The sequence below is a fragment of the Mobula birostris genome, chromosome 10 (genome assembly GCF_030028105.1).
Source record: "Mobula birostris isolate sMobBir1 chromosome 10, sMobBir1.hap1, whole genome shotgun sequence".
In the NCBI taxonomy this organism is placed as follows: domain Eukaryota; kingdom Metazoa; phylum Chordata; class Chondrichthyes; order Myliobatiformes; family Myliobatidae; genus Mobula; species Mobula birostris.
The window spans coordinates 12,396,170-12,540,348 of NC_092379.1; the positions used below are offsets into that span (position 1 = coordinate 12,396,170).

General features: G+C 45.9%; 1 protein-coding gene across 1 annotated transcript; it reads right to left on the reverse strand.

Moving 5' to 3' along the window:
- Positions 1-21,061: 21,061 nt before the first annotated feature.
- On the reverse strand, positions 21,062-88,065 carry LOC140203832 (cytochrome P450 2B4-like). Its single transcript, XM_072269935.1, has 9 exons — positions 87,733-88,065; positions 74,631-74,793; positions 62,325-62,474; positions 52,882-53,042; positions 50,633-50,809; positions 45,886-46,027; positions 41,347-41,534; positions 37,095-37,236; positions 21,062-22,159 (listed from the first exon to the last, which is right to left on the reverse strand). The coding sequence occupies exons 1-9, from the start codon at positions 87,901-87,903 to the stop codon at positions 21,951-21,953; spliced, it is 1,503 nt and encodes a 500-aa protein (XP_072126036.1). The 5' UTR covers positions 87,904-88,065; the 3' UTR covers positions 21,062-21,950.
- Between the last annotated feature and the right edge of the window lie 56,114 nt (positions 88,066-144,179).

The window sequence follows — 144,179 nt, forward strand, 5'->3', positions numbered from 1 at the left end:
TGGCTTGAGGCCTAGTCCTTGTTACAACTGTGGCTACGCTGCTGCCTCGCCACCTGTCTCACTACCAAACAAGGGAAACAGGCCTGCGGCAGTCGATGTCCAACTGGGTCTTGCAATCACAAGAGAAATGTCCAAGATTACTTTGCACTCGAAACCTTTTTTGCTGTAAAGGGCAACTTGCATTCCTAATTCCTTGCCGAATCTGCACATCTTTCTTCCAGCAATCTGTGAAGAAAGGTTACTCAGACCCCTCTGAACATCAGTACGAAAATCTCAGAGCAAAGGCTGATACTAGATGCTGAGATGCATCTTATGATGTGCTGGGAGACATCATCAGTAATGCAACCTGGAGTCATTGGGTGAAATTCACAATAAAAACCACAAAAATAATGGAAACAACAGGTGTGGCAGTGTCTAAGGATAGCAAAACAAAGTTAACCTTTTGGCTCCAATACCTTGTTCTTAACCTTGGAAAGCCAATCTCTTGCTATTAAAAAATACTGCCTATTTTATCTGCCAGTGGATTACTTCAAATATTTCCACACAATCCATCTTGTCATTCAGTGCACTATTTTTTGAAGAGTACATCTATCATGTATAAAGAAAATGTTGAGAGCAGAGGTTTGGTGGGTGATGTTTTGGCTACTATGTTTGAGGAGCTGCCAAACTGCTGCAAATGTGCAAACAAATGCTGTCTTGGTTTAGCTAATCCGAAAGGTGGCACTTCTGCCAATGCTGTTCTGCTTCATCTGCACTGGGCTCTTCTATAAGCATCATATCCGAGACGGGAGCACAAGAAACTGCAGATGTTGGAATCTGGAGCACTCTAGTGTTGTAGCGCAAGGTTAAAGTAAAAAGCTTGGGTACATTTGGACTTTTCTGCAGGCTGCAAACATTATGATCTATCAGGATCTCAGCAGGGGCCAATAAAAAAAATTGAGCGGCTATTGTGGGAGTGGGCAGTGTCAGAGTGGCCAGTCTTTGGCACAACAAGCTTAGGTGAGAACAGGCTTGGACATGCACAGGCGGAGGTTCTAACTACGCTCTTAGTAAGTTATTTTTTGTTACTACGTAGATAGTGGACCGAGAATAGGTCCAGAATCAGTGGGAACTTTGGAAGACCATCAGTCTCCCTGGTACCTACATTTGGGGTGTATGGGGTGTCAGGGAGGGGTAGCACCTCTGGTGGGGGAACATGTCGTGTCCTTTTCAGGGCGGTTAGTCCACCTTTGGTCCCCACCTGGCACTCAGCTCTCACCTGTGGCTCCCCGTAGCTGTTTGCATGCGACAGCGGCCACACCCTGGGCAACGGCTTCGACAAGCCGGCTAAACCAGGTGAGGGTAGCCGACGGGTTTCAAACCCTCGGTGAGATAGGGAGTTGTCTATCCCAGCATGTGAAGACAGACTCCAGCGGATTGAGCGGACGAGATCAACGGAAGGTCCAACGGTCAAGAAGGCAGTCTCTGCAAGCGTCGTGGAACGTGTAGAGCAGGACAAGACACAGAAGACGTCCTGGTCATCCACTGCGCCTCGTCCCATCTCTAGCCGTCTAGACTCTGTCTTACCACTGGATCCAGATGGGAATTGGGAAGAGATGGGAGCTACAGGGAGGTAGTCACTTCTAAGTTGCAAGAGGCAGGTACGTGTCAGAGAGGAAAAGGGAATGGGTAGCCAGTGCAGAGTACTCCTGTGGCCATTCCCCTCAGTAATAAGTATAGCAGGTTGGACACTGTTGTGGGGGACAACCTACTAGGCTGAAACTACAGCAACCTGATCTCTCGCACCGAGTCTGTCTCTGTGGCTCAGGAGGGAAGCGAGGAGCAGTGAAGAGGAGTGCATTAGTCGTAGGGGATTCCTTAGAGGAGCAGAAAACAGATTCTGTGGACGTGGAAGAGACACCCAGATGGTAAGGTTGCTTTCCAGGTACCAGGGTCAGGGGTGTCTTGGATCAGGTCTAAAGGGAGAGGGAGAACAGTCAGAAGTCGTGGTACATATTGGTACCAATGATATAGGTGGGAAGAGGGAGGAGGTCCTGAAGAGGGAGATAGGGGGAAACCTGACAAGGAGGACCTCCAGGGTAGAAATCTCTGGATTGCTGCCTGTGCCAAGCACCACTGAGGGCATGAGTAGGATGGTTTGGCAGATGAATGTGTGGTTGAAGAACTGGTGCAGAGGGCAGGGCTTCAGATTTCTGGCTGATTGGGCCCTTTTCTGGGGAAGGTATGACCTGTACGAAAAGGGCAGGTTGCACCTGAATCGGAGGGGGACTGGCATCATAACAGGTAGGTTTGCTAGAACTGTTGAGGTGGGTTTAAACTAATTTGTCGGGGGGAGATGTGAACCAGAGTGGTAGGGCTGAGGATGGGACAGTCGGTATACAACTACATAAGGTGCGCAGTGAGACTGTGAGGAAGGACTGGCAGATGATAAGGCAAAATTGCAGTCAGTGGGATGAGTTTAAGTGTAACGAGGGACCAAAATCGAAGAGGGCAATGAATAGAGGACTGGAGGTGTTATATTTGAACGTGTACAGGAGAATAGGGCTGGGAGGGAAATGGATCAGCCATGATCAAATGACAGAGTAGACCCGATGGGCCGAATGGCCTAATTCTCCTCCTAATGGTCTTATGGTCTAAGAGGGACAGGAGGATGGAGGCCTGATGTCTCTAAGTCCAGGGCCAAGGACTAGAGGCCCAGAGGTGGGCTGGATGTCTATTTGTGTGTTTGAGGGGTGAGTGGGAAAAGAGCTTGTTTTGCATCCATTGTTGCTGCTTGTGTTACTCCACTGAACATTTCTGGCATTCCACGTTGCCACTGGAATGTGTAGCCACACTTGTGGGCTGCCCCCACCACATCCATCCTTGGGCGCGTTGGTTGTCGACGCAAAATTATGCGTTTCACGGTGCGTTTCAATGCAGGTGCGATAAATAAATCTGACTCTGAATCGTAATGGAGGGTCTGAGGTCCAAGAGATGGTAAGATTGGTCTTGCTTTCAGAAGAAGCACACAGGCTGACAGCAAGTCCAGATGAAAGGCCATGATCTGAAATGTCAACTGTCCATTTCCTTCCACCGATGCTGCCTGACCTGCTGAGTTCCTCTATCAGGTTGATTTTTTTTTAGACATAAGACCATAAGACATAGGATCAGAATTAGGCCATTCGGCCCGTCAGGTCTGCTCCGCCATTCCATCATGGCTGACTTATTATCCGTCTTAACCCCATTTTCCTGCCTTCTCCTCCATAATCTTTGACACCCTGACTAATCAAGAATCCAGCAGCCTCCGCCTTATATATATATCCAGTGACTTGGCCTCCACAGCTGCCTGTGGTGATGAATTCCACAGATTCACCACCCTTTGGCTAAAGAAATCCCTCCTCATCTCTAAGTGGATGTCCCTCTATTCTGAGGCCACATCCACTCTATTTAGTCCTTTCAACATTCGATAGGATTCAATGAGATCCCGCCTCATTCTTCTAAATTCCAGCGAGTACTGCCCCAGAGCCATCAAACGTTTCTCCTATGATATGTCTTTCAATCCTGGAATTGTTTTTGTGAACCTCCTCTGAACCATCTCCAATATTCGCACATCCCTTCTTAGATAAAGGGCTCTGTTTCCACACATAAAATCTGGATGGAACGGCAAGAAGTCCATTAGTCTATAAACAAGAGAAGATCTGCAGATGCTGGAAATCCAAGCAACACACACAAAATGCTGGAGGAACTCAGAAGGCCAGACAGCACCTATGGAAAAAAGTACAGTCGGCGTTTTGGGCTGAGACCCTCCGTCAGGACGGGAAAGAAAGAGAGGCCAGAGTAGGAAGGTGGGGGGAGGGGAGGAAGAAGTACAAGGTGGCAGGTGATGGGTGAAACTGGGAGAGGAGGAAGGGGTGGAGTAAAGAGCTGGGAACAGTCTCAAAATACTGGAGGAACCCAACAGGCCAGGCAGCATCTATGGAAAAGAGTAAACTGTTGATGCTTTGGGCCGAGACCCTTCATCAGGTGACTTCATCAGGCATTTTGTGTGTGATGCTTGGACTCCCAGCATCTGCAGATTCTCTTGTGTCGGTAAGGAGCTTCGAAGTTGATCGGTGAAAGAGATAAAGGGGAATCTGATATGAGAGGACAGACGACCAGGGAAGAAAGGGAAGGGGGAGGAGCACCAGAGGGAGATGATGGGCGGGTAAGAAGAGAAGGTGTGGGAGGGAGACAAGATCGAGGAATGGTGAAGTAGAGAGGTGGGGGGAAGGGGTGCCCATCGCCAGAAGTTTAATAAATCAATGTTCATGCTATCAGGTTGGAGGCTACCAAAAAGATACCTAACTTCCTACCTATCTATCTAATCTATCTATCTGTCTATTTATCTATCTGTCTATCTTTCTAGCTATCTATCTATCTAATCTAGTGGGCACATGGCCAAGTGGTTAAAGCATTGGACTAGCTAGGTCGTGGGTTCGAGCCCCAGCCGAGGGAACGTGTTGTCTCCTTGAACAAGGCACTTAATCACACATTGCTCCGCGACGACGCCGGTGCCAAGCTGTATGGGTCCTAATGCCCTTCCCTTGGACAACTTCAGTGGCATGGAGAGGGGAGACTTGCAGCATGGGCAACTGCCGGTCTTCCATACAACCTTGCCCAGGCCTGCGCCCTGGAGAGTGAAGACTTTCCAGGCGCAGATTCATGGTCTCGCAAAACTAACGGATGCCTTATCTAATCTATCTATCTGTCTACCTTATTGAATCTATCAATCAAATCTATCTATCTATCTATTGAATCTATTTATCTATCTAATCCTAGCCTAATCATGGGACAACTTACAATGGCCAATTAACCAACCAACTGTTACATCTTTGGACTGTGGGAGGAAACCGGAACACCCAGAGGAAACTCAGGGGGAGAACGTACAGATACCTTACAGACAGCGACGGGAATTGAACGATGCTTGCCAGCACTGTAAAGCGTTGTGCTAGCCGCTACACTACCATGCTAAAGTTGAGATTTAGTAATAATGTGCTTCTTTATTAATGCATTAAATAGCAAGAATCAGAATCAGAATCAGGTTTATTATCACTGGTATGTGATGTGAAATTTGTTAACTTAGCAGCAGCAGTCTGATGCAATAGGTAATATAGAATAAACAAAAATAATGAATCAATTACAGTGTGTGTATATTGAATAAATTAAAATCGTGCAAAACAAACAATATATATTTAAAAAGTGAGGTAGTGTTCATGGGTTCAATGTCCATTTAGGAATCGGATGGCGGAGGGGAAGAAGCTGTTTCTGAATCGCTGAGTGTGTGACTTCAGGCTTCTGTATCTCCTACCTGATGGTAACAATGAGAAAAGGGCATGTCCTGGGTGCTGGAGGTCCTTAATAATGGACGCTGCCTTTCTGAGATACCATTCCCTATAGATGTCCTGGATACTTTGTAGACTAGTACCCAAGATGGAGCGGACTAAATTTATGACTCTCTGCAGCTTCTTTTGGTCCTGTGTGGTAGCTACCCCCCATCCCAGACAGTGATGCAGCCTGTCAGAATGCTCTCCACAGTACATCTATAGTCAAGTCAAGTTGCTTTTATTGTCATTTCAACACAACTGCTGGTACAGCACACAGTAAAAACGAAACAAGGTTCCTCCAGGACCATGCTACTACATGAAACAACACCAAACTACACTAGACTGCGTAAAACAACGCAAAACTACATTAGACTTCAGACCTACACGGGACTACATAATGTGCACAAAACAGTGCAGGGCAGTACAATAATTAATAAACAAGACAATAGGCACAGTAAAGGACAAATTACAATATAATAATAAATGATGTAAATGTAAACAATGTAAACAATGTTTTAGCAGGAATTGAGAAAGAAATGAGCAAAAATTGCAAAGGGAGTGGAGTGTTCAGTTGAGTGTATGCGTGTGTGTGTGTGTGTGTAGGTTGGTGTCAGACTAGTCTCTGGGAATTGAGGAGTCTAATGGCTATATAAGTTTTTGAGTGTTTTTGTTGACATACTAAATCTCTTTAAACTCCTACTGAAGTATAGTTGCTGTCTCACGTTTAAAATATAAAGTTAACATTAAATTTTATTTTTTAAAGTCATATAGTGTTGTTGCTTAGCTTGAATAAGAACATCAAACTGCTAATTCTACTCTGGTTTGTTGCCTACATTCATCATTGAAGGAAACACTCAGTTCAAGGTTAGTGAAAATGAAGATGTGATTTTTTTTCCCCATTCAAGTTCATGGGCTCCCTGGGATCTATTCACTGACCCTCGAGGGGGTCTGTGGATCCCAGGTTAAGATCCCCTGGTCTATTGCAAATGGGCTCTAAGTCTATTTACAGAAGGGTAACCACGTGGCCAAGTGGTTAAGGCATTGGACTAGCGACCTGAAGGTCATGAGTTCGAGCCCCAGTCGAGGCAGCGTGTTGTGTCCTTTGGACAACATCAGTGTCGTGGAGAGGGGAGACTTGCAGCGCGGGCAACTGCTGGTCTTCCATACAACCTTGCCCAGGCCTGTGCCCTGGAGAGTGAAGACTTTCAGATCCATGGTCTTGCAAGACTAACGGATGCTTTTACTTTAGCACACACAGACAGTAAGGCCTAATCCTGCACCAATCTGCTCCACTATGCGCCCAATATAGAACATAGAAGTCTACAGCATATTACAGGCCCTTCGGCCCACAATGTTGTGCCGACCATGTAACCTACTCTAGCAACTGCCTAGATTTACCCTCTGTTTTTCTAAGCTCCATGTACCATATGTACCATGAAGTGCAACATGTCACTAAAGATTCATTTTCTTGCATTCCCATTTAGACTTCTTCCTTGCAAATCTTGGCACTGTCAGTGACGAGCACGGTGAAAGGTTTCACCAGGACATTGAGGTCATGGAGAAACGGTATCAGGGCAACTGGAATCCATTAGCACCGGCTGACTGTTGCTGGACACTTAAACAAGAAGCCTCAGACACAGAGTACAAATGAAAATAATCAATAAAACATTTTTAGCTTAGTTGAATGATTGCAAAGCGTTAGCACCATTATGCAATTAACACTTATATTCAATAAAAGTTAATTTTCTGTTTTTCCAAATTCCTACATAATACAAGTAGTCTGAAATTATATTTGTGTTCAGCTTCAAGTAGTCTATCATAAACAAGAACAATTCTGAGGAAGCAACACTTCCGATAAAGCAGACAACAGGAATTCTGCAGATGCTGGAAATTCAAGCAACACACATAAAAGTTGCTGGTGAACGCAGCAGGCCAGGCAGCATCTCTAGGAAGAGATAAAGTGTTGTTGTCCAGATCCTGCAGTACTCACCTTTGAACACTAGGGGGCACGCTCAGGCTTTAAATTAACACATTCAGTGTAGACTCATTGGAACGTTAAAAGGAACTTTTGCTTGTAAATTTATACAAGGTGTTAGATGCCGAACTCTAACCCGAAGCCTTTTGCAATTAACTCTATTCATAATTAAGAGGCAAATGCACATCCTTTTGGAAGAGAAGCCAAAGTCAGATGCTAGTGAGTGGTAAATCAGTGTGGGGAGGTGGATTCATAGAACTGGGGAATGCCCTTGAAAGTCAGATAGTGGACACCATTTCTGGGAGATGCAAGTTGCAGGTTGCAGTCAGTAATAGGAAAGGGGATTGACTGGTGAGTGGGGTCTTACTGCTTTCATTAGTCGAAGCATTAAGTCAAAAGTCAAGAGATTATGTTGCAAGATTATGCTGCCTAGCCTGCTGAGTGCCTCCAGCATTTCATGTGTGTTGCTTGGATTTCCAGCATCTGCAGATTTTTTCTTGTTTGAAATTATGATGCAATTTTATAAACCTCTGTTTAAGCCACATTGGAGTATTGCACACAGTTCTGATTGCCCCACTACAGGAAGGATGTTGAGGCTTTGGAATTGACTTGCATTAAATTGAATTGACTTTATTTCTTACATCCTTCATATACATGAGGAGTAAAAATCTTCACGTTACATCTCTGTCTAAATGTACAATGTGCAATTTATAGTAGTTTATAATAAATAGTATGTACAACAGGACAGTCAATATAACATAGAAATACAGTTGTATCAGCCTGAATTAATCAGTCTGATGGCCTGGTGGAAGAAGCTGTCCCGGAGCCTGTTGGTCCTGGCTTTTATGCTGTGGTACCGTTTCCCGGATGGTAGCAGCTGGAGCAGTTTGTGGTTGGGGTGACTCGGGTCCCCAGTGATCCTTCGGGCCCTTTTTACACACCTGTCTTTGTAAATGTCCTGAATCATGGGAAGTTCACATCTTCAGATGCGCTGGGCTGTCCGCACCACTCTCTGCAGAGTCCTGCGATTGAGGGAAGTACAGTTACTTTATACTTTATTGTCGCCAAACAATTGGTACTAGAACGTACGATCATCACAGTGATATTTGATTCTGCACCTCACACTCCCTGGATTACAAATATTAAATATTAAAGATATTAAAAATAGTTAAAATTAGTAAATATTAAAAATTTAAATTATAAATCATCAATAGAAAATAGAAAATTGGGAAGTAAGGTAGTGCAAAAAAACCGAGAGGCAGGTCCGGATATTTGAAAGGTACGGCCCAGATCCGGGTCAGGACCCGTTCAGCAGTCTTATCACAATTGGAAAGAAGCTGTTCTCAAATCTGGCCGTACGAGTCTTCAAGCTCCTGAACCTTCTCCCGGAGGGAAGAGGGACGAAAAGTGTGTTGGCTGGGTGGGTCTTGTCCTTGATTGTCCTGGCAGCACTGCTCCGACAGCATGCAGTGTAAAGTGAGTCCAAGGACGGAAGATTGGTTTGTGTGATGTGCTGCGCCGTGTTCACGATCTTCTGCAGCTTCTTCCGGTCTTGGACAGGACGACTTCCATACCAGGTTGTGATGCACCCTAGAAGAATGCTTTCTACAGTGCATCTATAAAAATTAGTGAGGGTTTTAGGGGATAGGCCAAATTGTTTTAGCTTTCTCAGGAAGTAAAGGCGCTGGTGGGCCTTCTTGGCAGTGAACTCTGCTTGGTTGGACCAAGTCAGGTCATTTGTGATATTGACCCTGAGGAACTTAAAGCTTTTGACCTGTTCCACTTGCGCACCACTGATGTAAATTGGGTTGTGCGATCCGCTATTCCTTCTGAAGTCAACAACCAATTCCTTCGTCTTGCTGATGTTGAGGGATAGGTTATTGTCTTCGCATCATGCCACCAGGTTCTTAATTTCCTCTCTGTACTCAAACTCATCATTACCCGAGATACGGCCTACAATTGTTGTGTCATCAGCAAACTTATATATTGAGTTTGATGGAAACTTGGCTACACAATCATGGGTGTACAGTGAGTACAGCAGGGGGCTGAGTACACAGCCTTGTTGTAAAGGAGAGCTTGTCCCCTATTTTTACAGCCTGGGTCCTGTCTGTGAGGAAGTTGAAGATCCAGCTGAAGATCTGAGTGCTAAGGTCCAGGTTCCAGAGCTTAGGAATCAGTTTATTTGGAAGGATGGTATTAAAGGCAGAGCTGTAGTCAATGAAAAGGAGACTTACGTATGCGTCTTTATTCTCCAGGTGTTCTAAGGAGGAACGTAGGGCCAGAGAAATGGCATCTGCCGTTGACCTGTTGCTCCGGTAGGTGAATTGCAAAGCGTCGAGGTTGACCAGTAGGCTGTGGTTGATGTATGCCATAACCAATCGCTCGAAACACTTCATAGCAATTGATGTCAGAGCCACAGGTCGATAGTCATTCAGGCATGCCGCCTTGCTCTTCTTCGGCACTGGGATTATCGTTGCCACCTTAAAACACGAGGGGATCTTAGACTGAAGCAAGGAGCAGTTGAAGATGTCAGCAAACAATCCAGCTAGCTCACTTGCACAGGCCCGGCGAACCCGTCCTGGGACGCCATCTGGGCCCGTCGCCTTCCTTGGATTTATCTTCAGGAAGGCCCTTCTAACGTCCTCCTCAGTGACGATGAATCTCGATGCCACCAGGTCCGGTTCATCCGGAGGGAGCAGGACGCTCCTCTTCTGTTCGAATCTTGCGTAGAACACGTTAAGTTCGTCAGGAAGTGAAGCGCCACAGTTATTGATATTCCCAGCCTTTTCTTTGCGCCCAGTGATCTCATTTAGACCCTGCCATAGTCTACTGGCATCCCTCTGGTTAGCCTGGGCTTCCAACTTGGCTCAATATTGTCTCTTGGCGCCCTTAATGGCTTTCCGGAGTTCCCAGACCAGGCAGTGATGCAGCCAGTCAGGATGCTCTCAGTTGTACCCCTGTAGAAAGTTCTTAGGATTTGGGGGGCCCATACCAAACTTCCTCAACCGTCTGAGGTGAAAGAGGTGTCGTTGTGCCTTTTTCACCACACAGCTGGTATGTACAGACCACGTGAGATCCTCAGTGATGTTTATGCAGAGGGACTTAAAGCTGTTCACCCTCTGAACCCCAGATCCATTGATGTCAATAGGGTTAGCCTGTCTCCATTCCTCCTGTAGTCTAGAACCAGCTCCCCTGTTTTTGTGAGATTGAGGGAGGGGTTGTTTTCTTGACACCACTGTGTCAGGGTGATGAATTCTTCTCTGTAGGCTGCCTCATTATTATTTGAGATTAGGCCAATCAGTGTAGTATTGTCAGCAAATTTAATTAGCACATTGGAGCTGTGGGTGGTGACACAGTCATGGGTATACAGAGAGTAAAGGAGGGGCCTTGGGACACAGCCCTGAGGGGCACCTGTGTTGAGGGTGCAGAAGAGGTTTACCAGGATGCTGCCTGTTTGAGTGGGCATGGTGCTATCATGAGAGGCTGGAAAGACTGGGGCGGGAGGAGAAGATGGCGGCGCGCCACGCGTGCGCAGCCCTCTGGTGAAAAATGATATCGCATCTGTTAAATAGAGGCCGTGGACAATTCTGATTTGATGGAGAATGGACGTGAAAGCACAGAGGAACATCTGGAGAAATTTCTGAAATGCCCGTTCGCTGCTGTCGTTACTGTGTGGTCGTGAATCTTTCGGAGGGTAGGCCTCAAAATCCCTGGCTTTGCCTGCTGTTGGCGACTGAGGTTGAGGTCGAATCGTTCGGACAGCGATGGCGCTCAGTACTCGGTGTCGGAGAGCTGATCAGAGCTTGAAGTTTTCGGATGACTCAGAGTCGGACTGTGGTCGGCATGGCAGGGAGAGTTCTTCCTTCTCCCGTCTGCGTGAGATGTGGGACATTTGAGAGACTTTGAACTTTACTGTGCTCATGGACTTCTTCATCAAGTTATGGTACTGTTGCACTGTTTGTAACTATATGTTATAATTATGTGGTTTTGTCAGTTTTTTCAGTCTTGGTTTGTCCTGTGTTTTGTGATATCACACCGGAGGAAATATTGTATAATTTCTTAATGCATGCATTACTAAATGACAATAAAAGAGGACTGCGTGTCCTCATAATCATATATGCTTTCTCTGAAGTGCTGGAGGCTGAAGGGAGATCCAATAGAGGTTTATAAGGTTATGGGAGGCACAGACAGAGTAGACAGGGAGCATCTGTTTCAAAGGGTTGAAATGTCTAACACCAGAGGGCACGTATTAAAGGTGAGAGGGGGTAGGTAGAAAGAGGATGTGAGGGGTAAGTTTTTTACTCAGAGAGCTGGTAGAAGCCAGGGATGTGCTGCCTGGTATGGTGGTAAATGCAAATACATCAGAGGCTTTTAAGAGACATTTAGATAGGCACATAGATGTAAGGAAGATGGAGGATGTGGAGGATGTGGAGGTTGTGTAGGTAGGAAGGATTAGTTTTTTGAAGGAGTTTTTGATGTATTGTTTAGCTGGTTCAGCACAACATTGAGGGACGAAGGGCCTACACCTGTGCTGTACTGTTGAATGTTGGTTGAAGTGGGCTTAGGGGCTGGGGTTCATATGGTGGGTAGGTTTGCCCAAGTGTAGGGAATGGTGAGGGGCCATTATAGGATCAACAATTTAAAAAATGTAGAGGAAAAAAGTTTCAAACACAGTGCTGGGAAAAACCCATGTAGGTGGGAGCCTTTTAAACCTGAGCAGTCAAATAAGATTGTCAAATGACATGCCACAAGTTCCTTGGGCCTGAGCGTATGAACTTTTGCATGTGGTTTCACTCAAATTACTAGCAGGAAACTGGATGTGCATCTCCCGGGAGCGGGAGGAGGAGATGGCGGTGCGATGCAGCGCGCGCAGCTCTCCGGTGAAATGATATCGTATTTGTAAGTAGGATGCCGTGGAAAATTCTGATTTGATGGAGACAGACGTGAGAAGCACAGAGGAACAGCTGGAGAAATTTCTGAAATGCCCGGTTCGCTGCCGCTGCTACTGTGCGATCGAGAATATCCGGAGGGAAGGCCTCAAAATCCCCGGCTTTGCCTGCTGCTGGCGACCGAGGATGAGGTCGAATCATTCGGATAGCGATGGTGCTCGGTACTCGGTGTCGGAAAGCTGATCGGAGCTTGAAGTTTTTGGACGACTCAGAGTCGGACTGTGGTCGGGCATGGCAGGGAGAGTTTTCTTCCTTCTCCCGTCTGCCTGAGATGTGGGACATTCGAGAGAGACTTTGAACTTTTTTATTGTGCAATGGACTGTTCTTCATCAAGTTATGGTATTGTTGCACTGTTGTAACTATATGTTATAATTATGTGGTTTTTGTTAGTTTTTCAGTCTTGGTCTGTCCTGTGTTTCTGTGATATCACACCGGAGGAACATTGTTTCATTTCTTAATACATGCATTACTAAATGACAATAAAAGAGGACTGCGTGTCCTCATAATCTAATCTAATAATATTAAGAATCATCATAATCATCATCATCATCATCATCATCCTCATAATCATCATCATCATCCTCATAATCATAATCGTCATCATCATCATTATTATCATTGTCATCATCATCATCCTCATCATCATAATCATAGATTACACTACAGCACAGAAAACAGGCTATTCGGCCCTTCTAGTCTGTGCCAAAACTTTATTCTGCTAGTCCCATTGACCTGCACCCAGTCCATAACCCTCCAGACCTCTCCCATGCATGTATCTATCCAATTTATTCTTAAAACTTAAGAGTGTCTGCATTTACCACGTCAGATGGCAGCTCGTTCTATACTCCCACCACTCTCTGAGTGAAGAAGCTCCCCCTAATGTTCCCCATAAACCTTTCCCCTTTCACCCTAAAGCCACGTCCTCTCGTATTTATCTCTCCTAATCTAAGTGGAAAGAGCCAACTCGCACTTAATCTTTCTATACTCCTCAGAATTTTGTAAACCTCTATCAAATCAAATCTCCTCTATCAAAATTTGTGTAAGAATCTTTCAAAATATCAAACAGTAATTCTATCACAAAATATTTAAAAATTAGGTACAGTTTTTTTAAAATTAAACCTCACTGGTAACAGCAATCATTAACTACAGGACACTGACAGCACAGATTTCACCTATATGTGGCCTGCTGACCACATATTGCTTAGATACCCAATTATCCTATGGTCACTGTAGATATATCTAGAAACAATATATTGCTGGACATAAGCTTCTTAAGCCTGCTCAGTGAGGCCTTGAGTGGCACAATAGACGAGGAACAAAAGCAGGACACATCAGCAGGCAATAACACCCCCCCCCAACCCACACCACCCCATCAAATTGCTTATGAAATAAAATTAAAGAGCAGCACAGCCTTGCTCCTTGCTCTGCACTTATCAAAGCTGTGATTTTTTTCAATGCTTCTATCAGAGCCATTAACAATACAAATAAAAATATAATTTTACAAATTATAAATTGTAAATAAAATCAAAAACATGTGATTTATATAACCTGAAGTTATACTTAACATATGATTTGCCTACATTTTTAACCCTTCTGTCTCCTTTGAAATTAATGGGCCACAGTCTAATTTGACAAAGGATCTGCCAGTGTATTCGCCAGTCTTTTTTTTGATGGGGAATTCCAGAAACTTCATACATTGCTACTGGATTCTATGCATTGTTCAGCAGCAAAACTTAGTGACAGATTTCCTGGTAGGAATATATCACCAAGTTTGTGACGTCTGTACTTGAATATGCAAAACATAGATAAAGACCAAAATAAATACTTTATTGATCCCAAGTGGGAAGTTATTTCGTAATAGCAGAAACATTTAAAAACACACTTAGCAGTGTGCACTTAACTAATGTAGCCCCCCCTCCGGCCCCCCCGCCACCCTCAGGGTGGCTCGGCTCGCTGTCGTCTAGGGAAACAGCCTCGGCCCCGCCAAACTGGGTAATTGGTTTGTGTGGATGCTGTGTGAGGTACCCCACCCCACCCAAATAACAGACAATACACCAGATGCAATTAAATGATTTACAGTTTATAGATATTACTGGAACTATATAATTAAGAGAGAATAAAATATAAAAGGAAAATAAAAGGCGCCACACTTATCAAAGTTCAATCTCTTCGTGCACAAAACCGTTGGAGCTCAAGGACCTTCTTCTTCACCCTGCGACCCCCTCGGACCACCTCAACCGGCCGCCTGGGACCAACAACGGTGGTCGACCAGACGCTCCACACGAGTCTGTCTCCGTCTCCTCGCCGAACGTCCCGCTCATGATCCGACCCCGTTTGCGGACTCAGCACCTCTGTCTCGCTCTCCCGCCTTCTGCCCCAAAACCCCGCGCATACAGTATCTTCAAATACACCAAAACCATAACAACTATCCCAATTGGTTAATAACATATTTCTTATCACACTCTAAACCAAAACAAGCTGCTAGCGCAAACTTTCTCAGCGCTTAACACAACAAAGCCACATTCCCCAGATTAACATAACAAAGACGCCATTTTAATTAGCCTCCGCAGGAACATAGAAGTCGAAACCCCCTTGCACTAATAATAAGGTACACAGTAATAATTTACCAATGTGCAATAATTTGCAATAATATACAATAATAATGTATGAAATAATAAAGCAGAGACTGTTGCACTATGATGTGTGCTCTCCTGTCTCTCCGTTGTATATTATGCTTCTTGCATTTGGTAGGGAAGAAACAATCTTTGTGACAGCAGAGCTGAAAGAGTCCGTTCGAAAGGGTGCTCCACTGCTTATTCAGTAGGTCATGGAGAGGATAGGCAAATTGTTCCAGACTGCCTAGAATTTCCCTAGCGCATAGCTCTCTATTTTCCTAAGCTCCGTGTACCCAAGGTAACAGTTTGTTTACCGACCTCCTCTCCCTCAACCTCGTCCTTGGGTTGTAGCCAACGATGGATCCAGCCTCTTTGATGAGTTTATTTAGAATTTAGCTGAGACAGTTAGTGGGGACAGTCCACAATGACTGGGAAGAACTTGTGGAATATCTGTGGAATTTGTTGCCACGAGCGGCTGTGGAGGCCAAGTCATTGGGTGCGTTTAGATTATGAAGACACGTAGTCCTCTTTTATTGTCATTTAGTAATGCATGCATTAAGAAATGATACATTATTTCCTCCGGTGTGATATCACAAAACACAGGACAGACCAAGACCGAAAAAACTGACAAAACCACATAACTATAACGTATAGTTACAACAGTGCAACAATACCATAACTTGATGAAGAAGTCCATGAGCACAGTAAAAGTTCAAAATCTCTCAAATGTCCCACATCTCACGCAGACGGGAGAAGGAAGAAAAACTCTCCCTGCCATGCTGACCACAGTCTGACTCTGAGTCATCCGAAAACTTCGAGCTCTGATCAGCTGTCCAACACTGAGTACTGAGCGCCATCTCTATCCGAATGATTCGACCTCAACCTCCGTCGCCAACAGCAGGCAAAGCTGGGGATTTTGAGGCCTACTCTCTGAAAGATTCCCGACCACAAAGTAACGACAGCAGCGAACGAGCGTTTCAGAAATTTCTCTAGATGTTCCTTTGTGCTTTCACGTCCATTCTCCATCAAATCAGAATTGTCCACAGCCCGTATTTAACAGATACGATATCATTTTTCACCGGAGGGCTGCGCACGCAGGTGTGCTGCTCTCTCTCCTCCCGCCTTTATTTAAGTGGAGATAGTTAGGTTCTTGATTAGCCAGGGCATCAAAGGGTACGGGGAGAAGGCAGAGGAGTGGGGATGACTGGAAGTATTGGATCAGCCCATGACTGAATGGCAGAGCAGACCCGATAGGCCGAGTGGCCTACTTCTGCTCCTGTATCTTATGGTCTTAAGAAAGCCCCTATATCCTGTTAAGGGGCATAGTTAAGAGGAAAAGAGAAAGATTTCAGCCTCTAATTTCCCTACTGTTTCCTGTACTCATGTTGGGGAGTGGAATCATTGTCTCACTGTCCAGGTGCCAAAGCCAACAGATTTCTTTCCTGTTGTCTCGGTACGGAACTGAACAATCGAATCAGTCATCAACAGGTGATTCACGTTATCATTAAGTTTACTCAGAGTAATTACAAAGAAGGCACGGCAGTGGCTGTATTTCATTAGGGGACTGAGGAGAATTGGTATGACACTAAAAACTCACACAAGTTTCTTCAGATGTACCATGGAGAGCATTCTAACTACTTGCATCACCCCCCTGCACCCCCCCCCCCCATGGAGGGGCCACCGCACAGGGTCGGAAAAAGCTCAATTTTATTTTGCTCTCTTTTTGCACGACTTACTTATTTCTTAAAATTTTTTAATTGTAATTTATGTTTTCTTTATGACTAGGTATTGCATTGTACTGCTGCCACAAACAACAAATGTCGTGACACATGTCAGTGCTTTTCACTGCTGTCTGTAAGGAGTTTGTACGTTCTCCCCGTGACCGCGTGGGTTTCCTCCGGGTGCTCCGGTTTCCTCCCACAGTCCGAAGGCGTATGGGTCAGTAGTTAATTGGTTGCTGGAAATTGTTCCGTGATTAGGCTAGGATTAAATCGAGTGGGGGGTGTTGGACAGTGTGGTTCAAAGGGTCAGAAATGCCCATTCCACACTAAATCTCAATAAGTAAAACTTAAAAATTCTGATATTGATTCAAACCTTTGAATGGTGGCACCCTCCCTCAATGATATCCACCAGTTCACTAACATCCCACAGAGCAAAATTCTAGTCCCACTAACATGATTCCAGTCCCAAGCAGCAAGACCCAGGGGGTGGGTTATGAAATACGCTGTCAGAATCTGGTTTAATATCACCGGCATATGTCGTGAAATTTGTTGTCACAAGATCACAAGACAAAGGAGCAGAAGTAGGCCATTCGGCCCATCGAGTCTGCTCTGCCACTCCACCATGAGCTAAACTATTCTCCCATCTAGTTCCAATTTCCGGCTTTTTCCCCATATCCCTTGATACCCTGACTAATTAGATACCTATCAATCTCCTCCTTAAACACCCTCAATGATCGGGCCTCCACAGCTGTTACATGGCAGTGAATTCCATAAACCCACAGCCCTCTGGCTAGAAAAATTTCTCCTCATCTCTGTTTTAAATGGGTACCCTCTAATTCTAAGTCTATGGCCTCTTGTCCTGGACTCACCCACCAAGGAAAACAGCCTTTCCACATCTACTCTGTCCAACCCTTTCAACATTTGAAACGTTTCTATGAGATCCCCTCTCATTCTTCTATCCTCTAATGAATACAATCCAAGAGCCGACAAACGCTCCTCATATGTTAGCCCCTGCATTCCAGGAATCATCCTCGTAAATCTTCCCTGAACTCTCTCCGACATCAGAACATCCCTTCTAAGATAGGGGGCCCAAAACTGCGCACAGTATTCCAAATTTGGGAACAGCTTCTTTCCAACTGTGATAAGACTGCTGAACGGATCCTGACCCGGATCTGGGCCGTACCCTCCAAATATCCGGACCTGCCTCTCGGTTTTTTTTGCACTACCTTACTTTCCCTTTTCTATTTTCTATTTATGATTTATAATTTAAATTTTTACTATATTTACTATCGATTTGTACTCCAGGAAGCGTGAAGCGCAGAATCAAATATCGCTGTGATGATTGTATGCTCTAGTATCAATTGTTTGGCGACAATAAAGTAAAGTAAGGTAAATTAAAGTAAATATGAGGTCTCACCAGTGCCCCATAGAGCCTCATCAACACCTCCTTACTCTTATACACTATTCCTCTTGAAATGAATGCCAACATAGCATTTGCTTTCCTTACTGCCGATCCAATTTGGTGGTTAACCTTTAGGATATCCTGCACAAGGACCCCCAAGTCCCTTTGCACTTCCGATTTTTGAATTTTCTCCCCATCTAAGTAATAAACTTCCCGATTATTTCTTCTTCCAAAATGTACAACCGTGTATTTCTCAACATTGTATCTCATCTGCCATTTCTTTGCCCACTCTCCTAAACTGACCAAGTCTCTCTGCAACCTTTCCTTTCCCTTGTCTTTATGGCAGCAGCACAAAGCAATACAAAAAAAATCATGAAGTACTCTAAATATAGATATGAAATAGTTAAGTAATGCAAAAATAGAAATAAAAAAGTAGTGATCATGGGTTCAATGCCCATTCAGAAATCAGATGGCAGAGGAGAAGAAGCTGTTCCTGAATCACTGAGTGTGTGCCTTCAGGCTTCTGTACCTCCTTCCTGATGGTAACAGTGAAAACAAGGCATGGCCTGGGAGATGGGGGTCTTTAACGATGGATGTCGCCTTTTTTGAGGAATTGCTCCTTAAATATGTCCTTTATCCTACGGAGGCTGGTGCCCGTGATGGGGCTAATTGAGTTTACGACTCCCTGCAGCTTGTTTCGATCCTGCGCAGTAGCTTCCCCCACCCCTCCCATACCAGATGGTGATACAGCCAGTCAGAATGTTCTCCACAATACTTACAGAAACTTGCGAATGTCTTTGGCGACATACCAAGTCTCCCCAAGTTCCTGATGAAATTTAGCCACAGTTGTATCTTCTTTGTAGCCGCATCGATATGTTGGGGCCCCAGGGTAGACCCCCAGAGGTATTGACACCCAGGAACTTGAAATTGCTCATAGTTTCCGCTTCTGATCTGTCGATGAACTGCCAACTCCTGTTGGTGTTGTTTTGAAAGTTTCGTTCCAATACTATCAATTGCTAATCAGATTGCTGGGCAGTGCAGCTCAAAAGGCTGGAAAGGCTGATTCCAAACTATATCTTAATCAATCAATAAGTAAATAAACCTTATTTCCATTCTTTATCTTACAATAATTTGTGGAGTAAGGAACGTTATGATAAAGTCATATAAGACTTTGGAGAGGCCTAATTTGAAGTAGTGTGTGTAGTTCTAGTCACCTACCTATGGGAGCAATGTCAATAAGATTGAAAGAGTGCAGAGGAAATTTACAAGGATGTTGCCAGGACTCGACAACCCGAGTTGTAGGGAAGTGTTGAATCGGTTAGGACTTTATGATCTGATGTTTGGGTGATCTAAATGCTGGGCAGGATGGATTGAAAAGGCAGGGTGTCGGGACTGGAGGTGAGGGTCAGGCCAGTTCTGCTCTCCACTCCGTGACGTTTGCTCAACTCTTCACTGCAGTATGGCTGAGGCCGTGGGCCTGTTCCGGGCCTCGTGTCTGAGGTTGCGGGCCTGCTCCGGGCCTCGTGTCTGAGGCCGTGGGCCTGCTCCAGGCCTCGTGTCTGAGGCCGTGGGCCTGCTCTGGGTCTCGTGTCTGAGGCCGTGGGCCTGCTCTGGGTCTCGTGTCTGAGGCCGTGGGCCTGCTCTGGGTCTCGTGTCTGATGTCGTGGGCCTGCTCCGGGCTTCGCGTCTGAGACCATAGGCCTGCTCTGGGCTTCGTGTCTGCGGACTCTGCGACGTTTTCCTCCACTGTGTGATGAACTGAAGCGAAGGCCGTGGGCCTGCTCTGGCTGCTCCAGGCTTCATGACACTTTGCTGTGCTGTGTGGTGAACGGAGGCTGAGGCTGCGGGCCTACTCTGGGCTTCGTGTCTACGGACTCACTTTCATTCTGAAGGCTGTTTGCTTATTTTTATTGTTTGCACGATTTGTTTTTTTTCTCTCTGCACATTGGGCGTTTGTTGGTCTTTTTTAATGGGTTCTTTTGGGTTTCCTTCTTTTGTGCCTGTCTGCAAGGAGATGAATTTCAAGGACGTATAATGTACACATACTTTGATAATAAATGTACTTTGAGCTTTATTTCCTTGACCATAGGAGAATGAGGGGAGATTTGCAGACAACCCACCCTGCAAAAACTGATTTCAGGGAGGTAGCACCATCAATTTGCGGGAGACTTCTGGGAGAGGTGGGATGTCTGCAATAGAGTAGCTCCTTAGCAGCCAGCCAGCTAGTTTAAATAACGTTAGCTATGCTAATGAACGAATGACACCTGTTAAACTCACCTCAACATGTCTTTTACAGTCTTAACCCACCATGGGCAATAGAAAAGTCACTGTTGCAAACAGTGCAGCGAGCAACACTGTCATTATTTTTGACCCCTATTAGGCAGGGGTACACTTTAGTGTAGTCTGGGGTGACGTAAGTTTCATATTTTGTATTTTTTTGGAAAACTCTGCCATGGCACGCTCTCACTCTCTCTCTCTCGTGGTCTCTCGCGCTGTCGTTTGCTTTCTCTCGTGCTCTCTCTCGCTCGTGCACTCTCTCGCTCCCTTGCTTGCTTGCTCTCGCGCTCTCAAAAAAATTGATTTCCGGGATATTGTATATAATTTGCGGGCATCAGGGAGCCACTATTCATATGCGGGAGGTTCCCGGAACCTCCGGGAGAGGTGGGATGTCTGGATTTGATAGAGTTAAGCAAAATTAGGTGGGGTACAGATTGGGGTAAATGCAAGCAGGCTTTTTCCACTGAGGTTGGGTGAGACTAGAGCTAGAGGTCATAGGTTAAGGGTGAAGGGTGAAATATTTAAGGGGAACGTGAGGGGGAACTGCTTCACTCTGAGGGTGGTGAGAGTGTGGAATGAGCTGCCAGCGGAAGTGGTGGATGCGGGTTTGTTTTCAACTTTTAAGAGAAGTTTGGTTGGGAGGGCTATGATCCGGTGGGGCAGGTCGATGGGACTAGGTTGAGACTAGATGGGCCGAAGGGCCTGTTTCTGTGCTGTGGTGTTCTATGACAGTAAACGAACATCTAAAAAGGAGTCTTAAAAAATTGGGTTTTGATTTAATGATTGTCCTCTTCAAATTTAATTCCAAAGGGTCTTACGTACATAACCAAAGACAGAGGTGTATTTTAATATTTACATCTCAAAAATAGCCACTAAAATACATATCTAGACAGATCAATATACAATAAACAAATAACAAAATAATGCAGCTGCTGAAAATATCAACTAAAAACAGAAAATGCTGGAAACTCTCAGCGGGTGGAGAAACATTTCTGACTGACGACCTTTCATCGGAACTGTTAAAGCGGGGAAAAATAAAATCTTGTTTAATGCTGCAGGAGAGGCGGGGATTAAGGAGAGGCAGGGTGTGTCCGTAGTAGGGTGGATGGAGGCCAGGATCTCTCCGAGGATCGTTGGAGAGCTACGTTGGCTGGGGCCAGGGCTTTTTTATGCTTTGGCTCTTGGTCGGGTCGCCCATGCCAAACAGGTCAAAGGGTAGAGGTCAGACCAAGCGTGGTCCACCCCCTCCTCTAGGCTTGGGGGGGTTTATCTCAGGGCTAACAACCCTGACTGGTGAAACAAAGTTGCTTAGGAAACAGCAGTGAAGAATCCTTCCACATCTGAGTGTGACGGTATTCCTGAGTCTCCACCTGGGACTTGCATGTCTGACAGTAGTGAAAACCGAGAGGATGCTGCTGACATGATGAAGGAAGCCCTGAACACCACCAGAGATGGAGGATCTTCATTGCTGCCCTAAACGTCCACCAGCGGTGGAATGGGCTGTGAGTAAGTGTGACATTTGCTATCTTCCAATTCCCTGTGACCTGCCCAGAGTCCAGAGATAGTCTCTGCCTGAGCCACTGAGTGTTCCCAGCATCTCCAGTGTTTTTTTTTTGCCGCACACTGAGATTTTACGGAAGGTTTCACCCGGTTGGAATGTCTCCGAGCGTCACTCCCTGCCTGGCCTTCTGACCGGCTTGCGAGGAACACAGTACAACTGGTAGGGGTGATGTAGCGTTGAAAAGCCGCTCGACAAGGGGTTGACGTTGATGGCAGATGGTTCCAGCGGGGAGCGGACGGTGAAGTTTTGCAGCAGGGTGGTTAGGAAGATGAAGAGCTGCGTCTGGGCCACCTCCTCACCGATACACATTCGGTTCCCTGCAAAACGCACACACAGATAACTCAGTGAGAAATCAGAACCCACCGGCAAATTTTATGTTACTTAAAGACTTTGGACTTTGGTAATGTTAAGCTCGTGCACAAAATCGTGGTGGTGAGGGAGTCTCAAGCTGTGATGCCCTCATCTTTCAGCCACCCCAAGGCTGCTTCCACTCCCATGACCACATCTGCCACACCCATGGAGTCTGAGGCCACTCCTTTGCCAAAACGCACCGCTGCCTGCAGTGCATAGTTTTACACTAACTGCAGGGCGCTGACAGATGTACTGGTTCATTATCGTCACGTGGACTGTGATAGGGTGGAAAAACATTCGTTCACATACCAGCCAGAGAGACATTCCATATACCAGTACAGCGCCGTAGGTGAGGCGTTATACCGTAGTGGTTAGCACTATTCCATTACAGCTCAGGACTATTTATTTATATTTGCATTTGCAAAGTTTGTTGGCTTCTGCACTCTGGTTGATCTTTCATTGATCCTGTTACAGTTACTATTCTATAGATTTGCTCAGTATGCCCACTGGGGAATGAATCTCAGGGTTGACATGTATGTACTCTGATAATAAATTTTACTTTTACTATACCCACTCCACCATCCACGTGAAAGCGTCTCCCCTCACATCCCTTCAAAAACTCCCCCTCTCGTAAGAATGCTTAAACACGATGAATTCTGCAGATGCTGGAAATTCAAACAACACACATCAAAGTTGCTGGTGAACGCAGCAGGCCAGGCAGCATCTCTAGGAAGAGGTACAGTCGACGTTTCGGGCCGAGACCCTTTGTCAGGACTAACTGAAGGTAGTAAGAGATTTGGAATTGGGAAGGGGAGGGGGAGATCCAAAATGATAGGAGAAGACAGGAGAGGGAGGGATGGAGCCAAGAGCTGGACAGTTGATTGGCAAAAGGGATATGAGAGGATCATGGGACAGGAGGCCCAGGGAGAAAGAAATGGGGGAGGGGGGAAAACCCAGAGGATGGGCAAGGGGTGTAGTGAGAGGGACAGAGGGAGAAAAAGGAGAGAGAGAGAAAGAATGCGTATGTGTGTGTGTATATTTGTTTACTTTAATCAGAGGGGTTGTTAATGGATTAATCAGAATTAGAATCCTTTATTATCGCCAAGTATGTGGGCACAGACGGGGAATTTGATGACGGTTTCCCTGAGCTCTCGCTGTACAGAATCAAAAAGCAAACAAAACCATAGTGCAAATAATTGTGAACTATATACAATGAGGTATACCTGTGTATGTACAGGTGGACTTGGTTTATAATAGACTTAAATTCAAGTGTTCATAAGACTGATGGCATACGGAAAGAAACTGTTCTTGTGCCTATTTGTCCTGGCATACAGTGATCTAAAGCACCTACCAGAAGGAAGGAGTTGGAACAGGTGATGTCCAGGGTGTGACTCTCCGGCACTGATTGATGACAGGATTCTGAACCGGAAATTATTCTGGGGTGGGGGGGTCATCAGTTGTGGTTAACTCCCTGAAAGAAACATAACACCAGTCTGGAACCAGACCAGCACGAGGAACAGAGCATCTCTCAGGCTCACGCGGTGACAGTAGTACATTGGGAAGTCAGCTTGGTTATCCAGGACCTATTAGTCTGAGGACTAATAGATCGGAAGAGGCTAACAGTAACGAGGTAAGAATTAATGGTCTACCTGAGGCATGGAGTGAGAGTCATATATCACGTTGATTGGCCCTTCAGACGAACTGGTCCGTGCTGAACAATATTCCCATATACCCTCGTGCCATGTGACCATGCTTGGCTCATATCCCCCTAAACCAGGGGTTCCCAAGCTTTTTTAGGCCATGGACCAATACCATTAAGCAAGGGGTCCATAAGACCATAAGACCATAAGACAAAGGAGCAGAAGTAGGCCATTTGGCCCATCGAGTCTGCTCCGCCATTTTATCATGAGCTGATCCATTTATCCTATTTAGTCCCACTGCCCCGCCTTCTCACCATAACCTTTGATGCCCTGGCTACTCAGATACCTATCAATCTCTGCCTTAAATACACCCAATGACTTGGCCTCCACTGCTGCCCGTGGCAACAAATTCCATAGATTCACCACCCTCTGACTAAAAAAAATTCTTCGCATTTCTGTTCTGAAAAGGCGCCCTTCAATCCTGAAGTCATGCCCTCTCGTACTAGACTCCCCCATCATGGGAAACAACTTTGCCACATCCACTCTGTCCATGCCTTTTAATATTCGAAATGTTTCTATGAGGTCTCCCCTCATTCTTCTAAACTCCAAGGAATACAGTCCAAGAGCGGACAAATGTTCCTCATATGTTAACCCTCTCATTCCCGGAATCATTCTAGTGAATCTTCTCTGTACCTTCTCCAACGTCAGCACATCCTTTCTTAAATAAGGAGACCAAAACTGCCCACAGTACTCCAAGTGAGGTCTCACCAGCGCTTTATAGAGCCTCAACATCACATCCCTGCTCCTATACTCTATTCCTCTAGAAATGAATGCCAACATTGCATTCGCCTTCTTCACTACTGACTCAACCTGGAGGTTAACTTTAAGGGAATCCTGTACGAGGACTCCCAAGTCCCGTTGCATCTCAGAACTTTGAATTCTTTCCCCATTTAAATAATAGTCTGCCCATTTATTTTTTCTGCCAAAGTGCATAACCATACACTTTCCAACATTGTACTTATTTGCCACTTCTCTGCCCATTCTTCCAATCTATCCAAGTCTCTCTGCAGACTCTCCGTTTCCTCAGCACTACCGGCCCCTCCACCTATCTTCGTGTCGTCAGCAAACTTAGCCACAAAGCCATCTATTCCATAATCCAAATCGTTGATGTACAATGTAAAAAGAAGCGGCCCCAACACTGATCCCTGTGGAACACCACTGGTAACCGGCAGCCAACCAGAATAGGATCCCTTTATTCCCATTCTCTGTTTCCTGCCAATCAGCCAACGCTCTATCCACGTATGTAACTTTCCTGTAATTCCATGGGCTCTTATCTTGTTAAGTAGCCTCATGTGTGGCACCTTGTCAAAGGCCTTCTGAAAATCCAAATATACAACATCCACCGCATCTCCCTTGTCTAGCCTACTGGTAATTTCCTCAAAAAATTATAATAGGTTTGTCAGGCAGGATTTTCCTTTAAGGAATCCATGCTGAGTTCTGCCTATCTTATCATATGCCTCCAGGTACTCTGTAACCTCATCCTTGACAATCGACTCCAACAACTTCCCAACCACCGACGTCAAGCTAACAGGTCTATAATTTCCTTTTTGCTTCCTTGCCCCCTTCTTAAATAGCGGAGTGACATTTGCAATCTTCCAGTCTTCCAGAACCATGCCAGGATCTATCGACTTTTGAAAGATCATCGCTAATGCCTCCGCAATCTCCACAGCTACTTCCTTCAGAACACGAGGGTGCATTCCATCTGGTCCAGGAGATTTATCGACCTTTAGCCTGAGTACTTTCTCTGTCGTAATTGTGACTGCGCACACTTCTCTTCCCTGCCACCCTTGAGTGTCCGGTATCCTGCTGTCTTCCTCAGTGAAGACTGATGCAAAAATCCATGGACCCCAGGTTGGAAAGCTGTCATGGTGTGGTAAACCATGTATATAGTTTGTAACTGCATTACCTGTCTGGATGCCTGGACTCACCCCTCTGCTGACTGCTCCTGTGGCTCCTCCCACAGTCCCCTGAATAAAGGCGATTGTGTCATTGCTCCTCCTCTCAGTCCAGGGCAGATACTCAGCATGGACGTTGGTCCATTTACTGTTTCAGTATTTACTCTACTTCCAGTCTTTTGGAGTAATTGATAGTGCATCACATGGTTAGCACAATGCTTTACAGTACTGTGTTTATGCATTGAGTAACTGCCACATGATTAGGTATGTTTGTTAACGAGCAGGTGTACAGGTGTACCTAACAGAGTAACCAGTGAGTGTAGGTTCAATGGGCCAAACGTTCTTTTTCTATGTCATAGGGAAATAAGGGATCAGGGATATATATACAAAGATCCAGAGTCCTGAGTATATAATTTCCTGGATGCTACTGCGGCAAGCGTTTCACAGTTATAAAGTAGCAGTTACGTTTCTGTACAGTGAAGTGCACAGTTGCATGAGATCCTGGTGAGGCCGCGCCCAGAGTATTATCTACAGTACTGGTTGTACTGTCATTAAGATGTCATTAAGCTGATAGAAGACAATTTACAACAAAGCCCTTCTGTTCCACCTGCCAGGTGCGCAGCTTCCCTGTGGCCAAACAAAATTCCTTTTTTTTTTAAATTTTATTTTTATTTGGATAAGGAATTCACAAATATCATGTACTTTTTTCACACATATAACCTTTTCTATTTTTTTATATGTATAAAACTACAATTATTTATACATTCTTAAGTACACATTGAGATGATATAAAAGGAAAATAAACATTTAAATAGATAATTATGTACTGTGGTAAATCTAACCTATTAGGCTAAGTAATGGAATTAGTTGTTAAGAAAAATGGTAATAATAGTTTCCATATAACCCTTCTGGACCATTTCCACTGGTCCAAAATGTTGTATATAAGCCTATGTATCAACCATTGTAGGTGTTTATATCCTAATTTGTTCATGCTTGCTCCTGCCCGCAGACATAATTATCCAATCCCTATGTACTTATTTACTTAATTTTTTCATTTTTTTTATCCCTTTCCCAAATCTTTCCCTTTACTTGTGCTAATTCTCTATTTCCCAAAAGAAAACAAAAAAAAAAACAAACATTTAGACTAGGGGTGCTTACGTTAGCAATATTACTGTGTTGGTGAGAAGAGCAGTATAAATCATTAGGAGAGTCATCTAAAGTCTGCTCGCATTGGGGTTATATATTCAATCCATTTATTCTAGATTTGATAAAATTTTTCTTTTTGAGTTGTCAGGGAGTAAGTCAACTTTTCCATTTTAAATATTTCCAAGATAATTTCGTACCAATCTTCTAACGTAGGTGGTATTGGATTTAGCCATTTTCTAGTGATGGATTTCTTACTTGCCGCTAAGAGGGCCTGCAGCAACTTTATATCTTCCTTCTGTTCAAGAAACAATACATGCCCCAAATAGAGCGTCTCAAAGTTCAGAGGTATCTGGGACCTAAGTACCTTAACTAATGTTCTATGAATACCTTCCCAAAATAGACTTAATTTAGGGCAATCCCAAAAAATATGAAAATGATTTGCCTCCTTGGAGCTGCACCTTCTCCAACACATCACATTTGTATCTTTATATTTTTCCTGATATGGGGTCTTGAAGTATCTTATGATGTTTTTCCAACAATGTTCTCTCCAAGTCAAAGAATTAGTCGAGGACCATTGAAAGCTGCAGATTTTCCCCCAAGCCTCCTCTGAAAGTACCAACCCCGCTTCTTTCTCCCAATTCTCTTTAACATACAATGTGTTTACATTTTTAGCATGGGAGAGTGCATTATATAATCGAGAAACTGATTTACTAGGTATTGAACTGCAAGCCGAATTCAGAATCTTGAAAAATTCTAATTCTACTGTTGATAGGTCTACAACTCTGGTTGACATAGTTTCGTACTTGAAGGTACCTAAAAAAGTCATTATGTTCTAGGCCATGTTTGTCCTGCAGGATTTGGAAACTTTGTAATACTCTTATCTATAAATGAGAGGTAGGTTGTAAGACCTTTCTTTATCCAAAGCTCAAATCTTTTATCTCCTCTATTGGGAAGGAATTCGGTATCATATGCACACCATCTGAAGAGTTTTAACATGTTATTAATTCCACATGAATTAACCACCTTCTGCCATACTTTTAATGTAAGATTTATCCAAGCGTTTTTAAATTTTTCCAACTGGGCCATCAATCCTTTGTCAGCTATTGAGGCCTGAAGAGGAAAACTGTCAACTAATCCAAATTCTATTTCCTTCCATCTAGCCTTATATTCCCTATTACACCAATATAACAGAGGGGTTATCTGTGAGGCATAAAAATAATTTCTCAGGCAAGGAAGAACCATACCTCCTCCTTCCTTCCCTAACTGTAAGGTGTTATATCGAATTCTAGGTTTCTTTCCTTGCCAAATGAAGCGGGAAATCCATTTGTCCCATTCCCTGAATTGATTATCATCCACCTCCACCGGTAAAGTACGGAAAAGATATAATAACCGAGGAAGAATATTCATTTTTATAGTATTTATCCTTGAATTTAAACTTAAAAAGGGGATAAGGTTCCATCTATGCATATCTGCTTTTATCTCTGAGATTAATGGCCCATAATTTACCTGTGACAGTGTTGAAAGATCCTTCAGCAGGCTTATTCCTAAATATTTTAATGATTTAGCTTCCCACTTAAGATCATATGTATCCTGCAATTTTTTGGATGGTGTATAATTTAGGGACATAACCTGCATTTTCTTTACATTTATTTTATAACCTGATATTTTCCCAAAGTCGTCCAACAGTGTAATCAATCCTATAAATGATTTTTCTGGTTCACTCAGATAGACCAAAACATCATCTGCGAATAACGCCACTTTCTGTTCAATCCCTGCCACCTTGATACCTTTTACGATTTCGCTCTGTCTTATTAGTTGGGCAAGCGGTTCAATATATAGCGCAAAAAGGAGAGGAGAAATTGGGCATCCCTGTCTAGTGCCTCTCTCTAAGATGAAGGAGTCAGAGAGGTCCCCATTTATCTTAATTCGGGCTGTAGGGCTGTCATATAGAGTCTGAATTACTTTAATAAACTTTTCTTGAAAGCCAAATCTTCCTAACACTCTGTATAGGAATGCCCAACTAACCGAATCAAAAGCTTTCTCAGCGTCCAATCCTACTACCATTGTCTCTGTCTCGTTCTTATTAACCTGTTCTAATATGTGCAGAGTTCTCCTTATGTTGTCCTGTGTTTGTCTTTGTTGAATAAATCCAGTCTGGTCTAAATGGATTAGGCCAGGTAAAAGCTTTTCCAATCTGCGCGCTAATATAGTTGTAAATAGTTTGTAATCTAAATTAAGAACGCTAATTGGCCGATAATTGCCACATTCTAGTTTATCTTTACCCTCTTTAGGAATAACTGAAATAATCGCTTCTCTCCAGGAAGGTGGAGTTTCTCCTCTCTGCAAGATCCAATTAAAGGTGTTAAGTAGTTATGGGGCTAACTGTGTCTTCAGGGACTTGTACCACTCTGAGGTAAACCCATCAGAACCCAGGAACTTTCCAGCCTTTAACCTAGAGATGGCCACGTTCAGTTCTTTGACAGTTACTGGTTCTAATAAACTTTCATTTTGTAAATCTGTAAGTTTAGGTAGATCTAAAAAATTCAATACACTGTCTATATAGGGCTCATTGGGGGCCCGGGGTTGGGAGTACAGCTCTCGATAATATGTTTCAAAACTCTCTTGAATTTCCCCGATTGTACTCTCCACAAGCTTTGTCTTTGGATTCTTTATTTTATGAATTGTATTGTCTGCTTGTTGTTTTCGTAATTTATATGCTAATAATCTAGTTGATTTACCTCCTACTTCATAATTCTTTTGTCTCAGGTAAAGAAAATTTCTTTGAGTTTCCAACGTATAAATATTGTCAATTTCACTTTGCAATTTCCTAATTTCCTGTTTTCGATTTGAATTACTTTTGTTGCTATCTACAACTTGAAGTTGTTTTAATTTTCCTTGAAGGTCTGCTAATTTTTGTGCATTGATTTTTTTCATGTGAGTGGTAATGGAAATAATTTTCCCTCTCAGTACAGCTTTCAATGTATCCCATAAGATCACTGGTGATGTTTCTCCCGTGTCATTAAGGTCTAGATATTCTTTGATTTCTCCCCTTAATCTCTCCATTACTTTCGGGTTATTGAGTATATGTGAGTTTAGCCTCCATAGTGTTTTCCCTCATTTTCCTTTCCAGGATTAGAGACATAGAGACTGGGCTATGATCCAACAGATCAATTGTTTCAATATTACAGTTTTTTATCCTGAATCTATCTGTATTAAAGATAAAGAAATAGTCTATCCTTGAATAGGCTGAATGAGGGAAAGAGTAATATGTATAATCTTTACTAGTAGGGTGTAATTCCCTCCAGACATCTATAATTCCCAACTCCTCCATAAATGAATTCACTTTCCGAGTCAGAGGTTTATTCTGAATAACTATTCTTGAAGAATCTAATACAGGATTTAATCTAATATTAAAATCCCCTCCACAAATTACTACCCCTCGATAACTGACCATTAGGTCAAAAATGTGTCTATAAAATGACCATTCACAACCTGGAGGAGCATAAACATTCAGCAATGTTATTTCTGTACCTTCTATTCTTCCTGTGATTTTTACGAACCGTCCTTCTTTGTCTCTAGTCTCTGAAATATGTTCATAATTAAGAGTACTTGATATTAAAGTAGCTACCCCTCTTTTGCGACTCAATTTATATGATGAATAAAATACATGCTTAAAGCCCATTCTTTTTAATTTTCCATGTTCAGATTGGCTCATATGTGTTTCCTGGAGGAAAGCTACTTGTGCCCTCTCTTTTTTCAATTTAGACATAATCTTATTTCTTTTAATTGGATTCAAAACCCTATTAACATTATAGGAAATTATTTTTACCAATTCAGTTTGCATTTTTCTCTAGTAGAAAAAAAAACACTCTCCTTTTCTAACCAAACAGTAAGCAATCCCTTCTCAACAGTAAACCAAGACATATAACCACACCCTAGGCATTTTTGAACGTGCAACATTTGAAAATTTTTCCCGACTTCCCACAGTGAGACCTGAGCACCAACCCGCCTCAGTTCAGAGGGATAACCTCTATCTTCACCATGTTAGAGGGCCCTCAGCAGTTTGAATAATCATAGAGAATTTTCTCCTATTTATGCTTCGACCATATTGCTATCATTCAAGTTATTCCGTCTAGTTTATTTTCAGTTACCAGTTTTCATTTTACCTTTAAGTCTGATTTACTCTTTTCAGTCATTTCTCTTAATTAATCTGTGTTCTCTGTACATTCGCGTCTGAATATTTGCAGCTTTTCCTTGTAGTTTGACACTCTGGTTCGTGTGGAGCGTCCTCACCCCACTAACTGCCACGACTTCTGCCGAATCCTCTCCAGTAGCGACTCCGGTTGGGTGATAACTTTAATAGGTAGTCCCCGGTCCGCCAGGTCCAACGTTGCTTCCTCCACCGTAGCGTAAGTTTTTGTCCCTTCGTCATAAAAGACTCTCAGCCAAGCTGGATACAGGGTCTGGAATCTGATGTTGTTTTCCTTCAGGACTCTCCGTGTTTCCGTATATTCCTTCCGTCTGGCAAGAATCCCCGGTGCGTAATCGTGGTCTAAACTGATTTTACAGTTGTTCCACATGAAACCTTTCTTTTGCCATGCCCTTTTAAGCACCTCTTCCTTCGTTCTGTAACTGAGAAATCTGACCAGAATCGATCTGGGCTGGGCGCCTGCTGGAGGCTGTGGTGCCAACGCGCGGTGAGCTCTTTCTATCTGTAGGTCTTTTGCGGCCGGTATATCAAGGTTCTCTCTAAGTAGCTTCTCCACGAAGGGAATCATCAATCCAGGTTTACCTTCAGTTCCTTCGGGAACTCCGTAAGTCCTCACATTTTCCCTTCTCGAGCGGCCTTCTTGATCTATTAGTTTCCACTGGAGCTGGTCTTGCAGCTTCAGCATTTCTGCTATCACCTTCTCTGTGTTTTGTAGCTTCTCTTCAATTCCAACAATCCTCGCTTCAGCTTCATCTATCCGCGAGTTAGTTTTTACTATTTCTCCTTTAATATCTTCCAGCTGTTTGCTGTTATTTTGTCGGAACTCGCGAATCTCTCCGAGAATCAAGGACAGAGTCACCGATTCCCCCTCATTATCTCCGTCCTGGCTTGCCATGGGGGAGCTAGGCCCGTCGCCTTGCTGCGTCTCTTTATGTTTATCAGCCTTCAGAGCGGACTTTTTAATCTTGTTCTTAGACATCATCCTTGCCCCTTATATTAATATAGTTATGCAATATTAAGTATTTGTCTAAATTCGATTATGGGGCAGTTTACCTTCTTTTTTGTCGAGAGACCTTTTCCTTATGCCGCCATTCCCTTGATGACCCGGAAGTCCGGGCAAACAAAATTCCAATTCCCATTCCCGTTGGTTCATGATCTCCTCTTGTGCCAAGGGCGGAGGAGCAACACCTTATATTCCGTCTGGGTAGCTTCCAACCTGATGGCATGAACATTGATTTCTCCTTCCAGTAATTTTTTTTCCCTCCCCCTCCAATCTTCCTCTGTTCCCCACTCTAGTCTCTTACATCTTCTTACCTGGCTATTACTCCCCCTGGGTCCTTCCCTTTCTCCCATAGTCCATTCTCCTCTCCTATCAGATCTCTTCTTCTCCAGCCCTTTACTTTTCCCTCCCACTTGGGATCAACTATCACCTTCTAGCTAGCCTCCTTCCCCCTCCTCCCACCATCCTACCTTGAGTTCTCTCCTTCCTTTCCAGTCCCGAGGAAAACTCTTGGACCAAAACGTTGACTGTTTCCATGGATGCTGAATTCCCCCAGCATTTTGCGTGTGTCGCTTTGGAATTCTAGCATCCGCTTTCTTGTCACATATTTATGATGGGCCATGGGCCAGAGATATAGAGAACCGCTGGACTTCATTTCTTGGAGGTGTACAAAATCATGAGGGGCAAAGAAAGGGTTAATGCCCATCAAAGTTGCTGGTGAACGCAGCAGGCTAGGCAGCATCTCTAGGAAGAGGTACAGTCGACGCTTCAGGCCGAGACCCTTCGTCAGAGCCTCCTAGAGATGTTGCCTGGCCTGCTGCGTTCACCAGCAACTTTGATGTGTGTTGCTTGAATTTCCAGCATCTGCAGATTTCCTCATGTTTGGGTATACTCCAGTTCCACATCCTTCCTATAGTGAGGTGACCAGAACTGGACACAGTACTCCAAGTGTGGCCTAACCAGAGTTTTATAGAGCTGCATCATGAGGGGCAAAGAAAGGGTTAATGCCCATCAATGTTGCCGGTGAACGCAGCAGGCCAGGCAGCATCTCTAGGAAGAGGTACAGTCGACGCTTCAGGCCGAGACCCTTCGTCAGGACTTCCTAGGGATGCTGCCTGGCCTGCTGCGTTCACCAGCAACTTCGATGTGTGTTGCCTGAATTTCCAGCATCTGCAAAATTCCTGTTGTTTGCGGTTAACGCCCATGGTCTTTTTCCCCAGAGAACGGGAATCAAAGGCTTTTGTACGTTCTCCCCGTGACTGCAAGGGTTTCGTCCGGGTGCTCCAGCTTCCCCCCACAGTCCAAAGAAGTTGTCGTAAATTCTCCCACGATTAGGCTCGAGTGAAATTAGTGGTTGCTGGACGGCATGGCTTGGAGGGGCTGAAAGGCCTATTCTGCACTGCATCTCAATAAATAAAGAAATAAAACTAGACGGCATAGGTTTAAGACCATTTTAAAAAGACCTCTGCAGCAATTTCTTCATGTAGAGGAATGAGCTGCCAGAGGAAGTGGTTGGGGCAGGTACAATAACAACAGTTAAAAAAGATATTTTGGATATTGTACATGGATAGAGCAGGGTTTCCCAATCTGGGAGTCCACGGACCCCCTGCTTCATGGTATTGATCCATGGTATAAAAAGGGGCGGGAACCCCTGGTTTAGAAGGAAATGGACCAAATGTGGGGAAATGGGGACTGGCTCAGATGATCATGGTTGAATGCTTGTCTCTAATGCCACACTAAGACGTGGGTGGCTGCCAAAGGTCAGAGTCCCGGAATTCCCTGAAGGGAAACCTGTTAGAGGGGCTTTGCGGCCTTTCACCCATAGAACCATAGAAAACCATAGAAAAACTACAGCACAGAAACAGGCCTTTTGGCCCTTCTTGGCTGTGCCGAACCATTTTCTGCCTAGTCCCACTGACGTGCACACGGACCATATCCCTCCATACACCTCCCATCCATGTATCTGTCCAATTTATTCTTAAATGTTAAAAAAGAACCCGCATTTACCACCTCGTCTGGCAGCTCATTCCATACTCCCACCACTCTCTGTGTGAAGAAGACCCCCCCTAATGTTCCCTTTAAACTTTTCCCCCCTCACCCCTAACCCATGTCCTCTGGTTATTTTCTCCCCTTGCCTCAGTGGAAAAAGACTGCTTGCATTCACTCTAGCTATACCCATCATAATTTTATATACCTCTATCAAATCTCCCCTCATTCTTCTACGCTCCAGGGAATAAAGTCCTAACCTATTCAACCTTTCTCTGTAACTGAGTTTCTCGAGTCCCGGCAACATCCTTGTAAACCTTCTCTGCACTCTTTCAACCTTATTTATATCCTTCCTGTAATTTGGTGACCAAAACTGAACACAATACTCCAGATTTGGCCTCACCAATGCCTTATACAACCTCATCATAACATTCCAGCTCTTATACTCAATACTTTGATTAATAAAGGCCAATGTACCAAAAACTCTCTTTACGACCCTATCTACCTGTGACGCCACTTTTAGGGAATTTTGTATCTGTATTCCCAGATCCCTCTGTTCTACTGCACTCCTCAGCGCCTTACCATTTACCCTGTATGTTCTACCTTGGTTTGCCCTTCCAACGTGCAATACCTCACACTTGTCTGTGTTAAACTCCATCTGCCATTTTTCAGCCCATTTTTCCAGCTGTTCCAAGTCCCTCTGCAGGCTCTGAAAACCTTCCTCACTGTCTACTACACCTCCAATCTTTGTATCATCAGCAAATTTGCAGATCCAATTTAACACATTGCTGATACCAATTTACCACCCGTGCCCCTCGTTAAAAGAACTGCTTAATTTCAGTCACTTCCAGCATTCTAAAAGTTGGAAGTTTTGAGACGCTTTCTTGTTGTGTGTGTGTGTGTGTGTGTGTGTGTGTGTGTGTGTGTGTGTGTGTGTGTGTGTGTGTGTGTGTGTGTGTGTGTGTGTGTGTGTGTGTGTGTGTGTGTGTGTGTGAGTGAGAGAGAGAGAGAGAGAGAGAGAGATGGTATTTTAAACTGCCCTGCCTGTCTATGGGTTGAACCGATTGAAAGCAAGTTTCAAAATGTGGCACGTTGCATGAGGTTTAGCTGTGTTTCAGTTCCTCAGGAAGTATCCTTTTAAGAAGCTGAGTAAGTGTGAGAGCTGAGAGATGTTTGCTCTTTGCTATTAAGTGTTAAAGTTCTTTCTCCTGTAAAACTAAACATTCTGATTTTGCTAGATAAACTTTAACACTTATACCAATGAACAAACAAAAAGCTAAAAACAAGTTGGAGCCTCAGATAGCACCCACAGTTACACAGTGTGTTTGAGCTATATAACTGATGTAGTGTAGGTTAAATATATATCTTCTAAATATTTAGTATATACAGTGCAAAAGTCTTAGGCACACACACACACACACACACACACACACACACACACACACATATATTTATGGAGCTAAGCTGTCCAAGACTTTTGTACAGTACTGTGGTAATTTTATGTATTGCACTGTACTGCTGCTGCAAAAGAAACAAATTTCATGATGTATGTGAGTGATGATAAACCTGATTCTGATATGGGTCTCTGTTGTGGACTGAGAGTGGGAAGGGGGCAGGGAGAGGGGAATCATGGTTGGGAAAAGGGGAAGGGAGAGGGGAGGGAGCGGGAAGCACCAGAGAGACATTCTGTAATGATCAGTAAACCGATTGTTTGGAATCAAGTGACCTTGGCTGGCGTCTCAGGGCTGAGTGTGTCTGCACCTGCGCCGCTTCCCTGCCCCACACCTCTCTCGTGGTGCTGCATTTCTGTGTGGTGCGGAAACTGCCCCGCGGCAGACAGGGGGGGCTCTGCAACGGGTGGTTAAAACTGCCCAACGCTTCACCGGCGCCAGCATGCCCGCCATCAAGGGCACACATACAGAGAGGTGCTGGAATTGAAGGCCAGTCACATCACGAAGGGTCTGCCCCCCCGCCCTGCTTGTGGACTGTTTGTCCTGCTCCTGTCAGGGAGGAGGCACCTGCGCCAGGACCACCAGACTCAGGGACGGTTACTGACCCCCAAGCTGTCAGGCTGACCAACAGCTCCACCCGTTAACCCACCCCACCACCACTGCATCCACATCACCTGGTGTTACTTTATGTACTCACAATCAGTCCATGTATATTACATTATATATATATAGGCATCCATTAGTCTCGCGAGGCCATGGATTTGCGCCTTGGAAGGTTTCCAGGGCGCAGGCCTGGGCAAGGTTGTATGGAAGACCGGCAGCTGCCCATGCTGCAAGTCTCCCCTCTCCACGCCACTGATGTTGTCCGAGGGAAGGGCATTAGGACCCATACAGCTTGGCACCGGTGTCATCGCAGAGCACTGTGTGGTTAAGTGCCTTGCTCAAGGACATAACACACTCCCTCAGCTGAGGCTCGAACTAGCGACCTTCAGGTCACTAGACCGACGCCTTAGCTGCTTGTGTGTTATAGGTTAGTTTCTGTACAGATATTGTGTTCTTCATACTTACTGACTGATTGATTGAGATACAGCGTGGAATAGTCCCTTCTGCCCCTTTGAGCCTCGCCGCCCAGCGACACCCCAATTTAACCCTAGTTAATCACGGGACAACTTACAATTAAGCTACCAACCGGTATGTCTTTGGACTGTGGGAGGAAACCAGAGCACCCGGAGGAAACCCACGTGGTCACTGGGAGAGTGTCCAAGCACCTCAGGGGCAGTGTTGGGATTATAATAGTAGAGGACCAACTTATCAGCAGGGAAAAGTCTTCGGCACATAAGTGTAGCTAGGGTGGCTAAGGCGTTTGCACTGTACTGTATCCTTAGAGAGGTCAGAGCAATACCAAGTAGCAAGCAACAGAGATCAGGATTGAATCCGGCTCATGCTTTTCAGCCATTTCAACGAAATATAAATAGGGAAGGCTACGCATTGAAGAAGTAAGCTTTGGTCAAACCTATTGAGAACGGCAGGAAGGCTTCCTTGTACTTCAGTTGTCCCCTCTCGTCCAGAAAGTGATTCACATTGAAGGATTCCGGAGTCTCCCAGCAACAGGGATCGTGCAAAACGGACGCGAGCAGAGGGATCACAATCATTCCCTGAAAAAAGGGGGTCAGAAGTTAAGAAAGGTCTTGCTTTGGGGCTTGCAATGATACGACAGTTGTCTCAGCTTTGTGCCCGCTAAGCCAGCTACCTCCTGTAGTTGATGCTGTAATGTTGGATCTGCTGAAGGTCACATATGCTTTTGAGGTGTCTCCCTCCTGATTTATTACACTGGGGACATCACCATTTCTATCTGACTGTACAAGTGACCTGACAGTACTATGCAAAAGCTTTAGGCACTTAAATATTCAGTAGCTAGGGTATCAAAGACTTTTGCACAGTACTGTAGTAATTTGTATATTGCACAGTACTGCTGCTGCAAAAGAAAAATCAAATTTCATGACCCATGTGAGTGATGATAAACCTGATTCTGATCTGGGTCTCTATTGTGGACTGAGAGTGGGAAGGGGACAGGGAGAGGGGAGGGAGTGGGAAGCTCCAGAGAGACGTTCTGTAATGATCAGTAAACCAATTGTTTGGAATCAAATGACCTTGCCTGGTGACTCAGGGCTGGGTGTGTCTGCACCCACGTCACCTCCTCCCACCCGCTCCCGGCACTCCTTGTCTGCCACCCATCCCACACCCCTCCCCCAGTGCTCCACCCTCACCACTCCCAACATCCTTTGCTCCTGCCAGATTTACAAACTCGCTCTCCGCTCCATGGTCATTATCATCAGCGATCATTCATAGTCGAGTACGGTTTTTCTCCTGGTGGTCGATCTGGTCACCTGTGGGTCTCGAGATGACTGAAGAGGCCTGTCTGAAATCCACAAGTCCTGTTGCAGTGTTGGCAGGTGGAGGTCATTGAGGTGGTGGTGGATGTAGCTGGTTAGGCCTTTCCCTAGTCTCTCCTCACGTTGAAGCCGTTTAGTCTCAGCGGCACGGTGGAGGCATTCATCGAGCTGTGCAGTCCCCTCATAGTCTTGTCATCTTCAGAAGTTTTCTGATGACTCTGCCATAGTTGGATGCATCAGCAAGGGAGATGAGGCTGAGTACAGGGCTACGGTAGGAAACTTTGTCACATGGTGTGAGCAGAATTATCTGCAGCTTAATGTGAAAAGACTAAGGAGCTGGTGGTGGACCTGAGGAGGGCTAAGGCACCGGTGACCCCTGTTTCCATCCAGAGGGTCAGTGTGGACATGGTGGAGGATTACAAATACCTGGGGATACGAATTGACAATAAACTGGACTGGTCAAAGAACCTTGTAGAGGCTGTCTACAAGAAGGGTCAGAGCTGCCTCTATTTCCTGAGGAGACTGAGGTCCTTTAACATCTGCCGGACGATACTGAGGATGTTCTACGAGTCTGTGGTGGCCAGTGCTATCATGTTTGCTGGTGTGAGCTGGGGCAGCAGGCTGAGGGTAGCAGACACCAACAGAATCAACAAACTCATTCGTAAGGCCAGTGATGTTGTGGGAATGGAACTGGACTCTCTGATGGTGGTGTCTGAAAAGAGGAAGCTGTCCAAGTTGCATGCCATCTTGGTCAATGTCTCCCATCCACTACATAATGTACTGGTTGGGCACAGGAGTACATTCAGCCAGGGACTTATTCCACTGAGATGCAGCACAGAGCATCATAGGAAGTCATTCTTGCCCGTGGCTATCAAACTTTACAACTCCTCCCTTGGAGGGTCAGACACCCTGAGCCAATAGGCTGGTCCTGGACTTATTTCCTGGCATTTACATATTACTATTTAATTATTTATGGTTTTATATTGCTATATTTATATTCTATTCTTGGCTGGTGCAACTGTAACGAAAAAACAATTTCCCTTGGGATCAGTAAAGTATGACTATGACTAGACAGAGCTTCTCCAGCTTTTCCTATTCTGTGCTAATTTCTCCAATCAGGCTGCCGTGGCACTTCCTCGGGTGAGTCCTGATATTGTCTTTGAACCGCTTTTTCTGCCCTCCAGGAGTGCGCTTTGCATCCTTGAGTAGGCCGAACAGGAGTGGCTTAGGGAGGCGGGAGTCAGACACACGGATGACGTGGCTGGCCCATCGCAGTTGGCGTTGGGTCACGATTGTGGCTGTGGAGTTAATGTTAGCTTCCTCCAGGATGCTAGAGTTAGTGCGCCTGTTCTTCCAGCTAACTCTCAGAATCTTCTGGAGGCATCTCTGACGGTTAAGTTGCACACACAGAATGCTGGAGGAACTCAGCAGGCCGGGCAGCGCCTCTGGAGAAAAGTGTGTCCTGCCGAAGGGTCTCTGTCCAAAATGTCGACTGTACTTTTCACCATAAATGCTGCCTGGCCTGCTGAGGACCTCCAGCATTTTGTGTGTGTGTGTTGCTTAGATTTCCAGCATCTGCAGATTTTCTCTTGTTTTTGATAGTAAGTTTCCAGGCATTTTATGTGCCTGCTGTATGTTGTCCATGACTCCACTCCACATAGCAAAGAGGGGAGGACTATAGCTTTTATAGACCAGAAGTTCAGTGTTGGTCTTGATATCCCGATCTTCAAAAACCCTCTTTCTCAGCCTGGCAAAAGCTCCACCTTGCCTGTTCTGCGATTTATTTCAAGGTCAATGTTGGCTCTTGAAGAAAGAGAGGTGCCAAGATATGGGAGATGATCAGTGTTCTCCAGAGGGATGTTGTCAACTTGGAAGGTTAGAGGTTTAGGAGCTTGATCTGGAGCAGGTTGGTGCAGGACTTGGGTTTTCTTGATGTTTAGATCAAGTCCCAGGAGCTTGTATTCTCTGGCAAAAGCTTCCATTCTGCCCTGCAGATCCTCCTCAGAGAGAGCTAGGTGGCATTGTCTTTTGCATATTGGCGCTCCATGATGGAAGTAGTTGACACCTTGCTCTTTGCCTTGAACCTGTTAAGGTTAAAGAGCCCTCCATCTGTCCAATGGAGAATCTGGACTCGTTGTGGGAGGTCTTGGCCTATGAGTTGAAGAACGGTTGCAGTGAAAATGGCAAACAGAGTTGGGACCCCTGTTTCACCCCGGTCTGAATCTTGAAAGCTGCTGTTTCAGAGCCGCTGTTGCACTCAAAAAATTGTGTAAGAGCTGCAGGATCTTGAGGTATTTCTTCAGGCGCCTGATTTTGGACAGTACCTGCCAGAGGGCAGGATGATTTACAGAGTCAAATGTTTTTGCAAGGTCTATGACGGCCATATAAAGATTTTGTTCCCAGGCTTTCTCCTGCGACTGACGTGCTGTAAAAATCACGTCAGATGTTCCTCTGGCTGGACGGAAGCCATGTAGACTCAGGCAGGAGATCTGCCAGAGGTGAAAGCCGGTCACATAAAATTCGGGTGAGCAGAGAGGAGGGAGATGCCTCTACGGTTTCCGCAGTCGGCTTTGTCACCCTTTCTGAAGAGTGTGACAGTCAAGCCATCCCTGAGTTCAGCTGGAATCTTCTCCCGGTCCCAAATCTTGACAAGCAGGTCATGAATATGATTTAAAAGAAGATTCCAGAAGGAAGAGAAGATTCCACATTGACAAATACAGTACTGCGCAAAAGTCTTGGGTACCCTAACTATATATACGTGCCAAAGACGTTTGCACGGCACTGTATGAGATTTATCCATTTTTGTTTTTAGTTCTGGGAACAACATCCAGAGATATGCATAGCATGGGATGTTGGCATCACCTGCAACATGGCAACACACCTGCAGGCTGATTTGATTTGACGCGAAGGAAGCTTCTCATCGTGTCACAACTGCGGATTCGGCACCGCAGTAGACACGGCAACTGCGCTCGTGAATATGTGCACGTCAGCTAATTGTTATTTCATTGTGATAGTATTTAACTCCACCCTTGTCGTCGTAGTGCTTGTCCGACACTTGGACGCAGCAACGCTTCGCTGCCTGCATTCGGCCTTGCCTGAGAAATTGGATTGTCGAGTCAACTGACTCTGAAGACTAGTGGTATTCGTTTTATTCTTTTCAGTCGCAGGGTAGGCTTCGTTTTCCATTTGAGAGTTTTAGCCAATGGCCCTGTTTGGCCTAGTGTTTATTGTTTTCTTTTCCCTTTAACATTCTTCGCATTAAAGTCTGTGAACTATCGACCCGCTTCACTCCGCACTTGGGCCTCTGGATGCTTTGATCTACTTGTGACAGAAAAAAATCATTCTATCTAAGAGGAACATTGGAAGCATTACCTTTGGGATCAGGAATCCCCGGAACTCTGTATCTTTTGTGACGGTGTGGGGGAGGTTGAGCGGGATAATATTGGAATAGCGCTGGATCTCGTGGATGGCTGCGTTGGTGTAGGGCATCCTTTCTCTGTCTCCGATACACGGTGTGCGTTCCATCCCAATCACCTGATCGATCTCACTTTGGATCCTTTCTGTAAAAGTACAAATCATTGTCCGTGAGGGGAGAGCCTCCCCGGATGGGTGCGGAACGGGGCGCAGAAGTTGGATTTATAAGCCTTGGGAAAGGGCATAGAGTCAGTGCACCCAGGGGAGATGAGCGGGATTAAATGGTTGTAACCAGGAAACAGCATCGGAGTGGGCCGGGAGTGCGGCTGCACAAGAATTTGAACACGTCAAGGCAAGTACCAAGGTGTGCTGAAAAAACAAAGCTTTACAAACAAAAGTGTGGATTACAAAAGCTGTTAAGACTTAATATATTAAAAAAAACACTGATTAGTTTCGACCTGAACAATCATTTCTGACCACCACACTTTTGGAAGAGAATCAAGAACAGAAGAAATAGGACCTTGAGTCAGCCATCTTCTCCGTTGAACCCAGATATCCCACCTCTCCTGGAACTTCTGGGAGACTCCCGCCTACTAATAATGGCTCCCTGGTGCCCGCAAATTATATACAATATCACGGAAATCAATTTTTTTGAGAGCGAGCGCAAGATTGACCACGAGAGAGAGTGCACGTGAGAGAGAGCGAGAGAGGGAGAGAGAGCGACCACGAGAGAGAGAGAGAGGGCGCGAGCGAGAGCACGCCATGGCAGTGTGTTCCAAAAAAATATAAAACATACGTCACCCCAGTCTACACTAAAGTGTACCCCTGCCTAATAGGGGTCAAAAATAATGACAGTGTTGCTCGCTGCACTGTTTGCAACAATGACTTTTCTATTGTCCATGGTGGGTTAAGACTGTAAAAGACATGTTGAGGTGAGTTTAACAGGTGTCATTTGTTCATTAGCGTAGGTAACGTTATTTAAACTAGCTGGCTAGCTGCTAAGGAGCTACTCTATTGCAGACTTCCCACCTCTCCCAGAAGTCTCCTGCAAGTTGATGGTGCTACCTCCCTGAAATGAGTTTTTGCAGGGGGGGGATGTCTGTGAACCTGTTCCACCATTGAATAAAAGCATGGCTTATCTGGCTGTAGACTTAGCCCTCTAACCACCAGCCTTTCTCCCATGACCCTTAATGCCACCACGATACAACAATCTGTGTCTTACATATATTTAATGGGACAACCTCAGCTGCTTCACTGGGCAGAGAAACCACACTACAGTGGACAGGAAGGCAAGTCAAAAACTGCCCAGTGCGTCACTGGCACTGGCCTACCCGCCATCAAGGACACAGAAACAGAAAGGTGCTGGAAGAGGGCCAGTAACATCATGAAGGATCCCACCCACACTTGCTCATGGTCAGTTTGTCCCACTCCCATCAGGGAGGAGGCTAGGTAGCATCCATGGCAGGGCCCTCAGACGCAACAACAGTTACAATATCTCCCCCAAGCAGTAAGGCTGATCAACACCTCCACCCACTAACTCCACCATAACTTTTATCATTTCCTGCCAGTCACCTTGAGTACAGCCCAGTGTCACTCTAGGGCCATACAATCAATCTATATATATATAAGCTAGCTTCTGTATTTAGACTTAGAGACATAGAGTCGTAGAAAAGTACAGCACAGAAACAGGCCCTTTGGCCCAACTAGTCCGTACCAAAACTACCTACTCCCATCCACCTGTACCGGGACCATAGCCCTCCATACCCCTACCCATGTACCTATCCAAACCTCTCTTAAACTTTGAAATCGAGCTCGCATGCACCACTTACACTCCCACACTCTCACCTCCCTCCGAGTGAAAAAGTTCCCCCTAAGCTTTTCACCTTTCCACCCAGCCTCAGTGGAAAAAGCCTGCTTGTATTTACCCATCTGTACTGCTCATAATTTTGTATACCTCTCAAATCTCTCGATCTTCTATGTTGTGAGAAATTTATTGTGCGTGTGTGTGTGTGTTTTTATTATTGAGATCTTTATCTTTGGTGTTTTGTTTTGCGCTGCATCAGATCTGGAGTAACAATAATTTTGTTCTCCTTTGCACCTGCAAATGACATCAAACAATCTTTAATCTTGAATCTTGTATCATATTATACCTGGCCAGGGAATAGGATGTAACTAAGGGAGAGGCTCTGTTACTAAATTTGAAGGACCGCATGTTTTAAGAGGAAGTACCCCCTTTGAGAAGTTGCACAAACGTGAGAGCCAGGTGAGATGCTTGCTCCTTGATAAATTCGTTTCAGAAGCACTGGAAGGGAGAATGAGGAGAATCTCATCTGTTGCAAGCTTTCCAGCTCTGGAGTAGATGGCTTGAAACCGATTCAATGTACTGTACGCCTTTGAAAGGGAATAGGGTGAACACTTGAAAAAGAAGAACCTGCAGGTCTTCGGGAAGAAACGGAGTGTGATCACTGGGCTGACTTTTTAAAAAAGGTACGCACGGATACAATGGCCCGAATGGCCTCATTAAGGAGTGGCATGATTTTTTAGATACCAAGCCCATCAGGAGATCCTGAAAAGTGCCAAGGCAGCTCGTCAAGGGAACGACATGGTGGAAACAGATCCTAGGGCAGACAACAGGGCCGCTCTCTCACTGCTCTAGGTTTCATTCGATCTCTGGTGCTGTCTGTGCAATGGTTCTAGCTTCTGGCCAGGACACTACAAATGTTCCCTGCACTCTGTGAACAAGGGGATTTTTATTTAAGGTCATTTCAAGTGGATGATGCAGGGCAGCAGCCCATCTAAACTCCGGCACCTTGGGTACTCCGAGTACTGGAGGGTTTAGTCAGGGGCAGCAGGTGAGTATTGAGTCCTTGGAGAGGGGAGAAGGTTATCTCTGGTTCACTGATGTGACCCTCCGAGAGCAGGACATATATAGTAAACCCTCCAAGAGCGCCACAACCTTGTCGTAGGTTTTGGAGGCTTGCGTGCCTTAATGACCCAGACAGCTATGTTGGCTGGAGTCAGGGCTTTGTGCTTTGGCTCTTGGTAGGGTCACCCATGCCAAAGGGTAAAGACCAGATTAAGAGTGGTCTACCAGTCCTCCACCCAAACAAAATTGTTAAGGAAATGGCGATGAAGAATCCGTTTACATCTGAGCGTGATGGTATTCCTGAGTCTCCGCCTGAAACTTGTGTGACTGACTGTAGTGAAAACCGAAACATAATGAAGGAAGGCCTGAACACAGCTAGAGATGGAGGACCTTCGTTGCCGCCCTAAACGTCGGCATCATAATGAGCAGAGGCAACTGAGGCTAGTTAAGCTCCCACCTTTCAGTCAAATCCAACTCATCTCAACCTTCACTCTGTTCAGGGCATCATGCCCAGAGCACCACCGTGCTAGCTCACAGGGAAGAAGATCTGCAGATAGAAGGCAACGTAATGAAGCAAAAGAAATGCAGATGCTGGAAACCTGAGACAAAAAATGAAAATGGCAAAAAAAAAACGCTCACAAGCTGTGGAGATAGAAATAGAGTTAAGGTTTCGTCAATCCTGTTGAAGGTTCTTGGCCTGAAATGTTGACTCTTTAATCCTCTCCGTAGATTCTGCCTGACCTGCTGAGCTCCGCCGGCATTTCAGGTGCGGGTTTCCAGCATCTGCAGAATCTCTTGTGTTTCAGGTGTCCGATCAGTGAATCTAAAGTGAGTCATGAACTGGCACGTGGGACATGACATGTCACACACTGACAATATGATTTCCCCTTGGATCAAGGGGATGTGTTTTTTACTCAGAGAGTGGTGGATGCCTGGTATGGGGGGCAGAGGCAAATACATTAGAGGCTTTTAAGAGACATTTTGATAGGCACATGACTGTAAGGAACATGATAGGCACATGACTGTGTGGGCACGTGGCCAAGTGGTTAAGGCATTGGACTAGCTACCTGAAGGTCGTGAGTTCGAGCCCCAGCTGAGGGAACGTGTTGTGTCCTTGAGCAAGACACTTAATCACACATTGCTCTGCGACGACACTGGTGCCAAGCTGTATGGGTCCTAATGCCCTTCCCTTGGACAACATTGGTGTCGTGGAGAGGGGAGACTTGCAGCATGGGCAACTGCCGGTCTTTCTTACAACCTTGCCCAGGCCTGCACCCTGGAGAGTGAAGACTTTCCAGACGCAGATCCATGGTCTCGTGAGACTAACGGATGCCTTTATTTTCTTTGACTGTAAGGAAGATGGAAGGATATGGACATGGTGTAGGGAGGGATTAGAGCTTGGATGTGCTTGATTTGCTTTTTGGCTGGCTTGAAGGGCCTTTTCCTGCCCAGTACAGTTCTATGCTCTTTGCTGGAGAACCAGACTACCTGCTGGAGGAATGCACACACACAGCAGGTCAGGCATGGAAACGAACAGACAGTCGGCATTTCGGGCTGACGCAGATCTTCCCTGGAATCCAAAAGGAGAACGGGCGACATGCAGGAGAGGACCTGATCCGGTGTCTACTCACCCTGTACCTCCGGGTACTTCAAGAACAGCAGGAGACCCCACCTCATGGTCGAGCTGGTGGTGTCGGTCCCGGCGAGGAATATGTTGAAAGTGGACAGGAGAAGGTTCTCGTCGTTGAACTCTGACCTTGGGTTATTTTTCTCCTGTAAAACAGCAACTTCTGGTTACACCCACTTCACCGGTTCCTCTTTAATTATAAATATAGTTAAGATCTGTTATAGAAAAATTACATTTATTTGAAATAACCAGGGAGATAAGAACTTTACAGAGTGGTTTCTTTGTTATTTGCACAGCAGAACACCCAAGCACACTGCTGGACTATAAATAGCCTAATGCGGTCTCACTGACAACTCTGACAGTACTTACTGAAGTCATAAGACCATAGGAGCAGACTTAGGCTATTTGGCCCATTGAGTCTGCTCTCCCATTTCATCCTGGCTGATTAGATTAGATTAGATTATGAGGACACGCAGTCCTCTTTTATTGTCATTTAGTAATGCACGCATTAAGAAATGATACAATGTTCCTCCGGTGTGATATCACAGAAACACAAGACAGACCGAGACTGAGAAACTGACAAAAACCGCATAATTATAACATATAGTTACAACAGTGCAAAGCAATACCATAACTTGATGAAGAACAGGCCACGGGCACAGTAAAAAAAGTTCAAAGTCTCTCGGAAGTCCCATCATCTCACGCAGACCGGAGAAGGAAGAAAAACTCTCTTCCTGCCATGAGCTACTAGCGCCGCAAACTTGCCGATGCAGCACCCTGGAAGCACCCGACCACAGTCCGACTCTGAGTCGTCTGAAAACTTCGAGCCTCCAACCAGCCCTCCAAAACCGAGCACCAAGTACCATCTCTGCCGAGCGCTTCGACCCCAGCCCCGGCCGCCAGCAACAGGAAAAGCCGAGGGTTTGGGGCCTTCCCCTTTGGAGATTCTCGATTGCACAGTAGCAGCTGCAGTGAACCAGGCATTTCAGAAGTTTCTCCAGATGTTCCTCCGTGCTTCTCACGGCTGTCTCCATCAAATCAGAATTGTGCACGACCCCTATTTAACAAATACGATATCATTTCATCGGAGAGGCCACGCGCGCTGCGTCGTGCCGCCATCTTCTCCTCCCGCCTCCATTTTCCCTCTCAGCATGACAGTCGACGTTTCAGGCTGAGGCCCTTCAGCAGGAGTCGGGAGGATGTTAAGGTTCTGGTGAAGTTTCTGAAAGTGTCCTGATGAAGGGTCTCAGCACAAAAACAAAAGTCAACCGTTTACTCTTTTCCCTAGATGCTGCCTGGCCTGCTGAGTTCCTCCAATAATTTGTGTGTGTTGTTGTCATGTGCTGTACTGCTCCACACTAAAGGGACAACACCAGCGTCTCCAATCTAACCTTGCAGCCAAAACGCTCACCCGGAGCCATTCCAGTAAATCTTTTCAGAACCACAAACATGAAAAAAAAATCTGCTGGTGCTGGAAATCCAGGGCAACACACAAGAAATGCTGGAGGAACTCAGCAGGCCAGACAGCATCGATGGACAAGAGTGACCAGTCGACGTTTCAGGATATTTTCAGAACTTTCACTGGGATTTAACATCCCCCTGAAAATGAGGCTACCGAAACTGGGCAGCAGTTCAATTGTGGCCCAAACTATGTTTTAAGCAGATTCAATATATCTTCCCTGTTTTTGTACTTCGTGAGTCTATTTTTCTCAGGGTCTCCAGAGGCTCAGTAGCCATGCCTCTCAAGAAGTTGTGTGGATGTAGCCCTTCAACAGACCAATTTTGTCCGAATCGTCTTCCTCACTCAGCTCTCGCACACCACAGCAGCCGCACCCCATCACAGGCGGGCTAAACTAGGTGAGGTAGGGACATCGCTGTCCGAGTGTGTGAAGCCGGCTCTGGCGACTAGGCGGATGAGATTTACAGTGAGATCCAGCGGCCAGGAAGGCCGTATTGCAGCGCCCCGCGGAGGGCGAAGGGAATGTCAAGGCACAGGAGACGTCACGGTCATCCACTGCAACTGAGAAAAAATCCCAGTTTGTGATGCTCGCTCGTACCACTGGACTTGAGGTCGAGAGAGTGGGACCGCCTCAGTGCGGCGGTTTTTCCACTTTAAAAACTCACCTGCACAGGTTTCCTGCCATCGTTGGGCACCACTGACAGCCTCCATCTTGATTACTGCCAAAGACATCACCTCACAATTCTTGGTATTAAAACAAGATTAGCTTTATTTGTCATGGGTACATCCGAAAGTGCAGCGAAAGAGTGTCGTTTACATCAAGTTAAATCAGTGAGGGTTGTGCTGGGCAGCCTGCAAATGTCGCCACACTTCTGGGACCGACATAGCACGCCCAGAACTTACTAACTCTAACCCGTACGTCTTCGGAATGTGCAAGGACACTGGAACAGCTGGAGGAGACCCAGATGGTCACGGGGAGAACACCCACTCCTTACGGGCAGTGGCGGAGATTGAAGCCCAATCTTACAGCAGGTGCGGTAAACCACGGTGCCAACATGACAACATAAGAACATAAGAAACAGGAGCAGGAGTTGGCCATCTGGCCCGTCGAGCCTGCACCACCATTCAATAAGATCATGGCTGATCTGGCCGTGGACTCATCTCCACCTACCCCGCTTTTCCCCATAACCCTTAATTCCCCTACTGTGCAACAATCTATTATTATTATGATTATGATTATGAGGATACGCAGTCCCCTTTTATTGTCATTTAGTAATACATGCATTAAGAAATGATAAACTGTTTTTCCAGAATGATATCACGAAAAACACATGACAAACCGACTTAAAAGCTAACAAAAACCACATAATTATAACACATAGTTACAACATTGCAAAGCAATACCGTAATTTGATAAGAGCTATCCAACTTTGTCTTAAATATATTTACTGAGGTAGCCTCCACTGTCTTATTGGGCAGAGAATTCCACAGATTCACGACTCTCCATCCCAAGTCCACCCCCCCCCCCGGCCAAATCTTGAGGCCATGTCCCCTAGTTCTAGTCTCACCTATCAGTGGAAACAACTTTCCTGTCTCTATCTTATCTATCCCTTCCATAATTTTATATATTTCTCTCAGATCTTCTCTCATCCTTCTGAACTCCAGAGTACAGTCCCAGGCGACTTAGTCTCTCCTCATACGTTAACCCCTTCATCCCTGGAATCAACCTGGTGAACCTCCTCTGCTCTGTCTCACAAGTCAACCGTTATGCAGACATCCCACCCTGCAAAAACTCATTTCAGGGAGGTATCACCACCATTTCAGGGAGGTAGCATCCCCCCGCCTTCCCCATCGACATCCAAAGGTATATGTAATACTTCGTTTAGTGATTTTATCTAATCTGTAAACCAAGTTGGGTATATGCAGAAAAAGTGACATTAAAATATGTACTTATATTATATTATATTATCATGTTTATTCTATTACAACTTTAAGCAAGGCTACAGGGAGTTTGGCCTCATCACGTAGGACATCAATAGCTTAGCTCCTTAGCAGCTAACGAGCTAGTTTAGATAACGTTAGCTATGCTGTAATGACACCTGTTAAACTCACCTCAACATGTCTTTTACATTTTAACCCCCCATGGGCAATAGAAAAGTCACTGTTGCAAACAGTGCAGCGAGCAACACTGTCATTATTTTTGAGGTCGACTGTAAAACCCGCCCACAGAGAAAACTGATAGGTCTACTTAGCAGGGGTCCACAATCATTTTTGCACCACGGACCGGTTTAATATTGGCAATATTCTTGCAGACCGGCCGACCGGGAGGGGTGGTGTTAATCACGACTGGAATATAGGTGATGTCAATAGCATCATAACATTTTAAGTAACGTTTGGATATTAAACACACAGCACATATTTTCCCCGTATGAACATATAAAATCATTGCAACACACCAATATCGCTGAATCAGTGGGAGCCCTGGGCTTGTTTCCCTGCAACAAGACGGTCCCATCGAGGGGTGATGGGAGACGGCGATACTCGAAGGGGGTTCCTTGTGTCCAGTCTATTCTGCAATTTAGTTTTCGTTGCATTCATTGCAGAAAACTCCGCTTCGCAGCGATATGATATTGGAAATGGAAGCAACGTTTTCAGTGCTTTTGTGGCTATCTCAGGATATTCAGCCTTGACTTTGATCCAGAATGCCGGCAGAGATGTTATGTCAAACATACTTTTCAGCCCACTGTCATTTGCAAGCTCGAGCAGTTGATCTCCTTCCCGCGCTGACATGGATGACGCGCGGGTAATGACCTCGCGTGCGTTCAAGTTCAACAGTGGGCGTGTCAGGGAATGAGGAAAGGTGCAAATGACTCATATCGTTTCATATCGCCAAATCATATTGTTTCCTCACGGCCCGGTGGATGAGGACCACTCTTAGCACGAAGAGAGACCAATCAGGGTGCTCGCTCTCCCTCTCAAAAAAATCTATTTCCGGGTTATTGTATATCATTTCCGGGCGTCAGGGAGCCACTATCGATATGCGGGAGACTCCCAGATCTTCCAGGAGAGGTGGGATGTCTGCGTTATGTTACTTGCCAGCCCTTTCTACCTTCCATCTGTGTCCCCTTATAACAGAGCATCCCAACCCGGGATCCATTGGACACTTCCTGCTTAATGTTGTTGGTCCGTAGTTTAAAAAGCAAGGTTGGGAACCTCTTCCTTACTGTCTAATATTAAACCACGTCCTGTGGTAGGCCCCTTAGTGTTGACTGACTGCTGTTCCTTCACTTACCTCTTTCATTCTGAGGAGGAAGCTGTCGATGAAATCCTGGCGCTTCCCTTTGGTGTGCGTGTCCTTGTGAAGCTGGATCATTTCCCTCAGGAAGTTTTTAATTTTATCTGCGTTTTCGAAGAGCCTGTTGTGTGGGCCTGGGAGGTGGTCCAGAAGGTTTGGAAGTAGATCATACAACTAGAAAGGAGATAGGAGTGATTAGTGTGAGCTGGGAATCGGCTGGCAGGTGGGGCAGAATGAGGTTTTAGTTGTGAGAGGCCGTTCTATTGCCCAACATCTGATATGCATTTGTTTTGTATAAAAAGTGACAAAACTTGTACTTACATCACAAAACATGGTTGTTGCTTGAATGAAGTCACCAGCGAAAATTACTGGTAGATACAAAGCTATTAATTTCAAAACAGGGTGTGGCAGGAGACGCTTTTGGTCGAAATGTCTCCCTGGCCCAACCTGGGGCTTGGTATTTTGTGCACTAAACATCAAAGGACACTTCCATCCTTATACATATCAGACATCCCACCCTGCAATAACTCATTTCAGGGAGGTAGCACCATCAATTTGTGGGAGACTTCCGGGAGAGGTGGGATGTCTGCGATAGAGTAGCTCCTTAGCAGCCAGCCAGCTAGTTTAAATAACGTTAGCTATGCTAATGAACGAATGACACCTGTTAAACTCACCTCAACATGTCTTTTACAGTCTTAATCCACCATGGGCAATAGAAAAGTCACTGTTTTAAACAGTGCAGCGAGCAACACTGTCATTATTTTGAGCCCTATTACGCAGCTGTGCATTTTAGTGTAGTCTGGGGTGAAGTCCGTTTTATATTTTTTTTGGAACACTCTGCCATGGCGCGCTCTCGCTCGCGCTCGCTCTCTCTTATGGTCGCTCGCGCGCTCTCAAGCCCTCTCACTTGCTTTCTCTCTCGCTCTCTCGCTTGCTTTCTCTCGCTTGCTCTCAAAAAAAATTGATTTCCGTGATATTGTATATAATTTGCGGGCATCAGGGAGGCAGTATTAATATGCGGGATACTCCCGGAACTTCCAGGAGAGGTGGGATGTCTGACATACGGACGATGCTGTCTTTGAAACCACACACCAACTTCACACATCCCGATTTGCATGCACACCACAGACATTTAAGTGAGTTTTAATCAGCATTGTCTGGATTGGGATTCATGGCTTTTAGGAACCCATTGTTCAGAGCTGCACTCCAAATTAAATCCGCAATACACATTCAGATGTGAAGACTGTAGCCAAAGTCATTTGTTAAATGTAAATGTGCTAAAGCCAGAAAAATTGTTCTAACAGACATAGGAGCAGAATTGGGCCATTTGGCCCATCGAGTCTGTTCTACCATCATGGCTGATTTATGATCCCTCTCAGCCCCATCCTCCTGCCTTCTCCACATAACGAAACAAGAACCTATCAACCTCTGCTTTAAATATACCCAAAGACTCAGCCTCCACAGCTGTCTGTGGCAACGAGTTCTACAGATACGCCAGCTTCCGGCGAAAGAAATGCCTCCTCATCTCTGTTCTAATGGGACGTCCTTGTATTTTGAGGCTGAGCCCTCTGATCCTAGACTCCTCCACGACTGGAAATATCCTCTCCACTTCTACTTTGTCTAGGCCTCTGGTACTTTAACCTTCTCAATCTCTGGCCAATTGAAAATGCACTCTGGAATCAACTCTATCACTTCACTAAGGGTTGTAATATAGGAAACACAGTCAACAACTTTATGGAGCTAACACCTCGGTGGAGAGGATGTTTCCTATGGTGGGGATATCTAGGGCCAGAGGGCACAACCTCGGAATAGAGGGACACCCATTTAGAATGGAGAATGGAGCCAGAGAGTGGTGAATCTGTGGAATTCGTTGCTACAGGAGGCTGTGGAAGCTGAGACATTGGGTATATTTAAGGCAGAGGTTGATAGGTTCTTGATTAGTCAGGGCGTGAAGGGATACGGGGGGAGAAGGCAGGAGATTGTGGCTGAGAGGGAAAATGGATCAGCCATGATGAAATGGCAGAACAGACTCAACGGGCCAAATGGCCTAATTCTGCTCCTAGATCTTATGGCCTAACGCTCTCAAACAGCTGGGTGAACTGGTGGGTAGCTTGCTCGTGCGTGCCATGAGCAAACGGGGGCTGAGTCCCCTGCATTCCTCCCCAGGGCAACCCTCCACCTCTATCTGACGAGGCCGAAGGGACGAGTGAAGGAAGAGGAGAGGAGACAGTGACCGGCGGACTCACCTGCCCCCAGGGGCTGCTGATGACCTTCATGTTCTCGTCGATCATCCGCAGGAGAGCCAGCAGCTTCGGATCCTCGTAGTCGAAACGGTTCCCAAAGACAATGGCGCACATTATGTTGGCCGTGGCCGAGTTGAGCTGGAACGTGGGGTCAAAGGGCGACTCTGGTGAGAGAGTAAGAAGGAGACTCAGACCGGTTCACTGAGTAGCCAGCGGAGAGGAAGGAGGCCATCCTTGTGTCAAGCCCGGTACGTTGGATTGGAGATTTCTGGCCACCTCAGACCAACCAGCACCGTAAGGCTGGTGACACTGGAGTGTCACCAAAGAGACGATCCTGGAGTGACCTTCAGCGAGGAGCAGGCGACACTAGAACTTCTGGCAGATGCTGGAAATCCAAACCAACACTCGCAAAGTGCTGGAGGAACTCAGCGTCCACAAAAAGTCAGTCAACATTTCAGGCTGAGACCCTTCTTCAGCACCGGAAAGGAAGGGGGAAAATGCCAGAATAAAAAGATGGGGGGGTTTTGGAGGGGTTAGGGGTATTGGAAGTAGGATAGCTAGCAGGTGGCAGGTGAAGCCAGGTGGTTAATAGAAGTTTGGGAGCGGGCATCCTGTTTATCGACCATTTTCATGGTTCGCATTAAGGGAGGCAGGTCAGGAGGCCCTGGACGTTTATCGGCTTTATGTCCCATGATTCCAAGCAGGACTAGTGCAGCATGGCTGGCGACGTTAGACAGGTAACGGTAGGGTACAGAAAGAGAGAGAGAAAGAAGAGAAAGGGCCATTTGCTTCCTCGATCTTGCGCTACCAGTCAATAGCCGTGTCACAATGCCGTATATCTACAACACACATCAAAGTTGCTGGTGGACGCAGCAGGCCAGGCAGCATCTCAAGGAAGAAGTACAGTCGACGTTTTGAAGTCCTGACGAAGGGTCTCGGCCCGAAGCGCCGACTGTATCCCTTCCTTGAGTCGATGCCTGGCCTGCTGCGTTCACCAGCAACTTTGATGTGTGTTGCTTGAATTTCCGGCATCCGCAGAATTCCTCGTGTTTACGCCGTATATCTGCTGTAGGTTTGGGGTGTGGAATTGTTGTCTTCCTTGCAGTTTAACTTTCTTATGCTGCTTGTGTTTTATATAATCACCCACATTACTGAGCTAATACAAAGCTAAGTACTCTTATTTCAGTTTCCCAAACACTTTCCTCTTTTAACCAGTATTACAACACTGTGCAAAAGTCGTAGGTACCCTGGCTCTCTCTTTCTCTCTCTCTCTATATATATATGTTTATTTATTTCTAAGACTTCAGCAGAGAATGCTGTATTTAATTGTTCAGTGAATTTTCCAGTAATCACGGTACAGTTGCTTCTGTAATTTTTGAGAATTTTCTTAGTTTTCAGTAGCGGTTGTAATGCTACTTGAATTGGCATTTTACAGGTTTCCAATATTCTCTCACTCCCGTTCCAGTGTGTTGATCCATTGTGCCAAGTTGAGTCTACCCTCAGGGTGAAGGAGTGGTACCTTATGAAAGGATGGAGGGGATTAAAGGTAACATTAGCAAATTTTCAGATGACACAAGGCTGGGTGGCAGTGTGAAATGTGAGGAGGATGTTATGAGAATGCAGGGTGACTTGGACAGGTTGGGTGAGTGGGCAGTTTAATGTGGATAAATGTGAGGTTATCCACTTTGGTGGCAAGAACAGGAGGGCAGATTACTATCTGAATGGTGTCAAATTAGGAAAAGGGGAAGTACAACGAGACCTAGGAGTCCTTGTTCATCAGTCTGATATCTCCTCCACCTCAGCAACCAGTTTTGCGACCACAAGATATAGGAGCAGAATTAGGCCATTCGGCCCACTATTTCATCCTGGCTGATCCATTTCCCGCTCAGCCCCAATCTCCTGCCTTCTCTCCATATCTCTTCATGTCCTGAATTATCAAAAACCTATCAACCTCTGACTTTAATGCACCCAATGACTTGGCCTCCATAGCTGCCTGTTGCAATGAATTCCACAGATTCACCGCCCTCTGGCTAAAGCAGTTCCTTCTTATCTCCATTCTGAATAGGCATCCCATTATGCTGAGGCTGTGTCCTCTGGTCTTAGACTCTCCCCCCACAGGAAACATCTTCTCCACATCCACTCTACTGAGGTCTTTCAACATTCAATAGGTTTTAATGAGATCACCCTCATTCTCCTGAATTCCAGTGAGTACAGGCCCAGAGCCTTCAATCTGTCCTCGTATGACAAGCTTTTCATTCTTGGAATCATTCTCATGAATCTCCTTTGAACTCTCTCCAATATCACTGCGTCCTTTCTTAGCAAGTGGGCATAAAACTGCTCACAATACTCCAAGCGAGGCCTCGCAAGTGCGTTATACAGACATCCCACCCTGCAAAAACTCATTTCAGGGAGGTAGCACCATCAATTTGCAGGAGACTCCCGGAACTTCCGGGAGAGGTGGGCTGTTTGCAATAGAGTAGTTCCTTAGCTGCTAGCCACCCAGTTTAAATAACGTTAGCTATACCAATGAACGAATGACATCTGTTAAACTCACCTCAACGTGTCTTTTACAGTCTTAACCCACCACGGGCAATAGAAAAGTCACTGTTGCAAACAGTGCAGTGAGCAACACTGTCATTATTTTGATCCCTATTAGGCAGGGGTACACTTTAGTGTAGTCTGGGGTGACGTACATTTTATATTTCCTTTTTTCGGAACACTTTGCCATGGTGCGCTCTCTCTGTCTCTCTCTCTCTCTCGTGCTCTCTCTCTCTCGCCTGCTCACTCGCTCCGAAAAAAATTGATTTCTGGGACATTGTATATAACTTGCGGGCATCAGGGAGCCACTATTAATATGCGGGAGGCTCCCGGAACTTCCGAGAGAGGTGGGATGTCTGCTTATAAAGCCTCAACACATTACATCCCTGTTTTTACATTCTAACCTTTTATATGTACCGACCATTTGTCTAATCATACTCTACATGTCCTATCATCAGACCTTGTATAATAACTCAATCATATACCTCTCTGCTGGTTCTGAACCGGTTTGTAGCCCCCCGTTTTCTCCCCCTTTTGTATGGTAGAGTTATAGAAGATGGAAGCAGACATCTAATTTATGGTAAACAGCAGAAAGTTTACAGATGCAGAAGGTCCAGGGCAAGAGTCTCCAAGCGCTGGAGGAACTCAGCAGGCCAGGCAGGCATCTGTGGAAAAGAGTAAACAGTTGACGTTTCGGGCCGAGATCCGTGTTCAGCACTGGAAAGGAAGGGGTAAGATGCCTGAATAAAACGGTGGGAGGAGGGGTAGGAGGCCAGCTGGAAGGTGATACGTGAAGCCAGGTGGGTGGGAAAGGTCAAGGGCTGGAGAAGGAGGGAAGTGGGGTCCCATGGGGTGCCTCAAACACCCAGCGTGCAGAGAAGGAAAAAAAAAGCAAATCATGCAAACAATAACAATTGTGTAGTGTTCTAAACGGAAGTCCACAAAGTGAGTCTGTCCACCAACCCTCAGTTCAGCACAGGGCAGTGGGCTGAACAGGCCCAACCCTTGGGCCCCGACACCCCGACACTTTCAATCCGGCCCGGCGCCTAAATCGCCGTCCAAACATCGGGTTCAGCTGCTTCGATACGCCCCGGGGCCTGGACCCCGCCACCCCGGTTCGGCGCAGCGCTTAAATCGACCGGAACCACGGGTGTCTCTCGCCCTCGGTGACGGGCCCACTGCCTCGCCTCGCCTTGGATCTGCCGCATCGAATGGCTCAAAGGGAAGTTACAGACTATCGTTTGCGATGACCATTTGCCAGGAAAAGAGTGATTAACTAAGTATTCGGTCGTCCTCCTTGTTTCGTTAGCCACCAGCCAGAGGTCACCGAGATTCACGCACAAAGCGCTGGAGGAACTCAGCAGGTCGGGCAGCATCCGTGGAAACGAACAGTCAACATTTCACTGTTCCACGGATGCTGCCTGACCTGCTGAGTTCCTACAGCATTCTGTGCATGCTGCTTTGACCCCAGCATCTGCAGAATATTTTCTGTTTACGAATGTTATGATGAGGTTGTTGGAATGTTATGATGAGATTGTATAAGGTATTGGTGAGGCCGAATCTGGAGTATTGTGTTCAGTTTTGGTCACCAAATTACAGGAAGGATATAAATAAGGTTGAAAGAGTGCAGTGAAGGTTTACAAGGATGTTGCCGGGACTTGAGAAACTCAGTTACAGAGAAAGGTTGAATAGGTTAGGACTTTATTCCCTGGAGCATAGAAGAATGAGGGGAGATTTGATAGAGGAATATAAAATTATGATGGGTATAGATAGAGTGAATGCAAGCAGGCTTTTTCCACTGAGGCAAGGGGAGAAAAAAACCAGAGGACATGGGTTAAGGGTGAGGGGGGAAAAGTTTAAAGGGAACATTAGGGGGGGCTTCTTCACACAGAGAGTGGTGGGAGTATGGAATGAGCTGCCAGACGAGGTGGTAAATGTGGGTTCTTTTTTAACATTTAAGAATAAATTGGACAGATACATGGATGAGAGGTGTATGGAGGGATATGGTCCGAGTGCAGGTCAGTGGGACTAGGCAGAAAATGATTCGGCATAGCCAAGAAGGGCCAAAAGGCCTGTTTCTGTGCTGTATTTTCTATGGTTTCTATGGTTTCTATCGTCCCTGAGATTCAGTGCCTCTGGACTACATCTGTGTCTTTGTCTCATTCACTACGCTATCCCTGCTATCTGAAAGCCTTTTTACTTTGGCTTTTGAGCCCAAGCCAACTTTCTGTCTTAGTAATCATGAGACACAAGTGCCACAGGCTGAAAGACTACCGTCTGCGTTATCAGGTTTCATGTTTTCAAAAGTATTTAATCACAATCTCTCATCTGGCACCAGGGCAGGTAGAGTTCGGGGCATCTGGAGTTCAGAGTTCAATTTCAGTATCTTACTGACAGATAGCGCAGAATGAGTCCTCACGGGCCTTCAAGGCACACCGCCCAGCAATCCCTAGCACTCATATGGGACAATTAACCAGTGACCAATTAACCCTTTGGACTGTGGGAGGAAACCAAGAGGTCCCCGGGAGAACGTACAAACTCCTTACAGGCAGTGACAGGAATCGAACCCGGGTCGCCTGCACTGTAAAGCGTTGTGCTAACCACTACGCTACCGCGCCACCCCATGTTTCCTCCGTAAGGATTCACTATGCATCCTCACTGTGGAATATGCTGGTTTTCCCCAAAGACGTACCAGGCAGGCTAAGTGGGAATGGTAAATGGTCCTGTGATTAGGTTAGGGTTAAATCGGCATTGGCGCAATATAGCTCCAAAGTAATAGCTTTGAATATTTGGCAGTGATTGATCATTGAAGCAAAAGATTTTGTCATCGGAGTGTGTCACAGCAGGAAGCAATTAGTAATGTTGCAATCACCTTTAACAAGGATTAACAACGTCCAGAAACAGGGCCAGCCCTTTGAATAAAGAGGAAGTTTTTACAACACACCTCGAGTTCTGAGTTCTCTGAACTGATCGGCGTTTCAGGCAGAGTCAGCAGTTTGTCAGGGCGAGGTTATGGGAAAGTAACTTAGAAAAGGAGAAACTGTGGGAGGAGACGAGCGTGAGATATTCCAAGGCAAGAGATTAACTAAATAGGTTTCGCATCTAATCCTATTCAATGTTTTTTAAAGTGGAAGTTCTATAAATAACAGGAAGTGTTCAATTGGTGGTAAAGTCACAACGAATTGAGACAACGGGCTGTTGGAGGCCTCTACGCTCTCTCTCTCTCTCTCTCTCTCTCTAATTGGGGGTGGGGGAGAGTCTGCTGATTGTTGAGTCGGGGGAAATCAAAATAAGAGCGACGCTTCAGGCTGTAACATCGAAATGGCAAGCCATTGGTCTCCCCCCACAGTGTGGGGGTTGCCGGTGGTGACCTACCTCTCTCCCTTGTTAGCTCGAGAGAGAGAGAGAGAGCCTGTAGCATGTTAAAGTGCTGGGTTGTAGACTGCAATTCCTGATGGACACAAGCTCAAGATCTCTGTGGGGTTTTCTATTGCTTGCATGGTGGGTGATGGAGGGGGGGGGTGCTGCTGCTTTCTGCTGGAACAAGTAAGGGGAGGGGGAAGGTTGATGCTTTGCTACTGCTTGTCTGTGGGAGGGGGAGGGGGTTTTTGGGGTTCTAACGTTTTTCTGTCATTCATTCATTCTTTGGGGTTTTTCTTCTGTTTCCTGGATGTCTGTGAAGAGTACGAATTTCAGGTTGTATACAGTAAGCATCCTCTGTTATTAAATGCAACCATTGAACCATGGAAAGCTGAGTCCATAAGACCATTAGACATACGAGCAGGATTAGGCTATTCGGCCCATCGAGTCTGCTCCACCATTCCACCACGGCTGATTTGTTAACCCTTTCAACCCAATTCTTCTGCCTTCTCCCCGTATCCTTAATTGCCCTTACTCATCAACAAATCAGGAATATCACTGATAAAAGGCTCCTCTGTTCTTCAGGTGGATGTTTGAAAGCAAAGGACGATACCATTATCATGGAAAAAGATGAGATTATAAACAGATGGACTGAGTATATTCAAGAATTGTTTGAAGACGATTGAGGCGAAAAACCAGAAATTAAGAAGTACATTGAAGGTCCAAGTATTTTAAGATCTGAACTTTGTAATGCAATAAATAAGATGAAGAAAGGAAAGGCAGCAGGTCCTGATGAATTAGTAATAGAACAAATTATCGCCCTTGAAGATTATGGAATTGAAAAACTTATTGATTTAATCAATGACGTTTATGAGACTGAAATAATACCAGAAGAGATGAAAAATATCAGTATTTATCACTCTTCCTAAGAAACCTGGAGCAATAGAATGTGAATTACATAGGACCATAAGTTTAATGATTCAGATCACCAAGATACTTCTCAGAATTTTGATGACAGGAGCAAAAAGTAAGATACAATCTGAAATAGGTAAAGAACAATGTGGTTTTGTGAAAGACAAAGGTACAAGAAATGCAATATTGATGTTAAAGGTACTGTCAGAACGAGCTATTCAAGTACAAAAAGATTGTTTTATTGACTACACAAAATCATTTGATAAAGTGAAGCACAATAAGTTATTTGAAATATTACAGGAAACTCTAGATTCGAAAGACCTCCGCCTAATCAGAAATCTGTACTGGGAACAAACTGCTGCTGTAAGAATAGATGGAGAAGTGAGTCAGTTTACAAAAATCAAAACAGGCGTTAAACAAGGGTGTGTTTTCTCCCCTGATTTGTTTAGTGTGTACAGTGAAACGATATTAAAAAAAAATAAGAGGCATCTTGGGAATCAAAGTTGGCGGTTAAAACATCAATAATTTCAGATATGCGGATGACACTGTGTTAATTGCAAGTACGGAGAAAGAACTACAAAACTTAATTGATATAATTGTTGAAGGAAGTGCAAAAATGGGTCATCTATCAATTGCAAAAAGACAGAATGTATGGTGATATCCAAAACGAAGGAGAATCCTATCTGTAGACTGAGAACAAACAGGAAAGATATAAAACAAGTACAGAACTTTTGCTACTTAGGAAGCTGGGTGACATCAGATGGCAGGTGCGACATGGACATCAAAAGAAGAATAGGGATGGCAAAAAACACCTTTACGAGAATGAAGAGTATACTGACCAATACGAAACTAGGCATGACAACCCGCCTCACAGTACTGAAATGTTATGCTTATCCAGTCATGTTATATGGATCAGAATGTTGGACAATATCCAGTAGCATGAGGAAATGAATTGAAGCAGCAGAGATGTGGTTTTTGAGGAGGATGCAAAGAATATCATGGACAAAATGAATATCTAATGAGGATGTCATGAACAGGGCAAACACAAAAAGAGAAATAATGTGTGAGATCATGAAAAGGCAACGTGACTTCATGGGACATGTGATTAGGAAAGAGGAGTTAGAATGCACGGTAATTATGGGAAAGCTTGAAGGGAAGAAAGCAAGAGGAAGACAAAGACAAACGATGATGGAGACAGCAGCCAGAGAACTGGAAATGAATACCAATGAATTGATCCACTTGACCCAAAACAGGAGTGTGTGGGCCATGGCAGTCAAAGCTCAGACTGGGCATGGCACCTGATGATGATGAATCAAGAACCTAACAGCCTCTATGATTTTGGAATAGATTAAAAGGTTGCAACGACATCGTGGGCTGAGGGGGATTTGTGTTCCATGATTTACATAACCCTCTTCCCGCCGCTGTCTGTAAGGAGTTTGTACGTTCTCCCCGTGACCGCGTGGGTTTCCTCCGGGTGCTCCGGTTTCCTCCCACAGTCCAAAGACGTACTGATTGGTAGGTTAGTTGGTCCTGAGATTAAGCGCGTTAAATTGGGGGATTGCTGGGTGGCGCGGCCCGAGAGGCCAGAAGGGCCTATTCCACAGTGTATCTAAATAAATAAATAACGAAAAGATCCTTGACACTCCTCCTAAAAATATTGATCACACTTGTTCCAGCAGGGTGCGAACCAGTGCCTTTGTAGCACAGTGGTTAGCACAACCCTTTACAGTACCAGCGACCCGGGTTCAATTCCCACTGCTGCCTGTTAAGGACCTTGTATGTTCTGCAGCGTGGATTTCCTCCAGGTGCTCTGGTTTCCTCCCACAGTCCGAAGACGTACCGGTCGGTAGGTTAATTGGTCATTGTAAATTGTCCCGTGATTAGGCTAGGGTTAAATTGGGGGACTGCTGGTAAGTACAGCTCAAAGGGTTGGAAGGGCCTTTTCTGTGCTGTATCTCAATAAAGCAAGTAAATGAAAAACCGATAAAGCCCAGATCCCATGAGTGGAAGTCCTTGTAAGGCAGGCCATTCAACCCTAGCAGTGGATGCTGTGTCCTGTGGGGCACAATCTCTAAGAGGACCACAAACTTGTCGTGATTTAGGGGCTTGTGTGCCTCAATGTCCCGGAGAGCTACGCTGGCTGGAGAAAGTAGTGAGAATAAGGGTTTGGTATGGACTAGAAGGGCCGAGATGGCCTGTTCCCGTGCTGTAATTGTTATATGGTTATATGGTTATAAAGGGCCCTGTAGGGTCCCCCATGCCGAACAGGTTAAAGGGTAGAGGCCAGACTAAGAGTGGTCCACCGGTCCTCCAGGTTCGGGGGTTCAGCTCAGGGCTAACATCCCTAACAGGTAAAACAAAATTGTTACGGAAACAGCAATGAAGAATCCTTCTACATCTGAGTGTGACGGTATTCCTGAGTCTCCACCCGGGACTTGCGTGACTGGCAGTGAAAAGCTGAGAGGAAGCTGCTGACATGATGAAGGAAGCTGGGAATGCCACCAGGGATGGAGGACCTTCATTGCTGCCTTAAACACCAGTGGCACAAGGGATAAAAGAAAGGACGGTGCACATGAACCGACAGCCAAAGCTGCCGCAACTCTGCTATTAATATAACACTGAGAGAAACAACTGACCTCCAGTCTTCTTGAAGACCTCCACCAGGCACTCTGCTTCCTGCCGGATGAAATCCTCCAGGCTCTTGGCGCCTTTGCCGAAGTCCCTCAGGGCCGAGATGGCGAAGCTGCGAAGCTGGCGGGATCGAAACCCGTTGCTGCTGGCGATCCCTGTGGGACGGGACGGCAGAGAGCGTGGCGTGACTCGGAGAGGCCTTCTCCATGGGGTCAGAGGGACGGAGATATGGAACTCTTGGGGAAACTGTCCCCCCCACCCCCCAGCTAGATGGGTCAGGGAGATTTTCTGGGGTTTTCCCTTCTGTTGACAAGATATTGACCAAGTTGGAGCACCTACGTGAAGCTCCCTCGATCCGTGTTGTTGTGAACCTGGACAACAGTTATTACTCTTCAACCATCAGGCTCCTAAACTGGTGTGTATAACTTTACTCACCTCAACTCTGAACTTTCAAGGAATCTACAACTCATATTCTCAATATTATTTGTTTTTCATCTCTCTATGGTGTTAATCAATCAATGAATTAATTATTGATTAATACCATAGACAAAACCCACCCAAAAATTAATGAATGAATTAATTACTTTATTTGTGTTTTTTGTATTTGCAGAGTTTGTTTTTTGCTCATTGGTTGTTTGTCAGTCTTTGTGCGTGGCCTTTTATTAACTCTGTTGTATTTCTTTGTTCTTGCTGTGAATGCCTACAAGAAAATGAATCTCAGGGTAGTACATGCTGACATAGATTGTCTTTGATAATATATTAACTCTGAACCTCAACCTAATAGGAATCAGAGGGGTATTGTTTTTTTTTAAATCACAGAGGGTGGTCTGTATATTCGGTGGGTTGCCAGAGGATGTGGTTGAGGCAGCTACAATGACTACTTTTAAAGGACTGCTGGACAGGTACAGGGATTGGAAAAGTCTAGAAGGATGTGGGCCAAACATGGCCAAATGGGACTAGCTTGGATGAGCATCTTGGTTGGCATGGACCCAGATGGGCGGAAGGGCCTGTTTATGTCCGGTATGGCTCTGGGACTCAACAAACCAACCAGCAGCCGGGGTAGGATTGGGTGGTTGGCAGAATCTGACCTTTCACCTTCTGGAGCTGGCTCCCAAACCAGCCCTACAAGTAGCTCATCTTGGTATTATACCAATGCAGAGTTTCGACCCTGAATTTCAACAGTTCTTTGCTCGTGCTGCTCGACCCATAAGACCACAAGACCATAAGACATAGGAATAGAATGAGGCCATTTGGCCCATTGAATCTGTTATACTATTTGATCATGCCTGATTTATTTTCCCTTTCAACCCCATCCTCTTGCCGTCTCTCTGTAACCATTGACGCCCTTTACTAAGTAGGTATCAACCTCTGCTTTAAATACACCCAATGACTTGGCCTCTACAGCCAACTGTGGCAATGAATTCCACAGATTAACCACCCTCTGGCTAAAGAAATTCCTTCTCATCCCTGCTTTAAAGGGAAGTCCTTCTATTCTGAAGCTGTGCACTCTGGTCCCAGACTCCCCCACTACAGGAGACATGCTCTGCACGTCCACTCTATCGAGGCCTTTCAAGGCTAACTTTCTCCAGCGGATATTTTGTCGTCCCCCCTTGGTAAGTTCACTTGAAGTGGTGGGGAGTTGACCTTCTACCAATCCGTCTCTCTCTAGGTCAGGTCACACCTTGTTATGCCACGGACCAAGGGGTTCTGTGGACTCCCAGTGGGGGATCCCCTCTCTAGATTGATGTTTTAGAGTTTGCTCAGCCACCTCCCTAACATGAGGGGAAGTGACCCCAGAGCCTGGGGCTGCACGCCGAGGCATCCCGTGCCTCGCCTGACCTGGGACCTGAATGCAGACGCTCAACAGGTAAGAGAGGGCACATGTTACAGTGTACGCCTTGGGCCAAACGTCCATCCAAAGAAGTCAGCCTCAGCTCCTGTGCGCACATCAGCGATGGAGCCCCCCCTCCTGACAGCATAGTGCCCGGGTCAGTGGCAATGTGGGAAACTTGGGCCCTGAGGCCAAGGGGCGAGGAGTAAATGGAACGATTGCGTCCGGGCATCCCAAGGAGGAAGGTAGGGGGAGGGTTGGAGAGGCAGAGGAGGGGCAAAAGGTTGGGAAAGGAATGAATTAAGGGAGGGTGGAAATGAGCAGGAGGAGACATAGAAACATAGAAAACCTACAGCACAATACAGGCCCCTCGGCCCTCAGAGTTGTGCTGAACATGTTCCTACCTTAGGAATTAATAGGCTTACCCATAGCCCTCTACAAGGGAGGGAAGAGGAGAAGGGTATTGGTGTCTGTTTATTATTGTCATATGTACAGTCCAGGTGAGCCAGCGAACAACAGAACCAATGGTGACGTAATGCAGAAAGTTCACAAAACAACTACTTCTGTCAAAAATGATTCCACTACTAATCTGCCTGCGATTGGAACCCATGATTTACATTTTGATGGTGTGCTTTGGGTTCGACTGAGTGATTTGGTGCTTTGCTTTCTTCAAGGGAGTCCGGTGAGGTTTGGTGTGGAGCGTGCGGCCTGGAGACGGGGAGCAAGCCCATGATCGGCTCCATTGCTTCTCGCCCATTGAGGTATTGAGGGGGTCATTGGGGACCCAAGTCACCCCAACCACAAACTGTTCCAGCTTCTACCATTGGTAAACGGTACCACAGCATAAAAGCCATGACCAACATGCTCCGGGACAGCTTCTTCAGACTGATTAATTCATGCTGATACAATTGTATTTCTATGTTATATTGACTGTCCTGTTGTATATGCTATATATTACAAATTACATTTAGATGGAGATGTAATGTAAAGATTTTTACTTTTCATGTATGTAAAGGATGTAAGTAATAAAGTCAACTCAGTTCAATTCAATTCTCTCTGAATGAGGCGTCGAGGGAGTGAGCTCACGACTGACTCCATTGTTTCCCTCTGATTAAGCCGTTGAACAAGGTTGAAGTCAACAAGGACTTTGCTAGCTGCTTTCTGAGGAAAGTCAGGGGGTCCTGGGATCCATGTTACCAGGATTGATTGGTGAGGCTATGGACTTGTTTTGGGAGCCTTTGAGGTTCATGTTGCATGTGTTCCTGGATTCTGGTTACTCTTTTTATTTGCTGGTATTGAGTAGTTTCCTTAGGGCGATCAACGTGGACTGGGGCGCTTTGGCAAAGAACGGCCCTGTTTTGGTTAGCGACACTGAACTGAACTAACTGAATACGACTGGACTCCTGGTTTTATATTTGATATTCTATGTGTGTCACTTGCTTTTTGTTATTTGTGCAATTTCATGTTTTTTTTGTGCCTTGGGTGTTTGATGTTTTCTTGAACGGGTTCCATGGTGTTTCTTGGCTTTGTGACTGCCTGTGGGAGGACAATCTCAGAGTTGTATCCTGCATACATACGTTGGTAATAATCATACTTTCAGTGTACCTATTATACAGTGAAAAGCTTACCTTGCATACTCTTCACACACATCACATCATTGCACAGTGCATTGAAGGTAAAACAATAACACAACAAAGTGTCACACACAAAAAATGCCGGTGAACGCAGCAGGCCAGGCAGCATCTATGGGAAGAGGTACAGTCGACGTTTCAGGCCGAGACCCTTCGTCAGGACTAACTGAAAGAAGAGATAGTAAGAGATCTGAAAGTGGGAGATCTGAAATGATAGTCAAAATGAGGTCGAAAAGTTGAAGGGCCGAAAAAATTATAGATGGGGAGCAGTGAGAGAGGGTTTCACTAAACTCCCGTCGAAGAGAAGATTTAAACTTCTTCAGTGCAGGCATCACTGGAAGAGGCTTCGCAGTACTGAATTTAAAAACACAGACATGAGGAAATCTGCAGATGCTGGAAATTCAAGCAACACACACAAAAAGTGCTGGTGAACGTGGCAGGCCAGGCAGCATCTCACTGCTCCCCACCTATAATTTCTCCCGCCCTTCAATTTTTCGACCACATTTTGACTGTCATTTCGGATCCCCCCCCCCCCCCCCCACTTTCAAATCTCTCACTATCTCTTCTTTCAGTCAGTCCTGAGGAAGGGTCTCGGCCTGAAACTTCGACTCTACCTCTTCCTATAGATGCTGCCTGGCCTGTTGCGTTCCACTAGCATTTTGTGTGTGTGTTGCTTGAATTTCCAGCATCTGCACACAATAAAGTGCGAAAGCTATCGAAAAAGTGCAGGAGAACAATAAAGTGCAGATCATAGTGAGGTAGACTGTTAGGCTCAGAGTCCTTATTATAAAAGAGGATCATTCAAGAGTATTATACAGTTGGGTGGAAGCAGCCCCTGAGCCTGGTGGTCCGTGCTTTCAGGCTTTTGTGTCATCTGCCTGATGGGACAGAGGTTGTCTAGGGTGGGTGGGGTCTCTGATTGTGCTGGTTGCATTACCGAGGCAGGGAGACATATCGAGACAGTTCATGTCGGGGAGGCTGGTTCCTGTTTGGTGCAGAGCTGAGAACAGAACGTTCTGCTGCATCCAGTGGCCACGTGCAGAAGCCATAAGACCGTAAGGTACAGAAGCAGAAGTAGGCCATTCAGCCCATCGAGTCTGCTCCACCATTCATGGGCTGATCCAATTCTTCCAGTCATCCCCGCTCCCCTATCTTCTCCCCATACCCTGTGATGCCCAATCATTGGAGTTATCCATTGGTGAGCCCTCAGGTGGCTGTAGGGGCCAATCTGAGATCCACATATTCTGGTGCAGTGCGGGCCTGAGTAAGTGGTGGCTGTGTTCTTTAGTCGCTCATTCTTTCCTTTTCTATCTGCTACTTGTTCTCCTTGGCACGGAGGTCACTACATAGTCATCCCTTTCTTATTCCTCAGTTTTATCTGTAGAGCCTCAGGTGTGCCCTAGTCCATCCTGTATGAGCACTGCAGGGACATTTTCCCTGAGTGGTGATGCCACCCCTCCCCACTTTAATTCTTCCTGTTCTGCCATGTCTAAAACGGTGAAATCCCAGAATACTGAGCTGCCAGTTCTGTCTCTGCAACAAAGTCCCACTAATGGCTACAATGTCACAGTGCCACGTACAGAGCCATGCTCCAAGCTCACCCGCCTTACCTACAATACTCCTGGCATTGAAATAGATGCAACTGAGAACGTTATTCCCACCATGTTTAACCTTTCCATTCATGCAGGCTTATCAACATCTTTCCCCACAATCACTCCATCTATCTGCCCTGGCACTCTGGTTCCCATTCCCCCCACCGCAACTCTAGCTTAAACACACCCCACTCCCCCCACCCCCAAATCAGCAGTAGCAAATCTTCCAACAATGATATTAGTCCCCCTTCAGTTCAGGTGCAAACCATCCTGTCTGTACAGGTCCCACCTTCCCTGGCAGGTGCCATCTCCTTAGCCATGTGTTGAACTGTATGACATTTCCTAGTTCTGGCCTCACCGGCACGTGGCATGAGTAGCAATTCTGAAATCGGATTCCTGGACGTCCTGTCGTTTCACTTAACACCCAACTTCCATGACGCTTCCCAGACAGGGAGCCTTCCGGGCTGCTTTGATAGAAGTTGATAATGCCTGCTTTCATTGATGAGCTGTAGGAAGTGGATGGATGGTGACTTAGTGAGGGAGGAGATGAAGGATGGGCCTGAGAATGTGTGTGTGTGTGACCATGTTAGGTGGAGTTAGCAGAGGCTTGGGAAAGGGGAAGTTTGTAGAGTCATTGCCCTCTTGTGCTGACTTTGCCCTTTGCGGGTTTGGGGACACCCCTAACAGGATATTTGAACACACACACACACACACATATAAGATTATTAAAGGGATTGGACACGCTAGAGGCAGGAAACATGTTCCTGATGTTGGGGGAGTCCAGAACCAGAGGCCACAGTTTAAGAATAAGGGGTAGGTCACTTAGAACGGAGTTGAGGAGAAACTTTTTCACCCAGGGAGTTGTGGATCTGTGGAATGCTCTGCCTCAGAAGGCAGTGGAGGCCAATTCTCTGGATGCTTTCAAAAAAGAGTCAATAGAGCTCTTAAAGATAGCGGAGTCAAGGGATGTGGGGAGAAAGCAGGAACGGGGTACTGATAGTGGATGATCAGCCATGATCACAGTGAATGGTGGTGCTGGCTCGAAGGGTCGAATGGCCTACTCCTGCACCTATTATCTATTGTCACACATATTAAAAGTCAAAGTACATTCATTATCAAATTATGTATATACAGCGTACATCCCTAAGACCTGTCTTCCCGTACGCAGCCACGAAATGAAGAAGCACCATGGAACCCGTTGAAACACCCGATGCGCGAGAAAAAAGAACAGGTCGGACGACCAGCAAAAGGCGAGCGAATAACACACAGAACGTCAAACGGCAGAGTTGACGAGAAGGCGCAGGAGCCACCACCACCGAGTCAGTCCAGTTCCACGCTGTGTGGATGACTGCAGGCCTCAGCTGCGGAGCTGAAGCGCCTTGATCAGATCGCGTGAAGAGCGATTTAAGAAAAGTAGCCAGAAACAGAGGGAACGCGAACCGCGGAGTCCTCCGAAAACAAGTCCACAAGTGCTGAGGACCACAGGCCGCGGAGTCCCAGAGCCACGAGGCGATCGAACCACAGAACCATAGAACATTACAGCACAGAAACAGGCCTTTTGGCCCTTCTTGGCTGTGCCAAACCATTTTTCTGCCTAGTCCCACTGACCTGCACCTGGACTATATCCCTCCATACACCTCTCATCCATGTACCTGGCCAAGTTTTTCTTAAATGTTTAAAGTGAGCCTGCATTTACCGCTTCATCTGGCAGCTCATTCCACACTCCCACCACTCTCCGTGTGAAGAAGCCCCGCCTAATGTTCCCTTTAAACTTTTCCCCCTTCACCCCTAACCCATGTCCTCTGGTTTTTTTCTCCCCTTGCCTCAGTGGAAAAAGCCTGCTTACATTCACTCTATCTATATCCATCATAATTTTATATACCTCTATCAAATCTCCCCTCATTTTTCTACACTCCAGGGAATAAAGTCCCAACCTATTCAACCTTTCTCTGTAACTGAGTTTCTCAAGTCCTGGCAACATCCTTGTAAACCTTCTCTGCACTCTTTCAACCTTATTTATATCCTTCCTGTAATTTGGTGACCAAAACTGAACACAATACTCCAGATTTGGCCTCACCAATGCCTTATACAACCTCACCATAACATTCCATAAGACCATAACACCATAAGACAAAGGAGCAGAAGTTGGCCATTCAGCCCATCGAGTCTGCTCCACCATTTTATCATGAGCTGATCCATTCTCCCATTTAGTCCCACTCCCCTGCCTTCTCACCATAACCTTTGATGCCCTGGCTACTCAGATACCTATCAATCTCTGCCTTAAATACACCCAATGACTTGGCCATTCCAACTCTTATACTCAATATTTTGATTTATAAAGGTGACTGTACCAAAAGCTCTTTTTACGACCCTATCTACCACTTTTATAGACAATAGACAATAGACAATAGGTGCAGGAGTAGGCCATTCAGCCCTTCGAGCCAGCACCACCATTCACTGTGATCATGGCTGATCATCCACAATCAGTACCCTTTTCCTGCCTTCTCCCCATATCCCTTCACTCCGCTATCTTTAAGAGCTCTATCTAACTCTTTCTTGAAAGAATCCAGAGTATTGGCCTCCACTGCCTTCTGAGGAAGAGCATTCCACAGAACCACAACCCTCTGTGTGAAAAAGTTTTTCCTCAACTCCATTCTAAATGGTCTACCCCTTATTCTTAAACTGTGGTCTCTGGTTCTGGACTCCCTCAACATCGGGAACATGTTTCCTGCCTCTAGCATGTCCAATCCCTTAATAATCTTATATGTTTCAATCAGATCCCCTCTCATCCTTTTAGGGAATTTTGTATCTGTATTCCCAGATCCCTCTGTTCTACTGCACTCCTCAGTGCCCTACCATTTACCTTGTACGTTCTACCTTGGTTTGTCCTTCCAAAGTGAAATACTTCACACTTTGTCTGTATGAGGAACCTGCACCTTCCTCCCAGAGTAGCGAGAGGGAAACCTGGCCAAACGCGAGCAGTCGGCTCGTCTTCCGCTCTCGACGTCGTTGATTCCAATTCTGCCCAACGCTTTACTAGGCGAGGAGCAATACAGCTGACCAGGAGTGCGCGTCCCCGCCGTTAGGGGACGGTGGCCGCACACGGCGCTCCTGACCTCGCTGAATTCCCCAGGGGATAGCAGAAGCAGCAGATTGCCCAGCTGGCCCAAAAGTACATCGCCAAAATGGAAATCACAGGCTGCAATCGATTGCAGTCCGGGAGGAGAAGCGTATTTAAAAGAAGAAGAAGGAGTAGAAGCCATTTTGTGAGCTGGTTTAGGTCACTGGCGCCATCTTGACATTAGAGCATTGGTGAGATCTTGCTTTCGTCCATTCAGGAAAAGAATCTGGCAGTGATGGGGCTGGGGAGATTGAGGCTGCAGCTCCAAGTTTATGCACTGGGATCTGAATGTTCTTTGGGCCTGGTCAATACCTTACCCACTGCTTGCCTGACACAAAGGGCTAGATGGGAAGGTACTACCTTCAGCTGTATGTTGGGAAGACTGAATCCAATGTCTTCAGTCACCCTCACAGTTCCTCTTTCAATATTTTTATTAGTTTCTACATAGAAGAATACAGAGTACAAGAAAGTATATATAAAGGTTGAAAAAGACAACTACCAATTATATTATATCTGTTCATAACAATCTCAATACCCTGCATTCATGTAGGTTAGTCAAAGTTATATTGAAATATACTAATTTATTACAAAAAAAAGAGTCTAACCCCTACCAGGACCAAAGCTATTTATTAAGGAGAAAAAAAGTAAAATACCTTCTTGTATAATAAAAAATTAATAATAGCCAACATCTAAATTTAAACAACGAATTGAGGGTTTTGAAAGTTTTGAAAATAATTCAGAAAGGGTCCCCACAATGTTTGAAAGTCTTGACAAGATTCAGAAATTGAACAATGAATCTTCTCTAAATCTAAGCATGACATAACCTCGCATAACCATTGAGCATGAGTAGGAGGAGAAACATCTTTCCATTTAAACAAAAGCGCCCTCCTAGCTATAAGAGAGCTAAAGGCCAAAATACATAAATAAGATGTCTTCTACTTGATATCTTGTCCTGCAACAATACCGAATGGGGCCGTCAGAGGATTAGGCTTAAAATTGACTTTGAAAAGTACAGAAAAAGTCTGAAAAACTTCCTTCCAATATTTTTCAAGACATGGACAAGTCCAAAACATATGAATTAATGAAGCTTCCCCATTATTGGATCTGTCACAGTAGGGAGATATATCTGAATAAAAACGAGATAGCTTATCTTTAGTCATATGGTCTCTATGTACCACCTTCAATTGTGTATGAAGGAATGGCAAGCACATAGCGATGATGTTATTAACCAGTTTAAAAATTTCCTCACATGGGACACTGACTCCCCTCCTCCCCCCACCCCCTGACCCCGTTTTACCAGGGAGTCACTGGGTAAAGCTTGGACCACATATCTATAATGTCCCCGACAGCCAGTTTAATTTTAGTTCACAATACCCTACCTTGGCTCCTGCTGTAGAAGACCTCCCACTCCTCTGTTACCCCCAGGACTGTAGCCGTGCTTGTCTCTCTTCCACCTATCCGAGATATTTATTCAGAGCTCTGTGTACACAGGGCCCTTAGCATTGTCAATGATCCTTCCCATCTGTCCAGCGATCTCCTTGACCCCCTACCACCAGGCAGGAGGTACTGCAGCATTAGGTCAAGGGCTGTTATGATGGGAAACAGCTTCTTCCCCCCAGACCATGAGACTACTGTCCACCACCCGGGTCTCACCACGTTTGAAGTGTTGCTAGCCTTATACGGTTTCCTTTTTAGCTTGTGTCGTAAGTGCATCTTATTACTTGTTAATTTATTTATGGTAATATTACTTCATGTGTTTTCTATGTGTGTGTGTTATATGGGCTATGTTGCCCACCTTGGTCTGGAGGAACATTGTTCCGTTTGGTGGCATACATGAATGTGGTTGAAATGATCATAAACTTGAAATTGAACCTGCCTCCCTCGTTCTGCCCAGAAAAGGTCAATCAAAGTGCTCCTGCCCAGGTCTCATCCACTCTCTGTGCTCAGTGGCAGTGCAGTCGCCAAGGTGACCCAAGAAGACAACTGACCTCACAGACATGAGTTCGAATCCCACCACGGCACTCAAGCTGACTAACAACTGAAAGGTTTAAAGATTTGATCTCAGCACCGGCGACCGTGGGAAATCCTGGTCATAAAAGAGAGAGAAGCCTATCCTCCTTCCTTGGTCAAGACCCACACATGAATCTGTTGATCCTGAACAACCCTCTTTAGCAACCTAGAGGAGGTCAGCAATGTGTAATACCTGCTGGTTCTTCTAGTGATATTGAATTAAACAATAATAAAACATAGAATAATACAGCACAGTACAGGCCCTTTGGCCCACAGTGTTGTGCCAACTCTTAAACCCTGCCTCCCATATAACCCCCCCCACCTTAAGTTCTTTCATATACCTGTCTAGTAGTCTCTTAAATTTCACTAGTGTATCTGCCTCCACCACTGACTCAGGCAGTGCATTCCACGCACCAACCACTCTCTGAGTAAAAAACCTTCCTCTAATATCCCCCTTGAACTTCCCACCCCTTACCTTAAAGCCATGTCCTCTTGTATTGAGCAGTGGTGCCCTGGGGAAGAGGTGCTGGCTATCCACCCTATCTATTCCTCTTAATATCTTGTACACCTCTATCATGTCTCCTCTCATCCTCCTTCTCTCCAAAGAGTAAAGCCCTAGCTCCCTTAATCCCTGATCATAATGCATACTCTCTAAACCAGGCAGCATCCTGGTAAATCTCCTCTGTACGCTTTCCAATGCTTCCACATCCTTCCTATAGTGAGGCAAACAGAACTGGACACTGTACTCCAAGTGTGGCCTAACCAGAGTTTTATAGAGCTGCATCATTACCCCGTGACTCTTAAACTCTATCCCTCGACTTATGAAAGCTAACACCCCATAAGCTTTCTTAACTACCCTATCCACCTGTGAGGCAACTTTCAGGGATCTGTGGACATGTACCCCCAGATCCCTCTGCTTCTCCACACTTCTTTGACCTTCTTTGCAAATCTCACCACAAATTCCACTCCACCCTATCTTTATAACCTCTTCCTGCCATACATCAATTGCAACCTTAAAAATTTTGGTCTTCAGATTCCCAGTCTTAATTGCTCCATCCACTTATTCCTGTATGTTATGCTGGCAAATGCTTAAGTGTTAAAATTCTCACCCCGAACCTCCCTGGCACTGTAAGATGATATGCTTTCCTAAAAACATATGGGTACTCAGTTGCGGGCATGCTATGCTGGCGCCAAAAGCTTGGCAGTACTTGAGGGCTGCCCCCAGCACATCCTTGGACTGTGTTGGCCTTGATGCAAATGACACATTTCTGCAATGAGCGCTTCTGGCTTGTGTGGGGCGCTGGAGAGCATTGGGATGAGAGGGTTTCAGAGCACTTGGATTGGTTAATTGTTGTTTAATGACAATAATTAATCATTTATTTAATTGTTATTTATTGAGATACAGCATGGAATAGGTCCTTTTGGCCTTTCGAGCGATGCCGCCCAGAGACCCCCAATTTAACCCTAGCCCAATCACGGGACAACCTACAATGACCAATTCACCTACCAACTGGTACATGTTTGGACTGTGGGAGGAAACCCACACGGTCACGAGGAGAATGTACAAACTTCTTACAGGCAGAGGCAGGAATTGAACCCTGGTGGCCTGTACTCTAACCCACTACACAAGAGTTCCTTGTGTTTTCCTCAAGAGAGTCGCCCTTTGTAATGCGGTCTCCAGTGCCTTCTGTTTAACAATGTTAAGTGCATTTTGATAGGCTCATGAATTTCATGTTACTTGAACTGTTTAAGTGGACACCTAATTAGCGGTAATGGCAGGTTCCCTGTTTGGAGAACGACTTGTCTCATGGTGTTGCTCAGTCGAGCCACCGACGATATGTTGCAATTCCTATGCATAAACTCTCATTCTGTCTCTATATGGGAGTCTGTCATTCCTCTGCAAATGGGTTCAGTCATTTGCCAGTGCAAACCCGGACAATTTCACTGTATGTTTCAATGTACGTAAAGCTAATTTATTAACTTCTACTTCTGCCTTTGAAATTACATTTTGTTTGCACTATTCTGATAACTTACCTGTGAAACACCTTTCGTAACTTAATCTAACTCGGAGTTTTTGTTGGTTATTAGGTCAGGGGTCACAGGATCCACCTCAGCCCACTTCTTACCGTATCCTCTCGTGACTTTCCTGATGGAAGGAACTGTGCCCCTGGCTCCAAAATCCTCTGCCTGGTTGACGAGGGCCTCCTTCACAGCTTCGAAGCCGCACAGCACCACCGCGGGACGCGGACCAAGCCAGACTGTGAACACGGGGCCATACTTTCTGCTCAGCTGGAAGAACAAAGAGATGGGTGGGGGGGGGGTGGTCAGTGTATCCTGGAATACTGCAGGGGCATTCACCAGTGGCAGAACTGGTACTGGAACTGGTTTACTATCATCACGTGTACCGAGATACAGTGAAGAATTTAGTTTTGCATGCTGTTGTCGTGAACTGTTCAACTAGGTCTTCTACTGTACAATAACACACTATCATAAATTCAGAGTGGATCAAATTATAAGGTGCATTCATTATTTTTACTTGCAAGGGAAAAATAGCTTTGATGTTCTGTTCCAGCCAGAACACTTCAATACATTTTTTTAACAAATAACAGTGATAATGTTGCTCCATTCCATAACATTACATTCCTCTGTCATCTTCATCCTTATCTCGTTCTCACATTTGATCTTTGGAAGCTCCATCCTGTTTCCAACTGTTAATCAAAACATTCTCTCCAGCCATAAAACAAATTGCCTATCATCAAAGAAAACAGTTAGTTCCACGATAACACAAACACACTTGTAAGTTTTCTCACTCACACCAGCAAAGCAACTTAGGAGTTCATTTTGTTACATTACATTTCACAAAAGTTACAAATTCAAATTCATGAAGGATTCAGGGTTACAGACAGACTATCAACACAGATCATTCCAAACATAACACTGAACAACAAAGATTTTGCTTCCTGAATACTTTGGGTGTACCTTATTGATGCTGGGCAGCTGATCATGAAACTCACCGTGAAATTTCCCCATCACACACTGCTTTTTATAAAAATCACCTATATTTGTTACTTCAATTCATAATTCAAGTTGGAGTAAATGATGCAAAAGATTAAGGAAGGTATTTTTATTGGACCACAAATCAAACAAGTCATCAACGACAGGCAATTCAAAGAACTTTTAGGTGACTGGAGAAAATCACATTCAAAGACGTTGTTAAAAATTTTCTTGGCAACTACAGAGCACCAAACTACTTGCAGCTAGTTGACGACATGCTTCAAGCACACAAAACCATGAAGTGCAACATGTCACTAAAGATTCATTTTCTGCATTCCCATTTCAAGCTCTTCCCTGCAAATCTTGGTGCTGTCAGTGACGAGCATGGTGAAAGGTTTTGGTCATAAGAAATGGTATCAGGGCAATTGGAATCCATCAATGCTGGCTGATTATTGTTGGACACTTAGGTGAGAGGCCTCAGATACTGAGTACAAATGAACACCATCAACAAAAAATTTTTAGTTATGTAATTAAATTAAAGGCATCCGTTACTTTTGCGAGACCATGAATCTGCGCCTGGAAAGTCTTCACTCTCCAGGGCACAGGCCTGGGCAAGGTTGTATGGAAGACCGGCAGTTGCCCATGCTGCAAGTCTCCCCCCTCCACGACACCAATGTTGCCCAAGGGAAGGGCATTAGGACCCATACAGCTTGGCACCAGTGTCGTCGCAAAGCAATGTGTGATTAAGTGCCTTGCTCAAGGACACAACATGTTGCCTTGGCTGAGGCTCGAACTCACGACCTTCAGGCCGCTAGTCCAATGCCTTAACCACTTGGCCACGTGCCCACACATTACGTAATTATATGCATTATATTCAATGAAAGTTAATTTCTTGTTTCTCCAAACTCCTACGTGTTACAAATAGTCTGGAGTTATATTTTGTTCGGCTTCAAGCGGTCTTATCATAAAATTCTGAGGCAGCAAAACTTCTGAAAAAAGTTAGTATAAAGGGAAATGCAATAACAGAATGAAAGATACAGTCAGAGAAAAAGTGTGGAGTAGGTAGGCAAATCCAGGACAACTTCAAGGAACGACACCTCAAAAAGGCGGCATTCATCATTAAGGACCCTCATCTCCTAGGACATGCCCTCTTCTCATTGATACCATCAGGGAGGAGGTACAGGAGCCTGAAGGAACTCACTCAACAATCAGGAACAGCTTCTTCCCCTCTGTCATTTGATTTCTGACTGGACATTGAACCCATGAACATTACCTCTCTACTTTTGTCTTCTCTTTTTGCATTAATTTAATTGAACTTTTGAAATATTTATATTAAAAGTTCCCAGCACCAGTAGGGGTCTTGGTCTGGACCCCTTTGTGCTTATGCTACGTCTGTCCACAAAACCCTCCAGATGAGAGTGACAAGAACAAGAAGAGTCACGGCGGCTCGGACGTCGCCTGGATTAACAAGGTCCACGCCAATGGTTGGGGAACCGGGATCACCTGGTGAGAAATTGGCTACCGGAACAAATCATAAATGGACGAGACTGGACAACCTGGAACTAATGGAATACCACTTCAAAAGCAACCCACACGAAAGAGGATACATCAAGCGCATGTGGGGACTCTGGCAACAATGGAGACCGTCGTCCACATTCACGGCAAAACAACTGGCTACCCTGCGATCAAACATTGCCAACAGAGGATTGCTATCACACCTTGAACGGGAAGACATGCAACCGCGATGCACCGCGGCGACATCACCGCAGAACCGATCCGATCAGGGAATACGACTTCAAACCCCCACCTCCGCAACTCACAGACGGTGCAGAAGGTAATAGCGTCACCTTGCACAGGGGAAATGCAAGTTCGAGCCTCACCTCCGGGCGTATCGACGCTGGCTGCTGCAATCAGCGAGAAGATCAGAGCTAAACTGGAGGCTGTCAATCAACGAACTCGGCTCCCCAGACTCAGTGATGAAATTCCATCAGTCAGCTTGCTAGAAGCAGTCGAACAAGCTCTACTCGCAACTGCAGCATGACTGACACCAGTAACCTGACGCATGCATTGGCAGCAGCAGTCCTGGAAATGCTGGGCGACAAAATGAAATACAGTGGAGGGTGCTGTTATAAACCACTTCCCATGGAGACAACGATCGGAAGCTCAGACAAAACCACAAGGATGGAGGTCAGCGGGCTAACTGAGCTGCAGAAGGGTGGGAAGACCAAAGACTCATCTCTGCCGCTAAGGAAGTACAGAAGCATGTCCATAACTGAAGCCCTGGAAACAGCCAAGCAACGGTTAACAGCTCTGGCTACCAGACTGCAGAGGGGCACTAAGGACGCAGGGGCCAAGCGAAACAAGGGCACTGTTTTTTAAAGAACCAGGGAAAGTATTCGCACATATCCAGAGCAAAATCATGCCGGTATCTGAACCAACCAAAACAGCGACTGAGGAGTACTGGAAGGGTGTATCGGAGAGGGAAGCATCACATAACACCAGTGCCCAGTGGCTGAAGGACATATAAACAAGCCTCTGCAATCTCCCCAAGGAAAAACCAGTCACCATCACAGCAGCAGATGTCCAGCAACAGGTAGCAAATGTGAAGAACTGGACATCACCAGGGCCTGGTATGACCCATGCCTATTGGCTGAAGAAACCAATAGCATTACATACACCAGGGGTCCCCAACCTTTTTGCACCACGGCCCGGTTCAATATTGACAATATTCTTGCGGACCGGCCGACCGGGGGGGGGGGGGATGTTCAAGTAGGGTTAAACTCACCTCAACATGTCTTTTACAGTTAGGGTTGCCAACTTTCTCACTCCCAAATAAGGGACAAAAGTAGCAGTCAAATCCCGGGACACTTTGCCACAAGAGACTACCATGACCATGAAGCCTTGCGCTGGCACCGGTGTGCGCATGCGTGACGTGCGCATATGTGACGTGTGCATCCGTGTACGTGCCGATTTTTTTTTCCACAAATCGGTGTTGGCTTAATCTTCCCGATTCTGCTACGCTGTACATACATTATTTCTACTTTATATAGGCTGTGTATTTATCATATCATTCCTGCTTTTACTATATGTTAGTGTTATTTTAGGTTTCATGTGTTATTTGGTATGATCTGGTAGGTTATTTTCTGGGTCTGGGAACGCTCAAAAATTTTTCCCATATAAATTAATGGTAATTGCTTCTGTGCTTTACGTCATTTCGGCATGAATGGTTTCAAAGGAACGCTCTACCTTAGTGGGGGAAATACGGGACAAGGGCGGTCCCGTATGGGACAAACCAATTTAGCCCAATATACGGGATGTCCCGGCAAATACGGGACAGTTGGCAACCCCATGTTCAAGTTCAACAGTACATGACAGGGAATGAGGAAAAGGTGTAGCTGACTCATCGTTTCCTCACGGCCCGGTAGCACATGCTTTGCGGCCCAGTGGTTGGGGACCGCTGACAGACACGGCTTGTAGCTCAAATGAACCAGCTGCTTGAAGTAGGCTCCTGCCCTGACTGGCTAACTCAGGGAAGGACAGTACACATAATGAAGGATTCTCACAAAGGAGCAACGCCATCAAACTGCTGCCCTATAACCTGCCCGTCAACAACAATGGGAGCTCCTGTCAGGCATCATAGCTACCAAGCTGAAGGAACGTATATGTAAATTCCTGAGCCCTGCTCAGAGAGGGGCTAGTAGTCCTAGTCATAGTCAGAGTCATACTTTATTGATCTCGGGGGAAATTGGTTTTCATTACAGTTGCAACATAAATAATTAAATAGTAATATGTAAATTATGCCAGGAAATAAGTCCAGGACCAGCCTATTGGCTCAGGGTGTCTGACCCTCCAAGGGAGGAATTGTAAAGTTTGATGGCCACAGGCAGGAATGACTTCCTATGACGCTCTGTGTTGCATCTCGGTGGAATGAGTCTCTGGCTGAATGTACTCCTGTGCCCAACCAGTCCATTATGTAGTGGATGGCAGACATTGTCCAAGATGGCATGCAACTTGGACAGCATCCTCTTTTCAGACACCACCATCAGAGAGTCCAGTTCCATCCCCAAAGTCCAGTTCCATCTGGTTCCATAATGGAACCAGTGGCTCCAGGCACCAACTACCAGTGGACAAATCAGTCACGTGAGACTCCAAGACCTGACAAACCAACCTAAGCACAACCTGGACCAACTACCAGAAAGCTTACAACTCAAAGCTCCACTCATGGATCCTGGAATACCTGTCTCTGTACGAGGTCAACAAGACACTAAGGACCCTCGTCAAGAACCCAATGGGCCATTGGAGGACAATGCTAGAAGTTAATTCGAAACCTTTAGCACAAGTGACCATCTGGAATATACCATGGTGATACACTATACCAGCTGCTGTTCTGCATAGGCTTGGACCTCCCCAGCCGGATCATCTCAAAGAGTGGACATGGGTACAGGTTCAAGAGGGGTCAAAGTGCTTGGCAGAGATGGTGCTCGGTGCTCGGTGTTGGAGAGCTGGTCGGAGGCTCGAAGTTTTCGGACGGACTCGGAATCGGACTGTGGTGGGGTGCTTCCAGGATGCTGCATTGGCAAGTTTGCGGCACTGGAAGCTCTGTCTGCGTGAGATGATGGGACTTTCGAGAGACTTTGAGACTTTTTACCGTGCCCATGGTCTGTTCTTCTATCAAATTACGGTATTGCTTTGCACTGTTGTAACTATATGTTATAATTATGTGGTTTTTGTCAGTTTTTTTAGTCTTGGTTTGTCTTGTGTTTCTGTGATATCATTCTGGAGGAATATTGTATCATTTCTCAATGCATGCATTACTAAATGACAATAAAAAAGGACTGCGTGTCCTCATAATCCTAATCCTAAGAGTGGAGTGACCATCAGCCACTTCCTGTATGCCAGAAATGAAAGAGACATTACTCACTAATCCACCTGACAAGGGTGTACAGCAGACATTGGGATGTCATTTGGACCGGAAAAGTGCAGCTGGATGGCGGTGAAAAGAGGCAAACTCATCAAGACTGAAGGAGTCAAGTTCCCTGAAGGCCACACACCAGATGCACAGGACAGCTACAAATCCCTGGGGATCCTGCAGGCGCGTGGAAGCCACGATGAGGACACAAGGAAGACTGCAACATCCAAGTAGCTCCAAAGAGTGAGACAGGTTCTAAAAAGCCAGCTGAATAGGAAGAACTGTAAAGCACTCCAGTGTGTGGTGAAAACTGTCCAGCGTGTGATGAAAACTGCCCAGCGGATTATCGGCACCCAATTGCCCACATTGAGAACATCTACCATAAACGCTGCCTGGGCAGGGTGAAAAGCATTATCAAGGATGCATCTCACCCTAACCATGGACTTTTTACTTTCCCCCCATCCGGTAGGCGTTACAGGAGCCTCCGCTCCCGCACCAGCAGGCACAGGAAGAGCTTCTTCCCTGAGGCTGTGACCCTGCTGAACCTCTCATCACAGCGCTAAGCAGTATTGCACCCATATCGTACTGACTCAGTACTTTTATATTTGTGTGGTTTAGCACTTACTTTTTATTTGCAGTTATTTTGTAAATAACGCTATTCTTTGCATTTCTGGTTAGATGCTAACTGCATTTCATTGGCTTTGTATCTGTACTCGGCACAATGACAATAAAGTTGAATCGAATCTAATCTAATCTAAGAACGAGATTGGGGCATCAACACATGCACCCTACCAGTCATCAGATACCTCGCCGCGATAGTGTAACGGCCAAGGAACAAACTGGAAGCGTAATCGGTTTGCCATCAAGACCCGGAAACTTTTAACTCTACAGGTAGGATTCCACCCAATTTCCAAATTCGAGCGACTGTACACCCACTGGAATAAAGGAGGATGTTTACTTAGAAGTGTCAAGGCCACAGTCCTGGAAGAAATGCAAAACGTCCATGAGTATGTCGGGAAGATGGTCCCTAAGGATGACCTGCTAGGAGAATATCTCAGACAGCAGGCAGAGGATATGGAAATGGGAGTGGGCGAGGTGGCTCGAGGACCAGGGGCCGTGGCGGGACAAGCTACTGCATGGGACATACCATCGCCAGGTATCAGAGGCGGCTGACATAAGGAAGTCCTATCAACGGCTGGAGTTAGCAGGGCAGAGGGACAGCACAGGGACACTGCTCATGGCTGCACCAGAACTGGCACTGAGCACAACAGCAATAGAAATAGGAGTCTTATCACACCAGACAAGACCCAAGATGCAGACTGTGCAAGGAACCTGCCGAAACCATCCAGCACGTAGTAGCAGGGTGCAAGATGCAGGCAGGGACAGCATACAGCAAACAGCACAACCAAGTTGCAGGAACTGTGTACGGGAACATCTGCTCTGAGTATGGATTGGACACTCCTCAGTCCAAATTGAGGGAAAAATACACATACACACCACCCATTAGGGGTGAGAAAAAAATATATGTACTTTTTAATGTAATTTACAGTTTTTATTATCATGTATTGCAAAGTAATCTGCCACATAGCCACAAATTTCGCAACATATCCCAGTGATTTTAAACCTGATTCTGGTTCTGGTAAGTTGTGAGGGCCAAGGCAAATTGGACTGTGAAATCAAGACTTCATTATTAACATACAAGAGGTCTGTTCAGGAGTGTTAGGAGAACGGGATAGAAGCCATCCTGATCTGTTCTGTCTTCTGCCTGATGGCAGAGGGTGGGGGGAAGAAAAGAGAATGTTTAGGGTGGGAGGGGCCTATTATTATGCTGGCTGCTTTACTGAGGCAGAAAGAAGTGTAGACAGAGCCCAGGGAGGGGAGAACACACAAAACTAAAGAAATTTGACCAGTCCCCTAAAACCCTCACTAATTTTTATAGATGCACCGTAGAAAGCATTCTTCCAGGGTGCATCACAACCTGGTATGGAAGTTGTCCTGTCCAAGACTGGAAGAAGCTGCAGAAGATCGTGAACACGGTGCAGCACATCACACAAACCAATCTTCCGTCCGTGGACTCACTTTACACTGCACGCTGTCAGAGCAGTGCTGCCAGGACAATCAAGGACACGAACCACCCAGCCAACACACTTTTCATCCCTCTTCCCTCCGGAAGAAGGCTCAGGAGCTTGAAGACTCGTATGGCCAGATTTGGAAACAGCTTCTTTTCAACTGTGATAAGACTGCTGAACGGATCCTGACCCGGATCTGGGCCGTACCCTCCAAATATCCGGACCTGCCTCTTGGTTTTTTTGCACTACCTTACTTGCCCTTTTCTATTTTCTATTTATGATTTATAATATAAATTTTAAGTATTTATTGTCGATTTGTACTCTAGGGAGTGCGAAGCGCAGAATCAAATATCACTGTGATGATTGTACGCTCTAGTATCAATTGTTTGGCGACAATAAAGTGAAGTAAAGTAAGCGCTGGAGGAACTCAGCAGGTCAAGGGGCAACTATGGAGGGAAATGGACAGTCCCCATTTAATGTTGAGACTCTTTATCTGCTGCCTGATCTTTGAGTTCCTCCTGCTTTGTGTGTGTTGCTCCAAACTTGGGTATCTGCTGTCTCTCTTGTGTCACCAGAGAGCAGGGGCTCCCTACCTGGGGTACGTAGACCCTTCAGTTAATGATAAAGCTGAATGAAATTTTAAAAAAAAGGTTGGGAACCCTTGCCGTAGAGGGAAGGTTGGTTTTCATCATCCCTCCCCTTGTCTCCCACCCTCCCCTTTTCCTCCTTACACCAGCCACTTCCCCTCTCCACTCTCAGTTCTGATGCAAGGTCTCAACCTGAACTATCAATAAGTACTCCCCCCCCCCCACAGATGCTGCTTGATCCACCAGGATCCTCCGGCAGGCTATTTACTGCTCATGCCAGTAGGAAGTTCCAAGGATTTTGATCCGCTAATGATATAGGTTTAGTGATATACACTCAATGGCTACTTTATTAGGTATTCCTGTACACCTGCTCGTTAACGCAAATATCTAATCAGCCAATCACTTGGCTGATCAGCTCAATGCATAAAAGCCCGAAGACATGGTCAAGAGGTTCAGTTGTTGTTCAGAATGGGGGAGAAATGTGATGTAAATGACTTGGACCATGCAATGATTGCTGGAGCCAGATGGGGTGGTTTGAGTATCTCAGAAACTGCCTCTTGGGATTTTCACATACAAACGTCTCTAGAGTTTACAAGGAATGGTGGGCAGAACAAACAAAAAGACGTCCAGTTGTGTGGGTGAAAGCACCATGTCAATGAGAGAGGTAAGATCAGAGGAGAATGGCCAGACTGGTTCAAGCTGATAGGGAGGCGACAGTAACTCCAGTAGCCATGTGAAACAAGTGGTGTGCAGAAAAGTGTCTCTGAACGCACAACATGTTGAACCTTTGAGTGGATGGACAGAAGAGCAGGAAGGTACACCCTGTGGCCACTTTTACAAGATACATTCAACCCCACACACCTGCCCTCTCATCATATCCCAACCAATTAGGAACCTATCAATTTCTGCTTTAAATATACCCACGGACTTGGCGTCCGCCGCTGTCTGTGGCACAGCATTCCACAGATTCACCACTCTTTGGCTAAAAAAATTCTTCTTGCCTCTGTTCTAACTGGTCACCCCTCAATTTTTAGGCTGTGCCCTCTATTTTCAGGATACCCCCACCAGAGGAAACATCTTCTCCATATCCACCTTATCTAGTCCTTTCAAAATTCAGTAGCTTTCAATGAAATCCCCACACATTCTTCTAAATTCCAGTGAGTACAGGTCCAAAGCTGCCAAATGTTCCTCATATGTTAACCTGTTTATTCCCAGTATTATCCTCGTGAACCTCCTCTGGACTCTCTCTAATGACAAAACATCCTTTCTGAGATAAGGGACCCAAAACTGTTGACCCAAGAGTGCAACTTGAACAGTGTCTTATAAATGCTCAGCATTATCTCCTTATTTTTATATTCTAATCCCCTTGAAATAAATGACAACATTGCATTTGCCTTCTTTACCACAGACTCAACCCGTAATTTAACTTTCTGGGAGTCTTGCACGAGGACTCCTAATTCCCTTTGCATCTCTGATGTTTAAACCTTCTCCCATTTAGATAATAGTCCACACTATAGTTCCTTTTACCAAAATGCATTATCATACATCCCCCAACACTGTAATCCATCTGCCACTTTTTTGCCCATCCTTCCAATTTGTCTGAGTCCTGCTGTAATCGCATTGCTTCCTCAACACTGCCTACCCATCCACTTATCTTCTTATCGTCCACAAACTTTGCCACAAAACCACCAATTCCATTATCTAAATCATTGACAAACAATGTGAAAAGTAGCTGTCCCAATACCGACCTCTGAGGAACACCACTGACAGCCAACCAGAAAAGGCCCCCTTTACTCCCACTCACTGCCTTCTGCCTGTCAGCCATGTGTGGCACCTTATCAAAAACCTTCTGAAAATATAAGTAAGTGATATCCACTGCCCCTCCTTTGTCCACTCTGCTTGTTACTTCTTTGAAGAATACCAACAGATTTGTCAGGCAAGATTTCCCTTTACAGAAACCATGCTGACTATGACTTATTTTATCATTAGTCTCCAAATATCTCAAAACTTCATCCTTAATAATAGACTTAAATTGAATAAATACCAGAAAGAATTTATAAAAATCACATTGGCAGTAGCCAAGAAGGCTATAGCAGTTACTTGGAAATTGAATTCGTATTTAAGTATGGATCGTTGGAATAATGAAATTTTTAGCTGTATTCCACTTGAAAAAATTACTTATAATTTAAGAGATAAATATGATATATTTTTGAATATTTGGCATTCTTATTTACAAAAGATAGGTTGGCATATCTAGGTGCTCCAATGATAAAGATGTTGGTCCTTTGGGGAAAGTAACAAATAAATATATTAAATTTATTTCAAATCCCATGGAGCATGTGGAGACCTCCCAATATCCAGGCAGTCTTTCTTTCTTTTTTTTCCTTTTCTTTTCTTTCTTTTAGGTAGGGGTATATATCAGGGGGAAGGGTTAAGGGGAGGGGGAGGGTAGATATTAGTATTTCATGTAATCAAGTTTGAAAACTCAATAAAAATTATATTAAAAAAAATAGACCCCAACACTTTCCCAACCACTGAGGTTAGACTAACTGGCTTATAATTTCTTCCTTTTTGCCTTCCTCCTTTCTTAAAGAGTAGAGTGATATTTGCAATTTTCTAGCTCCCCAGGACCATGTGATTCTTGAAAGAATATGACCAAAACATCTGTTCAGCAACCTCTTTCAGGACTCTGGGATATAGTCCATCTGGCCCAGGTGATTTGTCCACCTTAGGACCTTTGAGTTTGCTTCGCACATTTTCCTTTGTAACAACAATGGCACGCCCTTGCTCCCTGACACTCAGGGATCTCCGGCATTACTGCAGGTGTCCTCCACAGTAAAGACTGAAGCAAAGTGCGTATTAAGTTGATCTGCCTTTTCTCTGTCGCCCTTTACTACACCTGGCGAGGTTATGTAAGCTGCTGTTCGGCTGTGGCGTAAACTGCATCTAGAAGGTGATCTGCTTGCCAGATGCTTTCTCCAGCTCCGGCGCTTTGAGCCAAGCTCTGCCACTTAAAAGAGCTGGCAACATGCATGAAACCTGCTGCCACACGTTCAAAGCTTCCGACGGTCTTTTGGCTCTTTCGTCCGCTCTGCGAACTCCAAAAAAACGAGTAAAGACTTCATTTTGAATTGTTGGGTGGACAACCGTGCAGTGTCAGGAAACGGGGAATTTATCGATTATGTAAAGAAGGAACGAGTTTCCTCCCCCTCCCCCCCCCTACAGGATGCTGTGGGTAAACAGACACCCAAGAAAGCAAGCACTATTTTACCACAGAAACCAGAGGGGCATGGAGATCCAGCTATTTCTGACGTGGTAATATCCTGAGGGCGTGCTCGGGCTCCGAATCGTGGCACGCTCACCCCGGTGAGCTCTCGCACTGGAGAGGAGAGTTAGTAAAGCCTCAGTCTGTAATGACCTCCAAGCTTTACTACAGTCAAAGCACCGCTCAGCATCAAGTACTCACTGGCCATCCAATATCATTCCCATACCTTGTTCTCCCCAGACTCCCACCAGCTCTCCCCTGACTGTGCACTCAGCGCTGGCTGTCCGTCGGATCTGACGATGACAGGAGATCTGTACGGGAGAGTTTAAGTTGAAAGGCCGCTGCTCCGGGGCAGTTCCACTCTCAACCTCAGAAGTCCGGGACCAGTGGTACGAACAAGCCTCACAAACTGGGGTACCCCTCGGTTGCGGTGAATGACCATGACATCTTCTGTCCCTTCGCTCCGACCACGGAGAGTGGCAGTCCAACCTTCCCGGCCGCCGGATCTCACTATCGATCTCATCCGCCCCCCCTCCTCAAGTCCGCCGGAGCTCACTTCGCATATACTCAGGCAGGCGCGTCCCCAGCTCACCGGCGTTCGAGGCCGCCGGCTACCCTTGCCTGGTTCAGCCGCTTTTGCGAGCGAACAGATGCTTGGAGCCACGGGTGGGGGTCTGAGTGTTCGGCGGGGACCGAAGGTGAGCGAGTCGCCCAGGAATGGACGCGACAAGCCCCTTCACCAGAAGTGCCGACTTCCCCACCACCCCCCGAGTGCCGGTGGGGATCAAAGGTAAATGAGCTGCCAGTCTTTTGGGACTGTTCCCCACCCACCCCCGGCCATAGATGCTGTTTGACTTGCTGAGTTTCTCCAGCGTTGTGTGTGTGTGTGTGTGTGTGTGTGTGTGTGTGTTGCCTTGGGGTTTCAGTGCCTGCAAAATATCTTGATGTACAACAGGAATAGAGCCAAGTTATGCTCAACATCAAGAGACGAAGAGGAAAATATTTTGGACAGTAAATATTTGGACACTAATTTCTGATTACCTTCTTCTTCCCACCCGCCGCACGTTTCCAGGTAATCTGTTACAACGACCCGATTTTGGCGGATCTCGTGAACACAGACAGACTCCAATTTGAAATCAACTTAAATACAGGTTAAAATTGGGAATTTATCCCAAAATTCAAAATACTCGTTGTCACACCTCCACTCCACGGAAGTTTACGGAACAGCAGCCCCGTCCCGGTCGCACTTTCCGCTACTTAGCAGTTTTCAACTTTACTTTTGAAAGAAATGCATAAAGTTCTAGCATCGCAGTATTATTTTATTTTCTATCTATCCTGGGAATGGTACAAAATCGACATAAATATACAGGCAAGTTCAGGCAGTGGAGAATAGTCACAATTTACCTGAATGAGAGAGCGATCGGGGGCTCGTTTATCTATTTGCAGCGAGTTGCCGAGAAACGGGAGGGCGGGAGGACCCGGGGGAAGCCTGTCGTGCTTCACTTTGCTCCTCCGGGAATAAAGGAGCAGGGCCAGAGTGAGAGCGACGATCACCCCGGTAACGACGAGTTCCATCTCAGGCCGACTTCACCTCACGACGATCCTCACTCTGAGTCCACAGCCCTTCTGAGTTTGCAAGAGGCTTTGCAGTGGAGCTAAGAGGTGGCTCCCCTCCCACGGTGGGTGGAGATCTTTGCAGCGAGGGACGCAGTCACTGAAACTGTGACTCCCCAGTCAGTCATACCGCCGGCAGCTTGGTTTGGTGTCCTGTGCTTTTTTTCCTCCCCCCTCCCGATGATGACACTGTAATACATCAGCCGGCAGTCGGTGGAGGCTGTCTCACCAAGCTCCAGGTGACACCACCACCGATTGCTGGGAATCTGAAATAAACGCGGAAAGGGCTGGAAGCCCCCTGCAAGTCAGGAAGCGTGTAACATCAGTGCTTAGGAAATGTTAGAAGCTATTCTTGAGGACATAAATTCTGGGTGATTAAGCATCTCAGAGATGGAACACTAAAGGCTACTGATAACTGACACGAGAAAATCTGCAGATGCTGCAAATGCAAAGCAACACGCACACAGAAAATGCTGGAGGAAGTCAAGTCAAGTCACTTTTTATTGTCGTTTCGACCATAACTGCCGGTACAGTGCACAGTAAAAACGAGATAACGTTTTTCAGGACCGTGGTGCTACATGAAACAATACAAAAACTACACTGAACTACGCAAAACAACACAAAAACTACACTAGACTACAGACCTACCCAGGACTGCATAAAGTGCACAAAACAGTGCGGGCATCACAATAAATAATAAACAAGACAATAGGCACAGTAGAGGGCAGTAGGTTGGTGTCAGTCCAGGCTCTGAGTCTAGGAACTCTGCACTCCTGATGAAAGTTCTTGGCCCGAAAGGTCGACTGTTTACTCTTTTCCATAGATGCTGCCTGACCCGGGGGGGGGGGGGGGGGGGGGAGGCGGTGACATGGTAGTGTAGTGGTTAGCACAACGCTTTACAGTACAGGTGACCCGGGTTCAATTCCCGCGGCTGCCTGAAAGGAGTTTGTACGCTCTCCCCCTGATCGCGTGGGTTTCCTTCCCAAGATGTACCGGTTGGTAGGTTAAGTTTTTTTTTACCGTGATTAGGCTCCGATTAACTCAGGGGCGCTGTATCCCGATAAATAAGGAGCTGCTGAATTGTTCCAGCATTTTGTGTATACTACTGTACTGATGCAGGCTTTCCAGCTCATCATACTTGGGCAGTTCCTTTTCCCCTTACAGACGCTGCTCGACCTGCTGTGTTCTTCCAGCAGTTTATATCTTATTTTTTTCCCTGAATAACAACGAGAAGCCGTCCTTTGAGCCTTTCAGGGCTTTTGTACCCTGTGGGAGGATGGGGAAGGGAAGAGACATTATCTAATGTGGATGGGGTGGACGATTTCACTCTTTCTCTCTCTCTTTCTCTCTCCCTCCCTCTCTCTCCATCTCTTCTTCCCTCTCTCTCACTCTCTCTCCCTCTCTCTCTCTCCCTCTCTCTCTTCCTCTCTCCCTCTCTCTCTCCATCTCTCCTTCCCTCCCTCTCTCTCCATCTCTCCTTCCCTCTCTCTCCCTCTCTCCCTCCATCTCTCCTTCCCTCTCTCTCCCTCTCTCCCTCCCTCTCTCTCGCTCTCTCCCCCTCTCTCTCTCCTTCCTCTCTCTCTAACCTTCTCCCTCTCTCTCCACCTCGTGACCTCTCTGTAACTCAAACATAGAACATACAACAGTACAGAACAGGAACAGGCCATTCGGCCCACAATGTTGTGCTGAACAAGGTAAAAAGCAAATCAAAAACACCTAAACACTAATCCCTCCTACCTACCCAATGTCCATATCCCTCCATCTTCCTTACATCCATGTGCCTATCCAAACACCTTTTAAAAGCCTCTAATAAACTTGCCTCTACCACAAGACCAGAAAACCAACCTGTTTTCTCTCTTTCCCAGTACTCCTGGTTTAAAATTGAAGGTTCAAAGGCTCATTTTATTATCAAAGCATGTTTCCATATACAACTCTGAAATCTGTCTTCTCCAGATAGCCACGAAACAAAGGAAGAACATGAAAGTTGTTCAGAGAGAAACAGCAAACCCAACTGCTCCCCTTCCATCTCCCGGCACAAAAAATGAAATTGATAGAACCTGGTTTTAAAATTGGTAAATGGTTTACTATTGTGGGACATCTATAGTATTCTCTCTTCATAGCTGCTACCTGACCTAAGTGTTTCCACCATTTGGTTTTTATTTCCAGCATTATTTTGATTGTCAAAGAGTACATAGTTTTGGATAAGGAAAATATTTATTTACTGGGGTTCCTTAAGGTGAGAATATGCGCTGTGGTTAAAAGGGGACAAGTTGATCCTCCAGATGGCTGTGGATCATCGGGAGGAGAGAGAAGCAGCGCGCCGCGCGTGCGCAGCCCTCCGGTGAAAATGATATCGTATCCGGTAAATAGGGGCCGTGGACAATTCTGATTTGATGGAGACAGACGCGAAAGCACAGAGGAACATCTAGAGAAATTTCTGAAACGCAAGTTCGCTGCTGTTGTTACTGCGCGATCGAGAATCTTCCGGAGGGAAGGCCTCAAAATCCCTGGCTTTGCCTGCTGTTGGCGACCAAGATTGAGGTCGAATCATTTGGGTAGAGATGGTGCTCGGTACTTGGTGTCGGAGAGCTGATCAGAGCTCGAAGTTTTCGGACGTCTCAGAGTCGGACTGTGGTCGGGTATGGCAGGGAGAGTTTTTCTTCCTTCTCCTGTCTGCGTGAGATGTGGGACATTTGAGAGACTTTGAACTTTTTACTGTGCTCATGGACTGTTCTTCATCAGGTTATGGTATTGTTGCACTGTTGTAACTATATATTATAATTATGTGGTTTTGTTAGTTTTTTCAGTCTTGGTCTGTCCTGTGTCTTGTGATATCACACCGGAGGAAATATTGTGTCATTTCTTAATGCATGCATTACTAAATGACAATAAAAGTGGACTGCGTGTCTTCATAATCTAATCTAATCAGGAGGTTTGACCTGTGGACCAATGTTGCTGAGACCCAAGCCAGGGCCTGATCAACCCTGGGTGGGTTGCCTGGGCAAGAGTGTCTAATGTTGTAAGACCCGAAACACCCGAAGACCCCCAGGTGACATCACAGATGTTTCCCAGCTCATCCTAGGATGTAACTCAACCTCAGGTGGAGTTCGATTTCTGGAAGTAAAGGTTAATTTTGGTGTCCATGTATTAAACACAGAAACATCGAAATCTACAGCACAATACAGGCCCTTCAGCCCTCAAAGTTGTGCCGAACATGTCCCTACCTTAGAAATTACTCGGCTTACCCATAGCCCTCTATTTTTCTAAGCTCCATGTACCTATCCAAAAGTATCTTAAAAGACCCTGCATTATCCGCCTCTACCACCGTTGCCGGCAGCTTATTCCATGCACTCACCACTCTCCGAGTAAAAAACTTACCCCTGATATCTCCTCTGTACCTACTCCTCAGCACCTTTAACCTGTGTTCTCTTGTGGCAACCATTTCAGCCCTGGGAAAAAGCCTCTGACTATCCACATGATCAATGCCTCCCATCATCTTACACACCTCTATCAGGTCACCTCTCATCCTCCGTCGCTCCAAGGAGAAAAGGCCGAGTTCCTTCAACCTGTTTTCATAAGGCATGCTCCCCAATCCAGGCAACATCCTTGTAAATCTCCTCTGTACCCTTTCTATGGCTTCCACATCCTTCCTGCAATGAGGCGACCAGAGCTGAGCACAGTACTCCAAGTAGGGTCTGACCAGGGTCCTATATCACTGCAACATTACCTCTTGGCTCCTAAATCTAATTCCAAGATTAATGAAGGCCAATACACTGTATACCTTCTTATCCACAGAGTCAACCTGCGCAGCAGCTTTGAGTGTCCTATGGACTCGGACCCCAAGATCCCTCTAATTCCCCACACTGCCATTAATATTATATTCTGCCATCATATTTGACCTACCAAAATGAACCACTTCACACTTAACTGCGTTGAACTCCATCTGCCACTTCTCAGTCCAGTTTTGCATCTTATCGATGTCCCGCTGTAACCTTTGACAGCCCTCCACACTATCCACAACAACTCCAACCTTTGTGTCATCAGCAAACTTACTAACCCATCCCTCCACTTCCTCATCCAGGTCATTTATAAAAATCACGAAGAGTAAGGGTCCCAGAACAGATCCCTGAGGCACACCACTGGTCACTGACCTCCATCAGAATATGACCCGTCTACAACCACTCTTTGCCTTCTGTGGGCAAGCCAGTTCTGGATCCACAAAGCAATGTCCCCTTGGATCCCATGCCTCCTTACTTTCTCAATAAGCCTTGCATGGGTACCTTGTCAAATGTATTGGCATGCATAGTGTCAACAATAGGTGCAGGAGTAGGCCATTCAGCCCTTCGAGCCAGCACCACCGTTCACTGTTATCATGTCTGATCATCCACAATCAGTACCCTGTTAAACCAGCCTCCCCTCCACTGACTCTGTCTACACTTCCTGCTCTCTTGATAGAGTAGCTAATTTATTTCAAGACCCCTGTCCACCTTGGATATCCTCTCTTCTCCATCCTCCCATCGGGCAGAAGATACAAAAGCCTGAAAACATGTACCATCAAGGACAGCTTCTGTCTCCTCATTATAAGACTTTGAACGGTTTCCTTGTCCAATGAACTCTAGACCTCACGATCCACCACATCATGACCCTGCACCTTATTACCTGCCTGCATCGCATTTTCTTGTTAGAATATTTATTTACAGTGCAGTATAGACCCTTCCAACACTTCAAGCATTGCTTCCTAGAAACCCTCTCAATATTTACAATGAACTTCCAACCAACAGGTCTTTGGACTGTGAGAGGAAACCCACACAGTCATGGGTAGAATGTACAAACTCCTTACAGACAGCAGCGGGAATTGAACCTGGGTCGCTGGTAGTCGTGCTAAGCCTTGATATAGAGTGGATGTGGAGAGGATGTTTCCTATAGCGGGGAAGTTTAGGGCCAGAGGGCACAGCCTCAGAATAGAGGGTGGTCCATTTAGAACAGAGATGAGGAGGAACTTATTTTGCCAGAGGGTTGTGAATCTGTGGACTTTGTTGCCACAGGCAGCTGTGGAGGCCAGGTCAGTGGGTGTATTGAAGCCGGAGGTTGATAGATTCTTCATACATCAGGGCATGAAACGTTATGGGGAGAAGGCAGGAGAATGGGGTTGAAAGGAAAATCGATCACCCATTATCAAATGGTGGAACAGACTCGATGGGCCAAATGGCCTAATTCTGCTCCTATGTCTTATGGTCTGAACATTCTAGTGTAATCCAGGTCCTTCAGTATTTGAACCAAATTTAAGATCAGTCCAACCCATCTCTATATCAACCATGTGCGTATCCAGTAATTTCCTAAATTCCTACATTATACCTGACTCTACCACCACCCCTGGCATCCACCATGGGAGAAAGCCTTTGGCTGTCCAGTCTGTCAATGCCTCTTAATCATCTTATATACCTTAATGAAGTCACCTCTCATCTTTTCTCACTCCAAAGAGAAAAGTCCTTGCTTGCTCAACCTGTCCTCATAAACTAATCCAGGTAACATCCTGGTAAATCTCCTCTGCACCATCTAAAGTTCACACTTCTTTCTTATACTAAGGTTTTCTTTGTAACCAAAACACTTTATTTTGCATTGTGTTATTGCTTTTGTCTTGTAGCACCTTGATGTTCTAATGTGATGGGCATTCACTTGGGTCGGAAATGCTTATTGTTAACCTCAGCTTTCTAGTACATCAGCATTACCTTTCTAAAGGATTACAGTTGTTTGTAACAAAGTTAAATCTTTAACTAATTTTCCTTGCTCAGCCTCCTGTTGTAAAGAAAAACAGTGAGGTTTTGTAAGCCCATGTTTAATCAGTGCAAGACAATCGGCTTGCATCAAACGAGACAACACCGGCAAATTTATTTGCACAATTGTGACTGAGTTCAAGGGAGCTTGCAGGCCAGACTTATTTTTTCACTTAGCACATCAAACACGGTCACAAGTATAGTTTATCAATCAATAATTGGGATACTTGTGGCTTAGAGTGTCAGCCCTTGCAGCATTAATTTTGGGTGTTGGCGATCTCTTTCCCCAGAAGCTGTTGGATCAGGGGTTCCCAACTTGGGGACCACAGATCCCTCAGCTAATGGTATAGAAAGAAGTTTGAGAACCATGTGTGAATTACTTTGTCCCAGCAAAGGCATCTGAAAAACATCACATACAGATAGCAACTAGTAACAAAAACAGTATAAATGTTAGAAGACACTGGAGAATGTTAGGAATGACAAGGAGAATGACAGAAAGAAGAACTGGAAATTCATTCCTCAATCTTTGGTTTCTATGACGGATGGCTCTTTTGTTTGTGCCTCATTGGTGTGTTCTTTTAGTTCATAAGAATTGTACATGTGTTTTTAAATCCTTTATAGTTTGTATCAGAAATCCTCTGTGAGTGTTAAATGCATAATTTGTCTAAATTGAAAAGTGTATCATTGTCACAACCTCGGCTCTCATAAAGTAACACAAAGGGGTCAGGGCACACAGGGATTATTGACAAAAGATATTCATTAAATTAAAGTTAGGGTAAAGGGAAAAAGAGTCAGCTGGTGGCGTAGTGGCATCAGCGCCGGACTTCGGAGCGAAGGCTCCCGAGTTCGAATCCAGCCGGCTCCCTTGCACGCTTTCCATCTGTGCTGGGTTGAGAGTTGAGCTAGCAACTCAGCCTCATAAAAATAAGAAAGCCTGCTTAAAAAAGAACACCATCATGATGGCGTCCTGATGACTCCACTCTGAGTTAAGGGCTTTCTTCTTCTTCTTCAAAGGGAAAAGGGTGACGTGTGGTGTGGTAGTGCTGGCTGCAGGGTGGGAGAAACAGAATGGGAGCGGCCTTGTTTTTAAGCAGCTCCCCAGCAGGTGCCGGCAATAGAAGGGTAATTGCAGGTGTCCCAGGGAATTGCAACACAGGTTAAAGAGGAAACACAGGCCAGGAAATATACAGGATTTAATACCCCCACCCTTAAAAAGTTTGCTCTGGGGCAACCTAAAACTACCCCAATGGCAGAGATAGGATGTAGCAGAACAACAGGGATCTTTTGATATTGTTTACCAACAACCTGATGTTCTTGGAATGACCAACAGTGCTGTGCCACATCAGGCCAGCAGAAATGCCTAAGCACACAGTCAATAGTTCTGCTCGTTCCCAAATGACCAGCAAGGCAATGATCATGAGCCAAACGCAAGTGTCAGGCCAGTAAACACCAGGAACAACAATTTGATAAACACTACTCTAATCATTCTGAGTGGACATTTTTGGAGGACTCTACTTTCTCACTAACACGCCCTTGATAATAATATAGCCAAAGGAAATCTCTACTATTGCTTCCTTTGGGGCCACCTCTTCAAACAGAGGAGACAGAGGAAAGTTTCTATTCTGTTCAAGGACACCAGAGGGAAACACTTGGCCAAACCCTGTCAGATTGACATCACCTTTGGCCATAAAAGTGTCAGAGAGAGATTAATATCAGGGAGATTGTCAGAGCTCTTGCCTTTGATCCTTCTCAGATGTTTGCGTAGAAACACAAACAGGAAAGGTGTCTGGGAAAGTCAGTTCAAGCTCATCTGGGCTCTCCGGTACGACAGGATCGGAGGCAAATTCCGGAGTAGGTAGCCCTCTATCACCCGTCAAATTGTTCCCTATGATGAAAGACATGCCTTCAGTTGGGATCTGGGAACAGAAGGCAACAACTTCACCAGAAAGCAAACCTGATTGGAGACAAACATTATGCAAAGGCATGGACAAACCTGATTGGAGACAAATGTTATGTAAATGCTGTTTACTGCCAAAACTGACTTTGTGGTTTAAGATATACTCATCTGCCAATATAGCAGCTTGCTCTAGGGTTGATGCCTTTTGCTCATTTAAATAAACAGATACAACATCGGGCAGACAGCTCTTAAATTCCTCAAGCGAAAAGAGTTGACAAAATTGTTGTTTAGTTTCCACTTGAGCTAAACACTCCTGGTCAAATAGATTCATTGGTCTCAACATATGTTTGCTGCTCAATCTTACTATAGCTCCCAAACCGCTGGCGATAAGCCCCAGGAGCCAACTTGTAAGAATTCAAAATAGTCGCTTTGACCTCGTCATAATCTGAGCTCTTTTCAATGCTTCGAGCAGGATAGGCTTCCTGAGCCTTTCCTTTCAAAACACTCTGCAAAAGCAGAGTCCAGACATGTTTAGACCAATATGAGGCGGTAGATATCCATTCGAAATGAGACAAGTATTTCTCAACATCCTTCGCTGCAAAAGGTGGAACTAACTTAATATGGCTACCTACGTGAAACACTGAAGGATCAGGGGAATGAGCATTCTTAAACTCTAATTTCTTAAGGAAACGCTCATGTCCAAAGTGCAATTCTGAATCTTCTGTATTTGATGTCAGGACTAACTCAAGGGTCTCGGCCTGAAACGTCGACTGTACCTCTTCCTAGAGATGCAGCCTGGCCTGCTGCGTTCACCAGCAACTTTGATGTGTGTTGTTTCTGACAAAGGAGTAGGTTTTGGGCACTGGGGATATTGAACTAACCTCAGGATCCCCAGTATCTATCAACACTTCCTTGATGACCATCTTTATGCTCCCTTTTAACTGTTTTTCTGTGCTGGTAGCTCAATTTTGTAATGGAAAGCCAGCTGCAAAACCTGATCTTTTGTAAAGAACTCAAGAAGCTGCTCAGAAGGTTCATCAAATGAGATCTTCGAGAGATGCCATATTTGAAAAGCTTTCCTGCACCACATTAAAGTGCTGACAAAGTACCGAGGTCAGCGCAAACACACAAATGGGGCGTTTAATACAAAGGATCGCTTACCGAGTTTGTACACCGCACACAGAAGGGCCCAGTACAGCACACAGCTACCTATACACAGAATGTGGCAAATCTTACTCTCTCTAAAAAATAGCCTTTAAGGCCACAACTACAAAAAAAATAGGACTAGGTGTTACCCCTCAGCTACCAAAGTAGCACAGAATCGATTACCCACCCCAGACAAGCACCACAATTCTCTAATGCCCGTCATCCTGAATATCAAAACTCAGAGTACTACTCTCAGATAAGTTAAAAGGTAGAATTTCACATAGAAGCTGATTGTTGACCCATCAGAAAAGTGCCTAAAATTTAGTCACTTTAACTTAACCAATTTGCTAATGGCCTCTCTATTCCCCCTGCAACCCTACTCCAAAGTGAGTGTGGTGATTCAGTGCTAGTCTAATCCATACACAATAAGTGTAGATCTAAATAAACATACAAATGAGTTCTAAAATGTGTGTGCTGAATGAGGACTTTTATACTGTCGTTGTTGTGGCTATCCCTCGAGGTCGAGGATGATGGTCTTCGTTCTGAAGAAGTGGCCCACAGAGTGAAGACGCCTGTGCGTGTATTTGTTTAAGGTGTACTTGATGTTGCACTCTAAGAAGCACACGATACTTCACAAATCAATCAACCGACTCCAATGGCATGGAAACCACGATGATTGGAGCTGATGGATTTGTTGCAGCCTTCATCCGCCTTCACAGCCGTTGAGTTCGAAGTAACTTCGTCCGCCTGTTTCACCGTTGAGGTCTTGGTTGGATTGTTCTTTGTCAGGGACCTCACCCTCGACCTTACCGCCATGGGTGACCCTACCAGGAGCATAGCTCCAGACGGCATCGCTCTCAGGGTCACAGGACCATACATGCCTCTCCACTGCGACAAGGTGACAATCCACGGAGAAGACTTTTACACCAGTTGTGTGTCTCCAATGAGTTTTGCTGACAGTCACCACACCATGAAAGTCCTCCATTCTGCACCTGAGGACTTCGGCTTTTTCGTTAAGCAGCAGCTCAATCAATCCCCCTTCGCCATGACACTCCCTCAAGGACAGAGTGATGAGAGTGTGCCATGTTGGTATGACTTGGGGGATCATGATCTTGACCATGATTGTACTTGGCCCTTGAGTTGGTGCAAAGGTGGCGTGCAGCGAAACCGTGACTGACCGTCTTGGATGTTTCTTTTGCGATCGCAAGACCCTGTTGGATATTGAGTGCAATAGGCCTGCTTCCCTTGTTTGGTGGTAAGACAGGCGGCGAGGCAGCAGTGTCGCCTTGGTTTTAGCTAGGACTAAGCCTCAGTCCTCGGGCTTGTGTTGTAGCGTGGCATCTGGGCTCGGTTGGGGTGGCCTCCCCTGTTGATGCTACCCTCAGTCTTGACGAAGGGTCTCCCGAAATGTTGACTGTTCATTTCCACGGATGCTGCTCGACCTGCTGAGTTGCTCCAGCGTGTTGTGTGTGATGCTGCCTTCCAGTGGTGGATTGGTGGAATTACAGGATGGACAACTGGGAAACATGAATTTGCGGGACTTGTCACTCAGGAACTTGGACGAAAAATCTGTTTTCTTACATGACTGTTTTTTTTTTCATTTCTCATTACTTTGAATGTGCATGTTATGTTTTTGCACCAAGGCCCCAGAGGAACACTGTCTCATTCAGCTGTATCCATGTATGGTTTGAATGACAATTAAACTTGATTTGATATGCTCATATGACTATCCACCTCCTGTTCCCATAGCTTCACATGACCCTGACCCTTGCCGAAGGGTGACCTGTAGGTTAGTGGAGGGAAGGAGTGCCTTGCACCTCCTTTAGTGGAGATATATCTCCACTCTGCCGCCTTGAGAATGTGGTACATACTCCCATTGGGAGCGAATCCAGCGAATAACGTCAGTGTATTTCAGGGGAAATTGACAAGCATACTGGAGAAGGAACAGAGATTAAGAGTTCATTTTATTGCACTAGAGAACCACCTAATACTCTTGTAAACAGTAGACCATTAGACCATAAGGCCATAAGATATAGGAGCAGAATTAGGCCATTCGGCCATCAAGTCTGCTCCACCATTTCATCATGGCTAATCCAATTTTCCTCTCAGCCCCGATCATCTGCCTTCTCCCCGCATCCCTTCATGCTCTGACCAGTCAAGAATTTATCAACTTCTGCCTTAAAGACTTAGTCTCCACAGCTGCCTGTGGCAATGAGTTCTACAGACTCACCGCTCTCTGGCTAAAGAAACGTCTCCTCATCTCCATTCTAAAAGGACGCCCCTCTATTCTGAGGCTGTGTCCTCTGGTCTTAGACCCTCCCACCAAAGGAAACATCCTCTCCACATCCACTCAGTCAAGGCCTTTCACCATTCAATAGGTTTCAATGAGGTCACCTCTCATTCTTCTGAATTCTAGTGAATACAGGCCCAGAGCCAGCAAGCACTACTCATATGATAAGCCATTCATTAACCTCCTTTCAACCCTCTCCAGTTTCAGCACATCCTTTCTAAGATAAGGGGCCCAGACCTGCTCACCAGTGCTTTATAAAAAGCGTCAACATTACATCTTTGCTTTTATATTCCCGTCCTCTTGAAATGAATGCTAACATTGCATTTGCCTTCCTCACTACAGACTCAACCTGGAAATTAACCTTTCGGGAATCCTGCACAAGGACCCCCAAGTCCCTTTGCACCTCAATTTTTTGTATTTTCTCTCCATTTAGAAAATAGTCAACCCTTGCATTTCTTCTACCAATGTGCATGACCATACACTTCCCAATACTGCATTCCATCTGCCATTTCCTTGCCCTATTCCATCTGCTATTTCTAGGGTAAACACTGTCCTTGTGCCTGGTGGTACCTGCTTACAGACTTCTGTATCTTCTGCCCAACGGGAGAGGGGAGAGGGGAGAGGAAGGAATGTCTAGGTGGCAGAGTTCTTAGATTATGCTGGTTCCTTTACTGAGAAGCATTGACAGAAACCAAGGACTGTGAAGTGCTGTGTCCATAACTCTCTGTAGTTTCTTGTTGTGACATTTACTACACTGATTTCCTTGATGTAGGGGAGATGACGTCATGATTAGTGAATTCAGTATGCCAAGGTGTGGGCACGTGGCCAAGTGGTTAAGGCGTTTGACTGGCGATCTGAAGGTTGTGAGTTCGAGCCCCAGCTGAGGCAGCGTGTGTGTCCTTGAACAAGGCACTTAATCACACATTGCTCTGCGACGACACTGGTGCCAAGCTGTATGGGTCTTAATGTCCTTCCCTTGGACAACATCGGTGTCGTGGAGAGGGGAGACTTGCAGCATGGGCAACTGCTGGTCTTTCATAAAACCTTGCCTGGGCCTGCGCCCTGGAGAGTGAAGACTTTCCAGGCGCAGATTCATGGTCTCGCGAGACTAACGGATGCCTAAGACAAGTCTGCCAAGTCAGAGAAAGGCTGATTAATCACTGCTTCTTCACTTGGAGGAACTGCAAGGTGCGGCCGAAAGCAATGAGGTAACCGTACATGTGGCGTACTTTCTGTGGTTGTGTGCAGGGATGGGAGTGTGAACCACCCAGAGAGAACGGTCCTTTAGGAATGCTCAAAAGGGAGGGGAGGGCAGAGGCAGATCTGACTGGTGTTGGCATCGCATTTAAAATGTCTGACAGAGCGAAGGGTGACCTAGTGAATGGGGACGCTGGTGGGGTGCACGGTGATGAGAAGGGAAACCCTATCCTTGTCCTGGTTGGGAAGAGGTAGGGTAAGAGCTGAAATGAAGGAAATGGAGGAGATTTGGTCGAGATCGATGGCAGAGGAGATGAGAGAGTATCTGGGATTACACAGAGCAAGAGAATCAGCAAGACAGGCAGCATCTTTGGAAGGGAAATAAACAGTCAACATTTTGGGCTGAGACCCTTCATCAGGGTGGAAAGGAAGGAGGCACAGTCCAGAATGAGAAGGTGGGCACCCCAACTTCTCACATCATTCCTACTCTCCTGCACACCTACTTTACTCACCTGGTCTCACCTATCACCTGTCAGCGTGTACTCCTCCTCATCTCTATACACTGGAATTTAGAAGGCTGAGAGGGGATCTTATTGAAACATATAAGATTATTAAGGGATTGGACACGCTGCAGGCAGGAAGCATGTTCCCGCTGATGGGTGAGTCTAGAACCAGAGGCCACAGTTTAAGAATAAGGGGTAGGCCATTTAGAACGGAGTTGAGGAAAATCTTTTTCACCCAGAGAGTGGTGTATATATGGAATGCTCTGCCCCAGAAGGCTGTGGAGGCCAAGTCTCTAGTTGCTTTCAAGAAAGAGATGGATAGAGCTCTTAAAGATAGCGGAATCAAAGGTTATGGGGATAAGGCAGGAACTGGATACTGATAGTGGATGATCAGCCATGATCACAGTGAATGGCGGTCCTGGCTCGAAGGGCCGAATGGCCTACTCCTGCACCTATTGTCTATTGTCTCTTATTCTGGGTATCGTCCACTTCCTTCCCAGACCTGATGGTTCAAAGGTTCAATTTAATAGAAACATAGAAACATAGAAACATAGAAAATGAAGAGAATGTACCCAGGAGACAACCTGAAATTCTTACTCTTCACAGACATCCACGAAACAGAGAAAAACCCAAAGAATGATTGCCAGAAAATGTTAGAACCCCACAACTCCCCCCCATTGCACAAAACAGCAGCAGAGCATCAACCTTCCCCCCTCTCACCAGCAAAATAAAAATCAGCCCCCCCACTATGCAAGCAATAGCAAGCCCCCAAAGGCCGTGATCTATTGTCCATCAAAAACTGATAAAGGTTCTTGTCCCAAGACGTCGACTGTTTATTCCCCTCCATAGATGGAGGGAGGGAGAAGATGGCGGCGTGATGCAGCGTGCGTGGCCGTTCCAAATGAATATCAATATGTGTAACTACGGATGCCGTGCACAGTCCGGATTTGATGGGGACAGCCGTGAGAAGCGCAGAGGAACAACTGGAGGAACTTCTGAAATGCCCGCTTCGCTGCCGCTGCTACTGTGCGATCGAGAATCTCCGGAGGGGGAAGGCCCCAAATCCTCGGCTTTGCCTATTGCCTGTTGCCGGGGCCGGGGTCGAAGTGCTCGGCAGAGATGGTGCCCGGTGCTCGGTGTCGGGAGGTGGTCGGAGGCTCGGAGTTTTTCAGATGGACTCGGAGTTGGACTGTGGTCAGATGCTTCCGGGATGCTGCATCGACAAGTTGGCGGCGCTGGAGGTTCACCGTCTGCGTTAGATGATGGGACTTTTGAGAGACTCTGAGACTTTTTACCGTGCCCATGGTCTGTTCTTATCAAATTCTAGTATTGCTTTGCACTGTTGTAACTATATGTTATAATTATGTGGTTTTTGTTAGTTTTTAAGTCGGTTTGTCATGTGTTTTCATGATATCATTCTGGAAAAACATTTTTATCATTTCTTAATGCATGCATTACTAAATGACAATAAAAGGGGACTGGTGTCCTCATAATCATAATCATAATAATAGATGCTGCCTGACCTGCTGAGTTCCTCCAGCATTTTGTGTGTGTTGCTGGCAGTTGGAATGCAGTGTCGAGTTTTGGGCAATGCACTTTAAGACGGAGACAGTGCAGAAGAGATTTATTAATGATTCGGGGTTTGGGAACTGAAGATGTTGCGGCGTTCTCCTGGAATCGGAAGATGTGATGAAGGGCACGTGTCCAAGTGGTTAAGGCGTTCGTCTAGTGAGCTCAAGGTCGCTGGTTCCAGCCTCAGCTGTGGCAGCGTGTTTGTGTCCTTGAGCGAGGCACTTAATCACACATTGCTCTGGTCTTTGCGAGGAGTGGCGCCCCACATGAAAATGCCCAACGCAGGCCTCTCATGGTCTGAGTCGACATTCCCTCCCTCCCCTATGAAGGGCATTGATGGAGGTGTTGTGCCTGTTGCAGGAGGGGGTATTAAGAACTAAGTCACAGGATGGAGGTGACTGACAAAACAGAGAGAATGGAGAGATCTGGACTTCATAGCTGGTGGAGGGAGATTCAACTGTGGTGCTCAAAAGGGAACTGCATATGTTCTTGAAAGGAAAGAATTTTCAGGGGAGGTGGGAAAGTGGGAATTGGATTGATCTTAGATAAAGCTAGTAGAAAATAAGATCAAAATTCAAAGTAAATTTATTATCAGAGTACGCATTTGTCATTATATACCAACATGAGAAAATTTGCTGCACCCAACAAAGACAGATAAATAACCAATTTGCAAAAGAGAACAAACAGTGCAAATACAAAAATAATAATAAATAAATAAGAAATAAATATCAAGAACATGATATTGTAGGGTCCTGAAAAGTAAATCCATAGTTTGTGGAATTAGACCCGCTGCAATTTGCCTATCGCCGCAATAGGTCGACGGCAGATGCAGTCTCAATGGCTCTTCACAACTGGACAACACAAACACCTATGTCAGGATGCTGTTCATCGACCAAAGCTCAGCATTTAACACCATCATTCCCATAGTCCTGATCGAGAAACTACAGAACCTGGGCCTCTGTACCTCCCTCTGCAATTGGATCCTATACTTCCTAACCGGAAGACCACAATCTGTGAGGATTGGTATTGTCCTTCTTGCTGACGATCAACACTGGCGCACCTCAGGGGTGTGTGCTTAGCCCACTGCTCTACTCCCTCTATACCCATGACTGCATGGTGAGATATAGCTCAAATATCACCCATAAATTTTCTCATGATGCAACCATGGTTGGAGATGAAAGAGCATACAGGAGCGAGATGTACCAGCCAGTTGAGTGGTGTCGCAGCAACAACTTTGCACTTAGTCTCGGTAAGACCAGAGAGCTGATTGTGAACCTCAGGAAGGGTAAGATGAGGGAGCACGAGCCAATCCTCATAGAGGGATCAGAAGTGGAGAGAGTGATCAATTTCAAGTTCCTAGGTGTCAAGATCTCTGAGGATCTAACCTGGTCCCAATGTATCAATACAGCTATAAAGGAGGCAAGACAGTCACTATATTTTATTAGGAGCTTAAAGAGATTTGGTTTGTCACCTAAAACACTTGAAACTGCTCTCTGTAGCATCTAAGACATCTTCAAGGAACAGTGCCTCAGAAAATGGCATCCATTATTAAGGACCCCAATCACACAGGACAAGCCCTCTTCTCATTATCACCGTCAGGAAGGAGGTACAGAAACCTGAAGGCACAAACTCAGCGTTTCAGGAACAGCTTCTTCCCCCTGCCATTCAATTCCTAAACGAACATTGAACCCATGAACACCATCTCACTTTGTTTCTAATATATATTAATTCTGTTTCGTACCATTTGTAATTTAACTATTTAATATACATTTATATATTTACTGTATTTGATTTATTTTTTCTTTCTATATTATCATATATTTCATTGTACTGCTGCCGCTAAGTTAACAGATTTCACAACGTATGCCAGATATAATAAAACTGATTAAAACTGGCAGGAGGGGATGAGAAGATGGCGGCGCAACGCAGCGCGCGCGGCTGCTCCAAATTGATATCGATATGTGTTAACTAGGGGGCCATGCACAATCCTGATTTGATGGACACAGACGTGAGAAGCACGGAGGAACATCTGGAGAAACTTCTGAAATGCCTGCTTTGCTGCCGCTGCTACTGTGCGATTGAGAACTTCCGGAGGGGAAGGTCCCAAATCCTCGGCTTTGCCTATTGCCTGTTGCCGGGGCCGGGGTCGAAGCGCTCGGCAGAGATGGTGCTTGGTGCTCGGTGTCGAAGGGCTGGTCGAAGGCTCAAGGTTTTTGGACGGACTCAAGAGCCGGCTGTGGTCGGGTGCTTCCAGGATGCTGCATCGGCAAGTTTGCGGCGCTGGAGGTTCATGGCAGGAAGAGTTTCTTCCTTCTACCGTCTGCGTGAGATGATGGGACTTTCGAGAGACTTTGAGACTTTTTTTTTTACCGTGCCCATGGTCTGTTCTTTATCAAATTACAGTATTGCTTTGCACTGTTGTAACTATATGTTATAATTATGTGGTTTTTGTCAGTTTTTCAGTCTTGATTTGTCTTGTGTTTCTGTGATATCATTCTGGAGGAACATTGTATCATTTCTTAATGCATGCATTACTAAATGACAATAAAAGAGGACTGCGTGTCCTCATAATCTAATCTAATCTAACCTGATTCTGATGCTGGAAGGAGTGATATTGAGTGAAGTTGTCCCCTCTGGTTCGACAGCCTGATGGTTGAGGAGTAATAACCGTTCCTGAACCTGGCAGTGTAGGACTGGAGGCTCCTGTGCCTCCTTCCTGAGGGCAGCAGTGAGATGACAGCATGGTCCGGATTGTAGTTGGGGGGGGGGGGTGGTGGTGGCCTAAATGGATGTTGCTTTCCTGCGACCAGCGTTCCTTGTAGACGTTGTGCTGTTGTGGAGGAGATGTCGTTGCCAATCCAAACTGGCCGGGGTCTGCAAATGAGGAAATCCAGGATCCAATTGGACAAGGAGATATTGAGGCGAAGCTCTTGGAGTTTATTGGTTCGCTTTGAGGGGATGATGGTATTGAATGGCGAGCTGCAGTCAACAAAAAGCATCCTGATGTATCCATCTTTGCTGTCTAGGTGAGTGATGTGCCAATGAGATGGCATCTACTGTAGACCTGTTACTCCAGTAGGCAAATTGGGGTGGATCAATGTCCCTCCTCAGCAGGAGTAGATAGGTTTCATCACTACCCTCTCAAGTAGCATGTTGGATGTAAGTTCTACTGGACAATATCACTGAGGCAGGTTGCCAGGTTCTTCTTGGGCACCAGTATAATTGACAGACCCAATGTTGCATTCATGCCCTGATCCCGTGTACTTGCTGTTAACGCACTGCTACATGCCAAGTAAAGACTGAAGACAATTTCACCTAATTATCAGGGATTAACTCAACAATATCTTTCTGATTTCCCTCTCAGGATTTGCTTTCATTAAATATGTTTGTGATTCATGTGCCTTAAAGGCTTTCTGGGCTTCATCATTGTGCGAACGATCCCAAAATAGATTCCTGGAAGGCTCTCTCTGGTGCTTCACATCGTGAACCCTTTACAGCTCTCTCTCTCATAAACCTTTTGCGACTTGTCACTCCTCTATTCTTTACTGAACTGCCAGCCGGAAGCGCACAATAATTTATTGAGGTGCAGGCCCTTCCGGCCCTTCGAGCCAGGTCGCTCAGCAACCCCTGACTTAACTTTAGTCTAATCACTGGACAATTTATGATGACCAATTACTGTTGAACGTCTTCGGACTGTGGGAGGAAACCGGACAACCTGGAGGAAACCCACACGGTCACAGGGAGAACGTACAAACTCCTTACAGAGAGCGACGGGAATGCTGACTAACTCTGAACAGCAGCTGAAGAAGCTCCTGATTTGGCATGATTTATTATTTTCACATGTAGATTCAAGATTGCTTATTACTATTATTATTATTATTCATCAGTACACAAGTGTAAAAGAGGAGGCAATGGATCTGAGAAACTATAAAGGCATCCGTTAGTCTTGCGAGACCATTGATCTGCGTCTGGAAAGTCTTCACTCTCCAGGGTGCAGGCCTGGGCAAGGTTGTATGGAAGACCAGCAGTTGCCCATGCTGCAAGTCTCCCCTCTCCACGACACCAATGTTGTCCAAGGGAAAGGCATTAGGACCCATACAGCTTGGCACCAGTGTTGTCGCAGAGCAATGTGTGGTTAAGTGCCTTGCTCAAGGACACAACACGCTGCCTCGGCTGGGGCTCGAACTCACGACCTTCAGGTAGATAGTCCAATGCCTTAACCACTTGGCCACGTACCCACACAACTGAGAGATTATGTAGCAGAAAATAGTGAAAAACTTGATTTGCGGGCTTTCCAGACAGATCATGCATACATTAGCACGCAGAGGTAGAAAAGCAAAAAAAAAATTATTGAAGAACATCATGTTAATTTCGCCTGTCGGTGTCCGAGTTCTACAGCTGCAGATCAAACGGTTCTCCACGGGTGGTGGGATCTCGTTCTCCGAATCGCTGTGCGGTCTGGCGTTTCGATATTCCAGGCGTGGCCTGGAAGACGTGCGTCTTCGGGGTTCGGTCCCGCGAGTCACCCGGTTCCTCGCCGATGAAGCACCGCGGGAGACTGAATCACCGAGACAGCAGGCGGTGTGCGCCGCCGTCGGACGAAGGCCCCTCAACCTGACCGATCCTCTCCCTGTCGTCCTGATGATGAGTGAGAGCCTGTCGGTCGCCGGGGCCAGGGACTCGGAGAAGCGGTGCGGAAGATCGCTACACCGAAACAGCGAGTCGCTAGTCTCCCGCTCTCGTTTGTTGCGGGAGCGACCATGCTCTCCCACGCTAGTGAGACAGAGAGATACCGAAGTGTTGGGTTGGACTGTAGTTTCTGAGACAATCTAGATCAAGGTTCTCTTTGAGGGTTTTGCTATTGCTTGGTGGGGTGAGAGGGGTGTCAGGGCTTTTGCTGGTGTAAGTTGGGGGAGGGATGGGGTGAGGGATAGGGGTGAGGGTGGATGCCTTTGCTGGTTTTTAATGCATGGGAAGGGGGGACTTTGGGGTTCTGATGGCTCTGTCATTCATTCTTTGAGGTTCTGGGTTTTTTGTTTCGTGGGTGTCTGTGAAGAGTAAGAATTTCAGGTTGTATACTGTATACATCCTCTGATATTAAATGGAACCTTTGAACCATGGACTGTCCCAAGTGTGGCTGCGAGAGGAGGCGGGTTGGACATGGGGTTCACAGCCCCATCCCATAAAAACTCAGTGCTACAGAAACACCAGCACAAGCTCCAGAGACATCAGACGGGAGAAGATGGAAGCGCGATGCAGAGCGCGCAGCTCTCCGGTGAAATGATATCGTATCTGTTAGTAGGACGCCGTGCACAATTCTGATTTGATGAAGACAGATGTGAGAAGCAGAGGAACATCTGGAGAAATTTCTGATATGCCCGGTTCGCTGCTGCTGCTACTGTGCGATCGAGAATCTCCGGAGGGAAGGCCCCAAAATCCCCGGCTTTGCCTGCTGCTGGCGACCGAAGCTGAGGTCGAAGTGCTCGGATACAGATGGTGCTCAGTACTTGGAGGGCTGATTAGAGCTCGAAGTTTTCGGAAGACTCAGAGTCGGACTGTGGTTGGGCATGACAGGGGGAGTTTTCTTCCTTCTGTCTGTGTGAGATGTGGAACTTTTGAGAGACTTTGAACTTTTTTTACTGTGCCATATCCTGTTCATCATCAAGGTATGGTATTGCTTGCACTGTTGTAACTATATGTTATAATTATGTGGTTTTTGTTAGTTTTTCAGTCTTGGTCTGTCCTGTGTTTCTGTGATATCACAACGGAGGAATATTGTATCATTTCTTAATACATGCATTACTAAATGACAATAAAAGAGGACTGCGTGTCCTCATAATCTAATCTGATCTAATCTAATCCAATCCCAGGAAGAGGAACTATTTGCTGTCAGTGGCCTATGCCCCAGTAGGGATGATATAAATCAGAAAATATTGCAGTTACAGAACAAGTGGGAGATCAGAGTTCATGAGTTCATCATTTAGCATATCAGAGATCAAACCCTCATATAGTACTATGCAAAAGTCTTAGGCACATATATATAATGAGGGTGCCTAAGACCTTTGCACACTACTGTAGTAATTTTGTGTATTACACTGTACTGCTGCTGCAGAAAAAAACAAATTTCATGACATGTTTGAGTGATGATAAACCTGACTCTGATCTGGGTCTCTGTTGTGGACTGAGAGTGGGAAGGGGGCAGGGAGAGGGGAAATCATGGTTGGAAAAAGGGGAAGGGAGAGGGGAGGGAGCAGGAAGCACCAGAGAGACATTCTGTAAAGATCAATAAACCAATTGTTTGGAATCAAATGATCTGTGCCTGGTGTCTCAGGGCTGGGTGTGTCTACACCAGTGCCACCATCCCGCCCCTGGCACTCCTGCCATCTGTCAGAGGCTAGTGGTTGATTCTGGGGCTTTGATACTTCACCACAACCAGCAGAGATGTTCTCCAAACTATTGCCTAGCCACCTGCGTCACCTGCGGATGGTGAAGCGAAGGAGTGGCAGCACACTGGTCAAGCTGGGTGAGTCCCTGCTCCAAAAAGGAGCACTGTCGCAAGAAAGCAACATCCATCACCAAGGACCCCCACCATCCAGGCCAGGCTCTCTTCTCGCTGCTGCCTTCAGGAAGGAGGTACAGGAGCCTCAGGACCCACAGCACCAGATTCAGGGACGGTTATTACCCTTAAAACCGGGCTCCTGAACCCAAACACGAGGAAATCTGCAGATGCTGGAAGTACAAGCAACACACGTAAAAGTTGCTGGTGAACGCAGCAGGCCAGGCAGCATCTATATGAAGAGGTACAGTTGACATTTCAGGCTGAGACCCTTCGTCAGGACTAACTGAAAGAAGAGCTAGTTAGAGATTTAAAAGTGGGAGGGGGAGGGGGAGATCCAAAATGATAGGAGAAGACAGGAGGGGGAGGGATGGAGCCAAGAGCTGGACAGGTGATAGGCAAAAGGGATACGAGAGGATCATGGGACAGGAGGCCTAGGTAGAAAGAAAGGGGGAAGGGGGGGAAAAGCCCAGAGGATGGACAAGGAGTATAGTGAGAGGGACAGAGGGAGAAAAAGGAGAGAGAGAAAATAAATAAATAAATAGATAGATAGATAGATAGATAACGGATGGGGTACGAAGGGGAGGTGGGGCATTAACGGAAGTTAGAGCAGTCAATGTTCATGCCATCAGGTTGGAGGCTACCCAGACGGAATATAAGGTGTTGCTCCTCCAACCTGAGTGTGGCTTCATCTTGACAGTAGAGGAGGCCGTGGATAGACATGTCAGAATGGGAGTGGGATATGGAATTAACCAGAGTGGATAACCACTTACCCCAACACTAAACTGACAACACAACCTATGGACTCGCTTTCAAGCATTTTACAACTCATGTTCTCAATATTGTCTATCTATATAACTATCATCAATCTAATATCTAATATCTATCATAGAGTCATAGGAAAGTACATCACAGGCTCTTCGGCCCATCTAGTCCATGCTGAACCATTTAAACTGCCTACTCCCATCTACCTGCAACGGGACCTTGGCCCTCCATACTCCCTACCATCCACGTACCTATCCAAACTTTGCTTAAACGTTGAAATCCAATTCACATGCACCACTTGTGCTGGCAGCTCGTTCCACACTCTCACGACCCTCTAGAGTGGAGAAGTTTCCCCTCGTGTCCCCCTTAAACTTTTCACCTTTCACCCTTAACCCATGACTTCTAGTAGTAGTACCACCTATCATCCGACTAATATTTCTATCTATCTATGTATCTATCTTCTATCTACCTGTCTTCTATCCATCCTCTACCATTTCTTTTTCTTTATTTCTACAGTTCTTTGCTTGTTCATCCACCTTTGTGTGCAGATTTTCACTGATTCCATTGTTTTTCTTTCATCTGCTGAGAATACCTGCAAGAAAAGTTGCATGCCATCTTGGACAATGTCTCCCATCCACTACATAATGTCCTGGTTGGACACAGGAATACATTCAGCCAGAGACTCGTTCCACCGAGATGCAACACAGAGCGTCATAGGAAGTCATTCCTGCCTGTGGCTATCAAACTTTACAATTCCTCCCTTGGAGGGTCAGACACCCTGAGCAAATAGGCTGGTCCTGGACTTATTTCCTGGCATAATTTACATGTTACTATTTAACTACTCATGGGTTTATTACTATTTAATTATTTATGGTGCAACTGTAATGAAAACTAATTTCCCCCGGGATCAATAAAGTATGACTATGACTACTAAAATGAACTTCAAGGTTGTGTATGGTGATATGCACATACTTAGATCATAAATTTACTTTGAGCTTCACCATTGAAACTGATATCTATTGTCTGACCAGACCAGGCAAGAAAACCAACCCAGCTGTCTGTGGGGCTGCTGATAAGAAGCCGTTTCTATGTTTACCAGCACTGTGAATGATGAAGGATAGCTTGTGGTTGGAGCCATTTCCCTGGAAACTGTACAGTCATCTTGGATTCAGGAAATGACATAGGCAAGTTTAGTCCAAAATTTCTGATGTGTTGAAACCTGGTGATTATGGGGGGGCGGGGGGGGGGGGGTTGCCTGCACCAGGCAAAGTACATTTGGGTTACATACTGCAGACACTAGATACTGCCAAGTCATCCTGGTCATCCACAGGAGCAGACTAGACTATTTGGCTCATTGGACTGCTCTGCCATTCAATCATTCCTGATGTTTTCAACTCCACTCCCCCTGTAACCCTTAACCCCTTACCAATCAAACAACTTTGACTCCCTTGCTAATTAAGTACCCACCGACCTCCATTTTAAATACACCCAATGGTTTTGCCTCCACAGCCGAGAATTCCACAGATTCACCATTTGCAGGTTAAAGAAGTTCCTCCTTACCTCTGCTCTTGGCGGGAGGAGAAGATGGCAGCACGACGCAGCGCGCGCGGCCTCTCCGGTGAAATGATACTGTATTGTTAAATAGGGAGCCGTGCACAATGCTGATTTGATGGAGACAAGCCGTGAGAAGCACGGAGGAACATCTGGTGAAACTTCTGAAATGCCCGGTTCGCTGCCGCTGCTACTGTGCGATGGAGAATCTCCGGAGGGGAAGGCCCCAAATCCTCCGCTTTGCCTGTTGCTGGCAGCCGGGGCTGGGGTCGAAGCGCTCAGCAGAGATGGTGCTCGGTGCTCGGTGTTGGAGGGATGGTCGGAGGCTCGAAGTTTTCGGACGGACTCAGAGTTGGACTGTGGTCGGGTGCTTCCAGGATGCTGCATCGGCAAGTTTGCGGCGCTGGAAGCTCATGGCAGGGATAGTTTTCTTCCTTCTCACATCTGCATGAGATCATGGGACTTTCGAGAGACTTTGAACTTTTTTTTACCGTGCCCATGACCTGTTCTTCATCAAGTTATGGTATTGTTGCACTGTTGTAACTATATGTTATAATTATGTGGTTTTTGTCAGTTTTTCAGTCTTGGTCTGTCTTGTGTTTCTGTGATATCACACTGCAGGAACATTGTATCATTTTCTTAATGCATGCGTTGCTAAATGACAATAAAAGAGGACCGCGTGTCTTCATAATCTAATCTAATGTTCTATTCTGAGGCTGTGCCTTCTGGTTCTAGACTCCCCCACTATAGGAAACATCCTCTGCATGTCCACTCTACCTAGGCCTTTCAATATTTACCAGATCACAATGATATCCCCCCCACCGTTCCTGTTTTTCTAAACTCCAGTGAGCACAGGCCCAGAGCAATAAAAAGCTCCTTTTATATTAACCCTTTCATTCACAGGATAATTCTCATAAACCTCTTCTGGACCCTCTCCTTTGTCAGCGCATCCTTTCTTAGATATGGGCCCCAGAACTGTTCATAATACTCCAAGTGTGGTCTGACCAGTGCCTTATAAAGCCTCAGCATTACATCTTTGCTTTTATATTCTAGTCCTCTTGAAATAAGTGCTAACACTGCATTTGCCTTCCTTACCACTAACACAACCTTATCCAAGTCCCTTTGCACTTTTGATTTCTAAATGTTGAGCAAATTCAGAAAATAGTCTACATCGTTAGTAGGCCCTATAGCCCTAAGACGCAGGAATAGAATTAGGTCAGATTGAGTCTGCTCTGCCATTCCATCATGGCTGATTTATTATCTCTCTCATCCCATTTGCTTGCTTTCTCCCTGAAACTTTTGATGCCTTTAATAATCAAGAACCTATCAACCTCCGCTTTAAGTATACCCAAAGACTTGGCCTCCACTTCAGACTGTGGCAATGAATTCCACAGATTCACCACTGTCTGGCTAGAGGGATTCCTCCTTATCTCTGTTCTAAAAGGACATCTTTCTATTTTGAGGTTGTGCCCTCTGGTCCTAGATTCTCCCAGTAAAGGAAACACCCTCTCCATGTCCACTCTTTTCAAAATTCGGTAGGTTTCAATGAGACCCTCCCTTCATTCTTCTAAAGTCTAGTGAGCCATTAAACCCTTCATATGTTAACCCCTTCATTCCTGGGCTCATTCTCATGAACCTCTTCTGAACCCTCTCCAATACCAACACATCTTTTTTTAGATATGGTGCCCAAAACTGCTCACAATACCCCAAATGTGGTCTGATCAGTGTCTTATAAAGTCAGCATTACATCCTTGCTTTTATCTTCTAGTCCTCTCGAAATAAACATTAACTCTGCATTTGTCTTCCTTACTACTGACTCAACCTGCAAGTTAACCTTTATGGGATCCTGCACTCAGACTCCCAAGTCCCTTTGCCCTTCCAATATCTGTATTTGCTCCCCATTTGGGAAACAGTCTTTGCCTTTATTCCTTCTACCAAAATCCATGACCTTACTTGTCCCTGCTTTGGCAGTTGGTGGGAGTGGTGAGACTGAGTGACAGGCCATATCTCGGCGATGTGGGTGAGTCACTCCAAGCTCCTCCCAGCAAATTCCTTGGAAAACAGGCAAAGCCCTCCCCCAGTTTTGTTGTGTGTTGAATCATGTAAAAGCCATTCAGAACTTCTGAGCCCTCAGTCTGATCCCTTGATATTTCCAAGCTACAACCTTCCAATTACTCCACCTTTCTGTAACTTCGACCTGTTGTCTCTTCTTCATCGCCTTTGTTCTACTATAAGTGGCCAATCCACATTTAGGCCAGTGACCCAGGAACTCCCAAATCTCTGTATCTTACCTCTCCTAGACTGGCCTTTGTGTAGTGGCCAATTCTGAAAAAAAAGTAGCCGCTGCTGGCGACCTAGCATGGGTTGTCCTCAGATCATCCTCTGATCAATCCAACAATGATGTTCCACCAAGTCAAAGAAATGTACTTGATCCTTTATTTGCAACTAGCATTGAAGTAATGAAACTTAAGGGTAATTAAACGTTCAACAAAAGATATGACACCCAGCAGTCCAATTTACAATGGAGGGGAGGAGAAGATGGCCGCTCCGAATTGATATTGTATTTGTGAAGTAGGATGCCGTGCACAATCCTGATTTGATGCAGCCGTGAGAAGCACGGAGGAAGATCTGGAGAAACTTCTGAAATGCCTGCTTTGCTGCCGCTGCTACTGTGCGATCCAGAATCTCCAGAGGGGAAGGCCCCCAATCCTCGGCTTTGCCTGTTGCCTGTTGCTGGGGCCGGGGTTGAAGCGCTCGGCAGAAATGGTGCTCAGTGCTCGGTGTCGGAGGGCTGGTCGGAGGCTCAAAGTTTTCGGACGGATTCGGAGCCAGACTGTGGTCGGGTGCTTCCAGGATGCTGCATCGGCAAGTTTGCAGCACTGTAAGGCTCATGGCAGGAAGAGTTTTCTTCCTTTAACCCTCTGCGTGAGGTGATGGGACTTTCGAGAGACTTTGAGATTTTTTTTTACCGTGCCCATGGTCTGTTCTTCTATCAAATTACAGTATTGCTTGCACTGTTGTAACTATATGTTGTAATTATGTGGTTTTTGTCAGTTTTTTTAGTCTTGGTTTGTCTTGTGTTTCTGTGATATCATTCTGGAGGAACAAATTGTATCATTTCTTAATGCATGCATTGCTAAATGACAATAAAAGAGGACTGCGTATCCTCATAATCTAATCTAACCTGCCATCAGGTGGGTCTTTGAAAAGCGGGAGGTAACCAGAGCACCCAGAAGAAACGCACATGGTCATGGAGAGAACGTACGGGAATCAAACCCGGCTTGTCTGCACTGTGAATCGTTGTACTAACCACTACACTACCACGCCGCCCTAAATAAACATAATCCACGCGCAACACAAAATAGAAAGCAGATCGAAAACAAATGCATGGTTCCTACACTTTGGATCTTCGACCTGAAACATTTCCTCTATTTCTCTCTCCACAGATGCCGACTGACTTGCGGAGTGTTTCCAGTGTTTTCTGCGTTTACTTTCGGTTACCTTGTGTAACCTGGTGTCATTTTGTTTCTTGTTTGATTTATACTTTGTGCTTGTAAATTGCCCGGGGGAACTAATTCTCCCAAAGCGTTGTGACTGAGGAAGAACATTTTGAATGTAGCGTTAAAAGATTCGTGTTGCAAAAATGGCTGCATCTTCTTGTAAATCTACATAGTGCTAGCCCCTAAACGTGAGGGTGAAAACTCAGCTGCGTAAGCAAGATAAGCGCTGAGACAGGTGTCACAAAATGACGAAAATTATGTTTTCTTACTTGTGTATGACTAAGATATAAATACAAGCTTTTTCTTTGCACTGCAGAGTTCACATTTTGAACGCTCGGTGATATCATGTTAAAATAAAAGATTTGCCTCTTGAAGTCTGGTATCGAGTTTCATTAAAAAAAATTCCCTGACAAATTGGCATAGTCGAGCAGGATCCCTACAAAACGGAATCGAACGATGAGGTATCTGAGGGTTAGCCCCTCCACTGCATGATCCGCTTTGATGCACCCTGATCCTGGCCCAAGGTCGGGCAGGAAAGACGGGACCAGCAAGACCAAGTAGAAAAGCCTGCACCGAGACAACCTAGAGTTAGCCCCTCCGTTGCGTGATCCGCCTTAAGACCCCCGACCCGGCAGGAAAGACAGGACAGGCAAGATCAAGGAGGAAAGACGGTAGCGTTATGTGAAGTAAGGATCGCACCCAAGGTGTTATCCGACCCGTGATTAGTAACTTAAAAAGAGGTAATAACTATATAAACAAGACTTCAAGGGGGCGAACAGAATAAAATTTCGTTTGCCTTGCGTCTTTTTCTTCGCAGGACCAGGTAAGTAGACGGAATCAGGATAGGAGGTGGTACAAAAGGTTGATAAGAGGAGTGCAGGAGAAAGAGTTCCCTGTTAAGATAAAGAAGAAAACGAGAAGGTTGAACGAGTGAAGAAATCCCTAGGAGAGGCACTGGTGCCGCCATGCTCCCCTGCTGATATGGCATGGTTGGAAACTGGAGAGAGCAGGTACGTGATTCCTTTTACTTGTGTCTTGTACGGTTGGACACACTTGAAGAAAATTGCATATATTAAACAAGACACCAGCATCAGAGACAGATATCCTCCGTGGGATTATGATTATATGATGAAGTGTTTTGATTTATGCATTTAACTTTGTTTACTTGTGCGTAGTTCATCTGTATATTTTATCCGTACTTTCATAGGCTGTTGTGTGTTGTGTGTACCCAGTCACAAACAAGGGAAAATCTGCAGATGCTGGAAATCCAAAGCGACACACGCAAAATGCTGGGGGAGCTCAGCAGGCCAGACTGCGTCTATGGAAAAGAGTAAACAGTTGACGTTTCAGACCACAAACAAGGGAAAATCTGCAGATGTTGGTAATCCAATGCAACACACACAAAATGCTGGATGATCTCAGTAGGCCAGTCAGCATCTAAGAAAAAACTGCAGTCGACGTTCCGAGACTTGGCGGGACTGGAGAAAAAAGTTGAGAAGTCAAAGTAAGAAGTTGTGGGGTGGGGGAGGAGAGGAAGAAGTACAAGGTGGTAGGTGATGGGTGAAACTGGGAGGGGTGAAGTAAAGAGCTAGAAAGGTGATTGGTGAAAGAGATAAAGAGCTGGAGAAGGGGGAATCTGATAGAACAGGATAGAAGACCATGGAGGAAAGGGAAGGAGGAGGAGCACCAGAGCGAAGTGATGGGCAGATAAGCGGATAAGGTGAAAGAGGGAAATGGGAATGGGGAATGGTGAATGCCATCGTGTTGGAGGCTACCCAGACGGAATATAAGGTGTTGCTCCTCCAACCTGAGTGTGGCCTCATCGCGGCAGTAGAGGAGGCCATGGACTGATGTGTTGGAATGAGAAAGGGAAGTAGAATTGAAATGGGTAGCCACTGGGAGATTAGATTATGAGAACACTCAGTCCTTGTTTATTGTCATTTAGAAATGCATGCAGAGTGATATCATAGAAAAACAGGACAAACCAAAGACTAGCACTGACAGAACCACGTAATTATAACATATAGTTACAGCAGTGCAAAGCAATACCATGATTTGATCAAGAACAGACCATGGGCACAGTAAAAAAAGTCTCAAAGTCTCGAGTTGATCGACTCCCGAGTCCCCGATAGCAGGCGGCAAAGGGAGAAACTCCCTGCCATAAACCTCCAGGCACCGACAACTGCCGATGCATTGGAGGCACCCGACCACAGCCGACACTGAGTCCGTCTGACCGAAAACTTCGAGCCTCTGACCAGCCCCTCTGATACAGCCTCCCGGGCGCCATCCTCTGCCCAGCGCCTTCGGCTTCGTCCCGGCTGCCGAAACAAGCAAAGTCAAGGATTCGGGGCCTTCCCCTCCGGACATTCCGGTTACCACACAGTAACAGCGGCAGCGAAGCGGGAATTTCAGAAGTTTCTCCAAATATTCCTCCGTACTCTCACGTCTGTCTCCATCAAATCAGAATTGTGCACGGAACCCTACTTGACAGATAACAGATATCACCACCGAAGTGGCTGCGTCGCGCCGCCATCTTCTCCTCCTCCTCAGGTTGTGTTTTCTGCTTGTTCTGGCGGACGGAGCGTAGACACACGGCAAAGCAGTCTCCTAATCTACGTCGGGTCTCACTGACATACAGGAGGCCACAGCGGGAGCACCGGATACAGTAGACAACCCCCAACAGAGTCACAGGTGAAGTGTTGCCTCACCTGGAAGGACTGTTTAGGGCCCTGGATGGTAGTGAGGGAGGAGGTGTAGGGGCAGGTGTGGCACTTGTTCTGCTTGCCAGGAGGGATATCAGTGGGGAGGGGTGAAAGGACGAGGGAAAGCAGAAAGTTTGGCGGAGTGGAGGGTGGGGGTTTGGTTTGGAGGGAAAGACGTGCTTGGTGGTGGGATCCTGTTGGAGATGGCGGAAGTTACGGAGAATTATGTGTCGTGTGTTGGGTGTAGTTTAAATGACAATAAACTGGACTTGACTTGAACAAGTAGTTGAAGGTAGCTAACCGACATCAGCCTCCAAAACCTTGGACTGACTGACCAAAAGACTTCCAAACAAATGAAAGGGGAGGTGGCTGAAGGTTTATATCCCTGCCGATATAGACAGGCTGAATTCTGGTCTAGACAAAATTTTAATGTCAGCAGAAGCCGTACAACAGAATCAAAGAGCCCGACCTCCGCCTTTAATTGCTCAGGGAACTGAAGTCGATGAGCGGGGGGTGGGGACAGCCCCAAGCCAAAGAATTATCCAGGAAAGATGAGCCCATTTTCAGCATCGCTTCTGCACCAGTGGAAGGGACTGAGAAAGTGGGACATAGTTATAATTTGCACAGAAGAACAAGAAAAGGGGAGAAACAGAAAGAAGCTATATCAGTACTAATTCCTGTTAGGTAATATCACTACAGCCATCATCTCTCCTGTGACTCCTAAGCTATTCGGATCTGTGCTTAAGTTTTTTTTTGTTTCTTTTATCTTAGGTGCAAAACATAATTTCTAATGCGTGTTCCTTACCTGGAAATTTATGAGTCTGTATCAGACTCACTTGGCGATTTAAAAGAAACCCCCCACACAGTGCATATCTCTGCCTAATACTAACGCTACTCTGCAGCTTTGTTCCGCTCAAGTCGTATGTATAATCGTTGCCCCCTTTCCTTGTTGAAACAAAGCTTGAATTGCTTGCTAAACACAAAATAATCTGCAGATGCTGGGGTCGAAGCAACACTCACAACACGCTGGAGGAACTCAGCAGGTCCGGCAGCATCTGTGGGAAAGATCGGTCGACGTTTCGGGCCGGAAGGCTGGTAGGTTCCAGGTGAAAAACCAGCAAGGGGAAAGATAAAGGGGTGAGGGAGGGGACGCAGGGAGGGGATAGGCAGGAAAGGTGAAGAAGGAATAGGGGAAAACACAATGGGTAGTAGAAGGAGGCGGAACCATGAGGGAGGTGACACCAGCCTTCTCCTTCCCACCCTCATCCCACCTTCTTTATAGGGCCTCTGCCCCTTCCCCCCACAGTCCTGACGAAGGGTTCCGGCCCGAAATGTTGACCGATCTTTTCCACGGATGCTGCCCGACCTGCTGAGTTCCTCCAGCGTGTTGTGAGTGTTGAATTGCTTGCTACCCGCTTCTCTGCCTGAGTGTACCGTACCCTTGTCGATTCGCAGGTACCTCCCCTCCCTGTGGACGATACATAAACATCATGAAGGACGTGTACATTCTGCCCCGCCACATAAAGTTGGTTTGAAGACCCATGCCGTCCGGCTCCTATTTTTACCAATTCCGAAACCAGGTCGTGATAATGATGGTGTTTTGCACAAGACCTAAGGGCTATCAACAATCTACCTCTTTCTCCCATAGTACCCGATACTAACTTTATCCTCTACTGTCTTCCTGCCACATTTAGGATTCAAGTACATTCTTTATCAAAGAATGTATAAATTATACAACCTTGAGATTTGTTTGCCCACAGGCAGCCACAAAGCAAGAAACCCGAAGAACCCAATTCAAAAAAGACCATAAAAGAGGAAACACATACACGCACATGATGCAAACAATAGAAGCAAACAACAGTATTCCGAACCAGATTGAGTCCTTAGATCCCCCAGATCAGCTGGAGTAGGCCCAAGCCTTGGTCTCAGTTCATCATATCAGCGGGGCAAAAGCGCTGTGAAACCCGCAGAGACGACAGCCGCTGGAGAGTGGAAGGAACATGGCGGGAGAGCGAGCGAGCGAAATCAGCCCGACCCTCGCCTCCGGGCCCGACATTCGGGCTTTCCAGTCCATCTGGGTCGGCGTTTAAATTACCCAAGCGCCAGGTAGCGCTTCCCTCTGATACCCGGGACCGGGCGCAGCGACATGGTTACAGCCCGCAGCCGTTCTCGATCTCACCAATTCGGCTTGGCGCTTGCAGCGATCCAACCTCACACCCAGGTAAGGTGAACGGTCATCGAAACCCTTCCACATCGACTCCTCTCCAAATCGTTCGCTCCGACGGCGACAGTTACGCCAACTCCGTCTCCGGCACGTTGCCCTCGCCCATCCTTCCGATCAGCTTCGCCTCCGCTTGCTTCTTCACTGTTTGCGATTCGTCCTGGCGGTGGCTATCCCTTGAGGTCGAGGATGATGGTCTTCATTCTGTTGATCTACTTATGGGCTCTCAAGTGGCTTCTGAGTCCAAGCAGCATCTGCATGTGTGTTGCTTGAATTTCCAGCATCTGCAGAATTCCTGTTGTTTGCGTTTTTCTGAGTCCAATCTTGGCTTTGAAAGTTAAGTGGCCCATGGAGCGAAGACGCCTGTGCGAGTATTTGTATAAGCGTACTTGATGTTGCACTCCAAGAAGCACACGATACTTCACAAATCAACCAACTGATTCCAATGACATGGAAACCACGACGATTGGAGCTGATGGATTTGTTGCAGCCTTCATCCGCCTTCACAGCCGTTGAGTTCGGAGTAACTTCATCCGCCTGTTCCACTGTTGAGGTCTTGGTTGGATTGTTCTTTGTCAGGGACCTCACCCTCGACCGTATTACTGCCATGGGTGACCCTACCAGGAGCATAGCTCCAGACGGCACCGCTCTCGGGATCTCAGGACCACACAAGCCTCTCCACTGCGACAAGGTGACAATCCATGGAAAAGTTTGTGATTATAGTTGACCACAATTACTCTAGAAAAGGTGTTCTTAGTAGTGCTTTAGTCATATTTCTTGCCATCTGAACTACCAGTGAGCTTTCGAATGACTTTACTAGGGCCATCGGAATAACATCTGAATGTTACTCTGTTTAAGACCTCTGTTCTGCCTTTTTCTCCATCCCGTTACATAAGTGTAATCATTTGTTTGATTTTAGGTACATTGGTAGACAGTATACTTGGACCAGATGGCCTCAAGGGTTTACTGAGGGCCCCTCGGTTTATGCCGCAGTGGTCAGACAACTCCTTAACGTTGTCAAAGCTGGGGGTGGTAATGGGGACAAGCTCCCACTACCTATTGAATGCCCCCTACAGTGTGTGCCTCTGACAACCAAGTCCAGCTCCTGGTCTTCACGCATGGCTCAGTCACTAAGCCCAGAGGAACTGTTTCTACTGACAGGAAAAGGGGCAAAGTCAATAGACAATAGACAATAGGTGCAGGAGTAGGCCATTCAGCCCTTCGAGCCAGCACCGCCATTCACTGTGATCATGGCTGATCATCCACAATCAGTATCCTGTTCCTGCCTTCTCTCCATATCCCTTGACTCCGCTATCTTTAAGAGCTCTATCTAACTCTTTCTTGAAAGAATCCAGAGAATTGGCCTCCACTGCCTTCTGAGGCAGAGCATTCCACAGAACCCACAACCCTCTGTGTGAAAAAGTTTTTCCTCAACTCTGTTCTAAATGGTCTACTCCTTATTCTTAAACTGTGGCCTCTGGTTCTGGACTCCCCCAACATTGGGAACATGTTTCCTGCCTCTAGCGTGTCCAATCCCTTAATAATCTTATATGTTTCAATCAGATCCCCTCTCATCCTTCTAAATTCCAGAGTATACAACCCCAGTCGCTCCAATCTTTCAACATATGACAGTCCCGCCGTCCCGGGAATTAACCTCGTGAGCCTACGCTGAACTCCCTCCATAGCAAGAATGTCCTTCCTCAAATTTGAAGACCAAAACTGCACACATGATTCCAGGTGTGGTCTCACCAGGGTCCTGTACAACTGCAGAAGGACCTCTTTGCTCCTATACTCAACTCCCCTTGTTATGAAGGCCAACCTGCCATTAGCTTCACTGCCTGCTGTACCTGAAGCCGGGTCACTGGAGCCTTAAAACCAGTCGCTTCGGGCAGATGGGGCTCGTCAGCCGTGGTTGGCAGCGCACATAGGAGGGAAACTCTGATCTCAAACCTCCGCTGCCCTGCCGGCTATACCCACTCACAGGGTAGGCTTTGGGAGTAAACCCAGGGGGGAAATTCCTCTAAATGGCTAAGGCAGTCAGTTCTACACTGAGTTCCACGCTGACTGGCCACTCCTGCAACGCTGCTGGTATCAAACTGTATCGGTCTCTGCTGATCCTTTTGGTTCATCAGATGAATGGGGTGGCGAAGCTCGCTACATGGGCAACAGCTTGCTCTCCATATCGTATGGCCAGGCTTGCGTGACTAGACAGGTAAGATGCACCACCATGGTCGACCCTCACTGACGGAGGCCTCACTCACTCACTCAGTCAGGCGATATTTAAGTGTCCTCCAGCTGCCAGGGGAAAGTAGAATTTTACAATATGCCAATGATCTGCTTATTGCCTCTCCCACCCGAGTCAACTGGTGCCTTGTTGATAGAGCTGGCTGAGAAGGGACATAAGGTATCCCTCAATAAACTGCAGCTTTGTCAGCCCACTGTACAGGACTCGGGACACATGCTTTCGCAAGGAACTCGGCAAATTGCCAAAGAACGTATTGCCGCGATTATTAATGAACCACCCCCTCGTACCCGAACTTAAATGCTTTCCTTTTTGGGAAAGGTCAATTATTGAGAACACTGGATTCCTGATTGTCGAATGAAGGGTGGTCCCCTTGGACCCAAGTCTCCTTACACCAATAGAACGGACTCAGGAAATGAACAAGCCTTTAATGCTCTTAAAACTGCTTCATCAACCTCCCCTGCTTTGGGTATATCTGACTATTCAGCTCCTTTCCAATTACTTGTTAATGAACACCAAGGGTTTGATAACAGCATTTTAACGCAACAACATGGGGGCCTCTGTACAATTACCAGCAGTTGTAAGAGGCATGCGTGGTTGTCTAAGGTCTGTTGCTACCACTACAGTTACAGTAGCTATAAAACATATTCACCCCCTCTCTGGATGTTTTATTGTTTTACAACATCGAATCGCAGTGGATTTAATCTGGCTTTTTGTTTGGACACTGATCAACGGAAAAAGACTCTTCTGTGTCAGAGTGAAAACGGATCTCTACAAAGTGATCTAAATTAATTACAAATTTTAAAACCCAAGATAATAGATTGCATAAGTATTCAGCCCCTTTAATATGACACACCAAATCATCACTGGTGCAGCAAATTGGTTTTAGACATCATATAATTAGTTAAATGGAAATCGCCGTCGCAGTCAGGGTGTTTCAATTGATTGTAGTTAAAAATTCCCCTTGTATCTGGAAGGTCCAACTGCTGGTGAGTCAGTATCTTGGCAAAAACTACACCCTGAAGACTAAAGACCACTCCAAGCAACTCAGTGAAAAAGTTATTGAAAAGCACAAGATAGATACAAGAAAATTTCCAAGTCACTGAATATTCCTGACTATCTGAATATCAGTTAAGTCAATCATCAAGAAATGGAAAGAATATTGCACAGCTGTAAATCTGCCCAGAGCGGGCCGTCCTCAAAAAATGAGTGACCGTGCAAGAAGGGGACTAGTGAGGGAGGCTCAGCTGTTTCCTGGATGAGCCATTGTTTCTTCTATCGAGACACGGGAGGCTTATGTATTTCCATCTGGTACAAGCAGCTGAACTGTTTGCTCTAACCCATGCTTGTACATTAGAACAGGGAAATCTGCTAACATTTATACTGATTCTTGATGTTATGCACACAAAATATAGGAGGAACTCAGGAGGTCAGGCAGCATCTACGGAAAAGAGCAAACAGCTGACGATTTCAGAGGTAAGGAGGAATATTTTAGCCTGAGAGTAGTAAATCTGTGGAATGCTCTACCACAGACTGTGGTGGAGGCCAAGTCTGTGCGTATATTTAAGGTGGAAGTTGATCATTTCCTGATCAGTCAGGGCATCGAAGGATATGGCGAGAGGGCAGGTGCATGGGGTTGAGTGGGATCCAGGATCAGCCATGATGGAATGGCGGAGCAGACTCGATGGGCCGAATGGCCCAATTCGGCCCGAATGTCTTATGGTCTTATGGACCCTTCATCAGGCCTGATGATTTTCGATCTGCTTTTGTGACCGATGATTTTGGCGCTCTTTGGCAGCACAGGGGGATTTGTTGGGTCTTCAGGCAAGCCTGTTCAATATTCTCAATTAATTATTAATTTACTCCAAGCTTTTCTACCATCTGAATTGAATTGAATCGACTTCATTACTTACACCCTTCACATACACGAGTAAAAATCTTTACATTATGTCTCCGTCTAAATGTGCAATTTACAGAAATTTGTAATAAATAGCATGTACAACAATATAACATAGAAATACAGTTGTGTCAGCATGAATTAATCAGTCTGATAGCCTGGTGGAAGAAGCTGTCCCGGAGCCTGTTGGTCCTGGCTTTTATGCTGCGGTACCGTTTCCCGGATGGTAGCAGCTGGAATAGATTGTGGTTGGGGTGACTCGGGTCCCCAATGATCCTTCGGGCCCTTTTTACACACCTGTCACTGTAAATGTCCTGAATAGTGGGAAGTTCACATCGACAGATGGGCTGGGCTGTCCGCACCACTCTCTGCAGAGTCCTGCGATTGAGGGAGGTACAGTTCCCATACCAGGCAGTGATGCAGCCAGTCAGGATGCTCTCAATTGTGCCCCTGTAGAAAGTTCTTAGGATTTGGGGGCCCAAACCAAACTTCCTTAACTGTCTGTGGTGAAAGGGGCGCTGACAAACTTTTCGATTGCATGCGGGGGGAAAAAGATGAAGTCTCCCGCGGCAATGTCCCAGACCTCTGTGGTTAAAGTAGCACCAGTATTCACTCAGCCTCCCGCTTGATGACAGCTGCGCGGCAGAACAGGCTGGATGGGTTTCTCACGGCCGCACGCAAACAGAGTCTGGCTGGCGGACGCGTGGAATGTCCCAACCTCGCCAAGCTGGCGCAAGGGCAAAGGTCAAGCAGGGCAAGGCGGGGTCACTCTTGCAACCACACAGCAATGGTTTGCCCCCGGCAATATCGGGCAGCCGCTCGGAGAGAATGTGAAACCTGCACGAGTTGTCTGCAAAACAATACAGGCAAAGTGTGATCATTTACCAGGGACCCTCCAACAACTTGCAAAGTGATTCAGCGCACATGCCTGCGGAAGACGGAGACAAGAATATGCTGGTGATTGTAGATACTGTTTTCTAAATGGACCGAAGCGTTTGCTGCGAGGAAAGATGACGCTCGCAGTATGGTAAAGTGTTTAATGAGGGATGTAATCCCAAGGTTTGGAGTCGTCACTAGTATTAGTAGTGACAGGGGAACTCAGTTTGCAGCTCACATCACTAAGGCGCTTAGCCAGGCGTTGGGGTTTAATTGGTGACTGCATGCTCCGAATCACCTCCAGTCGTCTGGTTTGGTGGAACGCATGAACGGAATACTTCAAAAACACACTTGCAGAAAGTTGCCAAGGGGCAGGAATAAAGTGGCCTGAGGCGTTACCCATAGCATTGTACACACTGCGAAATCAGGCAAGCCGCACCACTAGACTAACCCCTTCTTAAGTACTAGTGGGTCTGTTTATGCCAACAGGAGCACGGCCCTCGTTAACCCCTGCACAGCCTTGTCTTAGCTGGGCCGGTGAAAGTATGCCCAAGCCCTTGGTGGAACTGTGCAGGCAAACGGTGCTAAGATTGTGTGGGGCAGGGGAAAGCAATATTAAATCACTGGATAGAAATTTTCTTTCTCCTAGATGGAAACATAGAAACATAGAAAACCTACAGAACAATACAGGCCCTTAGGACCACAAAGCTGTGCCGAACATGTTCCTACCTTAGAAATTGCCTCGGGTTAGTCATGGCCCTCTATTTTTCTAAGCTCCATGTACCTATCCAGGAGCCTCTTAAAAGACCCTATTGTATCCACCTCCACCACCATTGCCAGCAGCCCATTCCATGCACTCACCACTCTCTGCGTAAAAAAATTACCCCTGACATCTCCTCTGTACCTACTTCCAAGCACCTGAAATTGGTGCCCTCCCGTGTTAGCCAGTTCAGCCCTGGGAAAAAAACCTCTGACTATCCACACAACCAATGCCTCTCATCATCTTGTGCACCTCTATCAGGTCACCTCTCATCCTCCGCTGCTCCAAGGAGAAAAGGCCGAGTTCGCTCAACCTATTCTCATAAGGCATGCTCCCCAATCCAGGCAACATCCTTGTAAATCTCCTCTGCATCCTTTCTATGGTTTCTACATCCTTCCTGTAGTGAGGCGACCAGAACTGAGCACAGTACTCCAAGTGGGGTCTGACCAGGGTCCTATTTAGCTGTAACATTACCTCTCGGCTCTTGAACTCAATCCCACAGCCAATGCATCGTATGCCTTCTTAACCACATACCAAGTTCTACTGAGCACCCGAACTGCGTTGAAAGTGGCGGGGAAACCCGAGTGGATTCACGGAACACGGCGCTACCTGGGATTGCCTCCTGCAACGCTGTCAGTGCCTGAGGAAGACGTAATGATTGAAAAGGAAGGAAAGAGAGTCAGCGAGCACTGAGAGCGAGAAACAAGTAAACACTGGATTCTTGACAGTGTGGAGGATCAGAGGGATCTTGGGGTCCGAGTCCATTGGTCATCCAAAGCTGTTACGCAGGTTGACTCTGTAGTTAAGAAGGCATACGGCACATTGGCCTTCATTAGTTGTGGGATTGAGTTTAAGAGCCAAGAGATAATGTTGCAGCTGTATAGGACATTGCTCGGACCCCACTTGGAGTACTGTGCTCAATTCTGGTTGCCTCACTACAGGAAGGATGTGGAAACCATAGAAATGGTGCAGAGGAGATTTACAAGGATGTTGCCTGGATTGGGGAGCATGCCTTATGAGAATAGATTGACTGAATTCGGCCTTTTCTCCTTGGAGCGACGGAGGATGAGAGGTGACCTGATAGAGGTGCACAAGATGATGAGAGGCATTGATCGTGTGGATAGTCAGAGGCTTTTTCCCAGGGCTGAAATGGCTAGCACGAGAGGGCATATTTTTAAGGTGCTTGGAAGTAGGTACAGAGGAGATGTCGGGGGTAAATTTTTTACACAGAGAGTGATGAGTGCGTGGAATGGGCTGCCGGTGACGGTGGTGGAGGCGGAAACCATAGGGTCTTTAAGAGACTCCTGGATGGCTACATGGAACTCAGAAAAATAGAGGGCTATGGGTAAAGCTTAGGTAGTTCTAAGGTAGGGACATGTTTGCCACAGCTTTGTGAGCTGAAGGGCCTGTATTGTGCTGTATATTTTCTATGTTTCCATGTTCTATCTCAAAATGATGAGGGGAAACCACAGAAGTCATCTGGCAGTCCACCTAGCCCTATATTTGAGCACGTCGACTGAATTTGATGCTTTGTCTCACTGATGAAGAAACCTGGAACATATAAAAGGATGAGCTAACCCGCGTTTACAGAATACATGGTAGCAATTTACTAATTATACAGCCTATCATGCCAATTCAACCAACTATTATGTTTGTACCAACTGCTGAGTCCTGCTGAAGGGTCTCAGTCTGAAACGTCGACTGTTTACTCTTTTCCATAGACGCTGCCTGGCCTGCTGAGTTCCTCCAGCGTTTTGTGTGTGTTGTTTGCAGGCTATTCCCCTCTCATAACAAAGCCCATTGTATTTAAGGCCGCTGCCCGTGGCAAAGGAGCCATCGTCGTGATTGATAAGTTGGTGGCCTAAGGTAGAAGGAGTCAATCTTAGAAAACCGAGCACATTTATTTTTCAACATGGTCCCCTCCTACATGTACACACTTAGTCCAGCGGTCGTGGAGCATACGGATCCCTTCTTTGTAGAAGTTGGCGTCTTGGACCTCCAGAAAGTGGTCCACAGCAAGGGTGATTGATAAGTTCGTGGCCTATGGTAGAAGGAGATGAGTTATACAGCTCTCGTTACATGCATATGCGGTTCAACTCTTTGAGTGAAAGTGCAGAAAGTGTGAAGTTAATAACTCATCTCCTTTTACCCTAGGCCACGAACTTATCAATCACCCTTGCTGTGGACCACTTTCTGGAGGTCCAAGACGCTAACTTCTACAAAGAAGGGATCCGTATGCTCCACGACTGCTGGACTAAGTGTGTAAATGTAGGAGGGGACCATGTTGAAAAATAAATGTGCTCGGTTTTCTAAGATTGACTCCTTCTACCTTAGGCCACCAACCTATCAATCACCCCTCGTATGTTAGTTGGATTGCAATCTTTAATGGTTCGAGTAATAGTTCAGCTCAGACTTGTTTGAATTATGCAAAGTATCTTGCTTTGAGTAGCTCTAAGTTATGGGGGAATACAGCCACCAACTTCACAAAGCTATGTTCTTCTTATTGTTTCCAAGCTCCGGCCCTAGATAATAGCTAATAGCTCCAACACTACAACAGTACCAAGGGCCAGGTTTGTGCTCCGGTCTGATTGCACTCAGGATCAGAGTCTAAGGGAAATTTGTCAGCATTTTTCCTCATATGGTTCTTCTTTTGGACCCCTGACACAGTGGTCCGACCACTCTGAGAACATGACACAACTGGATGTATTAAACTCCCTTGGTGGGGCCCTGTAAGTAATGCCCATTCTACAGATAATGTATGTTTAGAATTAGAACTTCTAGCTAATGAAACTATAGAAGGATTTTCTATTAAGAACCAGGAAATCCAAAATCCCAGAGTAGTCACTTTGTGAATTTGGATGACCCTGGACTCTGCCTTAGCAAATGAAGGTGCTGTTTGTAGACTAGTTGGGACAGAAGGCTTAACTTGTATATCAGATGCTTCAAAATATGACTCATGTATTGAAATTGAAACAAGCCTAAATTCTCAGGCTTCTCCTAAAGTTTGGGCTTTCTTTCGCTGGATTAAATCAGCATGTGGGGAAGAGGTGTTTCCCTGGTTACAGGCCCTCTTTTATAGATTTATTGCCCTGATTTACTTGGCAGTAGTTACTTGATGCATCTTGCAACTGTTTATTCATCTAACATGTACCCCTTCCCAGTCAAAGACAAAAGTGACTGTTGTCTTACTTTATGCAAGGAAAATAGTGAGGAAGGGGTTAGTTGTGATGAACAAAAATGTTAAAAATTGTGACCAGTACCCCTAAGATGAGGCTCCTTTTGCAGACACCAATCTATAGAGTTGATCTTACGATCAAAAAAGAAGGAATTGAATTCAATAAATTGACTTTATTACTTACATCCTTCACATACACGAGGAGTAAAAATCTTTACGTTATGTCTCTGTCTCAATGTGCAATTTATAGTAATTTGTAATAAATAGTATGTACAACAGGATAGTCAATATAACATAGAGATACAGTTGTGTCAGCGTGAATTAATCAGTCTGATGGCCCGGTGGAAGAAGCTATCCCAGAGCCTGTTGGTCCTGGCTTTTATGCTGCGGTACTGTTTCCCGGATGGTAGCAGCTGGAACAGTTTGTGGTTGGGGTGACTCGGGTCCCCAATGATCCTTTGGGTCCTTTTTACACACCTGTCTCTGTAAGTGTCCTGAATAGTGGGAGGTTCACATCCACAGATGGGCTGGGTTGACCGCACCACTCTCTGCAGAGTCCTGCGATTGAGGGAGGTACAGTTCCCATACCAGGCAGTGATGCAGCCAGTCAGGATGCTCTCAATTGTGCCCTGGAGAAAGTTCTTAGGATTTGGAGGCCCAAACCAAACTTCTTCAACCGTCTGAGGTGAAGGAGGTGCTGTTGTGCTCTTTTCACCACACAGCCGGTATGTACAGACCACGTGAGATCCTCTGTGATTTGTATGCTGAGGAACTTAAAGCTGTACACTCGCTCAACCCCAGATCCATTGCTATCAATAGGGGTTATTGTGGAAGGAAATTTTGAATGTACAGTTAAAAAAATTGTGTTGCTAAAATGACCTTGCCTACATCCTGCGCCTTCTTTGGATTCAGTTGTAAATCTACATTGTGCTAGCCCCTACATTTAAAGATGACAGTGAGGAAGGTTTTCAGAGCCTGCAGAGGGAAATGGGCTGAAAAATGGCAGATGGAGTTTAACACAGACAAGTGTGAGGTATTGCACGTTGGAAGGACAAACCAATGTAGAACATACAGGGTTAATGGTAAGGCACTGAGGAGTGCAGTGGAACAGAGATCTGGGAATACAGATACAAAATTCCCTAAAAGTGTCGTCACAGGTAGATAGGGTCATAAAGAGAGTTTTTGGTACATTGGCCTTTATTAATCGAAGTATTGAGTATAAGAGCTGGAATGTTATGATGAGGTTGTATAAGGCATTGGTGAGGCCGAATCTGGAGTATTGTGTTCAGTTTTGGTCACCAAATTACAGGAAGGATATAAATAAGGTTGAAAGAGTGCAGAGAAGGTTTACAAGGATGTTGCCGGGACTTGAGAAACTCAGTTACAGAGAAAGGTTGAATAGGTTAGGACTTTATTCCCTGGAACGTAGAAGACTGAGGGGAGATTTGATAGAGGTATATAAAATTATGATGGGTATAGATAGAGTGAATGCAAGCAGGCTTTTTCCACTGAGGCAAGGGGAGAAAAAAACCAGAGGACATGGGTTAAGGGTGAGGGGGGGAAAGTTTAAAGGGAACATTGGGCGGGGCTTCTTCACACAGAGAGTGATGGGAGTGTGGAATGAGCTGCCAGACGAGGTGGTAAATGCGGGTTCTTTTTCAACATTTAAGAATAAATTGGACAGATACATGGATGGGAGGTGTATGGAGGGATATGGTCCGTGTGCAGGTCAGTGGGACTAGGCAGGAAATGGTTCGGCACAGCCAAGAAGGGCCAAAGGGCCTGTTTCTGTGCTGTAGTTTCTATGGTTCTATGGTTCTATGATGACATGGCTGCGTTAACAGGATAAGCGCAGAGAAAGAGTCGAAATGATAAAAATTATGAAAATGGACAAAAAGTTTTTGACAATTAAGGAGGGTCCTGATTTTTCTCACTTGTGTATGACTAAGATACAACTATTTCTTTGTTCATATTTTGAACTCTTCATAATATCACACTAAAGTAAAAGATTCACCACTTGAAGTCTGGTATTGAGCTTTATTTTAAAAAAAATTCCCTGACAGTAACAAGAGATGTAATATTAGATTATTAGATTATGAGGACATGCAGTCCTCTTTTATTGTCATTTAGTAATGCATGCATTAAGAAATGATACAATATTTCCTCCGGTGTGATATCACAAAACACAGGACAGACCAAGACTGAAAAAACTAACAAAACCACATAATTATAACATATAGTTACAACAGTGCAACAATACCATAACTTGATGAAGAAGTCCATGAGCACAGTAAAAAGTTCAAAGACTCTCAAATGTCCCACATCTCACACAGACGGGAGAAGGAAGAAAAACTCTCCCTGCCATACCCGACCACGGTCCGACTCTGAGTCATCCGAAAACTTCGAACCTCCAATCAGCTCTCCGACACCGAGTACTGAGCGCCATCTCTGTCCGAACGATTCGACCTCAATCTCGGTCGCCAACAGCAGGCAAAGCCGGAGATTTTGAGGTCTACCCTCCGGAAGATTCCCGACTGCGCAGTAACAACAGTAGCGAACTGGCGTTCCAGAAATTTCTCCAGATGTTCCTCTGTGCTTTCACGTCCGTTTCCATCAAATCAGAATTGTCTACGGCCCCTGTTTAACGGATACGATATCATTTTTCACCGGAGGGCTGCGCACGCGCGGCGTGCTGCTCTCTCTTCTCCTGCAAACTGTGTGTGGTCAAACTGCCACTGGTTTCACAAGTGAGAACTCTTCGCTCCACATTCACAGTTGTAGGGTCAAACAATGGGAAGGCAGCTCAATAAATGCACAGTGACCGTCAATCAACTCTCATTTTATTACTGAGCCCGAGTGCATGTACTACCAGGCTCAAGTACAGCATCTACCCTCTGTTCTAAGGCGACTGAATGGTTCCCAGGTACAGCCGGAGATCAAGGGTTAAAGGTGAAAGGTGCAAAGTTTAAGGGGAACATGTGGGGAAACTGATTCACTCAGAGGGTCTGGAGAGTGTGGAACGAGCTATTGGCATGGAACGAGCATGCGAGCTTAATTCCAAGGTTTAAGTGAAGTTTGGATAGGTACATGGATGGTAGGGGTATGGAGGGCTATGGTTGATGGGAACAGGCAGTTTAAATGGTTTGGCACAGACTAGATGGACAGAAGGGCCTGTTTCTGAGCTGTACCTCTCCATGACTCTATATTAAGATGGAATCTTGACCTCACAATGATCTTGTTGGCTACCTGCACTGCACTTCTCTGTATCTGTTACACTCTATTCTGCATTGTTGTTATTCTACCTTGTACAACCTCATTGCCCTTTTAATGAATAAATCTGTATGAAAGATATGTAAAACTACAGTACTGTGCAAAAGTCTTAGGCAGACATATATAGCTCGGGTGCCTAAGACTTTTGCACAGTACTATAGTAACTTTATGTATTGCACTGTACTGCTGCTGCAAAACAAAAAAAAAAGCAAATTTCATGACATATGTGAGTGATGATAAACCTGATTCTGATCTGAGTCTCTATTGTGGACTGAGAGTGGGAAGGGGGCAGGGAGAGGGGAATCATGGCTAGGGAGAGGGGAGGGAAAGAAAGACTCTATGATGATCAATAAACCAATTATTTGGAATCAAACGACCTTGTCTGGTGCCTCAGGGCTGGGTGTGTCTGCACCCACACCAACCCCCTCACCCTGGCACTCCTTCTGTGCCACCTGCTCCACACCCCTCCCCCGGTGCTCCACCCTCCCCATTCCAAACATCCTTTGCTCCTGCCAGGTTTACAGACTCGCTCCCCGTCCCACGTTGACAAATAGAGCACCGTGCAAATGTCTTAGGCACCCGTTCTATCTATCTTTTAGTGACATCAGCGCCGGACTCTGGAGCGAAGGTTCCCGAGGTCGAATCCAGTCGGGACGCTCCCGGGCACGCTTCCCATCCGTGCCGGGTTGAGCGTCGAGCTCGCAACTCGGCCTTGTTAAAAAAAAAAACCCAAAAAACTGCACTGTGAGAAGGACGTGGGGGACCACTTGCAGAATCTTACCTCCAGGACAACCACTTGAAAAAAAAGTGGTTGCCGAGGCTCTGGCAGAGTATGGCACGCAAAAGAATATATATACGTACACACACACACACGCAGACATATACATCTAAGGGTTTCGCACAGCACTGTATAACCTGGTGCACGTGGAAAATAATAAAGTATAATAAATCAATTCTAATTCCAGATTCCCATCTGCTTTCCCCAGGTTCTAATCCTCATCCACCGGAGGCTAATTTATGGATATTGGAGGTAGGTGGGCAGAGTGGCCAGAGGAGATGGTAAAGAGACAGATGCTTCAGCAATATTTAAGACACTCTTGGATAGGCAGATGGATGTGTAGAAGGGAAGGGTTAGGTTGGTCTTGGAGTAGGTTAGCTCGGTAAGGTAGTGGTTAGGAGGGCACTTTACAATACGGACGGACCTGTTTCAATTCGCGCTGCTGCCTGTGATGAGTTTGTACGTTGTTCCCCCCCGCCGCCCCCCCCCCGCTCCCGTGACTGCATGGGTTTCCTCCGGGTGCTCTGGTTTCCTCCCACAGCCCAAAGAACGTTAGTAGGCTAACTGGTCACTGTGATTAGGCTAGGGTTAAAAATTGGTTGATTGCTGGGCACGTTGTGGCTCCGAGGGGCCTATTCTGCGCCGAATCTCAGTAAATAAATGGTCGGCCCAACATCGGATCTGTTCGATATTCGACTAAACCCATCAAACTGCAGATCTCCGGGAAGCGGGAGGAAGCAGGAGGAATTTCACAGTCACAGGGCGATCTCCACACAGACAGCCCCCGAGCTCAGGCCTGTAGCTGGAGCCGTGAAGTAGCGTCTCGACCCGCCGAGCCATGGTAGGACCCTAATGATAAAGCAACACAGAGAGACCGACTCAGCGAACGCGGGAAACGAACACACAAGTCGACGTTTCGGCCCTTCAGGACTGGAGAGGAAGGGGTGGAAGATGCCAGAATGAAAAAAGGTGGGGGGGAGAGGGAAAAGGGAGAGCGAGAAGGTGATAGGTATTAATGAAAAAAAAACTGCGCACTTCTCTCACAAAACGCTGGAGGAACTCAGCAGGTCGGGTAGCATCTATGGAAAGGACGAAACAGTCGACGTTTCGGGATCTTCTGAGTCCCGATGAGGGGGGTCTCGGCCCGAAACGCCGACTGTTTTATTCTTTTCCGCCGATGCTGCCCGACCTGCCGAGTTCCTCCAGCATTTTGAGTGTGTTATTTGGATTTCCAGCATCTGCAGATTTTTTCGCGTTCGCACTTCTATCAGTCGGTATGGTGTTAACTTTTTTTTTAGATTGTGAAGACAGGCAGTCCTCTTTCATTGTCATTTAGTAATGCATGCATATAAATATAATTTGGGTTTTTTAAAAAAAACTAGTCAGTCACAGGGGCCGCGGGAGGGAGTATGGCACTTTATTCGTCATCGGTGATTCTTCTAGTAATCTTTTAACATCTTCACTTCTATTGGTATGCGTGACTAGGGTGCCACAGATTTGGAGTAAATTTATTTAGGGACGATAGTGCCAGTATCTGGGGAGTGGAACCTGACCGGGGCGGCTCTGTCTTATCCACACATTACGTCCTAACTTTCCGGGAACTGCTATCAACCCCTCGCCCTCAAGATGATCCCTGCCCTCTCTCTGACTTACTGCCGACATCAGCCCCCCTCGCCCACACGCTGATCTCGGCGCTCCCTCCCGCGGTGATCTCGGCCCAGCGCCAACCCTCAGCCGCGGCTCCCGTTAATGCAGACAGCGAGCAGGTCGGCAGCTCCACCTGATATCACCAAGAGTTTCTCTGCCTCACTTTCCCCATCTCAGTTTTGATGCAGGGTCTCGACCCGAAACGTCGACATTTCCTCTCTCCTCACGGACGCTGCTCGGCTCCGGTAGTTTGCTCCGGCTCCGGTTGCAGTATCTGCTGCCTCTCACTTCAATTTAATTCACAGCAATTTCCCATTACTGCTCAACCTTCCCTTTCTGGACCTCAGCAGAACGGAGACTTAAGTGAGAACGACCTAAGTTTTTTTTTAGCTTTCCAGTTATAACTCGCGGATTAGCTTGCGCTTGTGACACGAAGCTTTACTTTTCATCTCAACTCCTGTCTGAAGAGTAGCCTGGATCTGCTCCAATTTACCCATCATCAGAGCAGGTCAACAGGAGATGTCATTTCATTAGCCCTTCACTCAACCCTGGAACCGTGGGCGACACAGTAACGTAGTGGTCAACACCACAGTTTACAGTACCAGCAACCGGGGTTCAATTCCTGCCGTTGTCTATAAGGAGTTTGCACGTTCTCCCCGTGATCGTGTGGGTTTTCTCCAGGTGCTCTGGTTTAAGATTCAGTAGTTAATTGGTCATTGTAAGTTGTCCTGTTAAATTGAGATGGCTGTTAAACTGGGATAGCAGCACAGATCGAAGGGCCAGAATAAATAAATTCTCAATAATCTTGAATACTGTCACCCCCTCCAAACTAATCGATACGCTCCAAGAACTTGGCCTCAATACTTCCTTGTGCAATTAGCTCCTCGATTTCCTCCCTTGCATTTCCCAGTCACGTGACGCATGGCCAAGTGGTTAGGGCGTTGGGCTAGCGATCTGAAGGTCGTGAGTTCGAGCCCCAGCCCAGGCAGCACTTAATCACACACTGCTCCAGTCCACCCAGCTGAAAATGGGTACGGGCAAAATGCTGGGGGTTAACCTCGCGATAGACTGGCCCCTATCCGGGGGTGGGGGGAGTTTCATACTCTCAGTCACTTCACGCCACAGAAACCGACATGAGCACCGGCCTGATGAGCCTATAAGGCTCGGGACAGACTTTAACTTTTTAACTAACTATTTCCCAGTCACGGCAACATCTCTTCCACAAGCTCCACCAGCACAGCTGCACTGTGAGCTCAGCCCCCTGCTCTGATGACCGTGAGGCTAAGCACAGCTCCAATCCCGTAATTAAGTTCGCCGACGACACCACTGTCATTGGCGGCGTTGACGGTGGTTACAGGAGGGAGACTGAAAGTCTGGCTGAGTGCCACAATAACAGCCTGTCACTCGATGTCAGTAAAACCAAGGAGCTGATTATTGACTGCAGAAGCAGGAAACCGGAGGTCCACGAACCAGTGCTCATCAGGGGACCAGAGGGGGAGAGGGTCAGCAGCTTTAAATTCCTCAGTGTTATCATTTCAGAAGATCTGTCCTGGGTCCAGTGTGTAAATGCTTTTACAAAGAAGGCATGGTAGCACCTCTTTTTTTCATTAAGAAGTTTGCGAAGATTAGGCATATTATTTAAAACTGTGACAAACTCCTATTGATGTGTGGTAGAGAGTATATTGACTGCCTGCATCACAACCTGGTATGGAAACACTAATGCCCTTGAAAGGGAAATAGTACAAGAAGTAAAGCTCTCCCCACCACTGGGCACATCTACGTAGGCGCTGTCGCAGAAAGCAGATCCATCACCAGGGACCCCCACCACCCAGGTCACGCTCTCTTCTTGCTGTCAGGAAGAAGGTACAGGAGCCTCAGGACTCTCACTACCAGGTTCAGGAACAGCTATTACCTCTCAACCATCAGGCTCTTGAACTAAAGGGGATAACTTCACTCTCTCCATCACTGAACTGTTCCCTGAACCTAAGGACTCCCTTTCAAGGATTCTTCATCTCATGATCTTGATATTATTGCTTATCTATTTATTATTCTTATTTCTTTCTTTTTGTATTTTCACAGTTTGTTGTCTTTTGAATGTCCAAGTTGGTGCGGTCTTTCATTGGTTCTGTTATGGTTATTTATTCTATTATGGATTTATTGAGAGTGGACATGGTGTCATATTAGATTAGATTAGATTAATTTAAGGCATCCGTTAGTCTTGCGAGACCATGGATCTGCGCCTGGAAAGTCTTCACTCTCCAGGGCGCAGGCCTGGGCAAGGTAGTATGGAAGACCAGCAGTTGCCCATGTCGTCGCAGAGCAATGTGTGGTTAAGTGCCTTGCTCAAGGACACAACACGCTGCCTCAGCCAAGGCTCGAACTCACGACCTTCAGGTTGCTAGTGCAGTTGCTTAACCACTTGGCCACATGCCCACACTAGATTAGATTACATTAGATTCAACTTTATTGTCATTGTGCCGAGTACAGATACAAATGAAATGCATTAGCATCTGTCCAGAAATGCAAAGAATAGTGTTATTTACAAAGTAACTGCAAATAAAAAAAGTGCTACAGCACACAGATATAAAAGTACTGAGGCAGTACAATACGGATGCAATACTGCTTAGCACTGTGATGAGAGGTTCAGCAGTGTATATGTACTTTGATAATAAATTTACTTTGAATTTTGAACTTCGGCTGTTCATTCCCCACCATAGATGCTGCCTGATTTTCTGAGGATCCAGAATCTTGTGTATGTTCTTCTTCTTGGGCCCCTAGCACCCTGTGGAGCAGAGGGCATCGATGACCTCTCTGAGTTCATCAATGTTTTTGTAATCCATTGTATCCACTGTACAGGGTACAGCACGAGTGCAGCTGGCCCTACCTGTTTCCACCTCTCAAGACGGATGGGTTGGATTTCTGGAGGCTGTGTGTGTTGCCTATGTAAATTTCAGAGGGTGTAATTACATTGTCCTGCCATTGGTGGCACCGTTGAGCTCATTTTATAGCCACAAAGGCAAAGAATGAATGACAATACAAACAGAATATTAACAACAGGATGTAGGACTTTTATAGGAATTAATGCATACTCAGTCCAATAATCAATGCCTTCTAAATTTGCATCAGCTGGAGACTCATTCCTGACTCCTGGCATGTGACACCCACATGGGATCAACAATGTTTTAAAAACGCTGCTTCTATTTATAAATAACTGAGGGAGCAATGAAGATGAGTCAACATCATTGAGACAAAACCTTGGGATCCAGCTCTGATGAATATATATCCTTAAGCATTACTCACTTTTTATTCAGTCTTTTCAAAGTTTGGTTTGTTTCTACTTTGAAATAATGCCAGGACCACTGAGTGCGGTTATTGAATACAATTAATTCCATTGTTATTAAATTCTATTTTGGATTTTGTTTTAGTCCTAGTTTTTTATTCCTAAACTTTTGTGTGTTACGTTGTGAAAAGGGGTAATTAATATTTCTTACTGTGGACATCTTTTCTGTTATCAGTGTATTTGATTTTTAAATCCTTTGTGATTTTCAATGTCACTTTATTAAGTACTTGTTAATGCAAATATCTAGTCGGCTGATCATATGGCAATAACTCAATGCAGACATGGTCAGGAGGTTAAGTACTTCAGACCAAACATTAGAATGGGAAAAAGAGATGTGACTTGAGTGACTTTGACTGTGATCTGTTGGCGCCAGACGGGGTGGTTTGAGTATCTCAGAAACTGCTGATCTCCTGGGTTTCTAGAGTTTGCAGAGCATGGTGCGAGAGACGAAAAATAATCAGTGAGTAGCAGTTCTATGGGTAAAAAGCCTTGTTAATGGGAGAGGTCAGAGGAGAATAGCCAGACTGGTTCAAGCTGACAGTAACTCAAATAACCACGTATTACAACAGTGGTGTGCAGACGAGCATCTCTGAAAGCACAACCCGTTGAACCTTGAAGTGGATGGGCTACATCAGCAGAAGACCAGAAATATACAATGGCCACTTTATTAGGTACAGGAGGTATTTAATAAAGTGGCCACTGAATGTACCTGTGCAGGAAACTAATATTGATGAACCAATTAGTGATTGACATCAACTATTCTGGAATTCTGGATGTGGTTTTCCTGTTTTGTGCATGGAATATGAATGGAAACCGATGTACTCTCTCCACCTCTGATCCTCTGATGAGGACTGGCACATGGACCTCTGGTTTCCTCCTCCTGAAGTCAATAATCAGCTCTTTGGTCTTTCTGACATTGAGTAAGAGGTTGCTGCTATGGGACCACTCAGCCAGATTTTCAGTCTCCCTCAGGGGGAGGAGAAGATGGCGGCACGACGCAGTGTGTGTGGCTGCTCCAAATGATATCGTATTTGTGAACTAGGATGCTGAGAACAATCCTGATTTGATGGAGACCGCTGTGAGAAGCATGGAGGAACATCTGGAGTAACTTCTGAGATGCCCGCTTTGCTGCCGCTGCTACTGTGTGATCGAGAATCTCTGGAAGGGAAGGCCTCAAATCCTCGGCTTTGCCTATTGCCTGTTGCCGGGGCTGGGGTCGAAGCGCTTGGCAGAGATGGTGCTCGGTGCTCGGTGTCGGAGAGCTGGTCGGAGGCTCGAAGTTTTCGGATGGATTCGGAGTCGGACTGTGGTTGGGTGCTTCCAGGATGCTGCATCGGCAAGTTTGCTGTGCTGGAAGCTCATGGCAGGAAGAGATTTCTTCCTTCAACTGTCTGCGTGAGATGATGGGACTTTTGAGAGACTTTGAGACTTTTTACCGTGCCCATGGTCTGTTCTTCTATCAAATTATGGTATTGCTTTGCACTGTTGTAACTATATGTTATAAATATGTGGATTTTGTCAGTTCTTTTAGTCTTGGTTTGTCTTGTGTTTCTGTGATATCATTCTGGAAGGATAAATTGTATCATTTCTTAATGCATGCATTACTAAATGACAATAAAAGAGGACTGTGTGTCCTCATAATCTAATCTAATCTATATGCTGATTCATCACCACCTTTGATTCTGCCTACAATAGTCAACTTCAATATGGAAAATACGGTGAAGTCAGCGCAGATTCATTAGGGGAGATCTTGCACTGACAAATTTATTGGAATTCTTTGAGGGAGCTAGACAAAGGAATCAGCAGGCCACTTGGATTTTCAGAAAACCTTTGACAAGGTGCTGCTAAACCCAAGAAGAGTTCACGCTGTTGGAGGCATGGTACTAACACGGACAGTAGAATAGCTGACTGACAGAAGGCAGAGATTGAGGAAATAATGGGCCCTTTTCGGGATTGCTACTGGTGACATGTGGACTTCTGTAGGGGAGGGGTCAGTGTTAGGACCACAGCATTTCACTTTATGTGTTAATGACCTATGGCATTGTGCCCAAGTTTGCAGGTGACGCCAAGCTAAGTGGAGGGCCAACTGGTGTCACGGCGGCAGGGAGCCTGCAGAAAGACCTGGACCCGTTGGGGGAGTGGACAAAGAAGTGGCAGATGGAATACAGTGAGGGGAAGCATGGCGTTAAGCACTTTGGTATGAAGAATGAAGGTATAGGCTATTTATAAATGGGGAGAGAATTTAGAGAATGGAGGTGCAAAGGGGCTTAGAAGTCCTAATTCAGAATTCCGTTTACACAGTTGAGTTGGTAGTAAGGAAAGCTAGTGGAATGTTAGCTTTTGTTTTGCAAGGACCAGAATACGGAAAGGCCTGGATAGGGTGGATGTGGAGAGGATATTTCCAGAAGTGGGGGGAGTTTAGGATCTGAACGCACCGCATCAGATTGAAAGGATGCCACTTTAGAACTGACATGAGGAATTCCTTCAGCCATGGGGTGGTGAGTCTGTGGAATTCATTGCCGCAGGGGGCCGTGGGCAGCATGGTAGCGCAGTGGTCAGCACAACGTGATTGCGGTGCCAGCGACCGGGGTTCAATTCCCACCACTGTCTGTGCAGAGCTTGCACGTTCTCCCCTGTGACTGCGCGGGTTTCCTCCGGGTGCTCCGGTTTCCTCCCAGATTCCAAGTGTGGGTCAGTAGGTCAATTGGTCACATGGGTACAGTTGGGGTTGTGGGATTGTTGGGCAGGATGGGCCTGTTACCATGCTGCATCTCTAAATTAAAACAATAAAATTAAGCTATTTTGTGTATTTAAGCAAACATTAGCAGGCTCTTGATTGGTAAAGGGGTTAAGGGTTATGGGGAAATGACAGGAGAATGGGTCCATGTAAAGAAAAAAACAGCCATGGTAGACTTGATGGGCTGAATGGCCTAATTTTTGCTCCTATAAGTTATGGTCATACAGTATTAGACACACATACTGTTTACATTTCCTATAAATCTGCAAACTACAGTGTACTTTCAAACTCTGAACTGTAAAACATAGTTAGACTAACTGACAACTGAACGAGACCCAAGGTGCCTTAAAGGATTAGTATCTAGCCTAAAACTTCACCAACCATATGCACAAGCAGCCGAGAATAGATCAATGTCAAACCAATTAGTCCAAGAAGTTCAAATTTCAAAATTCAAAGTAAGTTTTATTATCAAAGTACACCTGTTGTGTGTCACCATAGACAACCCTGAGATTAATTTTTTTTCTGGGCTTATTCAACAAATCTAAAGAATATCCATAATAGAATCAATGAAAGACTGTCCAACTAGGGCTTTCAACCAGAGCGCAGATGTCATGGTCTGGTCCGTGAAATCTGCACTCTGGTTCATGGTCCGGTCCAGGTTCCTTATTCCAGATTTTCTGGTTTTCCCCAGTTTCTGTTGAGGCAGCTGATTCTCGTTTGGGCTGGCCTCATAAATAGCTTCAGGATTCAGCCTCTGGCTGCTGGATTGTTCCTGTCCATATGCCCTGTTTGAATCCCTTATGTTCCCCTTCCTTCTGTTGCCTCGCCTCGCCTCGCCTGGCCTCGCCTGGCCTGGCCTGTAACCCTGGCCTGCACCACTGTCCAGTTCAATTGCCGGAGCAAGATAAGGAACTGCCTATCGTTGTTTTGAACTGCCTCTATGTCCACGCCTTCACTAGGTAGGTCTGGCTGTTTGTCACTACCTAGTGTTGGGAACCGTCTGTATCCACGCCTTTGCTAGGTAGGTCCGGCTGTCTGCCGCTACCTTGTGTTGGGAACTGTCTCGTCATATTCTGCGTTCTATGTAATGAGTCCTGGCCCTACATCCTGTCCCCAAGGAGGGGTCCCGGCTCTGTGTTCTGTGTATGAGTCCTGGCCCTACGTCCTGTCCCCAAGGAGGGGTCCTGGCTCTGTGTTCTGTGTATGAGTCCCGGCCCTATGTCCTGTTCCCAAGGAGGGGTCCTGGATCTGTGTTCCATGTTCCTGTCTCTCCCTCGACCTAATCAGGGCTTTGGGGTCTCATCCAGTCCTAGCCATGATCCTAGAACCTTGTCCTGTCTAAGCCATGGCTTTGTGATCCTAGAACCTTGTCCTGTCTAAGCCATAGACATCTTGTCCATGTATCTCGCCCAGCCTAGGTGTACCTTGCCCAGCCCGGTGCTGGGGTTCCCTTGTCCTGTGCTGGGGTTCCCTTGTCCTGTCCAGGAGTTTCATGTCCTGTCCTGTTGCCTCTCCTTGTCCTGTAGCCATGTCTTGTCCTCGCCTAGTTCTGGGGTCCGAACCCGAGTCAAGACCCAGGCTTCGGATCCTTGTCCAGTCTCTGGCTCGGAGTCCAAGCCCAGGCTCCTAGTTCCAAGTTCCATGTCCTGGTTCCTCTATCCTAGTCAAGTCCTAGCCCAGGCCCTGTATCCTTGTCTCGTCCAGGGCCTGTGTCATGTCCAGCATCCTTTCTCCCTCTTTCCCCTTGCTTCCTTGTCACGCCTAGTCCTGTTCCTAGTACGTTAGTGTCTGTGCCTTGCATTTGGGTCCACTCCCAATGCCCCCCTTATGACAGCAGAAGTCAAAAAAAAGAAACAATGATATAAATAAATAAATAAACAATAAATAGTAAGAACATGAGTTGAAGAGTTCTTGAAAGTTGAGTCTATAGTTTGTGGGAACATTTCAACAATGGGGGCGAGTGAAGTTATCCCCTTTGGTTCAAGAGCCTGATGGTTGAGGGGTAAAAACTGTTCCTAAACCTGCTGGTGTGAGTCCTGAGGCTCTTGTACCTTCTTCCTGATGGCAGCAATGAGAAGACTGCATGTCCTGGGTGGTGAGCATCTCTGATGATGGGTGCTCAGTTCCTGTGCCATTTCATGTAGGTGTGCTCAATGTGATGGACTGCACAGTAGCACGGCAAGGGATTATGTTACAAGCTACCCCCTGTCTCCCTGGTTCTGATCTAATAATACCGTACGACACTTGTTAGTCACAGACCTCATTTCTCCAGTTATTGTAACTGCTGGTTGTTGAATCAAGTTCCTTGTCAATGAATTTTTTATTGAATAAACCCCCTGAGTACTGGACAGCTTTCTGTAACTGATTCCTGACAATTATCAGTGGTCATGTTAGCTTCTTATTTCCATACCTATTTAATTAATTAAATTTTAATTTTTTACTCTCACTCTAGGAGTTGAATCTATAATCAAGTTCAAATTCAAATTTAATTATCATTCAACCAAATGTGAACATCATCATCATCATTATATGCGACTTGTTATATGACGTGGGCGATCATGGTTTTATGACTATGATTGTTCTTGGCAAATTTTTCTACAGAAGTGCTTTGCCATCATCTTCTGGGCGATGTCTTTACAAGATGCGTGACCCCGGCCATTATCAGTACTCTTCAGAGATTGTCTGCCCGGCATCAGCGGTCGCATAACCAGGACTTGTGATATACACTGGCCACTCATATGACCATCCACCACCGGCTCCCATGGCTTCACATGACCCTGATCAAGGCGGGGAGGGGGGATGGGGCTAAGCAGGTGCTACTCCTTGCCCAAGGGTGACCCGCAGGCTAGCGGAGGAAAGGAGTGCCTTAAATTTCCTTTGGTAGAGACGTATCTCCACCCTACCACCCTTTATAGCTAAATGAACAGTGTTCCAATGAGGCCAAGATGCCACACGCATTACCAACAGCACACAGCACAAAGTGCATATATGGTTACCATTTCAGAAAAACATACAGTCACAAAGAGGAAGATTGTAGCCCATGTCTCTGAGTTGCATTAAGTAGTCCTGGTTCTCATCTGACTGTAATCTTTGGTTTCATAGAGACATCGAGCAATACAGCAGTAGAATAGGCTCTTCAGCCCTCGGACGATCAAGGACTCACCTACACTAATCCCACTCCTGCAGTCCTACACTAGCCCAACTTCTCCATCCACAGTAACTCCCTCCCACACACTAGGGGCAACTCACAGTGGCCTGTTAACGTACCAATGAACACATTATTCAGATACGAGTGGAAACTGGCACACCCGGAGGAAATCCACCCAGTCACAGGGAGAACGTGCAAACTCCACATAAATAGCACCGAAGAACAGGATCAAACCCAGGTGTTTGGGGCTCGGGAGGCAGTTGCCTAAATCACAGCACCCCTGGTTCATCATAATACCGTCACCAGAAACCTTCTCTTCACAGAGTGATTTTCACCATCCAGAAGGAGCAGATCTCAGCAACTCTACCTACCGAATTCGTGATTGTACACCGGAAGTGCAAAGGTTTCAGTGCCTCAGAAACTCCCCGCCTATCCACCCCATCAGCCCCCACACACACACACACACACACACACACACACACACACACACGAGTCTACAATTCCTCAGACCTTCAAAACCTAGTGGAGGGAGGTCATCCTCAATCCCCAGGGGATGCTGAACAGAGACTTCCATTTATCCCCCTAATATGACTGTAGAGGTGGGGTGAAAAGTGGGAATGGGAGTTGGGAAGGGAGTGATAGTTGGGAATATACTGGGGTCTAGGAAGAGGGTGAGTGTTGGGAATGCTGTGT

Excerpts from the sequence above, each read along its gene's own strand:
- LOC140203832 (XM_072269935.1), bottom strand. The coding sequence starts at position 87,903 with ATGGAACTCGTCGTTACCGGGGTGATCGTCGCTCTCACTCTGGCCCTG. Across the intron at positions 62,475-74,630 it reads GAAAGTCACGAGAGGATACG|GGATCGCCAGCAGCAACGGG; the intron begins GTAAGAAGTGGG and ends CCCGTCCCACAG. Across the intron at positions 22,160-37,094 it reads CTTCCTGCCGTTCTCAATAG|GGAACCGAATGTGTATCGGT; the intron begins GTTTGACCAAAG and ends TGCGTTTTGCAG.